Genomic DNA, 144,179 nt, shown 5'->3' on the forward strand with positions numbered 1-144,179 from the left:
AGAGAGAGAGGGCTTGGAAAACCAGGCCTTTCTTAAACAATTGCCTGGAGGCTCGTAGAAGGGTGACTACATCTCCACCCTTGATTTTTCAGATCCCTAATCTAAATCTACGGCCTTCATTCATCCAAGAGCCAATCTCGTTATCAAGGCTGATGGCCCTTGTAAGTGGTCAAGAAGGCATTTTTTTATAAATCTAACTTCACTATTGTGTTCAAAATACCTTTTTAAGCTAAGATCGACTACTCACATGCCTCAATCCATGCTCAATTATAATTTTCATGGAAGTTTTTACTTACAAGGATCTTGGCAATTTTTTTTGTAAAATTCTTCAAAATGAGAATTTCATTGCTTCTCTTGTATTTTGAAGGAGAGGTTGCTGATCTTGTTTTCTTCACTCCACGAGGTAAATCCGGTGCCACCATTGCATTGAAGAGACTCCCATTAAGTAGAAGAACCACCATGCCGCTTAAATTTGCCGAATTTGGAGAAAAAATCCAAAATTACCATTGCTAACTTCCCTAAATCTTTTAGAGAATTATAATTCCAACCCCTAAATCATGTGAATGATTATAGACATACTCATTGGCTTTTATTCAACCCTTATAGTAATGACTAACAACCTCTAAATTATTAAACTAATTAAGTTACTATTCTAATTTTCTAACTTTTGTCACTTTAGTTCTAATTAATCTAATTCAAGGAATTAGGCTATGATTTATACCATGAAGGGTTGTAATCCTAAAAATTCTATAAAACTAAATTCTACTTATATAAATCCTAATGTAACATGTTTAATTATCGTAAAATAGGAAAATAACAAAAATTTAAATTTTAGAGTATAATTGAGAGCTGAAAATATGTTATTCCATATTATTTGTTTTTCTTTCATAATATCAAAGTAGAAGGTTCTTTTGAGGATTTTGTTTTATTTACTTATTTTTATTCTTTATTCTTTATTTTTTTTGGACTACTGATCTTAGTCTCTTTCTTGACTTATGAATTGATACTCTCTTGAAGAAAAAAAAAACTATATAGATCTATAGGACAAATATGAGTAATCTAAAAAATATCTGCTGAAAAGAAATCATATTGATAGGGCCAATGAATTACAAACACTAGATGATCACTCTTTAGAGCATTCTTTGAGCACCATGTTTTATACAAATACAATATTTGATATTATAATTATGTTGAATTAATGGAAACATCTTTGCATGACAAAACAACAAGTTATTTTTACTTTTATGCAACATGTCAATGACATCCTTTGAGACCTTAAGGCTATCAAGTACAATCAAGTAAAGTAATAGTATACAACATATTAATTTTTTGTCTTATATGTTTAAAAAACAAGTTTTACAAATGCAATTAGAAGAAAATATTTTGAGTCTACAAGAGCTATGGAAGAGACAAAGATTGTTCTCAAACAATCTCATGACACATTGGAAGAAGCTATTATGATGAAAATTTGTAATATTTATAGTTAAAGATTTAATAAAAATCATACATCTTATTAACCTACTAAATCACAATGAAATCAACAAATTGCAACATATTCACATTGTTAAAATTCATGATGGACTCCATCATCTATCATCAATGTAAGCAATCCAAACATATTTCTTAGTTTTGTAGAGCACCCACACCAATATCATATCATCAAAACTCTTTCTATTTATATAAGAGTTATGTGCTAGACCTACTCACAATTAGCCACATCAATAACAACTAGTTTGTAGATTCTAGTGCTTCTAAATATTTTTTAGTAGATTATTTAATTCTTAGCAAAGTAGATTATTTGAACAATACTATAATAATATCTTTAAGCAGATGTTCTTATGTAATAGCTAGAAAAAGATTAGTTGATCTATCCTTATTTAATGATAAAATAAAATCCCTATAGAATGTTTATTACATTCTTGGTCTATACAAAAACAAATAACATATTTAAAAAATCTTTGCATCTTTAGCCAAATACAATGTAGTATCATATTCCTTCAAAAACCATACTAAGTAGTAGCCAAATATTCTTGAAATCAAACAAATGGACTCTACAAGTTAAAATACTGAACTATTGGCTCTTATCCACACTGATGTTGAAATGAAGAGAGATGCTGAAACAATGAAGTAGTTGTTAGATTGAAGATAAGAAAAATGCTTCCAAAGATAGTGAGCAGGGTATTATTTGCCTCATAGCAGACTACAAATAATTACAGTTTAAATACTTTTACAATTTTTATTAGATGAAAAATGGAGAAGAATGTAGAGAAGAACATGAGAAAAGCAGACAATTATACACGGCAATGAGGTCTAAGTCAAGAAAGAATGAATGAACAGACTAAATGAGGTTGAGAAGCAGAATATCTTGATTACAACTTTTCAAATCTATACATTTTAATACTAATTTAATGACATATTTAGAATAGATAAGATTTAAATGGATTTCATGGTGTTTTTAAAACTCTAAAATATTTGTTCCAAAACAAAATTCAAAGTCCTAAACCTTAGATCAATATTGCTATATCTTATAAACTAAGAACACATATAACAAGTTATTTATACCATTCAAATTATAGTGAAGTTAAAATTGATAAATAAATAGGTTAAAAAAATAAATTAAAAAATAATACACATATGTAAATATAAACTATTAAATTATAAAACTCAATTTCAATAATTAAATATAATTTATTATTGTTAAGAAAATTATACTAAACCATTTATAATAGTTGTATATATATCTTACAAAGATTTCAATTTAATAATTAAGTACTGAATATACCACTCTAAACTTAAAGAAATTTTTTAAGTCCTAATAAATACTTAAATCATCAAATAAAATTTATAATCTTAATATTTTAATATCTAAATGATTAATTTTTTTTTAAAAAAAAAAATCTACCAATTAATATGTATTATTAGAGATAATGATAAATCAAGTTATAATTGAAAAAAAAAATGTCAAAAAATTAGAAACACCTATATAATTCATATACCATTGTATTTTATATACAGCTTAATAAGGCTTTATTCTATATTTATCACTAATTTATAACTATAATATTTATTTATTTTTAAATTATTTTAAATAAAATATTTTTAAAATTGCATTAACTATTTTATTTGATAATAATATTAACTTTGAGCATCCACTTATATCAAAGGTAGTTAAAGATGTGAAATTGCCTAAATTATTTGGCAATGATATCAAGCTTGAGCATCCACTTAAATTAAAGGTAATCAATAATATAAGGTTGTTCAATTTATTTGCTAATGATGTCAAGCATGAGCATCTACTTATATCAAAGGTAGTCAAAGATGTGAGGTTGTCCAATTCATTAAGCAATGATATCAAGCTTGAAAATCTACTTATATCAAAGGTAATTAATGATGTAAAGAAGTCCAATTTATGTAGAAATGATGTCAAGCTTGAGCACAAACTTATACAAAAAGTAGTCAAAGTTGTGATGTTTTCCAATTCATATGGCAATAATGTCAAGCTTGAGCAATTCTATATTTTAAAGGTAATCAATGATGTAAATTTGTCCAATTCATTAAGCAATGATCTCAAGCTTGAATATTTCTCCATATCAAAGGTAGTCATAGATGTAAGATTATCAAATTTATTTGGTAATTATATCAAGCTTTCATCCATTCATATTGAAGATAGTCAAACATGTTTAGTTGTTTAATTCATTTGGCAATGTTGTCAAGCTTATGCATCCTCTTATATTTAAGTTTTTTAAAGAAAGAATACTTCTTGTTGTTGTTAGTAATAATTTTAATTTTATACAATCTTATAAATTTATTATTTTAAAGAAGTCATATACTCTAATTTATTTGGTAGCTTTGTTAAGTTTGAGCATCTTTTTGAATCAAGTTTTAATAATGTAGCAATTTTAAAGAATAAATTTGGATTTTTTTTCTAAAAGAATAATTTTTCAATTATAAGACATTCAAATTTTCTAACATTTTTTAAAAATATTTTTCTAATAATATTTAGATAATATTTTGGTAGAAGTATCTTGTTTGATAATTCATGAAATTGATCTACATTCAAATTTTACATTTATATTTGTTTATACTTTATTTTCTTTTCAACAAAGTTTCTATCCATGTCTTGTAGATGATTGTGTATTCTTATAATTCTATTTTTTTCTATTTATATCAATGATTGGTAAATCAGTATATCTAACATAGAATCTACATGTTATTCAAATATTTTTTTTGACTATTGGTCCATATTTGTAATGCTCTTTTTTTATATACTTTTTAGACATATATCACTACAAAAAAAATAACATATGTAGCAAAAAATTTTAAAAATTTTCAAAGTTTATTCTTAAAATCTTCTAAATCTTATAGTTACTATTATTTTCATCACTATGTAACTCTCTTTCTTTTTTTTAACTTTTGTAAAGCTCATTCTCAACATCTTAATTTCTTGTTCTCTATAAAAAAATATTTTTATAATGGTAGGCTATTACAAGTTCTTATAATTTTTTTGCCAACCTCAATAAGTTAATTAGGAAAATTTTCTTAACCACAAGAATGAGTAATAAACAACTTCATACTTATATCTTTAAATTCTTCAATATAAATTTTATAATTTTTTTCACCACAATGCCTTTATACTTTTGAATCTTGAATTTTTGCAATAAATTTTCTACCATTGCAAGAAAATATGTCATTTAGAGGCACAACAGCTTTAATTTGACTTTGATTCTTCACATTGTCAACAATCATTATAATTTTGTTTTCTATTAAGAATTATTTTAATATTTTTTAAGCTTCATTTACATCTTTTGATATTGATTTGACATTAAATTGTTATAAACTATTATAAGAAGTTTTATAGCAAAAATCATCACTTTCAATACACTCAAAAAAGCACAAGATATTATATATGTCTTTTACATTATTCAATATAGCCTTTGATATGATGGTCTTACCTATTCTATCCACTCCAACAACATACAATACCTTCATTTTATTTAGACATTTTTGCTTTATTTTTTATATATATATTATGTTCTACTAAATATTTTTTCTTTAAGTAAATCAATATGTAATTAGATAATTTATCCTAAAATAAATAAAGAATTTAGAATGTTGTATGTATTATATTTTAACCTAGTCATACTAAGTTAAGCTTATAGTAAGGCATCTTAAAATCATAGTAGCATAGAAGAATATGTATAAGTATAAAATATAATCAATATAATTAGTTTTATACATACTTTGTATGATTTTTATTATAAATCTTACCAATAGCAATCTATTATGTGTTAGCTGAAATTCTATATTTTCATGAAAATTGTTTTTTTGATGTTCCAAAATATGCATTTGCCACACCAATTCCAATTATAATTTTTTTTTTTCAATAGGTTCAATATTTCACAAATATTCAAAAACTTTGGCCAATGCAAAGGATTCAACCTTCAACATTCTTGAATAAGCTCAATCAAGTCATCACAATTTGAAGGTAAATTTGGTCTTTTATATATTTTTAATTCTTTCTAATATCTCTTTCATCTTTCTAACATCAAAAAATAGATCTTTTTTAGAAAGAATCTTATAACATATCATTACAAATGAATAAAAATCAACTTCAAAAGCACATATTTTTATAATTTGAATTTTATTTTTTAATATTTTTAAAGCCATATATCCAAGATTACTATAAGTATAATTATTCTCTATGGCTTTAGGATTTCTTCGAACTTCAAATTGAGGCATTCCAAAGTTAATTCATTTCACAATAATATATGAACAATCTTATTCATAACCTTTGATTTTACAATATTAACCAAAATATTCTCAAACTTTAAATTGCAATGTGCAATGTGTATGTCATATAAGTAATACATCTTTTTTATAATTTGATGCATAATTTCAATTAAAAAAATAAAAGTTACTTCCTTTATTTCCAACATATTATTCAAATTTTTTTGCATTAAATTCATTTCAATGTACAAAGATTCTTTTTTATCTTCTGATAAAGAAAATTCAATACTTCTATTAGTACTACTTTTTATTGCAAAATAATATGTTATTAAGTTGAGATGGCTTAAACTTGCTAGAATGCTCACTTCTTTAATAATTTTTTTATTCAATTCAACATCCATCTTTTTAGTTGCCTACAAAAATCCCATCTACTTTGATTTATAAACTTTTTCAAAATCTCTTTTATTTATAGGTTTTATGATTTTAAGACTTTTAATGTCTAAAATTAATTTTAAATCATCCAATTCTCTACTTTCTATGCAAAAAAAATCTTCCATTCTTTGTAAAAGATGCTTTAATAATCCAAAATATTCAAAATCTTTTCTATTTTTATGGATCAATCTCTCTTACAGAAATTCAATGTCTTTTTTTATTTCATCACATCTTGCTATATTAAAAATAAAAAATAATTGTGTTCAATTTTATTGAGATAGTCCTTTAAAAGCATATCATTTGCTATATTACAAGAAAATCTAAAAGTAATTTTCAAAAAGTCTCTTTGTTATTCAATTAAAATATAGTTTTTTTATACTAATTTGATTTTTCATAATTTTCTATTAAAAAATAGTATTTATTTAGTATAAAAATATCTCACTCAATAAAAGTGCAATCTTCAATCTACTATTGGTGAAAAATATTGGATAGTTAAAAACCTTTAAAACTTGTTTAACTTTCTTGCATAAATTAGCACATTAGTTTTTATTTTCTGAATTATTTTTCTTCAATAAAACTTTAAATGCTCCAATATAGACTATAGATCCTTCCTAACTATCTCCAAAAAATACCTTGCATGCTTAATATTTTGTTGTCTTCTTTTATAATACTTAAAAATCTTAGTATGATCAAATTTATTAATCAAGTTTCTAACCTATCAATATTTATAAAGCATATTGATAGGTTAGAATAAGCTAATTATATAGTGCATACATAGAAAACTTATCTTATAAGTTAAAATATGTATTTTGCAAAGGTAACATATGTTGGAGGTCCTATAGGACATTGCCATGGAGCTCCTAGTTAGATAGTATGTATAAAGGCAAGAATAAAGCCTTCTTTATCTTTGCTAATGTCTTTCTAGTCTTTAGTCTTGTTTCAAGACTTTTTAATTTTCTTGTCTTTGGTAATAGCCATTCTAATTTAATATTATACCAACTTTGAATGATTTTTTAGTCTTTTCAAGTGATATAAGAATGTATTGATCTTTTAATTCTATGAGATTCATATCCTTGACAATATGATAAGAATGCTAATTTATTATTTTTGTCTTATTCTACTTTTATTATTATATTTAATAGATTACAAACTGCCTACTTTTAAACAAATAATTGATTTTTTTAACATTAATTTTTACCTTAAACAGAGTAGATTATTTCTTTTGTAGAAATTTTTATTTGATATTAGAAGTTACAAATTATTCTCCTTTAATTTAATATTTTGAATTTATTTGAATTGTTTATAGAAAGAAAAATTATGGATACTATTCTTGGAAAAATTAAGAATAGATTTATAACTATTGTAAATCTTCATGAGTTTATCAACTCTTTTAGTATAAAAATCTCTTATATTTCTAACATAAATCATGGAAGTACTATTCCTATGCCTATGGAAGAATTCAATAATAAATTTCAAAGTCTATACTAAAACATTACACAATTAAGAGAACCAAATAGATTAAGTTCACAATTGCTTCCAAGGAATCTTATTATTATAAGTATAAGAGAGATAAGAATATATATTCTAGAGAAGTTTGATGGAATTAGATCAAAATTTTGAGAGTTTTTACAATAAATAAAGCTTTATCTAAGATTGTATCTTTTTCAATACTTTGATAGATTTATTCAAGTTAAATTCATAAGAATATTTTTTTTAAAATTATTTATTTTTAGTTTTTACCTTTGTTGGAAAAAAATTCATGACTAGTATATATTTTAAATTCATTCTTGAAAGCATTTATAGTTACATCTAGAGAAAGTAATGAAGAAAAGATAATAGAAATTAAACTAATATCTCTAGAATAATGATTGCATTCAGCTAGCACATATGCTATTGAATTCCAAAATCTTACTTACAATATGAATTGAAATGTCAAAGCCTTTATCTATCAATATTGATATGGATTGAAAGATAATGTCAAAGATTAATTGTTGACAATATCAAGAACAGATTCATTAAATTAATTTATTATTTAAGCCATCACATACAACAATTGTCTCTTTGAAAGATGCCAAGAACAAAGATTTGATTGAAGAAATACAAGTCAAGTTATAGCCACACCTTCTAAGTTTTTACAAGTTTACTTGTCTAATTCAAATCTTATATAAATTGACAAGATATATTTTAAATTTTTTATTAAATAAAAAAAAAATTATCATTGCCAAGAAGGTTTGTATCTATATTATAAAGAATCCAAGCATATTGTCCAACATTGTCCAAAGAAAAAATGCAATTACAAAATGAGGAGCATGGTTGCTAAAGAAGACAACGAGTTTTTCTAGCTATAGTAAATATCATGTGGTTAGAATCTTGCAGAGCACCTAATAAAGATTTTATTCTCTTCTCAAACCCTTAACCTTGTTTTACAATAGAAATTTATTAAAGACAAAAAAATCACAAAGTCTTATCCTTATTAGATTCAAAACTCCATGTCTATTTTATAGATAAAGATTTTATCAAAAAATAAAAAATATCTTTAGCTAAGAAAATCAAACTTGTGCATATAAAAGTAATAAATGATTATTTTTGTTTTTAAAGATATTACATATAAAATTATTTTTTTAAATGTAGCAGTTAATAATCATAATAATTTAGTAATATTTAATATAATTATGTCTCTTTTTAATCTAATTATTTTAAGATTATTGAGATTAAAAAAATATAATCTTTAAGTAGATTAATTTTTTTGTAACCTTGAATAGTTTAGCTCATGGATTTGTTAGGCAAGTAAAATCTATAAGACTAATACATCTAAACCATTATTGATAGATGCAAGAACTTTCATGTATATTGCAAAAGAAAGATTAACTTTTGTTATATATGCTACACTTATTTTTACGAAAAAAAATTTCAAGTTGTATTCCAAGAAAATACAAAGATTATCAAGATATTTTTGAAAAAATAAATAGATATATTCTTTTAGAGCATTGTTCCTATAATTGTTCCATTGATCTCTGAAAATAAGTTCAACCACCATTTGGACCAATATATAGCCTATTACAAAATAAGTTGGCTACACTTAAGGAATATATTAATGAAAATTTGGCTAAAAACTTTATATACTATTCTAAATCTCCAAATATAGCTCTTATCTTATTTGTGAAGGAAAAAATGGATCTCTATATATGTATGTGGATTATTGATGACTCAATAAGATTACTATGAAAAATAGGTATCCTCTACCTTTAATTTCAAGATTTCTTGATCAATTGAATTAAGCAAAGATCTATATAAAAATAGATCTATTAAGAGCATATAATTTGGTACACATTAAAGAAGGATATAAATGAAAAATTATATTTTAAATAAGGTATGGATATTTTGAATATAATGTCATGCCTTTTGGACTCACAAATATATCAATAGCTTTTCAAAATTTAATAAATGATGTCTTTTATGAGTTATCTAATGATTTTATTATCTTTTATTTAAAAAATATCTTCATCTATTCTAAAAATATAAAAGAGCATGAACTCCATGTTTGTCTTGTATTACAAAAATTAAAAAAATATAAGATTATATATTAAGATAGAAAATCATATATTTCATACTATTTAAGTTGACTTCTTAAAGTACATCATGTGAAATAATGGTCTTATGATAGATTCTACAAAGGTCTAGACTATTATAAATTAGAAGATTCTAAAAATAATCAAAGATGTGTAATATTTTTTAAAATTTATCAATTATTATTATTATATCTTTATTTAAAAAAATCTCAAATTGTAGCTCTTTTTATATGCCTTATATATAAAGACATACTTGAATGGAATAAAAAAATTGAAGTATCTTTTGAAGCCTTGAAGACTTTATTTATTTTTGTACCAATCTTATATTGCATCAAAATTTTTAATACATTTTTTATGAAAACAAATGCATTGATCTTTGCTATAAATATTATTTTTTTATAAATAGGAACAAATATTAAGCTCCATCTAATAGCTTTTCATTTCAAAAAAAATTAACAATCGAAATCAACTATGAAATATATGATAAAAAAAATTTAGAATTGTAGATTTATTTAAAAAATAGTATCATTATTTTAAAAAACTTCTAATCTAATCACCATATATAGGAATCATAAAAATCTCAAGTACTTCATGTCAGCACATGTTTTGAGTTATTACCAAATCTATTAGAGCATGTTCTTATCAAGATTTGTTTTCAAGCTTTCTTATTGACCTAAAAAACAACAAGATTTGTCAAACACTCTTTCTAGATATTTTTATCTTACACCAAAAGAAAGAGATTCAATTTTTGATCAATAAAAAAATAATTTTCTTGAAATTAAAGCATTTTCATCTTCAAGCAATAAAACCAACATTAACTATTGACTCAATCTTTTTCAAGCAAGTTCAATCAAATACATCTTTTTATCTTTTTGTTTATAATATTGAAGAAAATTCTTCTAAGTCTCATGATACTTCAAAGTTTGAATTCAAGAAAAATCTATTCTATTTAGAAGGGCAATTATGTATTCCAAAAGCAAAATATAATTACTTATTTTTTAAGCTCGTCATGACTTTTTTGCAATCAAACATTTTAAATACAACAAGACTTTGGAGCTAATATCTAGAGATTTTTAGTGACCTGAAATGTAGAAGGCAATCAAAAACTTTGTACAAACATGTGACATTTCTTTAAGATCAAAAATTCTTTGTCATCGACCTTATGGATTTTTTCATCTATTTCCTATTTTGAAATAACCATGGTCTTCTATTTCTATAGATTATATCATAGATTTTCTAGTCTCAAGTTCATATGATTTTATATTTGTGATAGTAGTTTATTTTATCAAAATGGCATATTTTTTGCTATGTATAAAATCTATTATAAGTAAAGAAATAATTAAGATTTTTTTTATAATATCTATTTCTATCATGGATTATTTGAAGATATTATATTCAATAAAGAGATTCAATTTATATTAAGATTTTAAAAATCTTAATTTGGCTTTTTATGTAATTATTAATGAATAAATAAAGTATATAAACTAAATTTTATAGCAATATTTGAAGTGTACCATTAATTATTAATAAATTAAATAGATAATTCTTTTACTATTTATAGAATTTACTAATAACAAAATAATATATTTTTCTATGCAACAAATATTTTTTTTATTAATTATGATTATCATTGACATCTTGATGCTTTTGACTTCTTAAAAGTTGATAATCTTATGACAAAAGATTTGATAAATTGTTTATCTAAACTATACACAAAAATAAAGATACATTTAAAAAAAGCTCAAAAACAAAAAAAAGACCAATATAGATGCCTATTACAAGGAACAACTTCAATTCTACATTGGTAATAAAGTTAGATTACTTTGTCACAACAGCAAGATTAGCTATCTTTACAATAAATTGGATTACTACAAGCTTAAACCATTTTATATTTGTAAATAAATCAATTTTTTTGCTTATCACTTATATCTATTGAAATTTATGAAGACCTATCAGATATTCTAAGTATCTCTTTTTGAGCTATATAAGATAGTGAATATTTTGAAAAGAAGACAAATATCACCTCTTCCTATAGAAGTGGAGAAAAATCAAGGATTTGAAGTAGAAGTCTTAGATTTAAAGTGGAGTCAAAATAAGTTGGAATATCTTATTTATTCATACAAATATGATATAAATAAATATATATAGGAGATAGAAAAAAATCTCATAAATACAAAAAGAAAGATTGAAGCTTTTCATCAATGACATCTATGAAAATCAAGATGAAAAATAGTAAGATCTATGAAAAATAATAATTACTTTTCATGAAACTTATTTCTAGAAAGAAGAGGTAATATCACAAATATATATATATATATATATATATATATATATATATTTTAATAATTATCTATATAATTAAAAAAAATACATAAAAATAAATTAGTTTCATAATGTCTTTTAAAAAAACTTCATAAACATAGTTTTAACTTTATACATGTTTGTAGTTGATTGATAAATTAAAAAATTAATTAACAAATTAATCACATATCACGCATATTGATAGCTTATAAAACAAGATAGCTATGTGATGGATATATAAAAACTTACTTTATAAATTAAAATATGTATTTTGTAAAATCAGCATATACTGAAGGTCTTATAAAACATCACCACATAACTTATATTCATTCTTCTACATTAAAATGGGATTGAATTCTCTTAAAGATTTAAAATCCTTCCAATCTATAGCAACATAAGTTCCATCACAAAGTAGGACAAAATGGACGAAAATAAATTTGAATAGAACTAAACATAATAGAACATGAAAGACAAAAACAAAGCAAAAAGAAATACAATAGAATAAAATAGAAAATGCAAATCAAACTTTATTAAAAAAAAGAGATTGAAGCCATACATAATCAAATGGCTCCAATCATTCCTATTTATATTGACCAACCATCTTGGAATTTTTTAGAATGTCTCTAATAGTTTGTCCCATAAAAATAACTGTCCTTTCAGAAGATTCTAGAGATAGGCCTTACTTAGATAATTGCCCTTAATTCTTCTAGAATGTTCTATGGTGGATCCTACATAAACCACTAACCTAGCTGTAATACCAAAAACTTCTAACAACTTCTCAAAAATAATCCCAATTACATATCTCTACATGTCAATAATATAATTATCTTATTTATGCCTCGTTATAATTAATCTCCCTCCATTAATGCAAAACGTCCTTAATTTACTCGTGATTCTACCTCTACATTATTTCTTGACAATAGATGAGATTTTGTACAAGTTCTCATATTACATCGTAGATGGAATAGTCTTTTTAGAAGACCTTGTATTAAAATTATAGATGTCTATTGCTACGATGAAAGTAGCAATGCTCTAAAATATTGTCTACTTTATAGTCTTATTGGTTATCAATCACAATCACTAGTAGTGGTAGTTGATATCAATCCAAGAAGTGCCTTGGTTTAGTATAAAACTCCTTGAGCTACAAAACATAGAAGATCAGATGGACTTAAATATGTGGCAAAAGCTTGAAGTGGTATGTAACCTCAAAAATCACTACAAAAATGTAGAAAGTTTTAAGCTATTAAGGTGCCAACTTATGAACTTGGATTGATGTAGCAAGTAGAAAGTTGGCATTAGAGAATAATATTTGGTCATCTTCTCGAAAGATCTTATGTTATTAGAGGTTAATTCCATATTAATTCTATTAATTTTGTGTGGTAAAAAGTAGTTCTATATTTCTTGCAAGGCAGTTGTAAGCCATCGTATAAACTCTTTTATTATTAGATTTTTGGTATCGATGGAATGATAGAGAGTTTTTGGCATAATTAGATATTAATTGATGTTAAATAAGAATAATAAGTAATTGGTACTTACTTGAATACTATTATTATAAGTAAAGTTCAAAGTTATCAAATATTTATTCTAATCATTATGGTAAACTGTCTTAAATATCTGTAGCATATTTTTTAAGGTCTAATTTGAACGATCCATTTGTCCATTTGATTAAAGATAGAAGGTCGTAGACATAACAAGTCATGTGCCTAGTAGTTTGAATAAGGCTTGTCAAAAACTCTTCATAAAGTACAGATTCCAATTTGAAATGATGACACAAAATAATCCATGGTAATGAAAGACAATGTCAAAGAAGATTGGTATAAGTACTAAGGCATCAATATCAAATTGTACCACAATCAAGTGAAATTGCTTCAAAAGTCGATCCAAGAAGACAGTAACTATAATGTGATTATGATGCATCTATGGCATATATATAATGAGATCCATAGTCACCTGCTCCCAATGTGCTGTAGATAATGGAATTGGCTACAAAAACCCAAGAGATGTTGTGTTGCGTACTTTATTATGTTGACATGACTTATAAGAATATACAAAAGCTTGAATATCACAATCCAAACCTATCCAAAACCATGTCTTTGAAATTTATACTAGAATCTTTTCATGCCCTAAATGCATAGATATTGGAATATTGTGTCTCTCTTAAAGTATATATATTTAGAATATATCATTTTAAAATACATAAATTTACTACTTAAAATAAAATAAGCCATTATTAAGACTATAATCTTAATATTATATATTGCCTACTTTCAATCAATTATTAACTATCTTAAAATAGATATTTGGATATATAGCTTTTTTTTATTTTGTCTCTTTAATTAGGTTTGAAATGATACTATTAATAGTAGTAACTTTTGTCTTATCTTTTAATTTGGCCTTTAAGTCTAGTCTTTGTAATAAGCTATTTAATATATTATATTATTATCCTTATTTATATTCAAGCTGAATGTCAAAAAGCTATAATTATTCTTTCAAATCATTATGTCGAGATTTCATATTTTCTAGATACAAATCATGTAGCATGAATCAATAGTCAATCCAAACAATCACTAGTTTTTCCAATAGATAATATTACCATATTTTTGTGGCATATACAATTCTTAATTGCTCTCAATCATATGCAAAGTAATTGCACTCTGTCCTTCTAAGTTTGCATGATTAATATGCCACAAATTGGAGATCCCTATTAAAGACTTGTTGAAGGATTGCTTCAATAGCAAAGTCAAAAGTATCAATGTTAAATATACAAGAAAGGTTGAGATCATAAGGTTGCAATATTAGAGTAGTAATGAGTGCCTCTTTCAATCTATTAAAGGTACTTTGCTGTTCTAGTTTTCATTCAAATGGAATATTTTTCTTTAATAGGCTTGTCAATGAGGCAGAAATGCGTGCAAATTATCAAATAAAATAATGATAATATTTAACAAGTCCTAAAAATGAGTGAACATTAGAAGCATCTTTAAGGATTGGCTAATCTTCTACTACTTTTATCTTATTCTATTCCATATACATACTCTTGAAGGATATTACATGTTCTAAAAAAAATAACTTTCAACTTCCAAAGTTTGCACTTTGATTGCTTGTAATAGAAGCATCTATTTTATAATTGACATAGCACTTTCTATAGGTATTGTTCATATTCTTTATTATAGAATACAATATCATCAATGAAGAAAAGTACATATTTATTCAAAAGATTTCAAAATAGTTTGTTTATATGATCCATAAAAGAGGCTAAAGTATTGGTGAGGCAAAAAGATAAAACAAGCCATTCAAAATGTCCATAACACATATGAAATGTGGTCTTTTCTATATTCTCCTTTGCAATAGATGTCTACCAATAGCCACTATAAAAATCTAATTTGTTAAAGATAATTACATCTTAAAATTGGTCAAAAAGATTATCCATGTATGAAAGTGAATATGCATTTTTGACAATCTATTTATTGACGCCTCCATAATCAATGCAAAGTCAAAGTCTACCATCTTTTTTAGATGCAAAGAATACATGTATTCTCCATAGCAACGTCGTCGTATTACGTGCTTTCCTGCTCGAGAATGCACCGAGCATCTGGCTGTAGAAGGTAGTATGGAGATTCGCTAATATTCAAGCAGTCTATCAATTTTTGATTATTGGAATATAAACGATTGCAAGAATATACTGTAAATCTATACGGATGTCCTTTGACTGCTCGCCAAAATCCTTTTTGCTCCAACCGGTAGGTCTCTAGACGTTACAGAGAACCCCAAACAACCCAATCTGCTAATCTTCGATATCGCTTTATACTCATGACCTTGTATCCACTGACTGTCTTGTTAGATTAACCCAAAATTTTTCATTCACTCCGCATACTCAATCCTATAGACACTTTTTTAATTCTTCAATTACAGACGTAACTTTGATTTCACAAAACAGTCAAGAGTAATCACACCCACTTCATTAAAACTCCAATTCACCAGTACAACACTGACTTTCAGCAATGATTGCCTCAGTCTTCCTAAAACCCTATGAAGAAAAAATCCCAATTCTTTGTCTTTTCCTCCCCCGAAGCATGAAGCTAACTCTTCGACCCTTAAAATCCTGATTCTCCCTCCTTTTCATTTCTTAACCTACCTCCCCTTTAACCCTAATTCTCTCCTCTTTCAAACCCTAGCCTTTGAATTTCTTCAATCTTTCGTCTTCGATCCTGATTTAGCTCCGCTGTCAAAGCTTTTTCTTCCATTTTTTGCCTTTTAAAAGGTTCTTTTTTCGAAAACAACGTTCCATGAAATGGCACAGAGAACAGGACAGCCTGAAACGGAATCAAAACTCCCGTAATCAGGACTACATTGAGTCGTCCGACCAATTCAGATCACATATTAGCTAAGAGGCCCGTAGTAAGACCTGGATGTTCTCGTAATTGGATCAAATTGGTCCTTCACGTCAGGCTCGCTCAGTCATTAATTTAGTCCTTTCGATTCTGTTGACTCCCACTATTGGACTCGAACGGAGCATTTCGTTACTGGTAAGTATGCCCTGACCAACTGTGATTGGGTGTCTGAACTAGTCCCTGAATATTGGCACTGGAATTGATTGTTGTTCCCAATATTCGAGGTAATTGAACATTAATAAAAGTCCCCTTTTCTTTATATTTTCAGGGTATACTCGTGTTACAACACGACATCTACCCCCTCTGAACTTGTGCATCCTCCGATATGTACCAATTTACCCAATTGCTGTTTGATTTATAATATATTCTCTACGTCTTTGTCTAGTTCGTCTTCGTCACCTTCATCATCCAAATCACTTTCATCTTCTTGCTGCGTACCTAATTTGCATAATTCTCCTTCAATATTATATAATCTCTTTTCTTTCTTTTCTTTTAAAATCATCAACTTTCTTATACATAATATTTCTATTCTCCAAAATACCAATAAAACTCGTATCAAAGGCACCTTCATCTCGCGAGAGTACTTCTTCTTTTGTACCTCCATAATCTCGCTTTACAGTGGTACCTCCCCAAAATCCTTAAATCCTTCAACAATCTTTGGCAATGGTTTCTCCCTCAACCTATCTTGATTCCGTTCATGGTTAGGAGGTACTGTTAGAAATTATACAGCTTTCTTCCCATCTTCGCTATGTACCCTTGCATAAGCAGAACCATCGTCAAGTACTTTTGTTTCCATCTGTGTTGCTGTAATATAAGGTTGTCCTAAAATCAATGGATAAGACGTTGTATCTTCAACAAAGAAATATTGTTCCATCGCAACATCTCCAATCCGAATTTTGACATCTGATCAAGCTCCATATAATTCGCCCCATGTATTATTAGCTGCTCGTATTGCCCATCCATGTTCCATATCAATTGGCCATTTTTACTTCTTATAAAGATCTTTAGACATGAGATTTATTTCAGAACCATGGTCGACTAAAGCAACAATTGGTTCTTCTATATCTCCTACTTTTACCAATACCTCAGTAGTTGCCCTTATCCAATGCTTTCGAGTATAATGGCTCAAAGTTTCTATTTCCTTATCACTATAATCTTCGAAACATACTCGTTGATTATACCCATTCTTTTCATTTGTTGGTTGCTTGTAACCAATATCAACCTCTTCTTCATCTTTATATATTCTTGCATCAATAACATGACTCATTCCAGTTTCGCCCATTAATTACCTCTTTTGCTTAATGCTGTCAATGATAACATCATGAAACTCCTTCTTTGCAATTCTCAAAACTTCTTTCAATGTGAATTCCACCTTAGCGTTTAATATACGTTCTTCCAACACCCCTTTCAAATTTGTTGCCGCTTCAATGTCAGAAAGTAGCTTATAAGAAATTGATTTGCCCTTATCTTTTGTCTCCCTCATTTTTTCTTCTAATAATGCTGAGGTATCTTTTATAGGCAATTCTTGTGAAGCTGCCTCCCGAGCCTTGTCTCCTCGAGTTTGCCTCTTAGAAGAATTTCCTTCTCTCGTATCATCAAAATTTCCTCGTCTCTTTTCTTCCATCAAAGCTTCATGTTGGCTCTTAGCAATATATGCATGAACCGAAAGAGACTCAACAGGATCCTCTCAACCTGTTGCACCTCGTATTATAGCTGTAGTCCTCAATAACGCTTCTCGAGGTAATTTTCCTTCTTGCATTGTAGAAATGGCAGAAGTCCAAAACTCACTAGTTTCCGTACTTCCACCAAGGTCATCATCTACTCTAGCACCATAACTTGCACGTTCTCGTGCTGCTGTTTCATGCTCTTTTAAGTAATCTTGAACCAATGCTCTCATTCCTCCCTTGCCAAAATTAGTTTGAAGAAGATCTTCCCTATCTTTTAATGCTATCTTTCCATCTTTTCAACAAATAATTCCTTGCCGTATCATATTATTAAATTCATTGCAATCTTTCCTAGTGTGTGAAACGTCATCACACCAAATGCATCTTTGTACATATTCTTGTTTTGAAACATTCTTCAAATTATTTGTAGAAGTATTCTCTTCAAGTCTTGCCAATTTGATTTGAAGATCTCGCATTCCTCGTATAATTTCTTCCATCCCCATATCTGCTTTCTTTGATAAGGATATCGAAGGTTGAACTATAGGCATTGTTAGTGGTGTTGTACATACTGGAGCTTTGGGTGCTTGTACTATTTTCGAAATATTGCTCCTATCCTTCCTCCTTTCTCTTTTTGTAAGCAACCCCACCGCATCTTCAATGTTCTTCCACTTTGTTGTCAATCCTTCATCTTCTTCTTTATCTTCAAGAAGGAGTTCTAATTTTCCTTGCAATTTTCCATCAGCAGCTTGAAGAAATAGATCAACTTTGTTCGGCTCCAATGTCAATTTTTCTACCTTCGATAATTGAGAGTATTGCCTCTCAAATTCCCTTAGTAGCTCTATTGCTTACAAATTCTTATTAGGCCATTCAATCCATTTCAGAAATAATTTCTTAGTAATGTGATCAACATCTTCCAAGAAATATTCGTCTTTCAATGCATGTGAAAAAACCTCCCATGAATTCCCATAATGATCCGTAATCGATGTAATATGGTTTTTTATCTCCAGTATCGTGGCAATTCCAAATAATTCAACCATTTTCTTCTCAGAAATTGGATTTAATTCCATTTCACGAACATAACATCTTAAATACCTTGAAATATTCCTTCCATTAAATTGATCAATTTTTTTGACCACTGCTTGCAATACTTTGGTTGCCAAAGCTTCTTTTCGATCATTGCTTTGCTGTTGCTGCATTGATAATGAAAAGGCTTGAAACATACTAGCAATAGATGGATCCATGTGCATACCTTGTCCTTTCGAAGAACCCCTACCAGAAACTCCTCCCAAAGATCCTTCAAAATTTTTATTTTCGTTCTTTATAAAAATTAAAATAAAATCAAACAAAATCCAATACCTTCCACCTCAAGCTTTCACGTCGAGTTCACCACTTATGTCATATTACATGCTTTCCTGCTCGAGAATGCACCGAGCATCTGGCTGTAGAAGGTAGTATGGAGATTCACTAATATTCAAGCAGTCTATCAGTTTTTGACTGTTGGGATATAAACGATTGCAAGAATATACTGTAAATCTATACAGATGTCCTTCGACTGCTCGTCGAAATCCTTTTTGCCCCAACCGGTAGGTCTCTAGACATTACAGAGAACCCCGAACAATCCAATCTGCTAATCTCCGATACCGCTTTATAATCATGACCTTGTATCCACTGACTGTCTTGTTAGATTAACCCAAAAATTTTCATTCACTCTACATACTCAATCCTATAGACACCCTTTTAATTCTTCAATTACAGACGTAACTTTGATTTCACAAAACAGTCAAGAGTAATCACACCTACTTCATTAAAATCCCAATTTACCAGTACAACACTGACTTTCAGCAATGATTGCTTCAGTCTTCCCAAAACCCTATGAAGAAAAAATCCCAATTCTCTGTCTTTTCTTCTCTCGAAGCATGAAGCTAGCTCTTCGACCCTTAAAACCCTGATTCTCCCCCCTTTCCATTTCTTAACCTACCTCTCCTTTAACCCTAATTCTCCCCTCTTTCAAATCCTAGCCTCTGAATTTCTTCAATCTTCCATCTTGGATCCGGAATTGGCTCCGCTGTCATAGCTTTCTCCTCCATTTTTTGCCTTTTAAAAGGTTCTTTTTCTGAAAATAACATTCCCTGAAACGGCACAGAGAATAGGACAGCCTGAAACGGAATCGAAACTCCCGTAATCAAGATCACATTGAGTCGCCCGACCAATTCAGGTCTCATATTGGCTAAGAGGCCCGTAGTAAGACCTGGATGTTTCCATAATTGGGTCAAATTGGTCCTTCGCGTCAGGCTCGCTCAATCATCAATTTAGTCCTTTCGATTTTGTTGACTCCCACTATTGGACTCGAACGGAGCATTTTGTTACTAGTAAGTATGCCCTGACCAACTGTGACGGGGTGTCTGAACTGGCCCCTGAATATTGGCACTGGAATCGGTCGTTGTTCCCAATATTCGAGGAAACTGAACATTAATAAAAGTCCCATTTCTTTATATTTTCATGGTATACTCATGTTATAATACGACAATGTGTGTTTTTAAATGAAGCCCTATTCTAAGAATTCTTCCATTGACTTTTGTAGCTCTTCAAGTCTATTTGGTGCTAGGAGATAAATTGGTCGACTTATCAATTAGGCTCTAAGCAATAATTCTATTTGAAAGGAGGTACTTGGATTAGATGGCTTGCTATTAAGTAATTTAATTGAAAAAAAATCCCAATACTCATGTATAAGTTGCTCTACTTATTTTGCTCATTTTATTGTTTTTTCCACCATTGATATAAGATTTGGAACCACCATATTTATTAATTATTTTTGTTGTATTTGCTTCTTCATAATGGTTATACCTAAAAATAAGCTTTTATTTGTAAATTATTTTGTTATCTCATTCAATATAGAGGCACAAAAAATCAACTTATATCTATCATCTTTGAAAGAAATTGTCCTTACTAGCCAATCAACTTGCTTATTTTTCACCTCTAGCCTTAATATACAAAAGATAACATCATATCTAAGCTTTGTTATCTTGAACTTCTCTCTCAAGGCATAAGTGTTATTCAATCTCAAGGTTTTTTTTTGCACATGTTTTACTTAATATGCTCTCTCATTCATCAATTAGATATATACTTTTTCCTTTGATCACCTTGGTTTTAATCCCAAATCAATAAATAATCTCAATTGAAATATAATTTTTTGTAGAATTATAATTTATAAAGCACTCAACATGGTTGTTTTTTTAGTCGACCCACTAGATACATTAGTCAGTTCTTCTGATAATTGTCTAAGGTCATGCCATTTACCTTTGAGAAACAACAACTATCCCTAGTATTAGCCCTTGGTGCTTTTATTAGGAAGCCCTATTTTGCTACTTTACTTCTTTATCATCTTAATGAGTCTTAAAAATATAAATCTACCTTGATTTGTTGGTACTTAAATTTTGATGCTTTAGACAATCTCTAATCTAATGGCCTAATTCTCAATAGTGATAACAAAATTCTTTTTGTGCCAATATTTGTCATCTCTATTGAAACAAGATTGAATCTTCTAAGATCTAAAATCTTATCAAATCTATAACAACAAAGATCTCAATACAACATAGGACCAATCGTATCAAAATAAAATTGAAAGTAATTAAATGGAATGGAACTTGAAAGACAAGATTAAATAAAAGAAAATAGAATCAAACAAAATCAAATAGAATGAAATAAAAAAACCAAATTTTACTAAAAAAAGATTTTGAAGCCATATCTAACTAAATATTCAAATAGCCTCAACTAGTCCTATTTATACTTTATTCAATAATCTTAGAACTTTCTAGAATATTTTTAATGATGAATCCTATCAAAATAATTGTCCTCCTTAAAGATTTTAGAGGTGGATTCCACCATGATAATCCTTCTAAGCCTTTCTAGAAGGTTTTATGGTAGATCCCACATAAACCATCATCTTAATCTCAATTCTAGAATTTTTTTTAAAATGACTTCACCTACATATCTCTATATGTGAATAATACAAATATCTTATTTATGCCTTTTTACACCTAATCTCCTTCAACTAATGCAGAATATCCTTGTTTTGCTCTTGATGATATTTTTAAATGGTTTCTTGACAATGAATGAGGTTCTTTGTAAGTTTCCATGTTGCATTGTAAATGGAATAATCTTTTTAGAGATCTTTGTACTAATGTTTTGGATATCCACTACCATCGCAAAGGTAGCAATGCTTCAAAATATTATCCACTTTATACTTTTGTTGGTCATCAATCACTACCAGTAGCGCTGGTGGTAGTGGTGGTAATTGGTGTTAGTCCAAAAAGTGCTTTGGTTCAACATGAAATTCCTTAAGCTATAAAATATAGAAGAACAGATGGACTCAAATATATGTCAAAAGCTCAAGGTGGTATGCAACATCAAAAATTATTACAAAAATGTAGAAAGGTCCAAACCATCAAGATGCTAACTTACAAACTTTGGTCAATGTATCAAGTAGAAAATTAGCATTAGAGAGTAATACTTGATAACCCTCTTAGAAAATCTTGTATTTCTGGTGGTTATCCACATACTGCTTCTATCAATTCTATGCAATAAAGAGATGATGTTGTGCCTCTTATAAGGCCATTGTAAGCCGTTATATAAACTCTTCTATTGCTAGATTTTTGGTGTCAATGAGATGATAGAGAGTTGTTGGCATAAATGGATGCTGATTAGTATTAAGTAAAAATGGTGAATGATTGGTATTTGCTTGAATACTATCATTGTAGGCAAAGTATAAAGGCATCAAATATTTATTCTAAACATTAAGATGAACTGCCACAAATGCTCATAGCATATCTTTCAAGGCTTGATTTGTACGCTCCATTTATCTATCTAATTAAGCATAGAAGGCCATAGATATGGCAACTTGTGTACCTAGTAGCTTGAATAAGGCCTACCAAAAATCCCTCGTAAAGCACAAATCTTCATTTGAAATAATGACATGATGTAATCCATGGTGATGAAAGATAGTATCAAAGAAGATTCATATAAGTACTAACGCATCAATATCAAATTATACCATAATCAAGTGAAGCCTCAAGAATCAGTCCAAAAAGACAACAATTATAGTGTGATTGTGATGTATCTGTGACAAACACATAATGAGATCCATAGTCACCTACTCCTAATGTGTTGTACATAGTGAAATTAGTTGTAGTAGCCCAAGAGATGTTGCATTGCGTACTTTATTATACTGGCATGATTGTCAAGAATGTACAAAAGTTCAAATATCACAATCCAAAATTGTCCAAAATCATATTCTTGAGATCCGTTCTAGAGTCTTCTTGTGCCTTAAGTATCCAGATATTAGGATGTTGTATTCCTCTTAAAGTATGAGTGTTTAGATTATATCATCATTATGTATATAAATTTGCTCCTTGAAATAGAACAAGCCATTATTGAGACAATAACCTCAATATTACACATCATCTATCTTTAGTTGATCAATAACCATCTTAAAATAAGCATCACAATACATAGCTTCCTCTCATTCTTTTCTTCTTGTTAAGTCCAAAATGACACTAGTAATAGTAGTGACTTTTGTCTTATTACCTGATTCAAGTTTTAAATTGGATCTATCTAATAAGCTGTTAGGCACGATGTATTGTTGCCTTTGTACTCAAGTCAAATGTCAAAGAGCTGCAATTACTCTTTTCAATAATGATATCATGATTTCATATTTTTTAAATACAAATCATATAATAGAGGTCTGTGGTCAATCTGAACAATCATTGGCTTTATCAATAAATAGTATCGTGGCACTTTTATAGCATGTACAATTACTAATTGCTCTCGATCACGTACAAAATAACTGTCCTCTGTTCTTTTGAGCTTGTGTGATTCATACGCCATAGGTTGAAGGCTCCTACCAAAGTCTTCTTGAAAAATCCTGCCAATAGCAATGTCAAAAGAATCAATGTCAAGTATACATGGAAGGTCAAGATTATATAGTTGCAATATATAGTAATCAATGCCTCCTCCAACTCCTCAAAGGCCCTTTTTCATTCTAATTTTCTCTCAAATGAGGCACCTTTCTCCAATGAGTTTATCAATAAAGCAATAATATGTGTAAATCGTCAAATAAAATAGTGATAATAACTAACAAGGTGTCACGGCCATAATCATGTAAGCTAATAATTACATATAGAAAAAGGTAGAAGTAAGTAAAAGTAGATAAAAGTAAGTTAATTCTATAATATTTAATATAGAAGCTTTCTAGAAACTTCCTAGACGCTACTTTGACTTCATAGGTGTCTTTAATTGACTTTTTGGATTAGAGACGTGGTCAACAAGTTGGCCATGTGCCACACATGTTGTTAGCTTGAAGATCAAGCTAACTATGTGGCCCACACGTAGAAAAACTTGCCTTGTAAGTCAAGGCATGTGTCCTACAAAGTCAACACATATTAAAGGTCCTATAGAACGTCGCCACGTAGCCCCTAGTTAGATAGTATATATAGAGACAAGAGTGAAGGCTTCTTCACTCTTGTCAACTCCTTTCTTGCTCCTAGTCCAAGTTCAAGAGTCTTTAGTTTCTTGTCTTGTGGCAATAGCCATTCCAGTTTCCTTTTAATATACATACTTGTTTATATTTTGACTTATTATATCGAGATAGCCTTTTTGTGTATATTTTCCCTCATCGAGTCTTTGTCCTTAACAGATTGACAAGAGTACACTTACAATATCAAAGCTTTGTTTTTCTTGAGTAAGAGTGGATTACCCCTTTCTCTTGACAAGACATAAGCGTATTAGAAGTTTGCGGATTACCCACTTCTAAACTGATATTGTTCTTAGTATCTTCTTTGTTATGAAGTCTTTCTTTTCTTTTGTCTTGAGCAGTATCAAACAAATTTTTCTTCTTAGTGTCATTATGGCACAGCTTGTTGAAATGAAGAGTGCAATGGCACAAATGCAAGAGCAAATGAGAGAGTTAATGCTTGCGATGCATCAACTCAATTCACCAACACAGGAAAGAACAAGAATAGCAGAAAGTGGGAATATAGAGATGATCGGAGCTGCTTCAACATCTACAACAAATCACGTTCCTCCCCCAATTGTACAATACCCTGTAAGCACTAGAGAACCAAGAATTGCCTTACCCGAGAAATTTGATGGTATGAGATCAAAGTTTCGAGGGTTCATCAATCAAGTACAATTGGCAATTGAACTTCAACCGCAAAGCTATCCAACTCCAAGATCACAAGTCAGGTTTATTGGCACTCTACTTTCTGGTTCTATATTATCGTGGTTTTTGTCTTTTCTTGAATAATGAAATCTAATATTGGACAATTTGGAAGCTTTTTTGGCACAGTTTCGATCTATGTATGGTGAACACGATGCAACTCGTGTTGCAACAAATAAGATCCGAATTCTGCGACAAGAAAATCGCTCTGTAACAATGTATGCTTCACAATTTTGACAACTTGTAATTGACATCAAGTGGGATGATGCTGCACTCATCAGTCAATTTCTTTATGGATTACAATTTGAAGTAAAGAAATTGATGCTCAACTTACTTGATCCTCAAACTTTGAGTCAATCAATCGATTTTGCGATAAAATGTGATAATCGACTTTTTAAATTTTGATCCGAAAATCATTCATGGGAACGTCAACGTTATTACTCAATGGCAACATCAACATCTTTGCCAAACGTACATTCGGAAGTAGAAGACATGCAAATTGATGCAGTATGTTTTAAACCCCTAACTGAGCAAGAAAAGATTCGTCGTTGTCAAGAAGGATTATGTTTATATTGCGGAGAACCTAAGCACACTGCTCAACATTGTCCAAAGAAATGACGCAACTATAAAATGAGGGGTATGGCGGTCAAAGAAGACAACATGTCAGAAAACGGATTCGTCCAGCTACAATAGGGACCGTGCAGCTGGAACCTTGTACAATTCCTAATGAAGGTCCTATCCTCTCCTTAGAACCCTCTTCTTGTTTTATAATAGACTTATATTTAGGACCTAAGAATTACAAAGCCTCTGCTTTATTAGATTCGGGAGCCTCAACATGTTTTTTAGATGAACAATTTGTTAAAAGTCGTAAAATACCTTTTATACAGAAACCTAAACCAGTACATGTAGAAGTCATAGATGGTCGTCCCTTGTCTTCTAGAGATGTCACTCATGAAACTCATCCTATAAAAGTAACAATAGACGGTCATGATAGCTACATAGCTTTTAACATAATTAAATCCCTGTCCAATCCAGTTATTTTAGGTTTATCCTGGCTAGAAAAATATAACCCTCGAATAGATTGAAATTCGCGTAAACTTGACTTTTCCTAGAGCGTTATTAATAGTTCTACCAACCAAGTAAAAAATTATAAGTCTAGTATAGTAAAACTCGTACTGATAGGTGCAAAAGCATTTATACACGCAGCAAAAGAAGGATCAACTTTTGCTATTTATGCTGCACCTATTTTTGAAAACGTAAAGACTTCAAGTGGCATTCCAAGTCAATATCAGGAGTATCAAGACATTTTTGAGAAAAAGAATGCAGATATTCTTCCTGAGCATCGCCCATATGATTGTTCAATCGACCTCAAGGAAGGAACTCAGCCACCATTTGGACCAATTTACAGTTTATCGCAAGATGAGTTGGCTGAACTCAAGATATATATTGACGAGAATTTAGCGAAGAATTTCATACGCCATTCAAAATCTCCAGCAGGAGCTCCAATTCTATTCGTAAAGAAAAAAGATGGATCTTTACGAATGTGTGTTGATTATCGAGGACTCAACAAGATCACAATCAAGAACAGGTATCCATTACCTTTGATATCAGGACTCCTTGACTAGTTGAATCAAGCTAAGATCTATACAAAAATAGATCTAAGAGGAGCATATAATCTAGTACGGATCAAAGAAGGAGATGAATGGAAGACTGCGTTTCGAACCAGGTATGGACATTTCGAATATAATGTCATGTCCTTTGGACTCACGAATGCAACAGCTGCTTTTTAACATCTCATGAATGATGTATTTCGTGAATTCTTAGACAATTTTGTCGTCTGCTATCTAGACGATATCCTGATCTATTCTAAGAACGTCGAAGAACATGAAATACATGTTCGTCAAGTATTACAAAAACTTAGAGATGCAGGATTGTACGCCAAGATGGAAAAGTGTGTATTTCACACTATTCAAGTTGACTTTTTAGGATACATCATTTCAAATGATGGTCTCATGATGGATTCTAAGAAAGTCCAAACAATCATGGATTGGAAGATTCCAAGGACAGTAAAAGATGTCCAATGTTTCTTGGGATTTGCCAATTACTATCGAATCTTCATCAAAGATTTCTCACGAGTTGCAGCTCCACTTACACGCTTGACTAGTAAAGATAAATTCCAATGGAATCAAGAAGCGGAAGCAGCATTTGAAGCCTTGAAGACATCGTTTGTCTCTGCACCAATCTTATATCGTGTTGACTTTTCCAAGGCATTTTTTATGGAAACAGATGCATCAGATTTTACCTTGGGTGCAGTTTCATCACAAATGGGATCAGATGACAAACTTCATCCAATAGCTTTTCATTCAAGAAAATTCTCAGCAGTCGAGATCAATTATGAGATCCATGATAAAGAACTTCTTGCGATCGTGGATTCCTTTTTAAAATGGCATCATTATCTAAAAAGCACTTCTAGTCCAGTCACTCTGTATACAGATCACAAGAACCTGGAGTATTTTATGTCAACACACGTATTGAATCGTCGTCAAGCTCGTTGGAGTATGTCTTTGTCAAGATTCGAGTTCATTATCACTTATCGGCCAGGAAAACAACAAGGTTTGTCCGATGTCCTATCTAGACGTTCTTATTTTACACCAAAAGAAGGAGATGGAGCTTTTGAGCAACAAAGAACGGTCCTCTTGAACCCAGAGCAATTTCATCTCCGAACAATGAAATCAACATTGACTGTTGATTCAACTTTTCTCAAGCAAATTCAGTCCAGTATGTCCTCAGACCCTCTTGTTTATGATATCGAGAATAATTCTTTCAAGTCTCATGATCCTTCTAAGTTCGAGTTCAAGAATAATCTATTATATTTTGAAGGACGCCTATATGTTCCAGAAGGAGAAGCACATTTACGTGTTCTTCAAGCACGTCATGACTTTCCAGCAGCAGGGCACTTTAGATATAATAAGACTTTGGAACTCATATCAAGAGATTTTTGGTGGCCACAAATATGGAAGTCAGTCAAAGACTTTGTACAATCTTGTGATATTTGTTCAAGATCAAAAATTCCTCGTCATCGACCTTACGGACTTCTTCAGCCATTACATATACCAAAACAACCATGGTCTTCTGTTTCTATGGATTTCATCATAGATCTTCCAAGCTCAAGATCTTATGATTTTATATTTGTGATAGTAGATCGTTTCACCAAGATGGCACATTTTGTGTCATGTACAAAATCTATCACAGGTAAAGAAACAGCTAAGCTTTTCATTGATAATATCTATCGCTATCATCGATTACCTAAAGATATCATATCGGATAGAAGAACTCAATTTGTGTCAAGATTTTGGAGGACTCTTTTCAAGATTTTAAAAGTGGACATAAAGCTATCTTCGGCTTTCCATCCTCAAACTGATGGACAAACAGAGCGCGTAAACCAAGTCTTGGAGCAATATTTAAGGTGTACTATCAACTACCAATAAGATGATTGGACAACCTTTCTGCCATTGGCAGAGTTTGCTTATAATAATACGGTACATTCTTCCATGCAACAAACACCTTTCTTTGCCAATTATGGCTATCATCCACGACTTGATATTTTTGATTTTTCAAAAGTTGATAATCCTGCAGCAGAAGATATGGCAAATCGGTTGTCAGAGTTACATGCAATAATAAAGACGCAATTGAAGGAAGCTCAAGAACGACAAAAGATAAACGCAGATCTATATCGTAAGGAGCAACCACAACTCAACGTGGGTGATAAGGTATGGCTACTTCATCGCAATATCAAGACTACTCGACCTTGTGACAAGTTGGACTATCGTAGGCTTGGCCCCTTTTCTGTTTCTGAACAGATCAACCCAGTTGCATATCGGTTACATCTACTGGAGTCAATGAAGATCCATCCTGTATTCCACGTGTCTCTTCTTGAACCATATAAGACAGTGGATATATAAGGAAGAAGACAAATGCCATCGCCTTCTATAGAAGTAGATAATAATGAAGAATTTGAGGTGGAAGAGATATTAGAGTCAAGGCGGCGCCAAAATAAGCTGGAATATCTTGTTCATTGGCACGGATATGATATTAGTGAACGCACATGGGAGCCATCCAGGAATCTAACAAATGCATCAGCTAAAGTCAAAGTTTTTTATCAACGACATCCATCAAAACCAAGATGAAAATCTCTCTTATAAAAGAGACAAGATTGAGGCAAGATAACATTCAATTTCCTATCCTTGTTTGTAACTTCTTTGGATTTGTGACGCTAATTAGATGGAAAACCAACAACCAGTGGATTCAACTCAAGAACCTTCATTTGCTGACCTGCCGGACGAGACATTACGATTGTCACAACCTTCAAGACGACGCAATCGAGATGAAGATCTTCAAGAACGACATGTTCTTCCTCGAATAGATGGTGAGATACAACGCATTTGGTATCACGATTTGGGAAGGGACTCCCAATGTTTGGTGATTTTGCTAGAGGTAGGAACAACTCCTGATGGTGTTCCAAATATTCTATTCGAAGGAAGTTACGAAGGCCTCAACAATGATCAAATAATTGGGTGGTCTTTCCGCCCTGGTATGGGACACTACCGATGGTTGAGAGGCCCTATCAATCATCTTCGAAGAGAACAGAGATCAGAGTATGTGGCGAATACAATTTGTCGCATCATAGATTTCCTCAACATATGATGACCGCTCCTCGTGGAACTCGTCTCTAGAAGGGGGGGTAATGTCATGGCCATAATCATGTAAGCTAATAATTACATATAGAAATAGGTAGAAGTAAGTAAAAGTAGATAAAAGTAAGTTAATTCTATAATATTTAATATAGAAGCTTCCTAGAAACTTCCTAGATACTGCTTTGACTTCATAGGTGTCTTTAATTGACTTTTTGGATTAGAAACGTGGTCAACAAGTTGGCCATGTGCCACACATATTGTTAGCTTGAAGATCAAGCTAACTATGTGGCCCACACGTAGAAAAACTTGCCTTGTAAGTCAAGGCATGTGTCCTACAAAGTCAACACATATTAGAGGTCCTATAGAACGTCGTCACGTAGCCCCTAGTTAGATAGTATATATAGAGACAAGAGTGAAGGCTTCTTCACTCTTGTCAACTCCTTTCTTGCTCCTAGTCCAAGTTCAAGAGTCTTTAGTTTCTTGTCTTGTGGCAATAGCCATTCCAGTTTCCTTTTAATATACATACTTGTTTATATTTTGACTTATTATATCGAGATAGCCTTTTTGTGTATATTTTCCCTCATCGAGTCTTTGTGCTTGACATAAGGCACAAAAATGAGTAAACTTTAGAAGTATTCTTGAAGATTGGCCAATCCTTCACTGCTTTCACCTTATCTTGCTCTATGTGCACATCTTCAAAAGATACTACATGCTCCAAAAAAAATAACCTCCGCCTTGAAAAGTTCATACTTTCATTGTTTGGAATAGAAGTAACTATCACATAGCTAGTGCAGCACTTTCCATAGATGTTATTCATACTCTTCCAAGATTTTATTATAGACTAGAATATCATCAATAAAGACAACCACATACTTATTCAAAAGATTCTAAAATAATCTATTCATGTGATTCATAAAAGATAATATAAGTCACTCAAAGTATCTATACCACGTACAAAGTGTCGTCTTTTCTATATCTTCTTTGACAATAAGAATTTGCCAATAACTATTCCAAAGGTCTAATTTGTTAAAGATGGTTGTACCTTAAAGTTGATCAAGAAGATCATCCATATATAGAAGTAGATATGCATTCTTAACAATTTGCTTATTGAGGCCTCGATAATCGATATAAAGTCAAAGTCTACCATCTTTTTTGGATGTAAAGAATATAGGTGCTCTCCATGGTAATATTCTTTCTTGAATGAAGCTCTTCTCTGAGAGTTCATTTAATAACTTTCGTAATTCTTCAAGTTCATTTGATACTAGGCAATAAATTGGCCAACTTGTCGATTTGGTCCTAAACACTAATTATATTTGGAAAGAGGCACCTTTATTAAGTAGTACGCCACTAAATAAGTCAATTGGAAAGATATTTTGATATTCATGTATGAATTGTTCTATTCTTTTTATTCATTTGGTTGTTTTTTCTACCATTGGGGCAAGATTTGGAACCACCACATATACTAATTGCTTATGCTATATTTGTTTCTTCATAAAGGTCATTCCTATGAATAAGCTCTTAGCCACAAATGTTTTTGCTATCCTACTCGATACAAGGGTAAAAAAAAAGATATTGTGCATCTTCCATCCTTGAAAAAAATTATCATTATTAATTGATGGACTTGTTTATTCTACACTTCTAGCCATGGCATACCAATGATAATATCATATCTAAGCTTTGTTATTTTGAATTTCTCTTTCAAGGCATAGGTATTATTTAGCCTTAGGATTTTTTTCTTCACTTGTCTCGTTCAACACGTTCTTTCAATCATTTGATAGGTATATACTCCTTTCTTTGATCATCTTTGTTTTAATCCCAAGTTGGTTGGCAATTGCAATTAAAATATAACTTTTTGTAGAACCACAATCCACAAGCACTCAATATCGTTGTCCTCTTAATCGACTTGTTAGTCACATCAATTGACCTATTTGATACTTGTCTGAGGACATGCCATTTGTCTCTAAGAAACAATAACTATCTCCAATACTAACCCTCGGTGCCTTTATTGGAGAGCTCTGTTTTCTTACTCCACTTTTTCATCAACTTGGTGGTCCTCAAGATTTTGAATCCACCATGATTTATTGGTACTTAAACTTTGATGTTTTGGATAATCTCTAATATGATGGTTTGGCTCTCATTAATAAAAACACAATTTCTTTTGTGACAATATTTGTCATCTTTGTGGTGTCAATAGTCTTTGCAAAACATCAATCTCCATCAACTTTGATTATTGCGCTACAGTGTTGGCTAGTGGCACACGACTTTGCCCTATAGGTTGTATTTTACAATTTTTAAAATCTATAATATTGACCTTCTCTGCAATTCTAACTGCCGCTTAAAATGTTTGTGGATCGTTTAATTCCATCTCTCAGTAGACCACTAGTTTCAACCTTTATACAAACCAATCCATCATCTTTGTCTCTTATATGTTGATAATTTGGAGACATAGGGACTTCAATTATGAAATATAATCTTACATTGGCCTAGATTATATAAGATTAGCCAACTAATTGCATGCTAACTTTTTTACATTGATAGGCCAAAATTGATTCCTAAGTTTGGTCTTAAACTCCTTCAAGTCGCCAAATCCACCTTAAGCTCTATAGCTATGAGCTTGATGTTGCCACCAAATGGTTGCTGCATCTCTCAAATAATTAAAAGCATATATAATTCCTTTGCTAGTATTTTCTTAAGATAATTAAAAGTACTGTTGCAAGTTGAAGAACCATTTGCATACATCTTGTCTTGAGGTCCTTCAATATGTATTGGATTTGCTTAATTTTAACTTAGCAAATGTCAACTCTCTTGTGTTAGAAGCTTCTATTTGCCTTTACAAAATAGCTAACAGATCTAAAAGGTGTTATATTTGAATCTCCATCTAGGATTGTTCTATTATATCTCTCATGCTACAATTTCTTTATTGAACTTTGCTATTGTAATGTCTTCTTCTCTTCTAACTGACTTTTTAAAATAGCTTGTTATAGTCCAAAAATAATACCTAATGTGTTCACAATAATTGACTTTCAACTAAATAGTAACTATCAACACACTACTAAAAGACAAACTAACACTTACTTTGATACCAATGAAATAGAATTGAATTCTCTTAAAGATTTAAAATCCTTGTAATCTATAGCAACATAAATTTTATCACAAAGTAGAACAAAAGGAACCAAAATAAAACTAAACAGTCAATTGGAAGAGAAGAAGGCATTACAATAAAACATGAAAAACAAACAAAAAGAAATAAACCAAAATACAACAAAAAATACAAACCAAACTTTACTAAAAAAAAGAGACCAAAGCCATACCTCACCAAATGCCTCAAATGGCTTTAATCAATCCTATTTATATTTTATTCAACCATCTTGGAATTTTTTAGAATATCTCTAATCACGAGCCCCATGAAAATAACCATTCTTTTAAAAGATTCTAATAATGAATTCCACCTAGACAACCACACTTAAAATGTTTCATAATAAACCTTATATGAACCACTAATCTAATCCAAATTCTAAAAACTTTTTTAAATTCTCCAAAAATAACATCAATTATCTATCTTCATATATCAATAATAAATTATCTTATCCATGTTCCATAACACACATAATTAAATTATCAATCAAAATCACATTTTACATTACAATATATAAATACTTCTATAAAAATATTTATATTCATAATCAATAAAATATTTCAAATCTATTAATAAATAACTTATAATTAATTCTTCAACCTAATCTTACATATATTTTTAATATAATATTAAGATCTTTTATTTTAATCACAAAATTAATAAAATATATTATTCAATCAATATTACATTAATATATGCAAAAATAAACCTTATTAAAAATACTATGAAAAAAATACATTCTAATTTATAAAAACCAATGAAAATTAAACAATAAATATTCTACATATTATAATAAAAAAAATTATATTATAATATAAAATAGTTAATTTATTAAAATTATATAATTATAATATCTTTTAATACAACTTCAACTTAAAAATTAAATCTATTCTATTTCAAAATATTATAATTCACAATCAAAAAAATACACTTATGATTCACTACCAATACAACAACCTATTTACTTCTTTACTTTGAATAACAAATATAATTGCAAAAGAAAACACTTCAAAACAAAAACTACACAATCTTGTAGAAATTAATCTCCTAAACTTGCACTCAAGCCAAAATCCATCCAATCCAATACACCTTCACCATACTACACCACACCTTCTTTTAATCAAGTTCATATACCCACCTAATTTCTTATAAAATAAAATAAATCCATTTTCATTATTTCTTAACTCAATTCAGTCAAAATAGAAAATAATGATTTCATCCATATACAATTATTTATTGTCTAGAAATTCTCATCCATAACAAAAGTTCTTCTATTAATAATAATTTATCTTTGAATAACATTTCATCCTTTAATCAATTTTCATCAAACCCTAAGTTCATCCAAATTCGAACATAACGTCATCCAACCAAATTTCATCCAAATATAATCCCATCCACCGTGGGAATTCTCACCTTAAGAAGGACGTCGAAGATGTATGAACAAACAGATCCCAGTTCACACATAGTGGGATAGCGATGGCACAAGGATAGCGATGGAAGTGGCGGCTAAAATCCAAAGCACAACAGTCCACCATTGCCGGAACTTCTCCTCCAGCAGTTGCAATTCCAACCTCCGCTCTTGTCGTTCCAACCAGTTAATCTCCAAGTAACGATCGCGAAGCTCTTCACCATTCAAGAAATCATGCAAGGCAGATAGCACAACTTCCCACCGATTTCTAGGCAGAAAAACAAGGATCAAATTCACAACCTTCTAAGTTCTCTTAAACAATGCGTCTTTGCAGTATACTGTCGAATGGATATGCCGTGGAGCTTGGAGTACAGATGTGTGGAGACAGACAAAAGCACAATAGAAAACTCCACAGCCCGCGGCCTAACTCCCAATTAGCACTTGAATAGAACACAAGAGGATATATAAGACTTGCCGCAAGAAAGACACCTCGGCCCCTGGAGAGGTCGGATAGAACTTCTAACTTGGAACAAGAAGACCTCTTTAGACTCTTCACAGCCACACAGGTTCCAATACCATATTTATTGATTGCTAGTGTAACGGAGAATACCCACTCGGCTAGACTATAAATCGCGGAACAAGCAGAAGAATTCAACTCGCCACTCCATCGATCACTCAAATGCAAGTTACACGAGTTTAAGAAGGAGCAGGAACCATGCAAACGGGACGGAAAGATTAAAGTGATGATGACAATACGGAAGAACGGAAAAGAAAGAGAGACGACACGGGGATCAACAGCTCAGGACAGAACAAAACGAGACGATGAATCAACAAAAACCAGATCAACAGATCAACAACATAAGGGAGGAGAGTCGTGGAAGAGGGGACTTTGCAACCCAATAGGTGTAGTGGCCACCCGCTGTAAAGAAGTGCTGACCACCGTGGAACAGCGAGAGAGAACAACCACCCCAGCTACACCGGCAGGATCAGCTCGGGGGGATTTTTACGACGTGCACACGATGTCGTCAACCACCGCAAAGGACGACACGACAGATCGGGAACAAGACATAAGTCCATGGCGACCGACACCGTCCGACGGCAGCCTGACCTAGAAAGTTCCGGAAGTAATTTGCCCCGATTCTTCCCCTCCAGCTCCGTTGAATACTATCGCTACTCTTTGCTGGCCCTTGAATACCAGAACTAGGGATTGTCATTTTAAACAGCTGAACATACACTTAGTGTGCCGTGCTCCACATTTATGTCCAGGGACGCTTACACAATTGCATATTTTGAACCCAAAAAATTATATGTCTTGATTCATAATTTAAAGCTTCATTACAAGTATCCATACTACTTTCAATTGCTACTTTTTTTTTTTTCTTCTCCGTCTTTTGAAATGCTATTTATTAGGTTTTCAAGGTTAGCAGCATGAAAGCCAGAACACTTTTTCTTCATGGACTGAATACGTATCTTCACAAAGATTGAGGTTTTCACAAGAAAGGGCCACGAGCAGGGGCATTGCAACCAAGGTCTTGACAGCCTTGAGAGTGTACTTTGAAAATCTGCAAGAGTGAGGTATTGACAATCTCTTCAATTTCTCGTTATGAAAGGGGAACCAACAACGTTTCATGAAATGAAACTCCAATGTAAACTGACATAGGTATGTCCGACACTGCAAGACTTCAGTTGGAAAAACTGTACATGTTTACAGAGGACTAGATACATGATTCCAACGAATCGGTGAAAGTCCGTTTCCAAAACCAAAGTGATAACATGTGCAAGTGTTCAGGATTGAAAATTGTTTGCTCATTCTGAAAATTGATACTCAAGCCGCGTAGAGAAAATGGCATCTCAAATCATTCTCACACTAAAACCTACTGAATGATAGACTGCCAAGCTACTGAAAAAGGCAGGGGTCTAACAAACATAAATTCTACTCCACGAGCTTCCAAATGTACCAGGGTTACAACGCACTCGCTGACCTCAGTGATCCCAGCGAATACCTCACCTTGGTTTCAGAGATCTCAAATGGGCTGGCACGGCAACAACCTCCTTCGATCACTCAGACTATTCTCGAACGTTCCAAGTAGGTCGTAAGACACGTCAACTATCGTCAATTATCCACACTCCTCCTGACAGAAGCAAGAACACCACCTTCACTACTCAACTACAAATCCCATTCTACAAAAACCCTGAGATGTATCTTTCCTACATAAATTTAAATAAACAGAAACTATGTCTCTGAAAATAGCTCTCTGGCAGAACATGCAGGGATCAAACAATAAATCAATAAATAAAAAACCATGAGTTGCAACAAGTCCCAGCACACATTCTCCTTGAAAACTTTGACCTTGCTTGGGAAAACGAGAATAGCAAAAAAAATAACTTCTCTACTACAGTAACAGTTACCGCGTCAAATTTCTAAAACATATCTACAACCTCCAATTATAGGTGAATCCTTCTAAACGACGAGTGAGAGAACGGAGGTCAGCTCCACAACCAACAAGCTGAAGGTCAAGAAGTTAAAATGCACCTCAGCTATCGTCAATAAGCCACACTCCTCCTGACAGAAGCAAGAACAACTTAACTTATCTATCAAATCCTTCATGTAAGCAGTGCCCTCGAAAACGTACTACCATGCAAAATAAGAAGTACGATTACCTTAAAATAAACAAGCGTTTAGGGGACTATATTGCAAGTTAAGAAGTGAACACAGGAAGCAATAAACACAAAGGAATATCAACTAGAGAGAAAGTTCTTAGAAGACTTCAAAGAAACTATGGATATAAGCTCCACCTCGAGGTATTGCATGGGTGGAATGAACAACAATGAACAGCAAGTTCTCCTCCAAGGAATCTCATTTGAGAGGTACATCAGGGAAGACATAAAACCAAATGCGTTCAATCTCATAAATCGAGTGAGAACCTCCACATACAGAGCGAGGATACTGTACATGCTATTATCGAATGAACAAACCGAATACTCGTAAGGAACTGAGGAAACGCAAGGGGACAACTCTCACATTCATGTAGAAGGCCGCATCAATGTATGGATTCAAGCGCCCATCACGTGTCATCGCAGTCATCTACACAAAAGTGGAGCATATTGCAGGTATAAGGAAACCAAAAACAGATGGCATGGTTTGTAAAGACTTTCACAAAATTAAATATATTCGAGGAATACTTCCGGAGGACATGAAAAAAATAAAGGAGATGGGAGTCCCCAGAAGGGAAAACATTGCAAGAAACAAGTAAGAATGCAGGAAACTACAATCTCTTGAAAGCTTTGATCGAAAAAGAGTGATGAAAAGATCAACCGCTTTTCCCGTAATGGAAATGACATCGTGTCTGGTTGTTTACGAAAAGAGAATGAGGATGGTCGAACATTAACAAAGACATGAAGAAGAGCTATCACCCTCCGCTTAGTGATCTACAGATCACACCATAGGTTCTCTTAGGTTCAAGCATTGTGATGTGGATATTACGAAAACTTCATTCGTCTGCTACAAGTTATTTGATGCGTATGGAGTGCGAGACTGTACCCAAGTAACGAATCAAATACTGCCCAAAAAATCGCTATGTGTCGTCTTCATCATCTGATGCATGCATCCCCACCATCCCCAACCTTTCTTCATGAGCACAAGCGTCGGTATTATGTACTTAATTGAACCCACTAAATGTCTGAATTCTCACATTGGAACGAAAATAAGCATAAAATTCAACTAAGCATGATATCCTGAGCGTGCAGAATCTGTCGGACTCCAAACTAAAAGGAACTCGTTTCTTACACAAAATCTCGTTATCATTCAGGGACTTGGAAGGGCAGGGCTATGTGATTGATCGAAAATCGATAGAATTGTGTCTGAAAAGGCAAATGAATTAAACAACAATCAAGAATATAGAAGAATTCTAATCGAATTTAGGTGGCAACATCACGTTCTAGTAAGAAAAAATTTACATCGAAGAACAACCGAATTCCTTTCCAGTCGACACCCTATTCACGAAACTTCTTGCCAAGGTGAAAGAGCGCCTTCAAATACTCCCACATGAACCCTCTCAAATGAACGAATTCAAGTAATGCTGAAGCACTTGGAACCTCCCTTATCAGAATAACCATGATTGAAATTTCACAAAACGAATTTGGTTCAGATTTGATTCACCGAGATGTAAAAACGTTTTCCAAGATGCAAAGAGAGAGAAAAAAAAATAATAAATAACATTGCCGGGATCGATGATGGCTGCAATTAGATTTACATTTCAAAATTCCAGGGTGGTCCTTTTCCTGCCTGCGACTACGTACAAGGGAAGAGAATTGCCAAAAGAGCGCACACTACCGATCAGGAGACATACCCTGAAAGAAAGCTCCGGCCGTTGTGCTCAGCTGCGCAACCAAGCGAGACGACGCATTCGCACTGTGCAATGGAAGCAACGATTGCAAGACTGCCATCTCCCCCGGCAAGCTAAAAACCACACAAACGGACAACAACAAACTTATCAACCAAAACACCGATCATCACACATCTAGATGAACCTCCAAAATCCCAAGCGCAACACGTGAAAACTCACGGCAAGGAAAAAATTGAGCATGCAATCGCACCGGAAGAAGTGTAACGCCGGGCGCCGCGTCTGACAGAAGGAGCTCGCGGGCGGTGAGGGAGCGGACGAGGAGGAGGGAGAGCAGGGGCTGCTCTTCCCCATCTTCATACTTCCTCCCACTGCTTCAGCACCGTTCGCCTTGCAAGAGCGCAGCGCAGACCTCGTGGTGGACAGGAAGGACCTGCCCATGGCCCTGCCCACGCTCGCCATCTCCGCCTCCAATTCCTCCTCCTCCACCAACAACAACACGCAACACAACACTAAATCCCTCCCCCTCGTGAATAACTGACTAAATGGCACCACTACCACGATGCTTTCTCTCAATCAATCAATCAAATCCCACACCAAACCAAACCAAACACAAAACAACGATGCTCTCACTCTTTCTTCCGCCCGAGTTGTGTCGGAGGGAAGACCAGTTGTATCTCGGCTTCGGCGTCCGGGGTTTAGTCTCCACGGCTGTAGGCGCTTTAGGGTTTGTATGGTCTCGGGAACCCAGAAAGAGTGGCCTATGACCAGGACGACCGGGATTCAGCGATCACCTGTGGGTTTGTCGAAATTTGCTTTGAATGTGTTATGAGATTTCATGCAACTAGTTGTCTATGTTTTTAAAATAATAATAATAATTTCGACAATTTAATGATATTTTAATTGAAAATCCAGATTACATTTAAATTTTTTTCACTTGCACCAATATCTTCGCATTTATATGTAGTTGATCTCGTTGTTATATATAGTTTATTTTATAATTGTGATTAACAGATTTGGACTATTTGTTTTATTTTTTTACTTCAAATAGAAGAAATAATTTACAAAGAAAATAACGACAGTGGTATTTTGGGTGGATTTCCAAAATGATCGTATCTCAGTTTAAAATTTTTCATACACTAATTAATAACAGGACAACAAAGTTTACACAAATTGTCTATACTGTCACCATCTATTCTGCATTAACAATTGCCTCTTAGAACTTTAAAATTGAAAATACTTAAATGGTGTTGACATCTTAAAGATGTTTTTTTCATGCACAAACAACTTTCACAGCAACTAGAAAACAAGTGACTAATCATGATATCTTTGGCAATTTCATAATCATGATACAATGTTTATTATCCAACTTACATTGAAACCTCATATAAAGGGGTATGGAAAGCAGACACGTAGCCCAGATAATAACACAAGACCGATAGCTACGTCCTAATTTTGAAAGAAAAGTAAACTGCCTTGTACAATTCGTTTTGGTCCTTAGGATATCCTAGTACAAAAATCAGGCAACCTGTATAGATTATAAACTCCATAATGATATCCTAAAACAAAAGAAGGATAAGCAATACATGTCAAGTTGTCTAGTCCTTTGGGTGTAAACTTACGACAAGTTCAGGACCAGTTCTCTAGCTTCTGCCCACAGCGGCATCAACGTCTCTAACGATTCCAGATTGGAAGGGTCTCTTGCTACGTTCTCCAGATAATGGCCCAATGCTTTATATAGCTTGCAGACGATGGAGCCATGAAGAGGCTGGTAGTTTCTCCTCTGCTCAAATGAAGATTCAAGCTCTGAAGAGCGTGCACTCGCTCTTTGTAATATAGATTCTGGCATGCCAGCAAGCCTAGCTACATTTACACCATAGCTCTTTGGACAAGCCCCAGGACACAGTTTGTACAAGAATGTTACTTCCTCGAGCCCACCTTTGGTGCTTGCCACTTTGCACCCCATATGATGCAACGCCACCTACAAAGATCAAGTAGAGAAGGCTGAATATATATATATATATATATATATATATATATATACGTTAAATATCTTACAAACTCACTCTTCATAGCCTCCATGTCATCTTATCAAAATCACTGCAGGAGTGAATGACAAAAAAATGCACTACCGTAGACTAAAAAAACTTACAGTAGGATCTGTTGCGTGCTCGGTGGCCAGACGATGATAATGGGTAGAAAAGATGCCTCGACACCCAATCGTATTAGTTAAGCCCCACAAAACAGCATGCCTGCAGGGAACGATAGGTCAGTTCTAACTGATAGAATAAAGATTGGAGCCGAAACTTTGCTGCAGAAAACCTTCAAGGACCAAGACAAAGACGTTCTGTCCAGTGCATGTCGACTGTCTCCACCTTTCAGATATATAAGATGTTATTTGAAGATTTATGTTTTTGCAACAACCACATAACTGCATGTCAATAACGCATCAAGCACTTTCGAAGAGACCAAATCGTGAGAAACTACTGCACTGGCTCAGGACTGTTGACCTGTGCGCTAGGCTCTTTATAAAGAACTGAGAGAGATGCCCATTCATTGGTAACTTACGCAATGGCCTGACCATCTGAAGTTGCTGTTCCGCGACCAAGCTCGTCCAAAGCCACCAAAGAGTTCTTTGTTGCAGAGCGCTGTCCAAGAGAAAGCTCAGATGATATGATATTCCTTGTATGTGACTACCGTAAACATCAAGTTTCTAGAAGATTTATATAAGAATAAATAATTCACTTTTACAATTCATCTACTCATTAAATTTACTCACCAGCATTGTAGCCGTTTCCTGAAGTTCAACAAGGAAAGTGCTTTGCCCAGCCATAATATTATCCCTAGCTCCCATTCTAACAAAAACTTGATCGACAGGCGCTAATTGCAACTCCTCAGCTGGCACGTCCGCCCCTACCTGTATCCAGATATGAGGGAGATGTTATTTTCACAAGTGTAAGAAATATCTCTAGTTCCAAGTTAGACCTTCTGTAGATGGAAATAAAGCTCATGTATGTCTAGGTCAGCAAAATTGTATCAAAGAGACCTAAGGTTCGGATTGATACCTGGGCTAGAATAACTGCCAGGCATACTTGTCGAAGAAGAGTAGACTTCCCTCCCATGTTCGGACCAGTCAGCAGCATAAAAGGTGGATGATGCTCTCCACCAAGATTTATATCATTTGGCACGAATGAGAATTCTTGCCCAACTGTAGGATGGCGAAGGCCCTTGGCATGGAACCAAGCAGCCTGCTGCCCACCTTCAGAAAAGGTAGGTGTGCAAGTAGGGCCCTCAGTGTACACACTAGCTGCTGAAATGCTAATTAGCACATCCAACTCTACAAACATCATCGGCATATAAGGAAAGCTCGGGTTAGATCAATTAAAAACGAAAGTGCCAGCAACCAGTCTTATCTCCTAATTTCCTTTCAAAGTTACTAATACCAGAAGATGCTGACGGTTGGTTAACCAAGAATCACCTTAGATGGCTACGACGATCATATTAAAGAAGTACATGCGATATCAGCAGATATTTAAGTCAATACCTGCAATGGTTTGAACAGCGGACAGCCAAGTTGAGTTATATTTACAAAAGTCGCGCACCAAACGCATTAGAATGTCCTTAAGAGCACTTTCTCGCTGCTCTTGTCCAGCAGCAAGCTCTTGTAAAAAGCTCTTAATAGCTGGACTCCAGTACCTCCGATAGCCCTGCCATGAAACTCGGGACATTCAGTCCTCGGTTCTCTCCTTGAGGCATTTTGTGCCATCTCTTCTACTACATCTACGTGGGCGCTTCCGTAGAAACTATCACAAAGGATTTATAATCATCTTAAATGAAGTGTTACATAAATAGAGATGGGCGTTGCATACTACATTTGGGGGAGATGCAGGAGCAGATCAAATCAGTTGTAAGAAAGGGGATGACGTGGTGACAACCTTTCGAGAAGAACGCACTTCAAAATCTCGAGGAACCTTCGCGAGAAATCGTTCAGGCACTTCCATTTGATAGGATTCTTTTCCCACAGTTAAGTACACAACCTGCATTTCAAAAGCCCCAAGCACTCAGAACAATCAAACAATTCTAATAATGAAAACAAAAACAAAAATATTTTATTTATAATAAAGTGAAACAAAATAAAGGAGGAAGGAAGGAAGGAAGGAACAAAAACAAAACAAAACAAAATCACCACAGAATCACGCAGCAATGCTTATCTGGTCTTGTCGCTTTAACTTAAAACCGTAAGAACAGCGGGCACACAAAGATTCAATAGAAGCAGAAATGAAAAGGCTAAGGACATCAGGATAAAAAAAACAACCTCTGAAGAGTTGCCAAAGTGCTCGCGTTGCTCTTCCAAGTAAGCATCAAGCTTACTCTCTACTTCGGAAATTACCGAAGATGCAGCATCAAAGTCACTATCTACACCTTCACGAGGCAGTATACGTCCAGACAATTCCGCTTCAGACCAATCAAATGCTACCTCAAAGTGCTCGATGGTTGATTTCATATCTGGCATACCCTTCCCTGATTGAAAGCACTAATTCAACATTAATCCCAACTCAAACAACTGGCTGAAAATCCTGCATCAAGGCGTGGTGGTCGCGAGCAACTAGGAAGTTGCTGGGTTGTAGTATCATCATCTAGAAAGGAGGGGAAACCAAAGGAAAAGGGTGGGGGGGGAAAGCTTAGTCATGGGTATAAAATATGCTTGGTTACCTACCAAATGTAAGTAAGTCCCTCAAGCGAGTGGATGAAAGTTCCGAAAGACAAGAATCAAAATTTTGAACTGCTTGTAACATTGACCGACACCCCCGCAACACCGAAGTGAATTGAAGCACTTGCTTCTTGCCTACATCCTCGTACATGACCACCTTTGCAGCATTTCTTCCATTGGATCCACTGCAGACCCAAACACCCAAGTTACAATCAAATCTACACTGAGAATCATAGCAGACATCTAATTTAATGGGTCGTGAAATAAGGGATGGCAACAGTGTCACAGGTACACAAGAGGCAAGGGACAGTGACCTTAACACACTAATAAGCTGTTCATCCTCAGTGAACTATTAAGTATTTTCCAACAGTTTAAAGTAGTGTTGAATTCACCTGCTGGCATACAATCGAGCCAGTGCACGTTCTAAGTCGAGCAATCCTCCCAATTCTTTCCTAAAACGAGCAACGGCATCTAATGCCACTCCCTGTCAAACAGCGAAGAGTTTAAGAGGAATAGTCGAAATGACTGCAAACAAATAAAGAAAACAATAAAAAGTAAGAAAATATCACATCACACAGAATAAGACCTCCCCATCTCACCTTCAAATCCTTCACAGCCATCTGGCGTTGTCTAATAGACTCCTCGAGAAGTAGAGGCCTCGCAAGCCACGCCCTCAATAATCGACGACCAAAAGGAGTTACACAATGATCCAGCTTCGCAAGCAATGTTCTGTGACAATAACTACCAATGCATTAGATGGTCGGTCAAATCAAAGATGAATTCAATGATGACAGGCAGGATCAATGCAAAGAAGCTCACCCATTTGTACCACCATCACCATTCTCCAAAACTTCCAGGTTTTCTAAAGCAGCACCATCCAGCACCATGTGAGGCTCAATTCTACGGAAGGCAGCATCCACTCCAGCTTTTCCCTGCTCCACTAACACCTTGCTTTCGGGATCTTGGAGGAGGGCGTCAAAAACTGGAAGTAGCTCAAACCGGCCAACAGCCAACAAAGCTTTATCCAATAAAGCTTGACGCAAATATGTGACACAAACTCCAAAGGCGGATAAAGCCATTTTTCCCTTCTCTCCAAGTCCTTTCACATATCTGAGAACATTCGGCAGTAACTCCTCGTCAGTCAGGTTCTCTTTCGCGTTTTTTGTCGAATCACTCCTAAGGCCGGAGTAAATACTGATAACCTCTTTCAAAGTCTTTTCTGAATCCCATAGATCGCTAGGATTCATTTCATTAACCAGCGGTTTTCTGGTGCAATCACGAAGAACTCGAGAAGTAGCACTAGAAAGGGTACTGCGAGGTAATATCAGCTCCACAGGTCTCAGCTCTGTTAATACCGAACTTAAGCGCATTCTGGCAGGATCATCTTCAAACTGCAAAAGCATGCCACCACGTTAACTTCAGAACCATCCGATCGATTTGCGCCGGCTGAAGACACCAAAGTAAATCTGAAATCGTAACAAGAAAAGCAAAAATGTTAACATACACAGAAAGAAAGGAAAAGAAAGAAACAAAGTGCTGACACCTGGCCCAACTGAAAGCAGCCGGTTGATGAATCGACCACGCAGAGACCAATTAACGGAGAACCGGTCTCTGAAACATGTTCTACAATTGATAACATTGCCATCCCCTCTCCACCCAGACGAGTCAAATCCGCATCCACCATTGTGCCCTTTGTGATCACAGCGCAGACTTCACGCATCACCACCTGCACAAAAACCATATTTGTATCCAAGGTTGCTCTTTGAAACATAAGCCATGAGAAAGTCTTGACGATTAAGCTGCTATTCGTACCTTATCCTTTGAACCAGTTTCTTTCCGTCGTTTTTCCAGCTGATCAGGTGTCTCTGTCTGCTCCACAACAAGAACTCGATATCCCTGCAACATGAAGATTTAAATTACAGAAGTATACTAGGATTGAGCCAACCAGGTACAGTCCAAGACTCGAGGCTTGTAGAGATGCGCCAAACATTAGTAAAAGACAACTTAGTTGCGAAGGTAGCTTCAATGTAAAGGTATTCTCAGGCTCAAAGAAGTAATTTCGATTTAGAGAAACCTCAGAGTGCAGCAGCGAGAGAGTGAGCGAGAGAGGAAAGCCTGGTAGAACATGAGTGACAATCATGTAGGTACCTTGAGAGCCAATTTGTGTGCATTGTCCGAAAAGTTCTTCTCTGGAAAGCCGCAGTGCGGTTGCTCACCCTGAAACAATTAAGATAGGATTGGGTTTTAATTTTTTTCCTTCCAGAATTAGCCAGAGGTCATTGATAGTATTACGTTGCCACATGGCGATCTGGCAGAAGTTTTTTTTAATTTTCTAACTTTGACAAATTTCACTTGGAATATCACAATTTGAACCTTCACGTCAATGTACTAAAAAAAAGAGCAGTCAAAATAATGTAAACCTTCATATACTGCAAGTCCAGCTCCTTCGCACCGATATGTGCATCCATTTCAAACATCTCATAGAATTTTCCCATCTACAGAGAGAATTGATCCAGCTGTCAATACACTGAACATAGCATCTTAAGATCTAGCAACGATTTCTTGACACGAAAGTACTTTCTTTACTGCGGACATCCTCTAGTTACAATGCTGACAATATATTCTATACCGCATCATGTAACAATACCTCATTGATACTAGATGCAGATGGACAGATTATGTGAATGAAACATGGACTTCATAAAATAACATCATGACATGCACTTAAATAGAAGACTCGCTATATAACAATATGCAAGATACAGGATCCTTAACTCTGAGCACATTCATAAGTACGACCTACCTTGAACAGCAGAACTTTATCCATGTGTTTGGCTTTAAACATCCACCACTGGCGCTGCACATGCCACCATAGTACATTCGATTAAACACGAATTCAAGGAGGAACACATAAAATAAAAATAAATGAAAAAAGGAAAAAAGGAAAAATGTGACATGAATAAACATTTAGAAGAGACTGTTGAAGGGTAAGTTCAAGACACAAACCACTAAGACATACCTGCCCTCCTGAAAGTCCTTTTATAAAATCTGCTGGAAGGTGTAGAGTGCAAGGATTGTAAGCAGGATCAGTGGGCTTTCTACCAGAAGCATCCTTGCGGTCCCTGCCACAACGATCGACAGTAATTCCTTCAAAATTGTGATACCAAACAGTAATGTGAGAACTATTATCGTAATCCCATAGGTAAAGAAGGCTCCTCACTCACATGGAATGAACTTCATTACTTAAATGGCACGGAACATAACATCTGGGACATAATTGAACTAAAAACTATACAATCATGGAGACTTCAGGTGGATGTCATTGGGTCGTGACAAAATCGCAATGCAGGTTAAACGAAACTCCTACATACATACATGGCAGGTGCTGGTACACAACAAATAAGAGCAGTATTACAAGATAGATCTGGAATTATGTACTGCGTTTGAACACTGAGACATTAGCGGCAAGCGTAGAGATAAAAACAAGCATGTAAAAACAGGACAAAAAACGGAGCAACCTACTTCCCAAGAAACTTGAACTTCTCTGAATCACGCCCACCAAATCGCTCGGCTGCTTCTCCCGCCAGCGGAGACGGGTCACCTGAGCGCAAGCGAGTTCAAGCAAACATTAGGTAATTCAGCATGCAGGATCACAGTTGAAAAAGCAGCATGCAAGAAATGCGAAGTAAAATGGAAGGATAGTTGAAAGTAAATGGAACAGCAAGCGTCAGAGGCGAAGATTCAGAGTGCAAATTACAAGATGTACATATGTAAACGATTGTTTTCCCGAGTTCACGCGCATTAATAACTCACTTGATACAATGCCATTCGAGAAACTTAGGGATGTTTCCAACCGTCCAGAATTGAGAGTGGTCGCTCCTGAAAGTCCCTTAGCCAGTGAAGAACCTTTCAGAGCTGCAGATCCCTTGCCAACGCTCAAAACTGGCTGGCTCAATTTCTTTACTCCCCGTCCAGTAGTCTTCTTGCTTGAGCTTGAAGGAGGATTTTTCTTAGGTTTCTTCCGTGCTTTACTGTCAGAATCACTCTCTTCCTCGGGTTCATTGAGTTCATCGTCTTCATCATCATCTTCAACTTCTTCTTGTTCACTTTCTTTACCCTCACTAGACTCAACATGAAAGTCAGCATCATCATCATCATCATCATCACCACTACCCTCATCAGATTCTACTATGCTCCTTAGTTGCCGCCTACTTCGTCCCCGTCTTGGCCTGCCTTCCTTCTCTTCCTCCATCGCAGCTGTTCCGCCAGCTGATTCATCTCCAGTGCTTGAATATCCCCTGTTGGATTCCGAATCGGAATTCGCACCTTCATTCAAACGACGCTTAGGTCGCTTACGTCCACCACCATTCTCTACTGTTTCAGATTCTGAAAGCCACTCCACTTTCTCCTTAACGATATCGACTTCTTCTTCTTCCCCATCATCATAAACGATCACATGCGTTTCTTCGTTCTTATTGTAATCTTTTACTCGACCCGCGTACCAGGCCTTGTCCAAGGGCCAATAAACCCTCAATCTCCGTCCGATCACTGACTTTGCGGAATCCTCCACAGCTCCACGAGGCGCAGAACCCATACGCTCTCGAGCCGACGAAATTACCAAAGAATCTGAATCTCTACGATCCTGAACTTTTTTCAATCTTCTTCTCTTCGCGGGCGTGGCTTCGACTTCATGCAATTCATCATTAGCTTCACCCTCACCGCCAATTGTCTTCGCGCCTTCCAGCACAGCTTCGCACTGCCCGACCTCAGCAGCAGCCTTCCTCTTTCCAGGGGTACAAGTAATCCCCGAATCCATATCAAGTTTTTTCTTCTCCTTCACAACAGACTCCTTCGGCGTTTCGGTATGCCCTACCTCCAGTCCACCTTTCTTCTTTCCATCACTCGCTTCAGGCAACGCCTTCCCAGGACTCTTGGTAAAAAACGATTTGATAGAACGCTGAGGACCGCTCTTTACAGGCGTCTGCTTATTCGCCGGCGCCATAGATCACCACTCAGCAAACAAATCACTTCCTCGCCAATGCCAGATCTCAGTCCCTCAAGTCAAGACTAGGCAAGCCTTCCGATCGCAATGCAGCACCAATTCAAGCACACAAAATCCTTTGTCAGATGAGCGAAGACACCGCCAAGAGCGAAGAAATCACGTGAGGGTGGAGCGGAAGCAATTGACCACCATCTTGCACACTGCACTGCGCCGGTGACCCTATACGGCAAGCTCAGAGCACTCGTTGAGTCGTAGAGCTCAACAACACTCTAGAGACCTACACAGGATTTGAATTCCCGCCGCAAACGAACACTCGCCTTGGAATCGTCGACATAATTGGCGGCTTCATGGCTGCTGATGACCATTCGGGGCGGAATATTTTTAGCCTGGTGACCGTGGCGGTATTAAGAGCTGTGCACATTATCCTCGGTCATTCGTGACTTCTGCCCTTCGTCCTTGGCCATAGGAGGTGCCAGTCCGCGGGGACTCATACCCGTGGACCTGGTGTCAGTTTCTGCTTGATCCAACTCACACTCCAAGTGCTTCAGAATGTAACAAATGAAGAATGAAGATATATCAAAATCAACCCTAAGGAATATAATAAAAAATAATTAAAAATATTTATCCTTTTATTTTCTTTTACCTGATAAAGAGTGGAAAATGTTACTTCAAATTCAAATTTGTGTCTTCTATGACAACTGTGTGCAGAATTTGATGAAAAACATTTTATTCTCAACTGAAAATCTGGAACTATACAAATTAGCAGTCCAACACTTTTCGAATCAATTCCTATTTTTTATGTCTCATTTTATGATTTCATACCTATATGCTTAACCTAATAATTTAAATCAATTATTTTCAATTGCAGCATACATGGTTAGTAGCCTATTTTTAATTTTTAAGATTTCTTACTAATCCATTTTTTTTCTTTTTTAATACAGTTTCATTCAAGCCCCAAAATCATGTTTTACAATTAATATTATTAAATAAATTTCTTTGAATTCTTTAAAATCAATAAATATTACCTTCAAAGAATTAGAAAATAAGTTTCAGCTATTTTTAAACAAGTGTATTCTCTCTTCCAAACAACAAAAAATGGTGGAAGGTATTGACATTATTTTTATATATATATATATATATATATATATATATATATCATTATTATACATTTACAACAAAACATTGGTAAATATGTACAATCCAATAGAAAAATGTAAGAGAATTTTTGATAATTCAAATTTCAAATGTTATTTGTGGCATTAGAGCTAAGAATTCACTATGGGTTAGAGTCAACATATTTCTCAATAGTTTAATATGTATATATATATATATATATATATATATATTCATGACTATATATATACTAATTATTATTATTGTTGTTGTTATTACTACTAATACAATTATAGATCATGCTAGGTTTTTTTATTTTTATAATCTATGTCATTGTTAGTTACACTATGTGTTAAAAGAGTGTTTATGTATATATATATATATATATATATATATATAAAAAATTCCTATTCAATAATAATTATTTAACTAGTATGTAAATGGTTGACATTTAAATATTGTCAATAGACAACTTATAGCCGCTATAAGTTGGTGGTACTACCATACAGATATAAATAGCCTAGACAATAATTATTTTTAAATCAAATGAACCTTGGTGGTAAGCTATTGTTAATGTCTTTGCGCCAAAAGGTTGTTGTCATTGAACTACAACCTTTTGCTATAAAAATCTAAAGTTGAAACTCACTCTGCATAGTTAGTTCTTTTGATGTACTATTACTATTGAAGACATGAATCATAACCAAACTCTAAAGAAATAATTCATTTCTTTTGCAATCAAATAAAGAAAATAGATAAATTAAAATTAAATATAAGATAGAAATTAGAATGGCTATTTTCAAATACAAAAGACTAGAGATTCTTAAATATAGACAAGAATGCAAGAAAGACAAAGGTTTTACATTTATCTCCATATATACTATTTGGCTAATAAGCTATGTGGCAATATTTTATAAGTCATCTAACTTGTGTCTAATTTGTGGGATATGTGTTTAAATTGTAAGACAAGTTTCCAACATGGCCAACTTGTACTACATATTGTAATCAAATGTTGAGAAAGTCCAAAATGCGGCAAATTATAATTGTTGCATACTTTGATATTTGTTCTATTGAAAGATAATTGATGGATCATCTCAACCATTAATAGTTATATATATATATATATATATATATTATTTTAAAAGATGATGGAAATCATCAAATTAGATTAGTCTAATACATCATTATGAGAGAGTATTAAAAGATACATATATAACTCCTATTGAATATTATGTGTTTGATTACTATATAGATTGTTGACATTGAAATATCACCACTTACAACTTGTAGTTGCCATAAGTTGGTGGTACTACCATATAGTCATAAATAATAATGCCAATCTTAATATAATTTGAGTGAATATATATATATATATATATATATATATAATTTGATTTTTTTTTTAAAAAAAAAAAAAACACACACACACACACACAAACTTAAATTGTAAAATCTCCAAAAAAAAATTTAAGTACAACCTTATTTGTAATATTGCAAAACAAGTTGTTTGGTTCAACCTTTTACCATTAAAAATACTCATAAATTTTGATACTTATCCTCCTAAAGTAAAATAAAAAAAATAAAAATTTGTGAAGAACTTTAAAAAATATTTTAAGAAACATATTTTAACTTTTTACAAAAAGAATCTGCAAGCTGACCACATAGTCTAACTTTGAATGCATTAACAAATTATATAAAGATTGCCATTGCTTTATTAGATTGACGGTTTTAAAAGAAAAACATATAATATATATGTGTATATATATGTGATGTATATAAACATATATATATATATATATATATATATCCAATCAACCGGATATTATTCTCACTGAGTCTTTAGGAAAGAAAACATTTCAAAGACACAGATTAAATCTATAAATTTAAAATCAAGCTTTAATTAACACTTTGATTAATAGTTTATTGTTTTACAGAAAAACGTACAAGAATTACCAAAATATATAGAGTTTGATTTTTGATATCAGAGAAATGAAAAAAATGAAAAAGAATCTAAATTCTAATAGAAACATAAACTAACATGTGCATTACATTTTAAGCAATTAGTAAATTACAGTAAAATGATTGAATATATTTTTGGGTATTGTTTAATTAGTCATTGCTAAATTTGAAATAAATTAATGAAAAAAAGGAAATTTTCAATATTTGATATATTAACGTAATTAGAATATCAATAAATTTTGTGAAAAAATAACATAAAATATTAACCAGACAAGAGTTACATATATATATATATATATATATATATATATATTAAAAATTAGTTAGATTTTTTTAAAATGATTAAGGGATTACTATATATATATATATATATATATTAAAAATTAGTTAGATTTTTTTAAAATGATTAAGGGATTACTATATATATATATATATATATATATATATATTAAAAATTAGTTAGATTTTTTTTAAATGATTAAGGGATTACTATATATATATATATATTAAAAATTAGTTAGATTTTTTTAAAATGATTAAGGGATTACTGTATATATATATATATTTTTAGATTTTTTTTTAAAAATTTTGTTTTACATCGAACTAATTTTTATAAAAATAAAGTTTTGATTATTGCTTTTATTCTTTCTTTAATTTTATCTAATATGGTTTCAATTTCATAACTATTAAATTTTAAGTTAACCAAAATTTATAGTTACTAAAATCATTCTTAGTGAAATTTAAAGACACAAATTAAATTTTAGTAGTAGGAGAATGTTGTAATGATTGAAAATGTGTTATGGCATACTTAACATAAAAATAAGTATACTAAATGAATTATTAAAAAAAATAAAAACTAGATATTAACTTCTAATGTATTTTTTGATCTCTTGTGTAGAACATCATTGATAATTTTAAGAATCTGAGAACTATCTTGTATTTGGTTAGACAAATGGTACATGTGTATAATCTTATTAAAATTGAAGCATAGAATTTTTTTGCACAATCAGTTCATATTTACTATTGTTTTCAAATAAATGCAGGAAAATAAATTCAGTAAATGAAAAATACTTATTTTAATTTAAATTTTAAAAATTTATGTACTTACACGAACTTCTATTTATTTATTTTCTTCTTCCTCTTCTTCTTTCAGAAATTTAAGTTTATTTCAGTAATTTTCCAGAAAAGTAAAACCTATTTAAAAAAAAAACTGTTTATATTTAGTGTAAAAATATGTGTGTATATATATATAAATACAACCTTTGAAATTTGGATTTCTAATTAATTGAACTGCAGAAAACTTTCATTTACTTTTATGTACTTCAAGTAAAGTACTATTAAAAGATTCTTTTTGAGTAGATAATGGATTTTTGCCCATCAATTCTAATTCCAAACACTATTGCCAATTAGTTCATATGGAGTTGTAATTAAAGGATGCTTCCATTATTATTATTACTACTATTATTAGTTTATCATATTTTTGTTGGGTTAAAATGATTTATTGAAGACAATGACGCACCTAATTAAGTAAGAGATTATAAGTGCAAGATGGGTGGGCTTACCCAATATTTTTCCCCTCACAAGAGTGTGGTAAATGAGATTTGTGACATCCATGGGAAAGAAGGAATAAGGGGCAAATGCCCTCCTCCTCTCCCATTCCACACTCTCGTCCTAAGGGATTTCCGTCCGTCTGTGCGTCAGAGGAGACGGAGGAATTGACGGAGGGGAGACGAAACCCTAACGAGGGTGGGGGAGCGGCGAGAGAGTGCGACAGGGCTGGGGGGAGACAAAGCGGCCGTAGCGCCACCATTGTGTTCTCTCTTTCACTTGCGTGCCCTTTGCTTCGCAGGCAGCGGCTCCGGTGCACCATCCCCTACCCCCCCCGGCCTTCTTCCCAGGGGCTCATCACCTCTGCAGTAGCCATGTCGTTCACCGCGCGCAGGAAGATCCAGAAGGAGAAAGGGCAGGAGCCGGACGAGTTCGAGGAATCCGTCGCCCAGGCCCTCTTCGATCTGGAGTCTACCAACTCTGAGCTCAAAAGTGAGCTTCGCGACCTCTTCATCAATTCCGCGAAGGAGGTTGATGTCTCCGGAAACCGCAAGGCCGTCATCATCCATGTGCCTTACCGTCTGCGCAAGGCTTTCCAGAAGATCCACGCTCGTCTTGTCCGAGAGTTGGAGAAGAAGTTCAGTGGGAAGGTGCGTTGTGATTATGGGATTTAGGTCAGGGGCCCTGTGGGTCTCGAAGTTGTCTAGGTCTTCTTTTATCGATTGTCTTTCGATGATGTGACGTCCACGTTATCATGTAGGGTTGTGTACATTGGGTTCCTGCCTCCATATTCATGTTGTAGTGTGTATAATTTAGGTAGTTTCATTGCACACCGTCAATTCTGTCGCATAGTTGGTGCATTGAAACTCAACTTTCACTATTTAAGTCAATTGCTTTTCTGAAGCCCAGGGATATTCACTACAGTCCATTTGTTTAGTGCACCCAGGTTACTGGAAGTACCGTCACAACAATTTTGTCAAATAGTTCGATTAGGGTTTTCACGAATGCGATGATGGCTTTACCCCTTCACATCGCATGAGCATATGTAATTGAGAAATAGGTCTGATTTTGTATTGAGAATCGATTTTCCTTCTTTGTTTCGCAGGATGTCGTGGTCATTGCCACTAGGCGCATCTTGAGGCCCCCCAAGAAGGGCTCAGCTGTGAACAGGCCAAGGAGTCGAACTTTGACCACCGTTCATGAGGCCGTTCTTGAGGATCTGGTCTACCCCTCAGAGATTGTGGGCAAGAGGGTGCGCTATCGTTTGGATGGGTCTCGCATCATGCGTGTGTACTTGGACCCCAAGGAGCGCAATACCACTGAGTACAAGTTAGAGACTTTTGCCGGAGTGTACAAGAAGTTGACAGGAAAGGAAGTCACATTTGAGTATCCTATCCAGGAGGCGGCTGCTGCTTAAGTATTTCAGAGCGTGTGATGGCTGTATTTGGATCGCGCATAGTCAGGGATCAGACCATGTGCAACCAATTAAATCTTGTAATCTTCTGAAATGGCAGTGCAAAGGAAGTTCTGCGTCAATTTTCTATAGTCCACTTTTATGCGCTCGATATCTTAACAGTCTTCCCTGAAAGTGGCTCTGAGTTATTCAATGTTTTGTCCTTCTGCTGTTGCCGGCTTCGGTCAGAAGTCCTAGGTCTCTTTTTTTAATTCCATCAGAACGTTTCCTTCTCATGTGCTGGTGTCTGGAATTGATGGGGCTTCTTAAGTGGCTTGATTGATTTATTAACCATGTCATCAATAGTCTTGGAACTGAGCTTTTACTGATCTACTCCTATGATTGCCAACCGTGTTTAACTGGTGAGCCTTCAGTTGTTCCATTCAGTTGAACCATTGGCTTCTCGATCTACACCAAATATGTGGGCTGTTATTTATGATATAGGCAAGGAAACACGGCTATATTGCTGTGTCCGGTGAGATGTATGCAAGTAAAGGGCGTAATTGCTGCATTGAACTTGTGCACTTATGAATTACCAGTAAGAAATTCCTTTTAGTTTTGTGTTTGTATGCATGACATTGTTTATGTACAGTCCATGTTTATAATATGTGCATTGATGTTTTATACGAGTATCCGTCTCTGTGTGTTTGGGAAATTACACTGAAATCTTTATTGTAATTGAAAATAACTGCATTAAGTCGATTCTGTAGATGATTTGACATTTTGGCGAAACTTAAAGTAACTCCTGCTACTGTAACTCAAATCAGTTCAAGATTTGTTGCATGTAGAATTAGCGTCTATCGATGACAAACACACACAGCCAAGCATCGGTTGCGTTGTTTTGAAGGTTTCGTTGATTACTCCATCACTGATAACTTAATTGTTGTGTGTTCTTTCTACAAGTGTCATGTAGTGTTACTGATTTGTCGACTTAATGAAGCTTTGTTATTAACCTTCCAGAAGTGACTGCCAATTGATTTCAATAACTTGGTAAATTTTATGGTATTTTTAATTTCGAATTTGCCATGATGCCCTTTTCAGAAGCATTTCAATTTACTCACTTATTCTGTTGTCTTCTGCATCAATGTAATTCATACCGTTCCCATACTTTCGTAAACTTGTGTTATTTAACCGTCATGTTCTGACAGTGATTTTAACATGTGATGTATTAAAAATGATGGAAAATATTACTAATTATGTAATATTAAAATGGTATAGAATTGAGTAGTATATTTTGGTTTTTATGAGTAATTCTTTGACTCTAATATTTACAAATATATACATACATAAATAAATATATATCTATATATATTAAAATGACCCATTCTTTTACTAAATCGTGCCACCCCATTATAACCATCATCTCCAAAAACCATCATTGCAATCATGGCCCTCATCTCCACCCCCCTTGTTCCCAACTCCAGTTCCTTCCATTCATAGCCTTCTTTATCCAAGAACCTTTTCTAGCTCTCATCTCAACCCCCTTGTTTCCTCTCATTTTCAACAATAGAGTGGATTGATTTAGTAAATGGGTGGGTCATTTTAACATTTCTCTCTCTCTCTCTATATATGTAGTTAGTTAGTTGGTGCTTCTTCTATTAATTAATATCATTTGTTGCAAAAAAAAAAAAAAACAAAAAAAAAAAACAAAACAAAACAAAACAAAGTATTAACTTTAAAGGTTTACTATTCATCAAAGGTGGAAATCAGTCGTGTTAAACATAAAGTTTTAACTTTAAAGGTTTACTATACTTGTGATAAGTCTTCACTTCTACATGTTTATTGTAAGACTGTTGAAGAGCAATATTGATTTCAAAGTATAAATCCATGAGTGACTTACTAATCAAATAAAGTATACTTGACTTAAAGACACTTGGCTTTTAAAAAAAGATTAATTCTAAACCTAATCAAATCAAGAATATCAAGTTTTTTTTTTTTTTTTTTTTTTTTTTTTTAGATAAATGAGATATATCTTTAGAATTCTAAAATCAAATATAATACATAAAAATATTTAAATGTATAATTTCTAAATAAATAAATATATATATATATATAATTCAGTGATTAACACTATCATATTGAACATTTTTATTTTAAATGCATTTGAATTTTGCTTATTTTTAAACTTGCACCTTGCTTTCTTCAAAAAATAATTTATTCTTGTAATATATAACTTTGAGTTATGATGTACATAATATAAAGAATTATGGTGTAATTCTATATTTAAAGACTCTAAAGAATATCTAAGACAAAGGAAACATGTGCTTTCTAAAATAATCTTAGAATATAAATTTATGTTTGTACATATTCTTAAAAAAACTCAATAATAAAAGACAAACTTATGTGAAATTTTCATTCAACTAAAATTTGACCTTTAAATGTATATAATTTAAATTTTATAGTATTAAATATTATTGTTTTAAAGATTAATGAATCAATTTTTTTGCTAGTACATAATATTTAAAACTATTATCATTCTTACAAATAATTTTAATTTTATAGAAAAACCTTTAAAAACTTGAATATGCAAAAGTAAATTTTTTTCTTTAGATTTTTTATTTTTATTTTTATAAAGGTTAAATTATATATATACACACATACACATACTATATTGGCTATGGACTTGTGCCTACAATTTGAGTAAAATAAAAAGATGGTTTAGGAATTAGTATTGAAGAAATAGAACTTTGAAGTCACAACACATAGTATCAACAAGGTTGTATACAAGGAGAGTATGGAGTAAGATGTCTCTCACTTCCAACACCCAATATTTATAGGTTGTGGTTGCTGCCTTACAAGACAACTTCCACTCATTGACTTTTACACACATGATCCTTGGTTCTAAGATCCTTTGGTATCTAATGTACCTCGAGGGTATTCTATGGTCCTTGAATCTTTTGGCATCTTACTAACCACAAAGGTATCCTATGTCAAATACTAATTATTCTTATCTAGTCTTTAAATATTCTCTTATTCATACTTTATCCTCTTGACTTGGACTCTTGGTCCTTGACCTCATCTTATATCTATAGGATGCCCTTTCTATGCACCAAGAGTCAACCCTTTGACCATTAGCAACTTATGTAAGATAATATCCTCTACAAGGTAACTTATTTTACTTTCATTTTTACTTCAATACTCCCACTTTGCTATTGGCGAAAAGACTTTCAATCCTAATGCCTTTGTTAATATGTGGTGCCTATCTTTTACTAATGCCTTTGTCAACAAATCAACAAGCATGTCTTTTGTTGCACAATACTTTATATTAATCACTCCCATTTTAATCTTTTCTCTTATGAAGTGATGTTGAATGTTAATAAACTTAGTCCTTAAATGATGCTTTGGATTCTTTGCAAATGCAAGACATCCTTGGTTCTCACACTTCATTGGAGTTGCTTCCATTTGCACATTTCCAATGTCCTCCAAAAGTTGTCTTAGCCATATTGCTTCCATTGCACCATAGCTTGCTGCCATGTACTCCACCTCCATTATTGACCTTGCAATTGTTGGTTGTCTTCTACAATTCCATGAAATTGCTCCCACTCCAACAAAGAATACATATCTCGTTGTTGACCTTCTATTATTTGCATCTCTAATCCAATCTGCATCACAATAACCATGCATAGTAATGTCATCACCTCCAAGACATAATTTGAAGTTCAAAGTACCTTTTAAGTACCTCATGATCTTTTTGATGGATTGGTCCAGCCTTTGACCATCAAAATTAATGGATTGGTCCAGCCTTTGACATGTGTTGACTCACAACACTCACCACATCTGCAAGTTCTATCCTTGTGCTAACCATTGCATATATTAGTGAGTCTATTGTTGCCTTGTATGGAACATCTTACATTTGTCCTTCATCTTCAGCAAACTCTTCTTCCGTGAGCTTCATCAACTTTAAATTGGCATCCAAAGATGTTCCAATAGGCTTACACTCCTCCATATTGAATTGTTTCAATACTTCTTCAATGTACTTACTTTGGCTCATTGTAATGGTCTTCTTAGCACGATCTCTTATAAACTCCACTCCTAAACAATTGTGAAGCTCTCCCAAATCACTCATCTCATACTCTTTTTTTAACTTTGCCTTCAACCAATCGATCATCTTCATAACATTGGTTGAGAAGATCAAATCATCAACATATAGGATGACAATCAATATGAACTCATTTGATTGCATCACATATAATGAATGATCAACTTCACTCCTTACAAACCCTTCATTTACAAAGAATGTATCAATACGTTGGTATCGTGTCCTTCAAGATTGCTTCAGCTTATACAAGGATTTCTTCAACTTACAAACAAGGTATTGTTTTCCATCTTCAACAAATCCTTGAGGTTGATCCATGTAGATGTCTTCTTCCAACTTTCCATTCAAGAAAGCTGTCTTTACATCCATTTGATGCATCTCCAAGTCCATTGCTACTTCAATTGCCACAATAGTTCTAATGGTGGTGAATTTGGCCATAGGAGAAAATATCTCATTGAAATCAATTCCAAAAACTTGTGAATATTCTTTGGCAACCAACCTAGTCTTGTATCTCACAACATTGTCCATTGTACCGCTTTTGGTTCAAAATACCTACTTACAATCAATTGAAGATTAATTTGATGGAAGTTGAGTCAATTTCCATGTTCCATTGTCCATGAGTGATTTTTACTCTTCTTCCATGACATTCTTCTACTTCATAGCATCCGTGGACTTTATTACATCACACAAACTCAATGAATCAACAAGGAGTGCAACATTGACATGTTCTTCACTTACTTGAAGAAAGATATAATTCTTCTACTATGTACCAAGATGTTTTTGATCTCTTAAAGGACATCTCCTTTCACTTGATGAAGATTCACCTTCATGCACTCCAATAGCTCTTGCAAACTTCTTTTTTCTTAAAAGTTGTCTCTTCACACTTAAAGGTTGGTACTCCTCATTACCATCATCATCTTCAACATCTTGATTGTCTTCATTACTAGTTTTAGCAATTGTAGGCATCTTATGATCTACCTTCTTTGATTCTTCATCTTCATTTGAAATTCCACCATTTTTACTATCATCATCATCTTTTTCTTCTTTCATTGCTGGATTTAAAGATGTGTCCACAAATACACCATTACTCCCACTTGGATACATCTCTAAGTGCTCACAAGTACTCTTGTGCTCCAAAAACTTTATATTACGACTTGTAATGATTTTCTTGGTTTCTAAACACATGAGCTTATATGCTTTGGTACCTTCACAATTCCCAACAAATATACATTTTGTTCCTTTTGCATCAAGTTTGGACTTCATACAATCTAGTTTCTTCGCATAAGTAAGGCATTCAAAGATCTTGATATGTGAAATACAAGGTTCTTTGCCACTCCAAGTTTCTTGGAAAGTCATTGATGTGAGTGCACTTGTTGGACATCTATTCCTTGTATACGCTGCATTGACCACAGCTTCTACCCAATATTCATGCCTAAGATTTTATGCATGAAGCATACTCCTTGTCATCTCAATAATGGTATGATTTGCTCTTTCAGCAACTCCATTTTATTGTGGAATGTAAGGAGTAGAGGTTTGTCTTGCAATGCCTTGATTTCTCAAAAATTCATCAAAATGCTTTGACATGTAGTCACCTCTATTGTTCGTTCATAATATTTTTATCTTCCACTTACATTGCTTCTCCACAAGTGCCTTGAATTCTTTAAATCTTGAGAAACACTCATTCTTAGCTTTAATAATGTATATCCACACCTTTCTTGAAAAATCATCCATAAATGTTACAAAGTGCCTTACTCCTCTAATTGATGATTTCTTCATTGGTCCACAAACATCAAAATGAATCATCTCCAATAATTTGCTTGTATGTGTTGTAATTCCACTTGGACATGAAGCCCTTTGTTGTTTGCCTTGGATACAACCTTTATAAGCAAGTGTCATAGTATTGTGGCTCAATTGACTAAGATCCAAGCCACTTACCATAGATTGGAGCTCTTTCATGCTTCTGGCATTCAAATGACCAAGTCATTAATGCCAAATGCCAAACTTGTCTTGATTTTGTGAAAAATCAGCATATACCCTCACTTCAATTACATTTACCTTCTTACAATTAATGAAGTAGAGATTGCCATCTCTAAGGCCTTTGGCAACATATTGTCCATTTAATGTCTTTTCAAAACACTCATCTATGTCAAATTGAACTTTACAACCATGTGATACAAGTTTGCTCATTGAAAGAAGATTCTTCTTCATCTTTGGCACATGTAAGACTTCCTTCAATCTGATCCTCTTGATTTAGTCCTTCACTACAATTTCCACTACAATGGAACCAATTTCAATGGCTTACACCATGCTATTATCTCCTAACCATAATTTTGTTGTTGGAATTCCTTCATAAGTGTCAAATGAACACTTGTATGGTGTCATGTACTTTGTGGCAATCGAATCTATAATCCACTTAGACATGGTAGCCATGGAGGCTCCTTCACTTGCCTTGAAAGTATAATCATCTCCACTAAAACTAACACTAGTATTATTTGCATTTTTCCTATCTCTTCTCTTGGTCTTGTAGCAATTTTTAACAAAATAATCTGATTTTTCACAAATATAGTAATTCCTTATCTTGTTTTTTGAATTATCACGTTGGTGTGGAAAGCTACCTTTGCCTTTTCTTGAGAATAGAGCCGAATCATTATTTTGAAGCTCCCTTTTTTTCCTCTTGGTTACTTCATATACAAGTCTTGATGTGACATAATTTATGGTAAGCTTCTTCATATTGATAGACTCCAATACCACAATGATGTAGTTGTAGGACTCGAGAAGGCTCATGAGTAATGTCAACACAATTTCTCTATCATCAACTCGTGTGTCAACAATTGCTAGTTGGTTTGCAAGTACTTTTACCTTATTGACATGAGCCATGAGGTCATTTCTTTCTTCCATCTTTATTGTTATGAACTTCCTCCTTCTCCATAGAATATTACCAAGGTTTGTACTCTCATAGATGTTGCAAAGAGTCTTCCATGCTTCTGTTGGTCTATTACAAGCAATTACATGTGAAAAGTTGGCATCATCAAGATTTGTTGTAATTATGCCAAAAGCCTTTGTTTCACGTTGTTTATACTCCTTCTTCACCTTGACATCAACATCATCACTAGGAAGCTCTTCACTTTCATCAACAATATTCCAAAGGTCCAATGAAGCCAACAAAAGCTCTATTTTCTTCTTCCAATGGTAGAAATTGTCACCTCTAAACTTCTCAATCACTCTCAAACCCTCACCCTCACTTGAAGCCATGTCTAAAGAAGGGGTGTATCAAAGAAAATCAACAAAAGAGAAGATAGAATTCTCAAAATCAACAAGAAGGTGTTGTTGCTTTAGAATCCCAAAATGCCCTCTTTGTGAGTAAACTAATGATTTTATTCTTTGATCACTCTCACCTTCACTTATAAGACTTCTCACAAGTTTTACATACTATCAAAACCTCTCTTACAAGCTTTGCCACTCTTTTATCACCTCTAATGTCTCATAACACCTCTTTTGACTATAAGAAGATCTATTAGGAACTTAAGTACATGAAAGTTCAATGTTAGTGTATCAATAAAGTAGATGAGCAATGAAAAACACGGATAGTGTTCTAAAACAACATTCTAAAGTGTATAACAATCTCTAAGACCATGAATGCACTTAACAACAAGTAAGAACATAACTACATCAACAACTAGATGCAAAAAGAGATTTAGAAGATACCAAATTCTAACATCAGCAACAATCATAAGATCTATTCTTCATAATAACAAAAAAAACTTCAAAGAACTTCAAAACTCACAACTAAAGGTGAGTGGGCCCATAACCTATTGAAGAAATAGAACTTTGAAGTTATAATATATAGTATCAACAAGGTTGTATACAAGGAGAGTATGGAGTAAGATGTCTCTCACTTCCAACAACCAATACTTATAGGTTATGGTTGCTACCCTACAAGACAACTTCCACTCATTGACTTTTACACACATGATCCTTGGTTCTAGGATCTTTTGGTATCTAATGTACCTCGAGGATATTTTATGGTCCTTGGATCCTTTGGCATCTTACTAACCACAAAGGTATCCTATGTCAAACACTAATTACTCTTATCTAGTCTTTGGATATTTCCTTGTTCATACTTTATCTTCTTGACTTTGACTCTTGGTCCTTGACTTTGTCCTATATCTATAGGATGCCCTTTCTATGCACCAAGAGTCAATCCTTTGACCATTAGCAACTTACCTAAGGTAATATCCTCTACAAGGTAATTTATTCTACTTTCATTTTTACTTCAACAATTAGTGATATTATTTGGTAACTGCAAACATATCTATCAAATGTAGATTTTTTATAACTTAAGTAATGTTTAGAAGTCTAATTAATTTAATTATGTGATTTTCAAATAAAGGATTTTTTACTATAATTAATTACTAAAAAGAAATAATTAAAAAATATAAAATAAATTATGAATAATATAAGATTCATTCAAATATTTTAAAATAAAATAAAATAAATTATGATTAACAATATGGTATGTGAATGTATTTTGTTTGAACATTTGTTTCTTTGAAGGCATCATTCTATATGCTTAAACTTTCAACCATCTTATTAAAACAAAAAGAACAATTATTAGACATCTACACCCACAACTATAGCACTTTATTATAGGCAATGTTACATATCAATCCAACAACTTGCCTCATGTTGTTTTCTAATGATACTTTAGTATATCCAATTTTTAACATTTTTTCTTGTGCTTTGTTAATTGTCATTGCATACACAATGTGCAACAAAATTGTTATAACATCAATGCAAAAATGTTGATTGGATTTATCCAAAAACAAAGTGATTTGTGGTATAAAACCAATGTGTCTAGCTTCTCTAGTTAAAAGTTCAGCTTATACAACCTTTCAATACTTTATTCACCTGTAAAGATGGAGTAAAGAGAGACCCCATAATAACTAATTTTATTCCTTGAAAACTTATACACAAGTGAGACTATATTCTATCATGTATATGTTCTAAAAACTATAAACTAGCAATTTTTTAAAAAATTTATGATTTTTTTATGCTGCATTGTATAATCACAAACATGATTGATATTCTACTAGTAATACATACTATTATTATCTTATTATTAACAAGTATTATTACTTACTAATGAACTCAATAAAACAAACACTATTTACACCCAAGAATTACTGGTCTTATTTCATTTAAATAAATCAAGTTTGCTCAAAGCCACCTTCATTACTACATGACCTTATTTATGAAAGCTGAATTGCACAAACAACAAACATGGAACACATCGCAAATGCTCTTTAAGGGTTTAGGTCGCCGATGCTTCCGAACCCTCGTGCTTCGGTATTTCCCGGTGTCGGTAACCCCGTTTTTTGTGGAAATCCTCAGTAAGCAGGATCGGGTGTCGGAGTCGGTGAGGTTTTCACCGAAGGTCGTCGATTGCAACCGTGAAACCCACGAAGGAATGGGCAGGCTCCCCGCTGTGCACATTTTGGCAGTAACATGCGGCTCTGGGATCCGGAGCTTCGGTGCTAGGTGTGCAATCTGAAAGTGGGTTCATTCGAAACTCTTCAAATTGATGTCGATTTGGGATTTTGAATCACAAATAGAGCTCTGTTTGTGTGGTGGATTGAAGGATGCGGAGTGCGGGATCCTTTGTTGTTTGTCATCTTGGATTCTAGTTGGAATGCTGATGGAACTGGTGTTTGCGGGTGGCTCAGAGTGTTAGGGTTTAGTGGTTCTGGGTGTAGTGGCGGAGTGGCACAATGAACAAACCAGGAAATCCAGGTGGACCAGGCGGAGGTGTGGGCAGTTTTGGTGCCGGGGGTGTAGCTGGCCCGACTGCCGCAGCGGCAGCGCAAGCAGCACAGAGGCAGCGGTCCCTTCTGCAAAGAGCAGATGCGGACATCGGAAGCTTATTGGATAACTTCTCGCATTTGTTGAAGGCTGCTCGGGTGAGAAGCTGATTGCCCTGTTTGCGCACAGTTTGATTGCGGAACCGCATATTTTGTCATCCTCAACTGTGTGATGCATTGAATTTGCTTCGGCATCTATTTCTTTTTTTCTACCTGTAAGTGTTGGTTGGAAATAAGTTGAATTGATCGCGTTGGATCGTTTTCATGTCCTTATTTTCGGATTAATTATGTTTTGGTTTTGTCTCAAGATGCTTGTAACCTTAGCGAGTTGCTGATAATCAGTGGATGCTTTAAGTTGTTGATCGGTGTTTTATTGATGTTTGCTGATAGATAAATGATCCGGTGAGGAATGGACAAGAAGCATTTCAGATGGAGGTCCACGCAGCTCGCGTAGTGAGTCTGTTACTCATCATCCCATGAATTTCTGAATTTTGGGTTGTCTTTGCATTATATATATATAAATATAACACATTTGATTGTCCGTGTTCACTCAAGTCTTATCCTCCGCTGTGCAGGTGCAGGCCGCAGATTCGTTACTTAAGCTGGTTTCGGAACTAAAACAGTCAGCTGTATTTTCAGACTTTTTGTCATTAAACCGGAGCATTAATCAACGGATTGTCAAGTTCGGAGAGCAAAGCCAAGATTCAGATAAACTCCTGTTCAACCTCGGAGATGAAATTGCTGCTTCTTTGCAGGAATTGGAGACTCATTACTACGCCTCTCCGTTCCGGTCATTAGAAGCTGATACAGAAATGCTCCAGCATCCGAGTAATGGAGTTGTCTAATAGACTAATTCCTTCCACAGGATGTCCCGGGAATTCTAGTTGGCCTTTCCTGGACGTTACTAGTAAATTTGTTCTTCTTGAGAGAATCCTCTGGTTTGTACTCCAAGTGCCATAAATTGCAATTTCTAGTGCTTCTTTTCGAAGTGTACTTCTCAATAAACTTGGTTTGAGCTAGACCTCAAACCCTACATCTGTTGCTTAGGCTGAATTCTGTACTGGTTCGTCATGCATTGGAGTGTAACATTGCCGCATGACAATGCTGAGATCGGCCAAGGTCGTCGTTCCTGGGCCCTTTTCATCGCTCAGTACATGATACCTCGTTTCTTATGGCAGCTCCTGTGCTCTCTGCTCTCCTGGATATCCGTGTGTGACGTCAACGAGGCCTCACAACGACTCAGGTGACCCCGCACCGAGAAACTAAATATCTGGCGTGATTGAGTGGATTGAAACTGCATTAATTTGCGAAATAGAGCTTTCTGTGACCTGGTCTTTTGTGTCTGGGCGTCGTGATGTGTGGAAAGCCAGATTACTCGCTCGGACCAGTTATTCAATATTTTCTGGCTTCTTAGTCACTTCACTGATGTTTTTCTTTCTAAGGAAAATGAATGCTTTGCTGTTGATCAATGAGCGTCGCCTTCATTTTGTGAACCTTCTATACGAAATCGAACCTTCCGAAATAGCTAACTTCCATGGTAAGCTTTGCCCCGACATGATCAACGTCTGAAGCGTTTTCGAAGGACAAGAGGACATATACACTTTCGATGGACCCCTCAAATTTGTATCCTAATGCTGTACCATGTTACAGCAATGGCTAGTTTAACGGTTTGAACATGTGAACATGTGAGCTTTCTCGACAGCGTCACGAATGCAGTGACGGCTTGAAACTTATGGGCTCGCACGGTTCCCACGCCATCTCGGATTCCGCATCTTCTGTGGCCGGACCCAGTACTCACTTCTGCCTGGAGTGGATTGCAATCCACCTCAACAATTAATGGCTTCGAGGATAAGGACGCACAGCAGGAAAATATGACACTTTGGATAACCTAGACTGGTATCCGGGGTTCATTAGTTCGATGAATCTGGGCGAGAGCTTGCAGCCTGGCCAGCCACTATGAGCCTGTGGGATTCCTGGAAATGCTCATGGGAAGGCCTCCTTACTTTTGGAAATTGCCAAAAATACATAAATTAGTTTATTTTCGGATCAAAATGTGATTTTATTTCCAAAACTCTTGGAATTTATAAAATGAGAGTAATTTCTCTATATTTAGACAGTAGGAAGCTTTAACAATACATCAAACTGTTTTGCATGCACAATGCCTTCTGGATAGATTTGTGAGGACAGTTTGGGATATATACTTCTCATGTCTTAAAATGGAGAATCACTTTTCATTGTTGCAATATTTGGAGAAGTAGAAGCAAATCCACCACGGAATTGCATTTAAAAAAAAAATCAATGGCCAGTAGTCGCCCAAGCTTATTAGAAATTCAAAGTTGTAATGTTTGAATAACCAGCGATGGTGAAAAGTATTGATTTGTTAGAATAAGCAGAAAGGAAAACAACAAATTGTTGGCTAAATAACTCAAGGTCAGCGTTGGTGAACAAAGTCTAAAGTCAAGTTAAATGCAGTTTATAGATTTCTACTAATTGACGCATGTTTAGCTTGATAAGTTGTGTTGGAATAACAAGAGGTAGTTCATCTCTAAGTGTATTCAATGAGTCTTGCTCAACAACAATTTTGGTTATGTCTTTATCCAGTACTTATTTAAGAAATGAAAACTTGCTGCCATTAGAGATATCCAATTAGAGCAATCAAGTTGTATAGAAATTGCTTGTCTAAAGCATTAGTAAAAATGTGTTGCATAATCAAATCTAGCTAATGCAAACTGCACCAAATTCAAAAAATTCCAAACAAAACAACACATTTAATTTAAGAACCAAGACTATTGATTTGACTAGTTATGCACTAGTCATTATCAATTTCCACACCAATTATTTCTTGTTTCCATATAGAGCAAAGTGCATCCATAAACACAATGACTGTAATAAACATAATTTTATTAATGTGTTTATTAGAAAGAGAAATGGAAAGAAAATAACAGTTTTACATATCTCTATTGTGATTGAACCAATAACACATACCTAGGTAAGACATACCTTATTGTGTTGAATTTTTCAATGCAATTTAGAATCCCCAAACCTTCAACATTATATTTGGTAGAATTTAGAAAGAAACTACATAAAAAGTCGGGGCATGATTTGAGGTAATTTTGGTATTAACATCTCATAAATAATTAAGGCCACAATGTAGCACTCCACAAGAGGTACTTTATACACAATTTAAAGTGGCAAAATGTCTTGATTATGATTTTATAACCACAAATTTTACCATTGTTGTTATCAACTTGCAATTAGAAGATACTAAGAGCACATTTATATGTCATATTTTCAGTGTCATTGGAATTATAAAAAAAAAATCTATAATAATGACTACAACAATTAATTTGTTTGAAAGAAATACAATAAGTTAATCTTTATCACAATGAGAGTCCAAAGTGCTCACAAACAAAGTGTCAATGATACAATAAAATAATTCTTTGTTTTTTTATTAGATATCAAATATTAATACTCTCCTATTTCTTCAGATACTACCTTCATAAATACAATTTGTAATTATCAGTTTTGAAGGAATCAAAATATTTAAAGTTGATTTTTGCCATACACTTGACCTCAATAACTTTTTCTTTACTAAAAGCAATGCAAACAACAAGCAACACTAAACACTTTCGAAGAAGCCACATCTTGAGCTATAATTATCAATCAAAGCTTCTTTATATGCTTTGCATTAAATTCTTGCTTACTTGGTGGAGGAACACTTTTAAATGCATCTATGTTTGCCTTGTAGACACTTTCTTTAATTTCTAAACTCTAAAGAAAAAATATAAAAACAACTAAAAATACAAGGTGTTGAAGAAAAAACTTTAAATCCAAGAAAATTCTGTAATTATACTTAATTTTTTGCATAAAATAATGTTTTGTCTTGTCAATTCTATAATACCAGGAGCAATAATTCAAGCCATTTAATGCTAAATACAAATTGTAGAAGAATTATTGAGCAATAATTCAAGCCATTTAACATTGATAGGCAACAAAGAATATTCTTTAATTGAAATAGTTGTAATAATTACACCTAGAAAAAAAAAAGTAAGTATTATATCTCAACTAGATACATCTAATAATAGCTCTCATACAATTTGAACTACAATTGCATACAATAAAGTTATTCTAAACAAAAATATTGCAAGATTGCTAGCTTTTGAGAGGAAGGAGGAGAGAAAAATAAATGTATCTAGAATGTCAAGAAAGAAAAGAAAAGAATTAAATTAATAAAAGACTTTGAAGATATACAATGAAAGTTGCCTAAGTTTATGTAGATACAATTTGTATATGTGGTATATGTAAATCTTCAAATGCTTTCAGTGTAAAGTTTTTAAAAAAAAATCAAGGTATTATAATGTTATACTTTGTTGTTTTTTAAGTACTTTTCTTTACAACTATTAAAGATATTAGTACCTTTTTTACATATGAGATAATTCTAGCATCTTCAAAGAGATACTTGTAAATTTTAACAAATTTGAGTTTTCACAACATACTAAAGAATAAGACTACTTATAAAATAATTAAGAGTTAAAATTAACATTTTGTTTGATGATGTAAGTCTTAAAAGTGCTCCAATGTTAAGCCTGAAAATTAATATAGTCTTGTTAGGAAGAATAAAATGCACATCAATTCATACAGAATAGTTGATATGAGCCTAAAGTTGCATGATATTGTTGTAAGCATAAAATTCAGCTGATCAATTATTTAAGAATTGTAGGAAATCTTTAGATAATTTATTTTGTAGTTTCAAGCAAGTCAAACCAAGGCTAAATTCTCAACTATCAAGTTATTCACAAGATTAATAGAGAAAATCAATTTATTTATACAATGTAAAGAAGACACATCAAATTTGAAGCTAATAAAAGTTAAATAGCAAGTCCTAAACCATTCTCAAATGCCAAAAAGACATCAAATTCTTGCACATATACAAGTTCTAACTACACCAATCTAATGTGTAGTAAAGTTAACGACAAAAATTATGGTCAAAGGAGAAATGATACAAGTTGCTTCTAAAAGAACTTGCATCTTTTACACTAATTCAAGAACATGCACAAGAGTATGAAGAGAAGATACTAAGAATGAGGACAAGACATTAAAGAGGAGGGGAATAAAATGAAGAAGAGGAGATATTGAGAGAATAAACAAAACTATGTTATTTCTTACCCTTATTTAAAATAAAATAAAAAATCTAGACTTTATATTTAATATTTTTGGAATTTTAGCAACTTTCTCCAAAAATTAAGATGTTTGCTTATAGGCCATGGATTTCTTTAGTCTCTGAAAGTACTAGTGGACGGTGTTGGGCGGAGCTTGCAACTTTAGTATCACATTTTTTTAATTTGTTTTTTTGGATGAGCAGATCCTTAGTTTAAGTTTTTTTTTTTTCCTCCATGGTTTATGGAGTAAAGAGTACTACCTTTGTCTTCACACAACGCATCTTTATGCACTATTTCAACAAAGTCTTTGAAGATATATGTGTGTTGCAAGTCTCTTTGCCAAACATGTTATTTCTTACCATGCTTTAATTTTTTTTTAATGATTGACAAGTTGACATGTGTTTATATTCTTTATTTTATTTCAATTAGACATTATTTTACTCTTCGTCAATTTAGGTAAAATACAAAAATTTCAATAGTATTGGAGATTAAAAACATAAGATAATCATTCACAAAAAAATATAAACATTTTTTTAACAAACATGGTTTTTTCAAGTATCACTGGCACTTTTGTCTAATAAATGATATTCATGACAAACTTTACCAAAGTATTAGTTCAAAATATGACTTAATCAGTAAGTACTATTCTAGTGCTTTACAGTGAATAAGTCGCATTACTTAATTGAAAAAATATTACACATGTTACTAAAGAAAATAAATAAAATAATAATTCATGAGTTGTAGTTCCTAATCAGAACTGTAATAAATATCTTACCTTAAATTGGATCAAAAGATTAAACAAGCATCCCAGTCCTACAAACAAAAACATTGAAGAACGTAATAAGATATTTGGTAACATACCATAAAGTGAAACACATTTGTGTTACACATGTTAACATCTACTTATATCAGGTTTTCAAAACACAAACACAATCATTTATAATTTTCCTTGTGATGACACTGTTTCTGATAGCTTTCCTGATAGTGGATGTGATAGCGGCACTCCCTGATCCCCGACAACGTCGACGTTGATCGATCGACTTGGCGGCCATCTCCAGGCCAAGCTCTAGCTCTCAAAAGAACGACCAATCTCATCACTAAGACACAAACACGATGAATTTTCTAGTTCAACTTGTCTAATTGATGGTTACTCGAAGATCACTGGGAGCCACATCATGCACACACTGTTTACGGCGTCGATGGTCAGCGATCCATCTTCACAGGAGGAGGTGGATCCGAGCGAGCACGACGCGGCAGCTCATCGTCTTGCGAGGATTTCGTCTCCAGCTTCGACTTGGGGGCTTTCTTCCATCCCACGAAGCCTGCCACTTTGATGGACCGGCTCTTCTTAGGTCTGTGGGGAAGGGATTTGCCCTCCGGCGCCGGGAGGCTGCAGGGTGGGTTTGGGCTGTCCACGCTCTCGGTCTCCGAGATCTCGTCGACGTCTGAGAGGGGTCGCTGACAGTGCCGCTCCTCGAGGAAGTGTGGGTGCATCTCCAGCGCGTGCACATGCGAACCGGTTTCAACCCTTGTGTCTGTCGCCCAGATGGAGGCAGAGTCGTTCGGGAGAGAGCTTGGCTCCTTCGAGATGCCGGTAATGACATCTTTGGGGCAGTGGCTAGATGCGATGGTGTTGAGTTGGAAGCCGCCGGGCCAGCCTGGAAGAGCGCAAGCTGAATCGCAGCTGGATCGCCTACTCTCCGCCAAATTTCCGTTGCTATGGTTGTGCTCGGAAACTGGGACAGTGGCAGGAGAGGTCTTCAGAAGCGTCTTCACTACGTCGCTGATGTCCGCATCGCGGTGCGGGATTGGAAGATTTCGCGCTTCGTCCACGATCTCGTAATCGTCTTTGGGCTCGAACACCGTATTTTCCTGCCCCGGCTGATGCTTCACGCTGAGCTTCTTCAGCAAGGTTCCCCACAGGCTCTTCGGTCTTTCGGCATTCTCGCCTTCTCTACTCATACGATCCTGAAGTGAGAGAATGCGTCAAGATAATGTTCGTGTTTGAGTGAACCGGGCATTCGAACTTTCTATCAACCTTTAAAAATACAGAGTTTCTGTAAATTTGAATATTGATCGTACCTGATGACTTGCAAGCTCCAGACTTTTACGCATGGCTGCCACACTTATGGAAGACAATGCTGGGGAGATCGTTTGAAGAGGTGCATCGCGGCCAGGAGAGGAGCGAGCGGATTCGACATCCTTGAACAACAAAACTTGAAGCCATTTGTCCAGGTTCGACTTTCCAATATCCTTCAGTTCCTCATCATCGGCGTCGGCGCTTTGGTGCTGCCTGGCATCGTTTCGTCTAACTTTGTCAAGATGCGTAGCCAGCACCTGCTCCATAAGCTCGTCAAGGTTTCCTTCTGACATCCACGGAGGACCGTCCGCCATAGCCTCCCCAGCTGCCTCCGACGTAGGTATCTGGAACCGAATTTGCTGAAGAAGCTCATCTAAGTACTGTTGCTTACTTAATGCCGCTGTATCTGCGTTGGCTTTAAAGCTGTCGGTTTGAACCATAATGACATCTTTCTGGACTTCTCGTTTGGAATCAGACCTTGACTCTCCTGCGCTTGGAACTGAAATATCTAAGGTCGGTTCTGCTACCGGGGATTGGCTATGCTCGAAGGCATCATATCCCGCCATGTCCAGAGCACGCAAACCTGGCTTCGAGTTTCGAGTACAAAAGTCACGAAGTTCAGACGTCGGTCCATCGTGAAACTGCGACAACTCGCTCACCAATACGTTATTATCTTTGCAGGCGCCATCACTAGAGAGGCGAATCGCAGGACTCATTTCGTCATCGGCAAAGTCACTATCGCTTCCACTTTCTGCCAGGTACGACATGCACATATCTTCACATAAGATGCACGCAACAAACATATCAAACGCGATCTGATATTGTTTCCTCTTAGGCAGTTGCAACATCTCACTCGGAGGATATGGATGGTGTACCTGGTGTTTCACTGCCGGCTTCGTACCGTTGGTGCGGTTGAGGCACATCCCCCCTCAACCTAGCTCCTGTTGTGGAATCTATAAAGAAGTCGGGGCAAGAAGTTTTGGCCTCAACGCCGGGTGGTGCCTCCCACGGCGACAAATCCATCGAATCTTTCGCATTTCCGACCTGCATCGCAACTGCAACGAACACTCAAATTCGCTGCTAGACGAAGCTCGTGGCTAGAACCCACTAGAAATCAGGCATATGATTTGAAAGGCCAAAACTAGAGTTAGACTATGGTGATTAGCAGTCACCTTTGATTGCATGTCTGACGAGTGACTTTCGTGCAGCAGCCTGCTGATACTCTCGTCGAAGATTATAAACCTCGTCTTCTCCCTCGTCGCCAGTATCACTTCCCGACAACTGGTTCGCTGTCATGACGAGCTTCTCCTCTTCTTCATCGTCCTCTTGGTCCGTTGCTCGAAGGGAGACGCAGCTGCTAACATCAACAATATCCCGCCCCTGCGTGACCAGTTTTTTCTGGACTAGAGTGGTGCGTTTGCTCCCGTTCACTCTAGCTGCTGCTGCTTCCAAAAGCTCCCTCTGCGCGTGTCGCTGGAGAAGGTCGCTTTCCATAGCTTCACACGAGGCCTTCTGGGAGTCAAGACAGGCGATGAGGACGTTGCATGCTTCTCGAGTCAACCTCGCCTGCTCCTTATAAGACATGGTCCTTCGAAAAATGACCAAAATTCACTCAGCGAACGGGAAGTGAAGATGTCCTCAACTTCATCAAGAACGGGCACCTAAACTAACTGACTTAACAAATCTAGCTCTAGCAGCCCCACCCCGCCGAACAACCCTCCGCAGTAGGGCAATCTTAAACAAAAGCTAAAAAAAGTCGGATGCTGCAAAACTTGAAACAAGAGCAATATTGGGAAATGAAACTTCGGGAATAGGTGAACGCCCCTGACGTATGTAAGAAATCCCTCGCCGGTATTTCTGCCCATCTTCCACAGACCTAAATTCCAACTAAATGACATCGAGGAGTATGTAGAAGTCGTAGCTCATTGCTCTCGTCTAAGTCCGTCTCTTGAACCCCTACTGCTATGGAAAGATATGATCGAAGCGGAATTGAGAAAGAATGAACTAAGTTGGAAGGGGATACGAAAGGATTTTCAAGGGTAGGAGGAGGAGGGAGGAGAGGCCGAGGGGGAGAGAGCATACTGATGCATAGTATCACGCAGCACTCGTTCCAAGCAGAGACGATAAGACGACTGGCTCTCAGCCCATTTCCGCTGTTTTTCCACACGGTGCTTTTGTTTCTTAAGCAAGGCCTCAAGTTCCAGAGACTTGATCCTCTCTTTCTCATTCTCAAGCTTCAACTTCATCACCGTCTCCTCCAATTGTGCCAGTTCTTCCTCCTTCTCTCGTTTCTCTTCTTCTCTCATAATCTTCACCCGGAGTTCCTGCACATCACCGCCGTCGATTGATAGATGGGAATTCGAAGGGTTGGATAGAAAGAAATGTGTACATTACGATTTCAGATGCTGTTTGTGGGTGTGTGTGTGCGTGTGATACCTTCTGCAATGCAGTAGTGGCTGCAGACTGGCGTCCTAAAAGGTCATTCCGGCCAGGTCCGTTGGATTCCCGCCCGAGGTTCCTTGACACCGCCCTCATCAACCGATACTGCACAACACAAAACACAACGACTTGCATGTCAAACTTGAAAAAGCACCTCATTCTAGTACAGGTGTAAGGATAGGACACCGATTCGAAAAAATCTTAACCTCCAGCAGATTAAGCTCACCTTCTCTTTTATCTGCACAGCACTTCGATTGGCAAGAGTGGAGTCGTCCTCTTTAATCTCTTTCCAGCTGCCGGGTCCGAACTTAATAACCCCTCGTTTCACGGCCTCCTCTTCTTCAGCAGACCAAAGTTGCGTGGGTGAACTTCCTGAAGTGGTAAGCAGACACGTGAGGGTTCACAAAGATTGGAAGGGCGAACAATGCACAATTTAAGAAGGAAGAGGAACGTAGATTGATGCTTCTGGAACCAGTACCTAAAATCGCACCAAAGGGATAGGTGCCCAAGATATGTGAACCATCGGAGCTCGTTGGAGCTTTAGATGATACGCTTGCAGCTTGACCTCCAGCTTCCGCATTGTCCTTTGAGACGTTTACTATGGCTGCTGCCGCCAAGCCACAGAGTGCCTTCTTCTCACGGAACTGCTGAGGCCATGGACGGCATTCGCCGACATGCTCTCTAGCCACAGATTCGTCCTCTCCTCCTTCAAAGAACAACGCGAACGACCGCTTCCTGCATAGATGCACGCTTCAATGTCTCAGAAACGGTCCGCAGATGAGGTACTAGATTGAAATTGGACTAAAAATTTCAATCTCAAGAAGAGAATTGTGCGCAAGTACCTGAAATCAGCATTCTTGGCAGCGAAGGCAGATAGGAATTGGTTTATGGAACACCCGTGCTGCAAATCCCACCACGGCACCAAAAACTCGAGGCGATTCCGTTTCCGCAAATATGCTTGCCATTGCACAATCCGAAGGTTTGGCAGTTTTGTCTTCCCTCCTCCTGAAACACCGAGCATGACAACCTACTTAAGGCCCGATCCAGCGAGAGCATCAAGCAAAATTTACTGCCAGTGACAGACTTAAGCACCGACAGTGCCCACGAAAGAAAGTAGGATTATGTGAATTTTTTTTTGGGTTCGAGTGGGCTTACGAGAACGAGGAAACCAATGATCAATGTCCCATGCGAGTGGCGACGAGGGGTCAGCATTCCAGTAAACTACATTTCCGTAAGGATCGACTCTGAATTTTGCCGGATCAAAGCCAGCATTCCTGCACTCCATTTTGATGGCTTTAGTTGCTAGGCTGTAATCTAAATCTGCTTCTGCTCTTTCACATGCAAATCACATTGGTACATACCCGAGGTGGTCAAGCTGCTGCCAAAGCTCCTCTGCAAATTTTTGAGCCGTCGAAGACTCCTTCTCCCTTTCGGCAAGAACTGGAAACACGGTATCCCATTCTTTCAAATGTTGAAACTGCTTCAACATCCAACATGCCCATTAGACTCTCAGGGGTTATGGGAGTTTGAAATTTGTTGCACAAAAGAGGCTGACTCATTCGACTGGGCATATCACACACGGTGGGTGACCTTACAATGGTCCCCGCGGATCCGTGGCTACGGCAAACAGGATAAAAAGTGCAGACTGAAGCTTACATCGTCCGCTTGGGGAGAGTAGGGCAGGAAGCGCTGCGGCGGGCCCTCAGTGAAAGGTAGAGGCAAACCAGTAGCGTGGGCATGGCGGCACAAATTGGGATACGCAGAAGGATACCCTAGCTGGGGATCCACTTCAGTGTCCTCCACCTGAAACGTCATCTCTTCCCCTCTACTAAGCTGCAGTACCTCTGTAGGCGAGGCACCTCAACGCCCAGCGCATAACCTCGGACAAAGCTCTTCAAGTTATAACGACGACGACAACAACGACGTGCCTCACCAGCAGCAACACGCCGGGCATGATCAGGGAGATAAGTGGAACGCACATGGTGAATCAAAACGAGAGGCTAGTTTTCGGTCAGCATTGGTTGCAACGACGACGATGACGACGACGCAAAATCTCTTGGCTCTCAGCGCTGCGGAAACAGACACCCTAGCTTGCTGACGCCAAATCACACAGGCACCTTTCAACGGTCACGGAAACCTCGACACACACACAAGGCCTAGCTCCCCGCTGCCACCACCAGAGTGCTGAAGCTAGACGACCTCGACTGTCCAAATCTGCAGAGCTCAAGAGGACACGCCAATCACTGCCACACTGTTGCTGCATGTCGGGCATTAACTGGCGCCTTCGTGAGAAACGTGAGCTGGATCAAGGGGGAGACGGAGACCGCATGCTCCATCGTCTGATGCACACCCTCCTCCTCATGAGACAGCCATTACTCACCCTTCAACGAACTCCCATAAAAGAAATTCACATCTCGTTCAAAACTCTCGCCTTTTGTGCATTTTTCCCATCATCCCAAAGCCACGGGGGTATTGATATCAAAACTGCAAGAATTGCGAGCTCGCTGGGGGCGGTGAGGAAGAGGCTCGTGCTGGCTTCTCGCTCTCTCTCTTACGTGTGCCAGCAACCTTTCTCATGCTTCTTCGTCCCTGAGCTTGTAGCGGTTTGTCTTGAAGCGGCGTCTGAGCTGTGGGATCCAAATCAGTGAGCATCGCCATAATCTGTCTACCTCTCAGCGGGACAGACTTGGATTGAATTCTTCGGGATCAGAGCCCCTTTCGCTCTCATTACTGAGCGCCATGTGAATGCATGAATTGGGTCTTTTTCCTTCACGTCCTGTGGAATGCAGCTCTTCGCAATCTTTGGCAGCCTGAGGAGTACTCTCTTCTTCATCACGCAATGGAATTCTCCTGATAAATCATGCCCTCCTTTAAATCCATTATTAATGGCTGTCTCTACCTTCACATGTATATATATATATATATATAGATATAGATATGTATTTCCATCCATCCAGCTGGAGAAAAGGAAGAAAATTAGAGATGTAGTTATCAGTTACACACAATCCATTTGGTGTCGGCAACTATCATGCACAGGGACGCCATCCATCTTCAATTTCAACACACTATTATTTTAGCGCCTCTCTCTGCACCCCAGCTTCCATTTTCTCTCTTTGTTTAATTCTGTTTTTTGAATCCCAGGGTCTTATTCTCCCAATGCTAACTCTGCCCTGGAAATTGGAAGTTGCTCCCCGAGGTTTGAATTTGTTTGACTTTGTTACTTATATTTTTTTGCTTTATTTTTTTTCTGTTGGAGTCAGGTGGGTTTGGGGATTATAGTTATTCCTATATATTTTCCTTTCTCTTTATTGTATTCCTTGCGTATTATTGAGTTTTTGCATTGATCTGAGTAGTGCATGTTGTTGCATACATACATACATATACATATATACATATCTAAAGATAAACATATCGTGAGCCCATGATTGCCAAATCAAAGACCCACACACATTGGACCAGTGCAGCATGTGAGATTATAATACCAGAGCTGTTGTGTCCTGGCTCCCAACTCTGGTATTGTAGTATATATTTTTTGGAAATTTTCACCACATTTAAGGAGTTTGATTTACCCAAAGGAATCTCAATCCAGCTGAATTATACACAGAAGTGTATGTGTGAGAGGAACAAATATATATATATATATATATATACAAAGTAGGTAGACATAATTGTTTGTGCAGCCTTCCTGTGTGGGTAATTAAACAATCCACTCACCTGATAAATTTCACCACTGCACAACTGAGTGAGACCAGACCTTCTCAAAGAATGTTCCAAACTGTGAGACCATCACCAAATCTACATATGTATGTGTATATTTATCTAACTAGCTACTTCTTTTTTTAGTTATAGATATATATATATATATATATCTATAGGGTATTGCTATTGCTACCATAGTTTTTGCTATTGCCATCCCAATCCCTCATCCACCACATGTAATCTTTCTTCAAAACCTTTCGATTTAAACAATTTTTTTTTTTCAATATCTTTCTATCCACTCGAAAGAAATTGTTAGGAATTTTAAACAATAAATAAATAAATAATGTTAAGTAGTTGGTGGGTTGTAATGGCAATAACAAAAACTATGATGGCATGAGCAGTCCTATAGTTTTTACCTCTGGTTTTCCCCATTAGTGTAAAAACAGAAATAAATATATAAACAATGCTGAAAAATAAAAGCAAATCCAAGATAAATGTCAACCATCATGAACAGCTCTGGTGGTGGGTGTGGTACCAAGCCTAAAACTTTGGATCCAGTCCAAGAGGGCCCACAAACAGATCATAACCTTTATTTTTTTATTTTTTTAAATATATATATAACATAACAAAACAAAACAAAACCAAAATTGAACTATGACTATTCTGCAAAGCTAATGAATAGAGAACGTGAGCTGAAAAAAGCAAAAGGATGAGAGATCTGACCACAAAGTGAAGAAAGAAAGGGAGGCATTCAATTCATTAACCAGGCTACGATCATGGATAGATGCCTCTCATCCATTGGACCCGGGTCTTTCCACATCCACGCTTATCATCCACATCCACCTCAGCTTCCAGCTCAGCATCCTTACTCGCAAGCAATGTCGACCCTGGGATTCGGAATCCTAGATCCAACGGACACAGATGCCCGTCAGACATTCTTCGATGCTTCATTCCTTCATCGAGGGCACCGGGCCGGGGACGGGCCGGGTCGGGGTGGGGGTTCTATTGCCTTGACCCCCCCGGAATCAAGGGCTGTCCATACAAAGATTATTAAACGGAAGTCGGATCAAATTTTGTTTAGCTACGTAATTTTGTAATTCATTTTGGAATTATGTAAAATTATTTTTCAATGATGATGTGTTGTATTGAACGTGAGTTTGAATACTGGTTGACATATCAAAATATTTTATTGTTACATGTAATGGATTGTTAGCATCTCATCACATGGACAATTTTTTATTATGTGGGTATCATAATGCTTCTTCATTTCATTTAATGAACTTGATTCTGTTCCAATAAAATACTCTCATTCCTATGTAGAAGAAGTTTACCAAAATCTTACTATTTTTAATCGTGGATTTTAGCTTATGTATGCTGTTTTAAGAGAGTTTGTTCAACACTCTGTTGGATACTTCCACAGAGCAGGATATGTTCAAAGGCAAATTTCAATTCTAGAATACAAGCAGCTTGTGGATAATGAAGAATATGCCCTAAGCCCTAAGCTTGTAAAATGCATTTCACTCAATTGTTAGTTTTACAGACTCCTGTTTATTCTTTTTTCTTTTTCTTCATTTAACCTTGTTCTGAAAAGTTTAAATGTTTTTTGTTTACAAGAATATCCAAATCGAGAAACAGAAACATGAATATGATTTTAGCGAGCTTTGTTGTACCATTTGCTGATTTCAAAGTTTTATTTTACTTTAAGTTATGCATAAAACCTTTTCTATGGATTCATGAATATATATCTATATTACCTATGTTTCATAGTACAAATTAGCTTCTCTATGATTACTACTATTTAAAATATTTTCCTGACACCAATGATACTTGCTTTTTTATCCAAAATGAGTTCTGAACAGTAAGAGTTGATAACATATATATATATATATATATATATAATTTAGTAATAACATGCAGAAAGACGAAATACTCTCTACAAAATAAATGTAGAAAGTACCCATCAATATGTACTATTTCAAAATCGATTTAAGATGGTTAAATCATCAAAATGCACACACAAATACATGCACATGTATGTATTCGTACACACACATGTATGTGTACATACAACAATCAAGATAGCACAAAAGTTAAGCATCCAAAATTTATAGGAAACAATCGAGAAGTGAGAGAACTTCAGACATGAATTAATTAGATCACATAATCAACGCCCTAAAAAGTGAAAAATATTTAGTGTGTACAGACAGGACCTGTCACCTGGTCGCAATACCCGAGATTTCATAATAAGCCTTTTGTCCTTTTGTCCTTTTGTGTTCTCTTCACAATATAATTTAATTTAGAAGAGCACATAAACTAATGTTGAAAAAAGGTACTTGCCAACTACCTTAAAAGTACGTAGATATCTTCCATTTCACATAAAGGATATCGTTATATCTTCATAAAACAATAGATACGTGGTTTTCTGAACATTATTTTAATACATGAACAACAAATAGTTTGTGGTGCCCCATCTCGAGGTGTAGTACGGCAAAGATCATGTGGTTTGTTTTAAAATAGTTACATTAAATATGAAAATGGTCTTCATCTTACTCTAGTTTTGAGTTTAGAGTATGCTAGTGGATAAGATTCTTAATTTATTATTAGATTTATTTATTTATCTATTTTTTTTGTTTGTGGGACATGTTCAAACCAATGAAGGAAGAGTTCAAATTCAATCTGAAAAGATCCAGAGTCAATCCTGTTCGAAAAAGAAGTGAAAAAATAGAGAAAATCAGTGAAAAGTTTCATTTAATTATTCAAGTATGTAAACCAACGGTAATGTGAGTGGGACTAATTGTGCCTCTGGCGAGACAAAAACTCAGAATATATGTTTTTTATTGGTTATTATAAACAAGTTTAGTCAGTTGAGTGTGAATGTTTTGCATTGTTGTATTTTTCAGGCATAAAATTTTACAAAAAGTGCATGACCAAAATTTTGCTTCTGTTAAGTCAAATGCCACTTGCAACTGGGTATATTTTTCACATTAAGCATTAATTTAATTCAGGTTTATATGGTTTTAAATTTCGTTTTTCAGAAAGAAAAGAAAAGGGAATGAAATATATATATATATATATATATATATATATATATATCTTTATTGTCACTCACATGTGCATAATTTATAATTCTAACACAAAAAAATCATCATTTCATTGGAAATTAGAAGCCATCACAAGAATATTATTTGTATTATTATTTACTTTATAGTTACTTTATACAACAAATTAACACTTTGTAGAGTTTTTTATTTTATTTTATTGTTTTATTCTTTTTGAATAAATAAATTATATAAACATAAGCTACTCGAAAATATATATATATATATATATATATATATATATATTTGAATATAGGACTAAATTATTGTGAATGTCTTAGATGAATAGAAGTGTAAATCAAAGATGTTTAGGTTAGTGTTGCTCAAAATAATAAATTATTGATCTATGAACATTGTTTAGGATATTAAAAAATTACATAGCTTAAAAAATGGTTTAATAAGTACTATTCCATATTTTAAAACATACAATGGATTGAAGTGTAATTGGAAATTTAAGGTCATTTTATTAGACACGTTTTTATAATACATAACAAAATTGAAGTACAAACAACAGAAATCTGTTTAGAAGTTTGACAATTAATTTGGATGCAATTTATACACTTCATTGATTTAGGCTAAAACATGCACAAGTGAATTACTTATACACATGGCACTTGATAAAGAATAAGTTTTGAAGAATAAATTTATACTAGTAATCTGTCCATTAAAAAGGAAGAGTTTTATGTCACAAGCAAAAAATAAAGAGATATACAAAGAACGTAAGCGAATCTCCTAATTTTCCAAGATTTTATTAACAGAATTAATCTTACCAACAAGGATATTAGATTGACTTGACAAGCATGAAGCATGGATAACAATTACATTTTATGTTGAATTCCCAAGGATTGATTCTAAATCCCAATAGAGAAAATGAAGTAATGTTTTCATTTACAACTACAAATCACAAAATTCCATTTTTATTTTGAATTTTACACACACACACACACACATATATATATATATATACAACAATTTAAATGTTTCTTTTCAAATTTTTCATTATTTTTAATCACAAATTTTCTTATTTTCAGTTAAATATTTATCACATAAATAATGTTATTGCCCTTTAAACATATTACTAAAGATATTTTACTAATATAAGCGAGAGAATGGCAAAAATTGGGTGAGAGAACAGCAAGAGCCTATCTATATATATGTGTATATATGAAATAAATATGAAATGTAAGGCAATGCTAATTTAATGTGAAAAATCAAAAGACAGCTTCCTGAGTGCATAAGAAATGTGCTGACATTCGGAAAGACATGACAGCACAAACCAGCAATCAAAATGTGTTGTGAGTAGAAACAAAAATATTAGACCATATAGTCTCGATTTGACATACAACCTCAAAAGTGTGTTTGTACAGTATAACTAAAAGTACGAAATTCACTATATCTAATTAGTTAATCCAGATATCAAACTTCATAATGATTTGTTCTCCCAAACTATGGTTTCTGAAGTTGATGGCAGAAGTTGTGAAAATTATTTTAAAGAAGTGTCCATAACTTTCGCTATCATGATCTAGAAAGGAATCTTACAGAAAATATTCCCCTCCACCTCAAGATGTACGCATCAGGCATCGAAATAACACATCCTCAGTACCATAACCAGTACATCACGGCAGCAAGCAAATGTGAAAACAGTCACTTCAGTAGCTTTACACCACAACCACCACCACCACAAAGGTGCAACAGAACAAATTCATATACTATCTAGGAATTCATTGAAACGTGGAATTTTTGAAGTCGAATTCTTAAAATATGTTGCACTTCACGACTACACCAACATGATGGTGTGTGCCAAGAGAAAATCTCTTAGACGTCTTTACAATATGAGGTTACAACTTCTCGTCACCAATGAGACAAGTGATCGTATCAACTTCTGAACGCCTTCACGTAATAAAGCTGACTAATTGTACACCATGTATTTGGGTGTCGCACTAAATTTCTGGTATCCTTTGATGACCTTGTTGACAGCTTCCAAAAAGTCCTTCTCTGTCACAGTCTTCCTGCGTGCACGAATGGCATACATACCTGCCTCTGTACACACACTCCGGATATCTGCTCCTGCAGATCAAGCACTTGCTTCAGTGACATGGTTTGAGATTTCACACTAGTGCTGATCAACTCACGATTCGACAACATTCTACAGTCGCCTGCATCATTCACGTTATCACCAAAGTTGCACTGGACACCACAATCAGACACCTATCATTTACTAAAGAACATGCATTTACGTCTATTATTTAATAAAGGACACGCAGTACTTGATCTTCATCAGAATGCTCTTAAACGAACATAAAATTGAAAGCCAACGTCAAATTCCGTGAAAAGCCAACTTCAACACATAGATGCATCCAGACCTAACCCAATGACGTAGATTAGAACCTGTTGAATTGGGGCAAAGGCGGGAAAGAAGCTCGAAACGAATGTCTCGCTCGGTATTCATGGTTCGCGTATGGATCTTGAAAATCTGGGTTCGGCTTTCCAGATCAGGCAACCCAAACTCTACCTTACGATCCAACCGACCTGGCCGTAGAAGCGCTGGATCTAGTGTATCAGGTCTGTAAAAAACCACATGTTCGTTTACAAGGCGAATGTTTGAGCTGTCTAAAATCGCTTGAATTACATTATTGATTTGATGGGTGTACAAACACCTCTGATAATTCTGACGCAACGTCCACAAACAGATCCTACACCAACTCCACAGAAGCAGAGCACCATTAACTTCAAGATAAATATGTCAGCGAGGGATTTTACCTATTCGTTGCCATCAATACTTTGATATTACCACGAGCATCGAAACCGTCAAGTTGATTGACGATTTCAAGCATTGTTCTTTGAACCTCATTATCACCCCCCAATCCATCGTCAAACCGAGCACCTCCAATAGCATCTACCTCATCAAAAAATACAATGCAGGCCTTCTTTGAACGAGCCATCTGCTCACAAGTAACATGGACAGGTTGCACCATGAGAATCATCAAAATACGTCACATGAAAACTAATGTTCATCTAAACAAATAAACAATAAATTAGCACCTAAAGAGAAGCAATGCGAAATATATTTTTAAGGCACAATAAAAATCACATGGATGAAAATTCTCTTCAGTCATCTACATGTCATCTGCAATTTTTACGCTTGGCGTAGCTTTTCTGGCAAATTCTCTTGGAATCCTCTTTAACGCCAACCCATCTTAAATCTGAAAGATGCGGAGAGATCACCATGTATCTTACCTGAAAAAGCTCACGAACCATGCGAGCTCCCTCTCCTACATATTTCTGAACAAGCTCACTGCCAATAACACGAATGAAGCATGCATCTGTCCTATTTGCAACAGCTCTAGCCAACAGAGTCTTCCCAGTACCGGGAGGACCGTAGCAAAGAACTCCTTTAGGTGGGTCGATTCCCAATTTTACGAACTTCTCCGGGTGCAACATAGGCAACTCCACTACCTATTCAGGACACCGAAGAATTATTAGACAGCAGCACCAAACGAAGCTGTGACGAGCAATATAAAATCATCATCGGCACTTCTCTACCTAATTACAATAACTTTTTAAAAATTAAAATATAACTACCAAAGGCAAATAGGGCATCAAACTCGCAATACAACATGCATAAGTATGTTGCTCGCCAAAAAGGACCAGAAACTTCACAAACCAAGCATTCAAATTACGAAAAAATAACAAGTTGGTTTCACTAACCTCACGCATCTTTTCTATTTGTTCCTTACAGCCTCCAATATCATTGTACGTAACATCTGGCTTTTCTTCTACTGTCATCATAGTGACACTCGGGTCAATCTTAGGTGGCAGCGGAATCTGGATTTGGTACTTGTTTCGGTCTACCCTGCACAGGTATATTATAACTAATAAAGTTAAGAAGCACATCCACTTTACCTAGCTAAAACAGTTACCACAACGTTAACAAAGAGATATAGTTGAGAGATGTATCAAAATCCTAATTTAACAAAAATAGCGCACCCATATGACAAAACGAAAAATCAGGACGACATACCCAACACGCATACCCTCCTCTATATCTGTTGGAGACACCTTCTCACCCAATCCAACAACAAACTGCCACACCAAATACACAAGCTTAATGATCATGTGCAGATGAACTAGCGATGAACAAGAATATCATGGCCGTGTTACCGGAGTCATGAACTAGAAATTATTTCAGCAAGTCATAATGAGATAAAACCAAAAGAATCCGAATGATGAATTGTAAAATAATACAGTGGATGCGCAAGCAGCTCCAGAAATTCAGCTCAAAGACTTTGAGACAATACTATGAATGCTCAAAGTTGAATTTGAAGAACACGATCCCAACATCAGCAGAAACAAAACGACCAAGCGATGAACTGTTTGGTCTTACAAAAACGGTATGATACCTTGGCAATCTGCTTCACGTTGATGACGTATTTGGAGTCATCCGTATTGGCGTTGATTATCTTTGTACACCTGGCAACCTGCCACAATTAATAAATTAAGTTATTACCACCCGTCTGCTAAATACGAGTAAGAAATGCACGAGATCATGTCGAGAAGTTTGACAACCTGGCTGGGATTAACTAACCTGCAATGGTTGTTCCTCTTGCATCATCTGCTTATCTGATACGAGATCCCACTGACTAGGCACTGCCAGCCCGGTGTCGGACTCTTTGATTCCTGCTCATGCCGTGACACAACTAACTCTTAGAAACTAAATGGAAAGAGAGGTAAGCGAAATGTCACACAATATTAGGACCATCAAACAGTTCCTACATACAGCTACAAGCACAGCCTACTGATCAATATCAGACATGTCATCGGAAAAATCGGCGAGAGTAACTAGAATGAGAGTGTTGTAGGCAATTTTCAACTAAATAGATTAAAAAACACATGGATTACATCAAGCATAAGACTGACCACAGTCTCCATAAATGAAATTAGATTCTTCTTCTTCTCATTATTATTATTATTATTATTATTTACTTATTTTCATTTCAACATACCGCACAAGTCGTTGACCTTCTTAGCCATCACTTTGATGTCCTTTTCAGTCCTCTTGATTAAATTTGCATATGGACCCAAGCCCTGCAGATGCAACCAAGTAGATCATTATTCATCAGGAAGGTAAAAAACCCCATATCTTTTGGACTGGTCGTTTCCAAAGAAGACTGAGACTGTCGACAGCCAAGTGAACCATAGTTACCAAGAAGATGTACAAGTCAGTCCTGTTCTATCCAAGTATTAGAGCTACCTCAGAATCGTTTCTACAGGCATAAGCATTCGGAAGTGTTTCAAGGAAAGGAAAAAAAAAAAAAAAAAAAAAAAAAAAAAAAAAAAACTGGGACTTCAGAAGTCTATTCGTACAAGATGTAGCCTCAAAAAGATTTTAGGGTTCCATAAAATAATTACAACCTGCAATTCTAAGTTAGAGCTAAACGGTTCACTGCCAAATTCTTGAAACTCTTCCATCCATCACGAATTCATCGTGACTTGCAGGTCACGTCCCGTGTGCAAATAAAGTTTCACAAACCATACAACGGCTATCAAACATGAATAGCGAAAAAAACAAAAAGGATCGAAAGAAACTATGAACAACTCAAGTCATACAACAAGAGCATGCCAAAATCAACCCGCTCCCGGTTCTCAAAACAGCACGAAATGCCGACATCCGATAACACTACCAAACTCCGCAAATCCCTGTCAAATGCGGATCCACAAGGGATTGTATACATAGCAATAATTCATTCTTCAATCTATTTCCAAAAACAGCTCGCAATACACCGCGACAAAACCACGTCCAAATCCACAAAAGACCTCGAATTCTCAATTCTTCGTCACCTTAGCTAACAATCCCAGAAAAAACGTGAAACAATTCCACATGCATACAAAGCAGTGCTCCGCGATTGAAGTAATCGACCAATTCGTTTCCACACGTAACCATATTTAACAGAAGACAAAAACGCAGAGATACAAATTCCACGCCCAAGACCGATCGAAAACGGCATCACACGACACGGAGCTCGCGTCAAGACCAAAAGCGCACTCACATAGGTTTTGAGCAGTGCGATGTCATCCTCATCGAGCGGGGGCGGGTTCTTCTCCTTGAGAAGATCGTCGGCGATGTCCGCCATGCTGCGCGGAGCTCGGCGAAACGGTGACGACACAGCGGAGGAGCGAGCGAGCGAGAGAGAGAGCGAGAGATCGAATTAGGGTTTTAGAGTGGACGGACTCTACCCCGCAAGTATTGAAGAATAGCTGCACTGCAAACAGACAGCCTCCCTTCCTTCCTTCCTTAGTTCTCACTAATGTGTCACTGAATCCACTCACTTACTCACGCTGACGACGACGACGACGATAGCGACGAAGGTGGTGACGAAGGTGTCAGTTGTGTTCGTTCGTCGTTCCCACTACATCGAAAAAACCATCCATTTCTTCATCCATTGGAAATGAATTGTTCTGTTCATCCTAATTTCGTTGTCGATCGCTTCGACGCCCAACGTCATGGATGTGTGTATAAGATGGGATTCGACCCGTTGGATGAAATAGAGGTTGTCGTCCATTTCCGAACAGAATGGCGCTTTGAGTTGGGCCCAAATGAATCACATGATTTAAAGTAAGAAAAAGGTTTCCCCTTTACTTGCACATTTTCATTCAAAATATATGGAAAAATGATTGATTGAATTAGTTTGGGATATATTTATTAAGAAACTCTTGCAATGAATGCAAATACACATGAATAAGAATCAAACTATGAAGAGTAACTGTTTCATAAATTACCGTGATAATAAATTATGAAGTTAAAAATCACTGGTGATGTGGCTTTCTTTCCACTAATGGGTAATGTTTTGGAAGAATATAGATTTACACATGCATTGCTAAGGTAAGAATGTGTGTTCTGGCCTATTTTTATAGCACTACACAATTTTTAGAGCCTATTTTTATACACTATTTTTATGCTTAATCAATTCACAACTTGAAAAGTTACTTCTAATGTGCTAAGAGCACATTTTCATGGTGTACGAGGATATGAATGGAATTTAGATTTTGTGAAGGAAAAGTTTGAAGATCTTCTCCACAAATAAAAAACACAGTATTAATTATATAATAGATGTGTGTGTATAATGTGGGAAACTTAGAGAACATGGGAACCATAAAATACATGGAAGTGTGGATGAATAAGAGAATGGATGGATGTGTTGAAGATTGCAATGCCCAATGGCAGCGGTTTGTGCTAGAAAACATAAATATGTACTAAATAAGAATTATGTTTGCCAATTATATTGAAGAAACATAAATGGTTCTATTGTTATATGTATATGTATATATATATATATATATATATAATGCAATTAACTATTAATATCCAGGTCCAGTTTCTTTAGCACATTAAACCTATTTTCAAGCTATAAAAAAATATAAAAAAATATAAAGTTAAGCTTTGTATGATTATATTAGTTCCAAATTAATTAATTTAAAAACATTTCTCTTAAAATATTACTCACTTTTTTAGTTTTCTGTTTATTTAAACCAATTTATTATTTTAAAATTTATAATAAAAAACTTCACGTCATTTTAAACATTATTTCTTAGATAATAAGAAAATATTCATTCAGTGATGGGTGTTATGCATCAATATTAGTACAAACAGGTATATCATGGAAAAAATTGCCAAATACATGATCTTCCTTACAATTAAACTTTCGTCACAATCTGTTTATTTTTATTGGATTGTAAAATATAATAGTAATAATAATAATAAAATTGGTGACCATTGTATAATTTTTTTGTTATAGAGCATTACATTGTTTCTTGTTGATTCCTAAAGTTGATATATAAGCCTTCTTCAAATCATAACAGATCCAAATGAATTGAAAGTGTAAACTTATGAAATAGAAACTTTCACTATTTCTGCAATCTTTAAAGAAAACTTTTGACCATGGCCACACAATCTTTGAAATGAAAAACTTTCGTAAATATTCCCCTGTTTGTATTACCAAGGGCATGTGTCACATGTCAATGGTCATCTCAGGAGTACTTTATTAAATTATTTTTTTATAAAAAAAATCTGAACATTTTAGTTTAGAACATGCCAAGTCTTGCAATATAGTCTCTTCTGAGAAATAATTTAAGAAAAACCAATGTAGCATCTTACAAACAAGGAACTGAATGTTTAGACAAATATTTTAGTGTGGAATGCAACATCAGCATTGAGGTTTGAATTCATTACATCATACTCCTGCCAACTGTGATTTAGCCATCATCTTTACTGCTATTTTTATGTTGAAATATAAATAATGTGTCATTGATTTTCATTTGTTTATCAAAAACTATTATTGTATTCATCATTATCCATACTTCTAAAATCTAAGCTATTTATTCATCTCATTCTTTTACATTTAATGTATTTTTAAATTTATGGTTTGCTTATCTAATAAATCAATTTTAAAAATTGATATGTAAATAATATAAATGACATAAGTTTCACAAAAGGTTACAACTAATATAATTTCTTTGCGTAAAAAGATATTGTGAATGATATCATCTTCTCTAAACAAATATAAGTCTTCCTCTTTTTCTACTTCTTCTTTTGGTTTGAAGAAAGCAACATTATTGGGCAAAGGGAGAGGGTATCATCAATGTACAAGAGGTGGGTATCAGAGCAAGAAAATGGGAAATCAAAGGAAGGACAAGCCTAACACCAAACAGGGCATAATGAGAAGCGTCCTACGTGGCAAAGGAAAGGGCAGGCCAAGTCAGCAGTGGGGGGTAATGAGTTGGCACCCTCCGCCACGCGAGCAAATTGGGAGGCTGGATAGCGAGCCGCCTCTCGCAGGACTGAGCAGAGCTAGAGACCGCATCCACAGTAGCGTGTTGTCCCGGACCACAAGCTCCATGGCACAACTATTCCAAGCGCATTACTCCTAATAGTAGTGCCTTCGAGGGAGCCCCATTGCTCACTGGTGCAGCATCCATGCTTGCGCTGCCCCCCTGCTTCTGCTTCTTCTTCTTCTTCTTCTACTACTGCTACATCCCCCCCCCCCCCCCCCCCACTTTAGCTCTTCTGTGGTGCATTTGCTTTTCCTTTCAGGGACTGTTGGTGTCTCTGCGGATTTTCCTTGCTGATCCTCACCTCGTGCAGGCTCAGGCTCTTATGACCACCACCCTCAAGCCCACGGATCTTCACCCTTTCGTCTCTCGCGTCAGTGAGTGATCCAGTGAGTGGCTTCGGTTCGGCGCTTTCGTGGTTCTTGACAGTGTTACGTAATCGAGATTTGGCCTCGTGTGTTGCATGGTGTCCTGGCTGGGTGTAATGCATCGCTTTTTCTTCTTTTTGTTGTTGTAGCATGAATTAGGACGATCTTGTAAATTTGCGTGGTGAGGTTGTGAGTGAAGTTCGGTGGTAGGACTGTAGAGTCAGACTTCTTGCAGGAAAGGTATTTGGTGCTGTCTGAAAGATTGCACGCGCCTGGTGTCTGATTGGGTCACAATTCTGGGTACATATATCTACCAAGAGAGAGAGAGAGAGAGAGAGAGAGGGGGGAAAAAAAAGGAAAAAAAAGAAAAAAGAAAAAAAAGAGCAGGAAAACAAAAGAAGGGACAAAGCGTGTCGGAAGTACAGGGCACATAATTAATGATTGCGGGCAATGCTGAGGTGTGAATGGTTTCGATCACTGGCTAGGTGCACGTGCCCAGGTTTGATATTATCTCGATTCCATTGCGAGTCTGGTGCTCGTTTTTCATGTGTGATGGAGAGCATCTTTTTGACCGATCGCTTTTGTCTGCAGATCCAAAAATAGTAAATCTGTCCATAGAATATCCCCAAACTTTCGCAACCAGCTGGTGTCCGACTGTTGAGACGGCGCTTCCTGAAGCGTTACTCTGATCTCGAACATACTTCAATCTCGGTACCGAAGGCATTTCTAAGGACGAGTGTTGTCAACGTTTTCGTGAATTTGCGAAGAGTTAGCTTGGGAGAAATCGAGGATGGCTAGTTTCAACAGTGACCAGGAGAGAATCAGTGTTCCGAAGCTACACCATGGTTCCGACACCAACTCCAGTGCGCCAGGGCATGTGGCTAGCAAGGTGATTTACAAGCGCAGGAGAGTGTCAAGCCAAATGCCCATCACGATTCTGGAAACCAGCTCGCAGGAATTCAGAGGTGCAGTGCAGAAGCTAACTGGATTCCATCGTGCCACAATAACACCTCCACGCAAAACGTCGGAACTCAAGATTCCAAGCTGCGGAGAGGAGACCCATCTCCGCCATGTCGACTACGACGGCGACGACGGCGACTCTGTTGTCGATCCCCAGGAGCAGAACCTCCCGCACAGCATGCTCTCCGGCCAAACCTCGGAGCTTCTGGACGTCGAATTTTTCAAACAGTATTCACGAAGCAACAGAAACCTTAGGAGGCTCAACAATCATGACAACTGCGGCAAATTCGATACTTCGGCACCTATTGCACGAGGCGCTTGGTTTCCACCCTTCCCAAACTCGCATGAGAGCATGAAAGCGGCGTATCCTCCGCCCCTAGTCTCCAACGGCCTCCTCGTAGGTCACCCTTCCAGGACCACTAGGCCACCGCTTTGGGACGAAATCGACACCGACTTCCTGAGCTCCTTGGCCGAGCTTCAAGATCCTAGTCTACCTCCCAACCCCTACCTCATTGCGTTGGAGCAACACTTGCTGGCCAAAATGGCTAAGCGAATGCGATTCGCGGCCTCTAACTCTGTGGACCACAGGCACCCCATCGATGAGGGGTTAACTTGAGAAACCATGCGGCGCCATGCAAATCCTCTACATTCGGAGTTCTCCCTTGTTTTTGTCCTTCGTCGGCACGAGAAACTTCCATCGGCTGTAATCTCTAAAAGACATCGGTTGAACCGACGCTGCATGACTGTACACAAGGATGGAGTCTTAGCTTATCCAGGCATTGCATGCTTCGATCCAGCTGCCTTACAGATCCTCCAATCTCGAGTGCATAACAACACTGAATTAAACGATGCTTCAGTTCCGAAATCTCGGTTCAGCAGCGTATGATTCTTCCTTCTTTATTTCACTTAGCGTTCTCATCACACCCCAACGATCCACACACAGCTTGGTGTTTTATATAATGAAGAGTTCTGATCACTGGACATTATTCACTGTTGTGGTGTTCCATGAAGCGCATGTCTAGCATATATGTCGACGTCTTCGTGTAGACTCAGATTGTGGAGCTTCATGGAGAAGGCTTGACCGCCCTCTCTTCAACAAGAGCTGCTACAGTCCGTTCCAGAAGAGCTCTGCGGTCGTGTTTGTCTCACCGCAGCATGTGCTTTGATACCACTCCATGGTTTTCTCAGCATTGTGGAATTTGGCGCAGTGTGCCTGAAGAACTTCTCCTTCAGTTCTGACCCCATTTCACTTTACTTTTATTGTGTTGCATGCTTAAATAATAACAGAACTTAGCATGTACATAACTACAACAAAAGTTGTTTAAAATTTGACATTTCAGATTTTAAATCTGATGTTGTACATATTTCTTCAAAAAATGCCATGCGTTCAAATATTATTACAAACTAGTATGCCTCAAGAAGTGCAAAAAACAGAAAGAGCGATATTGTTTGCTTGTTTGCTTGTTTTTAATTGTTGCGATGAAGCACAATTTTTTTATTTTTTTATTTTTTATTAAACAATAAATGAGTTTTGACATAATAATTATTGTGATTTCTGCTCCAACTTTGAGAAATATTTTATTTTTTAAATTGCAAGTAGCTTTTTAAAATTTGTATAACACAATCTGTAATTTTAAGTTTTTAAAGGATTTATAAGTATAGTGAATAAAAGAGCTTTGCCTAAGAATAGAACTAAAAGTAGCGATTTCACTCCTCAACCGCCAAGGGTTATTGTAAAAGTGTCCAAATAATTATAAAACGGTGCAATTAGTATTAAGGCATTACTGCAAAAAAATTATTAAATATTTATTGGTAAAGTAGATAATAAAAAACAAGTCAAAAGATGGTCAAAATAATCAATAATTAGTCAAAAGATTAACATTTTGACCATCTTTTGACTTACTATGGCAAATAAATAATAAGTCAAAAAACGATCACAAGACAATTAAGGTATTTTATTGAGTTATCAGGAATATAAAATTGGAAATAATATTGAGTAAAATTAAGGCACTGTTTGCTACAAATCTCTTTAAAATTTTTCAACATAAATTAAGTTTATACTTAATGTTAAGCAATATAATCAATCTTATGAGAATCTTAAAATTATAAGATATGTTGGACATAAAGTAACATAAATATTGATAATTGCTACATATGATTAATATAGATGAATAATATATGTGGTCGAAATAATAGACAAAATTATCTAAGATTTTGGTGATATTATTATTTGTACTGTAAAATATTATAATAAAAGATTAAATTTTTAGTTTATATATAATTATAACATGCAACATCAAATTATAAAAATCTTCCAAAACCTTCTATAACATCTTTAAATTGTTACAAAACTTAAGTACTATAGTATAAATAAGAAATAAGAAAGTTAAAACATCTCAATCCAGCCAATACAATGTTTTTGAAAATACTATTGCTGCCCTGATGTTAACTTCATATCCCCCCCCTTTTTTTACTGAGTATATAATTGTATGTTTATGTTTTAATAAATTAAAAGACCAATTTAATATTAATGATAGAATTTTTTGTTGTTCTTAAACTAAATAGATTACATTGCGTTTTAAAGAAATAATATTGTATAGTAAGAATAAAGAATATCTAACTTATAAACTAGTAAATTTAGATTATATTAGTTTTTTTTTATGAAAATAGATAATTTACTTTTTAAAATTAAAATTACTTAATCTCAAACTTAATAACATTTTTATTATTATAAAAAAATTATTTATTTATTTTTGAACATATGAAAAAAATAATTATTTGACTACAAATCATGTAGATTAGCCAAAAAAAACTAGAAAAATAATATAAAAGTATCCACCACTTTTTCTTGATAGATGTAGAATAAAATAAATTATAAAATATTTATAATAATAATGATGATGATGATAATGTATATATTTATATATATATATATTCCAAAGAATTTTAGGTTTATTTTAATTTTATAACTTGTATTACTATTATTTTAGTGATATATTAAAATAAATACATATGTTTTTAAAAAATTGATGATTTTATAAAATTAATATACAAAAAATAAGCTAGTAATGTTATCTTCAATTTATAATTTTATCAAATATATAGATTAAGATAGCAACAATATTTTTCATAAAATATCAATTTTATATTTAGATTATAATTTTAATTTAAGATTGTTTAAAAATAATGATATCATTATTGTAGTGAATGAAAAATTAAAACTTCTATTTGTATTTTCAAAAAATAAAAATAAAATTGATATTTCTATCTATAATTTTTCTAATTTTATCCATTACTTAACTACAACATGGTGTTCTAAACACATCATCTACACTTTTATTATCTCCATGTATTATGTCACTATATTATAGTGTTGTGAGTTTATTAAGAATAACAACCTTCAAAACCTATCAAGATTCATAAAAAGACCTAAAATATTAACAAATCTATAAAATACATATAATAGCTTATTAAACTTTCAATTTTATTTTATTATTTATTTATTTTTATTACTTTTCCTTATGTGTCTTGCCTTACCATGCAATTCAAAAATATCCATGTCTTTATTAAGTGCAAGGATCTTATGTCCACAATCACTATTATCAATTGAAGTATAGTGTGTTAATTACATGGTTGAATAAACATCTTAGAATAATGTTGGCTGTAATTTGAGTAATCAAAATTGCATTTACTTTAGTATAGGTTTTGAAGAGAAACGAAACAAAATAGAAATATATTTTATTGAATGCAAATAGCAAGATACAAAGCAAAAGAACAAGAATGGTCTTTAGAAGGTTGAAATATATAATGACAAATATAATCATGAACCTTCAATGAATATGGCTAGTCATCCTTTGTAATAATAACTTCTAGGAGTCTAAAAAAGAGACCATTCAAAGGCTTATCTTAGTTGGTGTCCTTACACATGAAAGACTAATAGTTTTGCAATGTCAATATGAATTTTTCCTTGCCACAATCATGACATATTATAATATCACTATATATACTTATTACAAGTAACTAAAGGGCTACTTATTTATATGTTCTTTAATGAATGAATGACAAAGAACAAACTAAGAATACATAATACAATGTTATATTAATAACCACACTATACACTTACTTATAGTTCATCCATTATTTGTTAGTATGACAAGAAATTACCATGATGTCTTGCTTTTGGATGGAATGTATAATATACATTACGTTAAAAAGCTATTTTTAAGCATTATAGGCTAAGCATGGTTTAATTAAATGTTCTATTATTGTTTTGTGTTCTTAGCCAAAGAATAGAGAACTAATTACAAAGTAGCCATTGACATAAGTTAATAGTTTCTTTAATAACATGACAATGCTAAAAGTGATTATTACAAATTGTAATTTGTCCTTGGTTTGTACAATTGTAGTCATCTTCTTTAAGACTCAACATCTTTTGTATTCTTAACTTATTAAAAAAAAATCCTTGTAAACTATAAAAAGTAATTCAAGCCAAATGACAAATTATATGAATTCTTACAAGTATAATTTGATTTCTATTACATAGCTAATGTGTTAATATTTGATGTTCAATGGCCCAAGTTATCAAGTAACTTTGAGGACATATATACAAGTACATCATATTTGAAAAAGACATGGCTATTTTATTAGAAGAACTTTGTAGGAACATAAACTTATAGAAGTATACATTTCAACAATATCTTAGTATTAATTGTCAATGAAGTGTTATCTATATTAAAGAAATTCTTACTATTATTGATTGACAATCTATTGGAAATATAATAATAAATAGATCAAGCAATTGAACATCAAATGAAATACTACAAATTTACTATCATCAATTATTACATATGTATATTATATTACCTATACTTGTCTATAGATATAAATCTTTTGAGATAAATCTAAATTTTTACACTCAATAAAATTAGAGAGCAATATATTTGACTAAAAAACAAACTTTTTAAAGATCTTGTGACAATTATTTTTGTACAACTATGGATTTATTGTGAAATTAGAGAAATTGTGAATTAAACAGCTTGTAATTAAATAAGTCTATTCATATTAACATCTTGAGGATGTTTTGAAGCCTTTTGAAAAGACTAACAACTTGGATAGTCTACTTATTGCATATCAAAAAGACTTACGTGTTATTAAAGTAATTTTTGTGCCTTAGATCCATGTCTAACAAGTTGCAATGAGGATAGAGATGGTACATCTTACTCTCCAAAATACTCCCTCTTTATTGGATTTGTTTCTCATAAAGTCTAAAGATTGGCTGCTTGTAGCATGGAATAACAAAGATGTCAATAATTCTCAACTTATTAGGATTTGAACATGCCACAAAGTACTAATAACATTGTAGTGGGTGCAAAGTAGTGAATTATGTCATATAGAAGTATTTTGGCAAGATAAGATAATTATATTAGTTCTTCAACAATCTATTAATTACAAAGTTGTTTTAAAAAACAATGATAATGAATAGAAATCAATTTGCATGGCTATGATTATCCACATAAAAGTATGTTAGGCCATGTACCAAAAGTTCTTTGGCAAGGATTGGCAAGGTGCTTCAAATAAGCTTCAAAAAGACAAGCAAGGGTTGTGCTTGATTATGTAGCACATAAGGCAATACTTGAGAGGTCTATTGCCATTGGTGAATGTATTATGTGCCCTTGAGTATATTACAATTGTTGCAAATTTTTAATCTCATTACTAGTTGTTATCAAATAAAACAATGTCTTTTAATTAAGCCAAAGACACTTGCCTATAGAATCCATTAATCCAAATTTGCTAGCTATTATTATTTATGACAATTATTTCCAAACAATGTAGTTCTATTAATCAAATATTTCCTATTAGAACCTTCTTACACCAATGACAAGGTCAAATTAAATTATTAGTTGAGTAGCAATAGCATTTTGCAATACACATGAGTACGTTGCTTGGTATGGAGCCAAATAAATTAACCAAAAATTGAAATAGAAAAACATGGTAATGATCTTATAATAGGTAGAAATAATAAAAGCATAGGTGACACTTTGCAACACCATGTTTTAATTTGGTTGTGGATAGAACTACTAAAAATAAAGGTGAAAATATCATTTTTTAAAAAACAATATGTATAAAAGCTTTATATACATAAAATAATAATAAGAATAATAATAGTTTTTATTTATCATGAAAACTTTCTAAATTACTTTTGTACCATTTATTCAAAAACATGTGAGTAGATTTTCTTTCCAATAAATAAAGACTATCAAGTATATGAATAATATAGAAGAGTAGTGATAAGAAGCTTTATAAACTTATTTTATTACACACACAAGTTTGTAAGCTTGAAATTAGAGCAAAACAAAACCTTATCCATTCTGACCTAGTTTTATGTATATATATATATATATATATATACATATACATACTTGAAAATGAACACTATGATTGCTGTATATGTTCAATCCTGTCACTTTTATATCAAACAAAACCACGCACTTTTAATTTATGCACCTTTGTCATTCATCAATCAAAAATAGTAATAATTAAAGATACCCAATCAGGCCTCTTCACACAAAAGAAGAAGAAGAAAAATAAATAAATAAATAATGGCTTGTCAAACATTTCCTTTTCAACATTACCATGCAAACAATGTGAGGACATCCAACAATGGTTCCAGTTTAATGAACCCACTCTAATCACTTACACTTCCACTTCCATCTGGGTACAGTCAGCAACATTTTCATGTTATTCTACGAGATATCAATTAATTAATTAATTAACATCCCGTTCAGTTTTCATCCACATTCATCCACGTTCATCCAGGGGCCTCTGGAACGAGAACCCGTACGAGAGTGAGGAATCGCAGCACAAGCTGACGACGTGGATGCGTTTCTCGCTGACGTGGACCCACAGGATCCGTTGGCATGTTCCAGCCGGGACCTCGCACGTAACATCCCTGTGATAGGGAGTGCGTACGCGTATTTAATACCCGCACGTACAATTTCATGCGTGGAAATACGCACGTTTTTGCAATAAGTTGGAGGCACTTGGTCCTATTCACACCGCACATCTAAGCACACAAGACGATCATCCACTTCTCTTTTAGGGTTCATTCTTGTTGCTATTTCCTTCTTCTTCGTTACTTGCTTGCTTATTTGTTTCATATCAGGTTCGCCCAGTCTTAGTTCTTCTAAAACAATTGAGCCATTCTTTAATAATTCTTAAGAAATTCCCCATATTAAACGTAGATCCAATTAATCTATGTTATTGTTCAGTAATGCTAATGATAAAAATACCATAATACTTGTGTAAGTATTCGATTAAAACTACAGTTAAAATGGGATTGTGTTCATTTCAATACGTTTTGAAAAGTATATAAACATACATGCATTATTCTTATTTATTAAATATCTTGCAAGCCTTTTTGGAATGCTTTTATTTTTAAAATACTATGTATTTTCCTAATTACTTTTTTATAATCTCATCACCTGCAACTTTTGAATGCTTCAATGACGCATTTAATATGTTTGTGATAGCTTTAAACAACTTTCAATTATGTTTTATTTCTAAAAATGGCTAGATTCTGTACTGAAAACATGTTTATGTCAAGGTTTCATCTCTTTCAGTAAAATGAATAAAAACAATAAATTGATCAAAGTTTGTATAAGGAATCATGTATATACCAGAATAAGCTGTCAATACTGAATTTATTTATACATTTTAAAAAAGTGTAATATTTATATTAAATACTAATATATATATATATATATATATATTAAAATCTTTCAAGTGATTCAATCATTTCCAAGGAAATTATATGTGATAAACACAGGAAAGTTTAAAAGCTATGGATGTACCTATATATACATATGTAAGCAACTCCTACATATCTGTATTCTTTCTATATTATTTAAAGAAGATATTGTATCAGTGCAAAATAATGAATAACTGAAATATTAATTTTATAGAGAGCAAAAAAAAAAAACAAATGTTTCTAATATTAACTAAAAATAATCATATATTACATGATAAAAAATTATATATCTATCATTTAAAACAACTCAAGGAATAAATAAGAGGAGACAAAACAACCTTTTGATTGGTTGCATCTCTCATTGTTTTTTATCAAAAATGAAGCAAAAGTAGTTTTGATGCATTGATTTACAAAGGCCCCTAACTTCATTCACTTTTAACACTCTTTGAGTTAGTCAACAACAATAGCACCAATGTGTGGGAGGAGAAGCATAGGAATCTTTAGAAGTCAAGCCAAATGGAGGGTATTTGTATTATAGTGGTGTTGTAAGAAAAATTTTGAGGCTTATTTATGAGTATCTTCTCCAATGGTAGTAGTTAAACAAGATGCAAGAAAATTGGGGTCCATAAACGGAGGTATATTTATCACATGACATTTCCACATTCACCCATTGCTTCATCATTTGTCATATTTGATAAGGATTTGCTTGCTTTCTCTTTATTTGGTGTCGCACAACCAATGATATGAGGAGCAATAGTGGGCTATGGTATTTGCGGTATAAGCATTCTATAACTTGAGGCAACACAAAGAGAGAGAGGTGAGAAAATAAGAGAAAAATCAAGTGGGTGGTTTCTTTGCAAAGAATTGAGTTGTGTAGAGAATTGGAACTAGAGGCTTGACACAATAAGAGATTGAGATAGAATGTTCAGTTTGCAATTTGTTAGAGCACCAATTGGCATCTAAGATGATGATTGAGGTTGGCAATTGAATTCAAGGAAATGTAAGCCTAAAAGAAATGAATAGTTACAAGTATTGAGTTTGAGGTTAACTTGGAGGATAATACTTTGTCAAAGGTTTCCACTAGTGTTTGTATGTATGTATGTATATATATATATATATATATATATTATGCCCTAAGAAATAGAAAAAGAACATGTATGTTTTAAATACACTATCAATAGAATAATAGAAAGTATTATTCATAGATTCTTGTAATGAATCTGCCTTTCTGTTTGTTTGTTTTTAGTGTGCATTCAGAATATATCAAATCAAATTGATTTTGTGGATAAATGTTTGTAAAAATTGATATTTTTTTCTATTTATTAAATTTTCACATTTATATATAAATATATATATGTAATTTTGTTTCTATTTATAGTTATTAATGAATATGGAGATTGTGAGAAGATTTAGGAAAGAAGGAAAAGAAAATACAAAATTCATATTAGTAAATACATCCAACTGGACTTTGTCATTTATTCCTGCAAGCAAAAACAAATACATGCCCATACAACAATTTAAGCATGCATCTTAAAAGATTAATATTAAGAACTAATTCATTACCCAGGTAGGCATAATAAAAATATTATACAGAAATTTCTATGTTGATTAGAGCAATCAAATTTAAAACCGATGAGATTTAGATACACTGGACACTATCCAATCACATAACACCAAAACCAAAATTTTATATGATGCCTGTTTACTATTATTATATTACCAGATATCGTTTAAATAATTATCCTTCGATTTAAAAAAAAATTACGCTCATTTCTACATTGTTGCCGACACACCACTGGGATGCTATTGCAGAATCGTTTTCTTGATATTGAAATGATTGTTTCACTCAAAGTTATTTTTAAAAACTTGACTTCTGCAACTTCTTCTGGAGTCGCACAAGATGCTTCAAAGGTGGAAGGATGGTATCTAAACACTTGCACAAAAATTTAAAAGATATTTTTATTAAAGCAAAATAATCTCTGAAGTGGGAAGTAGAATGGAATTCAGAGTAGAAAGATTTGTTCATTCATGTGACTTGTGTTGTTGAGTAAAGTACAGAAATTCTTTGCCATCTTTGTACTCATCATTTATTTATACACACACACATAAGTGTATATGTATATGTATATATATATATATATATATATTCACACACTCAAATCCACGGACACACTGGTGGTCAACTGAGGTATTGCGAAGAATTATAACGACAAATGGTGGCTTCCATTTGACGCAAGATTTTGCACTTTACTTTCTTTACGATAAGAGTTTGAATTCAGAATGAACATTCAGTCCTTGTAGACATTCCTAAGGATTAACTATATTTGTTTTCATTTTCACTTGGTTATCTTTGAATATACAAGTCCACTCACTCACTCAATCATCTTTTAAATTTTACACTGTTTTTGACTGAGTTTTGTACATCAGAGAAGGGTGAACTCAAATTGCAAATAGTCTCCAATGACTCATGTAAAGTTCATTTTGAAACGACTTGTACAGGAAAGGGGTGAGCAGGTAAGCAGGAAGGTATACTTGTAGTCTTTGACTATCTAGAAGAAAAGACGCTTTCAACTCATCAAGATTGCATTGAAGCATTCTAAACGTGAGTAAATTCCATTCTCACAGCTTTTACTGAAGAACTCGTTCATGACCCATCCTTTCAAAGTGGGAACCTTTACAGTCTACCACCTCAAAAATTACTTTTTCCATCACATCGTTTCTATTTCCATTTTTTTTTTTTTTTTTTTTTCTTCTTCTTTTGTTGTTTTTGTTGGTGACGAGATATTCAACCAACAAACAGAATTGATATCCACACACTTACACACTCACACCGAGCCACACGTCTCATATTGTGGACACAAGAGCCATTAAAATCAATATATATATATATATATATATATATAGATATTTGTGCAAGTTGGTGGAAGTGGGCTCACGAGGAAGAAGCCTTCGGAGGCAAGCATCGCCATCGCCATCGCCACGGCAATGAGAGGCGATAGCACGATTCAAGGTCCTTTGGGAGAAAAGAAAACCGACACATCCAGATACAAACACATAAGGCCATATCTGCATCAGCAGTGGGCCTGCCTACTGGGTGATATTGCCGGGGGATGATGGTAGGGGTGGGTTGTGGTGGTGGTGGTGGTGGTGGCAGGGGCAGAATCCAATTCCAGAGAGAAAACAGAAAAAAAGAAAAAGCGCAACACAGGAAGAGCAAGCGGGCGAGGCAGCGAGCAGGGGACGCAACGCCAGGCCAAGCAGGACAAGGAAGAAAAGGAGGGGGCAGCATTCCCAATCCCAACCCCAATCCCAATCCTTATCAATCAGTCCCCTTCCTCTTCCTCCGCGGCCTCAGATCGCAGCTGCACAATTTGTCTGCAGCCACTTCCCACCTTTGGACTCGCACCGGGTGGCCTCCTGCTCCATGCACGCAGTTGGTAGCCCTGGATTCCCGATTCCACCACCGTTTTCACACTCAGAGAGAGAGCTTTGAGAGCTTGGGTTTCTGTGGGAGCAAGCTACCGTGAGCAATCTTGGGCGAGAGAAACGAGGCAATCGACAGGGAATTTCGAGGCCCTGTCCTTGTGAAGCTGGACCCACAATCCCACAGGAGGAGGGGAAAAAGATGGACCAAGGGGTGGCTAAATTAATGTAAGCATGGTCCAGCCTGGAGGGATTCTTCTTTTAGGCCCCCCTTTGTTTCTTTGTTCTTTTTTTTTGTTTTTATCTTTGTTCTGTTTTTTTCCCTTTTTTTTTTTATTTATTTATTTATTTTTTCCTTTCTGCTTTTGAGGATTGCATCGCCAGGGGGTAGCTTTTCGAAGAATTTTGGGTGGGGAGGGGCGACCGTTTGTGGAGGGAAACTGATTGTTAAATGGACTCGTTCTTGGTCATCGGGAACAATGAGCAAATGAGCACACCTCGACCACGGGGTGATGCTTTCCACAATTTTAGGGGATGGTTGTGACTTCTCGGTGTGGTCGCTGTTTTCCAACAGTAAGGTTCAGATTGAACAGCGATGTAAGGGGTTATTTCGTCGTGTAGTGGGGCGAAATGGATAATCATTGATCACGCTGCAGATATTTGCTAAATGTTTTGCGCGAAGGCCGTTGCCATGAAATTGGCCTAAAGGCCTCGCCACCCCCGCAGTCGGCAACTATGCCACCCCGACAGCGTTGCGATGGGCAAGAACGCACACAGAAAGTGTGTAGCTTCGGCCAATTAAGGTCCCTCTGGGTACCGTCCGGCGACGCGGTGAAATCGCAACGTCCAGAGACGATCAACGACAGGCATGGACAGACGCCCTCCTCCAGTGTCTGGAAGGCGATTGAAGCGCGCCCGGTTACATAAAATCGTCCCTTTTTTTTTTTTTTTTTTTTTTTTTTTTTTCTTTCTCCCCTTCTCTCTCTCTCTCTCTCTCTCTCTCCTGGAATTTGATTTTTCCAGACGAAATGACATTTGGAACCCTCAGCGCCACCTCAACTCAGTTGTGGTGGAGATTCATTACGAGTGTGGGCTGTCGGTATCGCGAAACAGCGGTGCAGTGATCCATAGTGCGTCAACACGGCGTCAACACTCATTGTGTTGACCAAGCATGGTGTATCAGGGGTACGACTACGAGCGTTTGCACGAGGCCCAGCCACGGTGGGTTCATAGCTTCCTCACCCCCACCTCCCAGATTAGCACAATGGAACCCTTTCCCCACTTATGCCGAATGAGTGATGGGCCCCCATCGAGACTGTCTGATAAATCAGCCAGCGCCCCCTCGCGTCTCACATTCTTTGATGCACACTCAGTCTGCTGTCATCAGAATTCCTGTTTTCCAGCTTCTTAGGAGCCCAATACAAGTGACCTCGTGACGTTCGAGTCTCCCTCGTGATCGATCGTCTGTGGTGGAGAATGTTATGCTGGGACGTGCAAAATCCGTCTCTAGTCTCTGAGAGTTCCATTTTCTGTGCTTGTCTAGATTCCGCGTCGTCTCTCCCAGGATAGTTTGGGACATTGCCCTCAGTGGCAAGGAACTTGGGTCGAAAGGGAAGGAGCTTGTTTGAAGTGAGGTTTAAGTTTTCGGCGGGACGAAGAGCTGCGAGTCGGGTGCAGCTCAACAAAACAGCGAAGCATTAAGAGGAGTTAGTGTCGGAGCAGAGAACCGCTTGGAGGAGGAGGAGAAGGAGGAAGGGGGTTTAGCTTTGGTTGGCTGCTGTAGCTTGTCCATTAATTACAGCGCGTGGGAGGGTGCTTTCCACTGAGACTTTTAGTTTTCTGAGGAGTCATAGCATACAGTGTTTCAACTCCGCCGCTGAGATTGAGGGAAATTCTCTGAAACAGGGAGACGTCGCGAAACAATCTAAGAGGAAGTCGTTTCTTCGCAAGAGCCTCGCGGGCAGGTAGTTGTTACTCAGCTTCTGCATGAGTTGATTGGGGATATTAGTGCATTGCGATTGCTCCACTTCTAGTTTGTTTATCTTTACCGATCGAGCCTCGCAATATAACCGTCTTCCTTTTTGTCTGTATGTATGTGCGATTTTCAAGTCGCCGGTCAAGTGCAATGGACTAACCTCGATGCACCGCTTCGTCAGTGCTTAACAAACTTGGAATCGAGGATGTTCAGTGTACACAGTGCAACCCATTCGTGACAGTATTAATTCAAAACAGTTGTTTGAGAAATTTTGGGAATTTACGCCATGCCACTTAAAAATTAGTCAGCTCTCGAATCTAGCAGTCGTGAAACTCAATTGTGTTACTTCAAATAGGTCAGCATAGCGACGGCAACCGGACTTAATGTTGTGAGCTCAATGTGGCATTCGCAGTAACAGTCCGCGTTGCGCATCACTGGTCAAATTTTCGTTCATTCTGCAGTTCGGGCTGTTTGTCTGGAAGTTTTTTTTTTTTTTTTTTTTTTTTTTGCTTTTTTTTTTTTTTTCTATGTTCCGGTGGGCTCATTGTTGTTTTCTCACGGACATGCAGATTCTTGACAATACTTTGCACAGCAAGGAGAAGGTGAGCAAGAATGCTCCAAGTCGACGACGTCTTGAGTGCGGGGAAATTCGGCAGTCTGGCGGCTTCCCCCATCAGTGTATTGGACCCGAGCATGGCCAATTGGTCTTGGGATTCGACCACTCCGCTGGTCAGTCAGCATGGGTCGCCATTACGAGGATCCCCGTTGAGGTCATGTAGTTCCCCTAGCAGCGATGCAACGCACAATCAAGAGCATGTGTCGCAGGAGCCGTTGTTTGGTTCTATGCGAGGCAGAGGCGGGGCGATGGAGACTAGCACTCCCGCAAGGACCAGACCTCTTGTTGAAGCGCTAAAAAATTGCCTCACGTCGCTGCCTCACTCCACCCACACAGGCGACAGGGCCGGTCTATCATCGAACAATCCTAGTGGTGCCACGCCCACAACTTCTAGAAGCGGCGGCTCAACTTCGAATCCCCTTGGACCCACGAAGCCAGCATCGAAGCGGCGGTCGCGAGCTTCACGGCGCACGCCGACCACAGTGCTAGAGACCAATCCGAGTGAGTTCCGCGACACAGTCCAGAGACTGACCGGGATCCCTTCCATGCCAAATCAAAACACTGCACCTGTGCGACCTCAACCAAAGCGGCCCAATCCTGGCACCTTCTTGAGACCCGATGCCTTACGATCCATCCGACGACTGCCTCCGATTTCCTCGCCGCCTCCTCTACTAAACCCGTTCATGAACGGCCGAGTTCCTTCAATGAATCCTGCAACCCATATATCCTTCCTGCAGCACCTGCAACGAATCGCATCGGAGCAAGTCATGCCGCAGTTACCCAAGCGAGAGCCTGAGGGAAGTATTCCGCTGACGTTCTTCGAATCCGATGGAACCGATCCATCGCTCGTCATGCCGGTACCCTCTATGCCATCGGAACAATGGTGGACGGACCCCGATTCATCTGGGATCATCTCGAACCCCAGATCGCCCAGGTCCAGGCTCAACGACAATTTTGCAGAGAGGAGTATGACAAGCGAGTCGATGTCTTTGGATTACTTTACCAAGTTTGCCGATCAATCTCCGACCGTGCCAATGACGCTGGAGGATCCGAGCGACAATTTCGTGGAGAATTGGTTGTGCAGCCAGGACTACTCAGCAGGAGAGAATCAGTCATGCGCATGATTTGATCTTAACGGGGGAGCTCTCGCTCTGATGTCGAGATCACTGCTCCCCCACCCTTCGCATAGATTAGCTTCACACTTTTTTTGTAAATTCTTGAGAGGAAGTAGTGTGAGGCAGGCATTGAGCTACCCCACTTCGCGTTCTGTACAGATTTTTTTCTCAAATTCCAACGGTCAGCTTTGCGCTGCACCTCTTCCACAAAATTCTACCCATCGCCCAAACATTGCTTTTTGAACTTCCTGAAATCACGCCAATCAGTCGCCGCAAAGGCTGCTGTGAACTCTGCTCAGACCGAGAATCAGATTAACATATCTGAGCAAACATCGGAGAAGCTCAATCTTCTGACAACGCCTCAGACGCGTCACAATTAAGACCGTCGTCATTGCACGATCCAAGTCAGTCGGATCATTCCCAGTGTCCCACTGTCTACAGTATCCACGTCCAGGCCTTAACAAATTCTGGCGGTACCCCCCAAGAAATCGGCACACAAACCCACCGTAGATATCAACCTTCGATACCACTTTCCCACAAACTGGCAAATTGGTGAAGGATCAGAGACAACGCCGATTCCAGACCAAAAGTTCGTCTCCTGCAAACTAGAACCGGAATCTGACTGCTTGAGTCCGAAAAGTGGACAATAACTTGGCAGATGTGACCAGCAGCTTCACAAAAAAACACAGTAAAAAGAAACAGTAAAAAAAGAGAGTAAGAAATATGTTTCAAGAATTAGGAGCTTTTTGATCACGTCGTTGTCTGTATTCAACTCTGTATTATGATATGTATTATGTTGCATGGATGGTCAAACCGGCGGTTTTCTGGGTGCCGTGCCCAAAGCAAGCCGCTGCGATACGGCAGGGGATTGGAAGCTTGATGGCGCCATGGCTCTGTATTTCTTCTGCACGCACTTCCATGGGTCCTTGTACCCTCTCATGCTTGCTCTCCACGCCTCGGTTTATTAGCCCCATTCTTCTATTTTTCAAGGCTCTTTAACAACGTGGATGTATGTTGCCTTCCCTGATGCAACACAAATAAAAAATAACACAAAAAACAAAAAAATAACACTGTTCTGAATGCATTCCAGTCTTGGACTCCGCAACAATTCTTTGCACCTCTTCACGATTCTTTCATCTCGTTCACACCAGAGGCAGTTTTTTCCCTCCTTTTGCAGTTGCTACTCCAGGATTTGTTTATTCATTGATTAATTCATTTTGTTTATATATAATGAGATAATTACAAATTGATCATATTATGTTATTTGGTTGCTTTGTCTATAGATAATTCATTTTGTTTATATCTATAGACAAAGCAACCAAATAACATAATATGATCAATTTGGTTGCTTTGTCTATAGATAGGCAATAATGTTGTTATTTTGATAGTATGAAATTTTGTGCCAGTTTTAGTTGAAATTATGTATTTAAATAGGATATAATATTAATTATTGTATTATTATATTCCATAGTATAATTAATTTTGTACTTAATCTAAATTTTATTTCTTTTGTATTTTTATTATAAGTTTTGATTCTATAATATTATAATATTCTTTAAAGTGCTTCCAATTGGGATTGACTATTGTTATTCTTTTAACATTGAAGATTTTTTTTTTATGCATAACATAATATGATCAATTTTTAATAATTAAGTAATATTTCTTTAGAAATATGATGCTTATATATTTTAATATATATAATAAATTTGTTAAATATCTCTAATTAAATGTAAATGATTTGATTCTTTTGGCAAAAGTATAAAAATATTCTTAAATATTAAAATTTTGTATTCTACTGAATACTTTTTTATTAAAATCCTAAAACTAAGGATAAAATTTACAAAATTGAGATAAATTTTAATAATGTTAAAAACATTAATAGCAGTTTATCAAAGGTAAAAAATAAACTTTAATTGCCCATATATTAAGACCACTATTCATGAATTACATCCATTGAGATTTAAAAAATAAACCCATTAAATATAATTTAATACTAACTATTATTAAAAATATATTTATTCAATCTATATTAATTTAAAATTTTAAAAATTTATAGATTTATATTTAGTTTTTTATTTTTTATTTTTATTTTTTAATCTCTTATTGAATAAAGGAATTTTATATACCAACTTAAAATTAATTCTACATAATTGAATGTCTTCTAAAATTCTTTGCTGCTACCTAGATTGATAAAAAAATCTAATACTATTGAAAGGATAATAAGGACTTTTCTTTAGCAATTGACCAAGTCAATGTTATCAATAAGAGAATTAAAAATTCATTTTAAATGATGCATTTTTAAAATTACATCATTGCATATTTAAAAGTGCATTACAAGTTGAAGCAAGTGTAGAGTTGGTTTTTATAAGATTGTAGAAACTTAAGCTATTTTTAAGAAGATAGAATCTTGTATAGATTAGATTCAGTAGTAAAATCAAATTACACCAACTTGCTTTTTCTATAAAGAAATATATCAATTAGAAACAGAAGACAAATAAATTCAAAATTTGTATTATACATAAATGTTGGTGTACTTAAATATTCAATTACCTTTCTTGTTTACTTTTTCTTTTTTCTTTTCATTTCAGGTGGATGTACTTTTAAATGTTGGTTGATTCACTGATTGTTTTTGAATGTCTTATAAACACCATATGAGTGTCAACCACATCATCATTGAATTCCAATCCAACTTTCAATGCATTTAAAAGCGGAAAACATCAGCAATCTAAAAATAAATAACTAGATGTATATATTAGAAGACGAACACACACACATTCTCACTCTACATCAATTACTGTAAGTCCTGAAGATCGCGAGATGCATGGAAGATGTGGAAATTCATTGTTTCCTGAACAGACCAACAAGAATAGTAAGAAACAATCAATGAAACAATCAACAGAACAAACAAACAGTGACAAATAGCGTCATGCACGAAGCACTGACAGCGGAGAATGGGAAGCAGAAGTGCCGAAGTGCCCAGATCAGCTACAATAAGAAATGGGACCACAGTGTGGGAGCAGGGATGGCTCTCACTTGGCTCCACCGAAGGCTTCGTTGATTCGCGTGGTCACCATTCTGGATTGTTTCGCAAAGAATCTGCGGTGGGCGCTGTCTTTGTAGGCCTTGCCCTCGGTGAAGTTCTCCAGGTACCCAGCTGCACGATCCTCTTTGTTGATCCTGCAATGCCATGCAAACACCCTCTCACTGATCCCCACTTCAGCACTTGCACAGTTCCGAGCCCCCTGTCTCGATGTTCCCTGCTCTTGCCAGTTCTGCGCTTTGCGAATTCTCTAAAATCCCAGTTCCATGCATCATGGCTGTCTACGTTTTCATACCGCAACGGGCCGGTTACACATGGTGTGTTGAGGTTTTGCACCTGACATCGGGATTAATGCTGGCGTTTCGTACAATCGCAGTTCCGCAGAGTCCCACTGCAGTTCCTATCACGAGTACAATCGGGTAGACCTGCCATGCAAGTTTTTGTTATATCGTTGCATCACGAGTGATAGAAGATTAATTGCCTTTCAACTCACGTGCTTTTAAAACTAATTACTTTACGATGTTAACGAGGATTCACTGCTTCAAGCTGTGGTCTTCGGTTTGATGGAAGAAAATCAGCAACCTGCATTGAATTTGTATGCAGATTTTTTTGATTTTGGAAGTTCTGACAGATAGAAGAGGTCCAACTCAAGCCCGCATCGCCCGTGGATGAGTCGAGTGAATACAACACTGATTGATGATATCTCAACAACAATGGAACTACAATTGTCATTATCTTACTCCAGGGAGCATATTCACGACTCTTCAGAAGCTTGCGCTGAGGCAGTGCGCACCCGGCAAACATCAACCGAGCAAACCAACACTGGGAATTCATGGATTTCCTTTTATGTTCCGCAGTAGAAGAAGGTTTCGAAGCATCCCACGGCATGTCAGAGAAACATGACCTCAGAAGGGCCACAAACTCGAGCATGAACCACGTTGTCTGATGAACTCAATATCTCATGCAATGCCAGGTGTGACGAGGTTGAACCAACCTCGGGAATGATCCAACGCTGCGCCCAGGTCAGCGGCCTCCCCATGCTTTCCCACGCACCAAGACGATTCTCGAGGCCTGTGACTAATGCTTTCGACCTTCGATGACGGGACTCTGTTGAGAGCAGGATGCTCCGAACTCATCGTCGCCGCACCTCCTCAACGTAGTCCTCTCACACTGAAAGGGAAACGGAGTCGAAGGGACGGGGTCCGGGAGTGCCAAGAGCTGCAACCTTTGACTGAGTGCACAGGCCGAGGACCTCACCGACATGGAAAGTCTGATCTGATGTGATGTGATCTGATCACTGTCCGGGCCAAACTTGGCAGTCGACTTCGCAACACCGCTTGGAGAAACGATGTTCACATGTGGAAAGTTGTTCTTTTGTAGTGATTATATGAATGTAATCGAGAAAGTCATGTGGTGATCAGATGAAACACGATAATAATCAGATGTTTGTTGTTGAGAAAGTCGGCATCTGGAACTCTTCCGAGTTATAGGTGCTTCACAATTTATCAACATCGTGGCTTCGCAAGAATCTGGACTCCGCACCCTCACTCTCGAAGTTCGGATCTGGTAGAGGACCACTCGTGGAATCCACAAACAATCCAACATGGGTCTTTGTTTGTGTGTTAATCTGTTTGTTAGTTTGATTCTTACAAGTGTGCACCATTCTAGCATCCCACTGTTTTCTGATAAGTTGGTGTTCTTCGTGAATCCTGAATGGGATTTCCTCTAATATTCTTCTTGTATTGCTCGATGTTTCATGTTCACGAGAATGGACAATGGTGGGTGTCGGTGGGTGTCGGTGGATGCGGAGTGATAAAGTTCTGGCGTCAGTTGTAGTATTCCTCACAATATTCTACAGATATTTGAACCCAGTTTATAACATGTATAGCAACATTTAATTTTTACTTCCATGTATATAGAAAGATGACACTGATCGTTGTTTATGTTATTATTATTATTATTATTATTAAATGTTAACTAATTAGAAGGTTGTTTTATCTGTGTAAGTTGTTTGAATTTAATCGCCTAACTATACTCAACCAAATGCCAATACAAACAAATTTTGAAGGGTATTATTTGTATCTTAAACTATTAGCAGCCATAGTTATAATTTTTAAAATTGTATTTATATAGAATAATGTGGAAAAAAACCCAAAAATTGACTACATTATCTGTTAGAATTTAGTTAACTATTTTTTTAAACTTCCACTTTAATAATTAAATTATAACATAGTTTACATTAAAAACAATTTTAAGACGTCTTATAAATACAGTAGAAATGGGATTTTATTTTATGTTCATATTAAAAATAGCACTTATTTTTAAAAATAAAATATTCTTATCAAAAAAATTAAAATTATTTTTAAATTTAACTATATTCTACCATTGATTTTTTATACAAAGAATAATAGATGTTATGTATCAAATTAATAATAAAATAATGAATTAATAATTAAAATAATTAATTAAATATTTTTACAAAATTACACTTAAAATTTTGTATCAAACAAAGTATTATTTTAAATCTTAATACTACTCACTTATATCAAAGATATCAAGCTATAATATCAAAGATAGTTGATATAAGTAGTTATTTAAGCTTGATATTATAGCAAAATGAATTAGATAGCCTCACATCTTTGATTATTTATTATGTATAGAGATCTATAAGCTTAATATTATTGCCAAATAAATTGGGTTATTTTTAACTTTAATTGAATTCATTAAAATAATTAACAAAGGAACTATAAACTATAAACTATCATTAACAAGTTTAGGTAGTATCTTTTTATTGAAAGTAATTCTAATTAATAATATCGTTTTAGGTTAAAATTTTGGATATTTTAATTTTTTAAATTTTTTTTTTAAACATATATTTACTTAAATATAATAATATATAACAACTTAATATATTTGTTATTTTTATATTATTGATTTATAATTATATTGGTATTAAATCTTAACTAGAGTATATTTCATTCCTAAAATTTTATTATTAGTAATAAATTATAACTATTTAGAAGTAGATAACTTTTAACAATATTATATTTGTGTCAATTTTTTTTATGACAGAAATTTTTGTATAAAAAAGAAAAAGAATCCATTACTTAAGTAATAGCAAAATACTACCAATTAGAAATTTTAATATTCTTATATGCAAAGTAAAGACGTAAGAACTAAAAAGAATATATATATAGAGCTAAATCTTTGTAGATACATAGAAACAATGTATTTTTATTTTTAATTAATTAATTTTTATTTTAATTAGATGATTTTTTTTAAAAAACTTTTAGAAATTAATGTATCATTAAAAAATATATTTAAATAGAGAAATAGTAATATAAAAAAAATTACTAAAAAATCTTAACTTATTACCTTTTTTTAATAGTTATATTATATGTTTTAAGAAAAAAATAAAATTATTTAAACAAGCATGAACATAAATTCTTAATTATTTTTTATATCAAAAAATTTAAATCTAAATTGAATTAGTTTAATTTTTTATATATTTCTTTTGAATATTATGTAAATTTGTGATTTGAAATAAATCTTTGAATGATTTTTATATATGAGAATTATTTTAGCATATATAAATAATTGCACTTAGACCAACTTCTAATATTAAATGTTTTAGTGGAAAATTGACCAATTTCTACATGCATATAAAATAATCAATTAATTTCTATTATAGTTGGATAATTTATTTTAATTTTAATAATAAAATAAAAATTTAAAAATATTACACTATTAAGATTCTATATGAGATCATTAAAAATTACTTTTTAGTTAAAAAAATAATATTTAAGAAATTTGAGCACTTGCTTTCAACAACCTATAAAAAAACGAGATTTTAAGATAAAATATACTACAAAAAAATAATATTTTAGACATATGAAATGAAAATATATACCATGTACCAATATTAAGAAATTTAATATTAAAATTAGGATCTAAGATTCAAGAATATATAGGTGTCTTTGATTTTTTGACATCTTTATTTTTCATTCTCAAATTGACTAATCTTTTCTTCTTATTGTTTTTGAGGTTTAAGATTCTAATAGTATATATAATTTATTCTACAAATTCTTAATTTGCAAGATATATATACTTTGACTTTAATGTTAGAGTTTTCACTTTTGACATATAAAGTCTTTTGTAAATTTTGAGCATATTATTACCTTCAATTTATGGTTTCTAAATCTAAATATATAACTAATTTTTTGCAAAATAGATGAATTAGTAGATAATAAAGATTTGACTACTTTAGATTTTAAACTAATTATACAAATGAGAAGGTTTTCTATATTTTGATTAAACATATCCTCCTTCTTCCCCTTTTCTTCTCATTTTTGGTCTTTATAAATTAATTTATATACTTAGAATATTCTATAAGCTTTTCAATTTTTAGATATAGAATCTTTGATTTAATATCTTATTTTATTGATTAAATTTATTTTATTATTTTTAGAAATTTAATTTAAATTAAATTAATTCTATTATTATGAAGAAATCACCAAAATAGAAAAAATAATCTTAAATTAATGGTATTATTATAAAAGTATTATAATTTTTTTTAAAACTTATTTATAATTTATATGTAATTTTTTAGGAATTTTTAGAATATATTTTTAAGACTTTGGTGAAAATAATTATACAACCTTAGAAGGCCATTATAAAAGATTTGAGCAAGATTCAAAGGCCCTACAAGGTTTTCAGGATAATTGGATGATTTTAAACACCATGTTGAAGCTAAAATTATACAAAAAGTGATTTTACTAGTAGAAAATAGGAGGATCGATAAATAGTGTAGTAGTTGTAGAAAGAGAGGTGCATATGTCCCATATGGATTGTAGCACCTTAGATGTAGGTAGCAAGATAGGACTAAGGCAACATGGCATTTAATATATCTACATAAATTTATTTTGAATCTTGGTGAGGATCAAATCATTGTCTTCTTAAACAAGTTATCTTTTAAGTAAAATATATTCATTTTAAAAAAAAAATTAATTATGATTTTTTTATTATAAAAATCTTTGTCACATATTCATAATAACTTGAATTTATATATTCGTAATATTATTGATTTTTTTAAAAAAAATATAATATCTAAAAATATATTTTTTATATTTTGTATTAATTTACTTTGTTACTTTTTTAGTGGGTATAAATCAATTGGAAAATTTGTGACTAGTTTTTGATGTGTATAATTATTCAATTGCATTTCTTTAACTTGTCTTGTACTTATTTTTCTTTGTTTCTTGTTAATTGTATCTTTTACTTTACATCACCAATTACAAGCAACTCTTTATTAAATCAATCTTATGATTTGGATTGGAAGATAAATTTTATCTTCACAATATTATAATAACTAAGATAATAGAATAAAAATTCAAAAGTTAAAACTTGAACACTTTAAAACTAGAATAGAGATATAAGAAAAAAAATGCTACAAATATAGAACTAAATTCTTATCTAAGTTAATATATCCTTACAATTACCTTTTTTATATAAAACTTAGACTATCAATTTTTTTAACATATTATTAGAATATTTGAGAAGAATCAATATTTTTGAATACCACTTGATTTTTTTGATTGATAATAATTTTTTAGATATTTTTAATTTTTTTAAATAAGTGAAAGACTTAAAATACTTGAATATATAAAAAAATTTAATCTCAGATAGGACATGATCTAATACTTTATTAACTTTGTGTAGTTGTTTTCTAAGACTAATAAAAAGCTAAGCAAATCAAAAGCAAGTATAATATAGTATTGTTATTATTTTTATTTTTTAAAATCCATTATTAACTTTTAAATATAAGACAAAAATAAAAATAAAAAATAGTATTTTTTAAGTAAATAAAATTATATTATAATTTTAATTAATATTAATTTATTCATCAATTAAAGAAAATACATCTAAAAAAATATTTAAATGAAAACATCTAATTCAAGCATATTAATAATATATAAAAAATAGTATTAAAATCGAATTATTATTTATATATAAAAAATAAACTTATCAAATCTAAGCAAAAAATTTATTTTTCTTATTCAAATAAAAGAATGATATTCTTGCATAAAGATTTGAAATAAATAGATAAAAATTATGTCTAAATGAAACAAAAACTTCTTTTAAAAAGAAGATTAATTAATCTTTATTAAAATTTCAACATTAAAAATTAATAAAATAGAAGTTAGAAAAGAATAGAATGTTAAATATATCTATATATATATACATATATATATAATTTAAGATGAGTGTGACTTTGCCACTTTATATAAAATTTATTTATTACATTAAAAAAGTTTTAAATTCTAGTATCATTAATTCTACTTTCTTATAAGAGCATTGACATTGCAATTAGAGCCTTTTTCTTTTCATATATACTTATTTTTATTGTAAAATAATGCTATAGTTTTTACTATAAAAAAATTAATATTGCAAGTTTTACAACAAATCTAAAAGGCATTCTTTAAGTAGTTTATCAAATCTATAAAGAATAAAAAATAAAATCTCCTGCACTGAATACATTATTGGTATTGTAAAAATCTCTTACTAAATTCTTTTGTATTTACAGCATTACAAAATTTCACTCTTTTTTTTCACAAATTTATTCCATAAAACTATGAAATTTCAAGTTCAATTCCATAAGAACTTTATTTAAACAAACAACATGCAACTCCTCAACTAGTGAGAAGGATTGTTTTATCCACCCAAGTATTTATCCTCATTAGGGGTTTTTAAATATGGCCTTTTTGGGTGATATTTTACTTGTTATCTTTGCCGAAAGCATCTTATGATATTTCAAAATATTACTTGATACTTCACCAAATCACCTACCTCACAATGTAGGTGATTTTGAAATCAAAACATCAAAAAGAGGGGTGGGATCAAATATCAAAAACTGCATTGCTTGCCTCAGCTCTCTTTTCTTATTGTCTCCATACTAGAGGGTAATAAAAGTATAAATCAGTGGGTAATATCAAGGGATAATATTAAGAGGTAATAAAATTTGAATAGTGATATTTTGGATTCGATATTTTGAATGATCTTAGAAATATCATGTGCTGAATCCCAATTATTTGGTTTTGCACTTTACAAAAATGCCATGTTTGAAATCCCTATTTGCGATGTATATATGTATGTGTGTATATTCGACGAACAGAAACACCAAAGGGTGAATACACTCGCTCATCGAGTGGGCCCAGGCTCAGAGGTGGTGGTGATGGAGCAGAGCCTATGAAGCAGCGTTGCTGCGAGGGCGTGGCTATGGCATCGGGGGTGATGGTGACGAAGAAGAAGGGCGATGGACGAGGCCTTTCCACAACGGGGCCACCGCAATAACAGCTCCATGGTCACCAACAATCTCAGGGTTTGTCACAAGTTGAACTAGTTGCACGCACACGAAGCCTTTTTTTGCTCTTTACAAGCGCGTCCCTCGGCAAAGCCGCACGAGTGCGCAGAGCTGCACGATGGGGCGGAAGGACCGTCAACTGTGTTGCCAGATGAAGCTCATGGTCGCCGTGGGTGTGCTCATTATTTTTCTTCCTTCGTGGTTGTTCGCCCCAGGTGGGTCGTTTACCCGCGTGGTTCCGTCCCTTCCCCCGATTTGGGCCTAATCTGTTTTTTGGTTCTCTACATTTTGCTGATTTGGCCTAAAATGTCATTGGCATTGGCGTCATAGCTATCGCCGTAGTCAGGAGGATCTTTTGGAGTGAAAGGGTTAGTTCGTCGTTTTGGACGAATGCGTCAGCTGATGGGTCGGAATTTGAACTGGGATGGGGGATTGAGGGGTATCAGAGACTTACCGCGAGCTGGCGAGATTTTTCATGAGAAGGACGGGTTGGAAGGGAGGTCAGGCTGCTGATGTGTTGTTTGTGAATGCCACAATATGGACCGGGGATGTGAGGCAGCCCTGGGCGCATTCCATGGCAGTCGCCAACGGTCGAATTTTGAGCCTTGGCGATTCTCCCGAGGTGCAGATGAAAAAAACATATATAATGCAACGAGCCTCAATTCATTATGTTCAATTTCTTGTTTCGCAGAGTTTTTACTTACTGAATTCTTATTTTTTCATCAGCGTTCTTTCTCTTTTAAACTATGCAGGTCCTGGCCATTGGTCGTGACACAAAAATTGTGGACTTGGAGGGTAAATTTGTGACTCCTGGATTCATCGATTCCCATACCCATTTCATAAGTGGAGGTCTTCAGGTATGTGGTCCGTGGAATTTGACGGTTTAATGCGACTTTGTGATTTGAGGATCCCAAGGGCACACGTTGTGGAAAGTGTGATTTAGAACTGCCTATTAGAATGGATCACCGTTTTTGTCTGATTTTTAAATTCCCAACAGTCTTTTTATTTGTAAAATCAAGACTGTATGTTGCATCTACATTAAAGACGCCATTCAAGCACGAAATGGAGAAAGAAAATTGTTAATGATTGAATTATTATGGAGAAATTCAACTTAAAATTATTATGGATGCAAAGCTTCTGGATTATTACTGTGGTTTGAGGGCGTTACTATTGTGGACATGTGTCCTGAAGTTTGAAGCGTTTACGGTTTCTGCGGTCTTCAGCATCTGGTGTAATCAGCATCCCTTACTGAGTAGTGTTGGGAAATGTAAATGGTAGATGGATTATGTTCAACTGGAGACTGTCACCAGCCGCGCCGATTTTACGAATAGGCTCAAGCTTGCTACGGAAAGTAAGCTTGCTTGGCTTGTGTTCATTATATATTTTCAGGTTTTATGTGTATAGTCTGGAGGCAGCTTTGAAGTAGCCACAGCATGAGTGTAGTATCAGGTTTCAGGATGCCAACGGGAGGGATGGCTTTATATTTTGCTCCTACAGACTGTTCATAAACTTGCTTGAAGGTTTCTGAAGTTGAGCTTATGTGGTGGCGCTGTGGTTTGTTCACAGGCGTGGAGAAAGGGAAGTGGATAATTGGAGTCAATTGGAATCATGAAAGCTGGGGTGGAGAGTTGCCTGAAGCTTCTTGGATTGATGCTCCAAATCATCCTGTGAGTTATTGGGCTACTTCATCATCTATTATTGTGTTGAGCTTTTCAGTCAGGGTAGACTCATAGTCTTACTCTTTCGAGTGCTAATTTTTGTGATGTTAAGATGATACAAACCCCGACTAATTATAAAATTCTTGCAGAGTGCTGCTGTTTGAGGTGCATTCTAATGTAACCGAGTAACATTTCTTAGTTGTGAGATTCTCAACTGCAATTTACGATAACATATCACTCTGGATCTGAGAATCCATCAGAAAGTATACTGGATTTCATTTGAAGCAAATTCATACCCATAGGCATTGCATACTTGCTAGTGGGAGCTAATCAGATAAATCCCGAGTCCTTAAAAAATTTCTGTTGCAGGTCGTCGCGTGTCGAGTAGATGGCCACATGTGTGTGGCCAATTCATTTGCTTTGGCGTTAGCAGATATTCATCGTGGAACAGTAAACCCCGAAGGAGGCACCATTGTGAGAGATCATAAAGGAGGTATCCTCTAAAGTTCGAATTACACTGTCACAGTCCAGATTGTGTCAACTTCTCAGACTGAGATGAAAAGGTCCATCTGTTGGTAAAAAATTTGGTGTGTTCTCGCGGTTGTCATTTGGCTGTTCTTTTGCATTGGTATAATTTTTTAGATCGGCTTGCCTGACTTGTTCACAATCGAATTGTTGTCTTCAGATCCAACAGGGGCATTAGTCGATACAGCCTTGACACGTGTTGTGAAATGTATTCCTCAACCATCAGTTGAAGAGAGGAGGTCTGCTTATCAGAAGGCGAGTGAATTGGCATTGAGTAACGGAGTAACCTCTGTGGTTGATTTTGGAAGAATCACTCCAGGGGGACCGCCTGAGCAACCTTGGGATGATTTAAACGGTACTATCTTAGCCTCCTCTAATTATTTTGATTGTTGTCGCACTATACGTCTATGCATTAAGCACATTTCTGTAATACGTAGACAAAGTTTGCGGCTATTGCTGTATTATATTCCTAGATAGAGGTGCAGCATTTTGTTGTCATCTTAAAATTTAAGATGTATTTTCATTTTCCTGCCCAGAGGAGTTCGGAGTGCCTTATAAGTGCCACTAGCGGTTAGTGTTTGTCACCAACATTAATTATAATTCTATCCCTTTTTGGCCCATGAAATGTGAATCTTTCTTATATTATCCACACGTTTATGAGGGACATTTTAATAAAAAAATAATCATCTTTCTCAGATGTCTATTTATGGGCTGATTCGACTGGGCACATGAAAGTGAGAGTGACTGCCTACTATCCCCTTCAGATCTGGTCCACCGTTGCGGTAGGTAGTTTAAACAGAGCTTGACACTTCCGCTTGAGCTTATGATTAAGTTAACCATTCCATCATTGGTAGTCGCTGGATAATCGTTACAATTCTATTGTAGGGATTGCTTAATAGGAACATACATATATGCATGCGTACATATATATAAAAGGTGCGGAGACCAACTCAGAATGGGTGTGGACTTCGTATACAGGCTTTTGTGAAGCAACGGGGTCACGATGTAAGCCAATGGTTACGGGTGGGTGGTGTGAAGGCCTTTGCTGACGGTTCTCTGGGGTCACAAACCGCTCTATTCCACCAGGTATTAAATATGAGTCTCACTTGTAAGTTGCTTATGGCTCCCCTCAATTTCTTCACTAGTAGGAAAATACTTCCCAAGTTTTCTATTGTTAGCATTCTATTGTGAACAATAAAAGCAGACCAATCAGCATATGCTTGGTTACATGTCAGTCTTTTGAGTTCGGGACTGGCAGGCCTATGCAGATGACGAGTCCAACTTCGGTTTACAAGTGGCTGATCCCGACTGGATACTTGAGACTGCGTTAAGCGCTGATGAGGCTAATCTTCAGGTTCGACTATACGAATATATATTTGCTAGAACCTATCACTGTTTTTAACTTTCTCACTTGTTCGATTGATCTCGACAAACAAACAGAGCATACGACTCAAAAGTGCAGCGGCTTGACAAAATTGACTTTCTGGAATTAGATTGCAGTGCATGCTATTGGCGACGCTGCAAATGACCAAGTTCTTTCCATTTTCGAGACAGTGAAATCCAGAAACGGTCCTCGTGACCGACGCCTTAGGGTAAGTCTCGGCCCATTTTAAGGTCTTGCGACTGCAAGCCTTGGGTGGGCAATTTGTTATGAAGCACTTTTACCTCTTGGATTTGTTGGTATCTAAAACGTACACTCCGACCAAGTCCAAATCATTCTCTTCATAAGTCGAAGAGCACGTTTCAATGTTAAGTCTTTGCTAAAAGGGCAACTTATTGTTGGCTATGCATTGGTGTCGGCTGGTTCGATGAAGATTGAGCACGCTCAGCATCTGTCAGCTAAGGCCCCCAAACGCTTCGGAAGTGAGAACATAATTGCATCGATGCAGGTAATTCTTTGCTTGCTCGTCAACTTAGATTTTCCCTGTGCAATATCTGCAACTTCTTGTACGGTGAGCATATCACGCAAGTTACTTAGTAAATCGTTTTCTACTTCATGTGTTCACTTTCTTTAAGAGTTTATTTCTTTCTCTCTATGGAGTTGTCCTTTGAAAAGCATTGACGTAGTACTTCTCGGAGCATATTATAGTCTTCACCTATTGCTATACAAATCTTAGGCAATATCATATTTTTAGACACTGCCTATGACAGCCTGATCATCTTCGGGATGACGCACTGATCGCTGCGAAGAGGATAAGGGAGGAAAGAGCAATGCAGAGTTCCTTTCTCACGAAGTCGCTTTTGAGCAATGGAACTGTGATTGCGCTGGGTTCAGACTGGACGGTGAGTTCAACATGTCCCTATGCCCATGCTACTTCGTGGTCTTGGAAAGGAAGTTAAAAACTCATTCCAAAAATCACTCATTAGAGCATTTTTGCATCTCAGGTACTTGCTGTTCACTATCAATTATAGTCTGCATTTTTGCTTCTGTGTTAGGTTGCCCCGCTGGAGCCACTATTAGGACTTCAAGCTGCGACCACACGAATTCCACGCGGCGAGAGCAGACCCTGGAATTCGGAGGAATTGATTTCCATAGAGGCTGCACTTAAAGGGTAATTTGGAAGTATCTGGTGATCAATAACGCATAGATGCCGCGTAATATGATGCTTTTTTATGGTGATATTTCTTGTTCATTGAGATCCACGAGTAAGCTGGTGCAAATTCCCACATATTGTTCATGTTACGCGTGAAAGTTTATGATGGATTGCACGCTAATACAGGGTGTGAATGGCTCAGGTATACATGGGGCAGCGCATACGCATGTTTTCGTGATGCCCAAGTGGGTACTTTGTCACCCACTAAATTTGCAGACTTTGTGGTGCTCTCAGACAACCTTTTGACGCACCATTTTTCCACAACTCCATCAGTGCTGGCCACCTATGTTGCCGGAGAGCGTGTATATTCTGTGAGTTGAATCGCCAGAAGGTTGCAGTTCCTGCTTGTGCAATACACATCGGACTCCTAGCTGTGTCTTTCTCCCAGATGAGTTATGTAAAGATGAGTTACACATATCTCATCTTTTGGCTCATGTGCATGCAATTCCAGAAAGTTTTGCTCAAGCTTTTGTCCTGAATGTTTTCTTTGGACCCAATTCTGGGTAGTGGTGTGTACTTATTCAAGTGTATTTTAGTTACAATTTTAAATTTACTCAAAACTTATTGCTAAAATCAGAAAATAAAGAAATCAACATCCAAAAATTTAAGTCAATAAACATGAAACTCGTAAGAATTTAGAATACTGCGAGGAGAAGTGTAATGTGAGCGAAGACAAGAACTTTGGTAAGAATTCTGGTATATTCTAATTTTTATTCCAATTAAATGGTTTGAAAGGTATTGAACGAAGGTGGCATGTGGTAGATGTGGAGGGTTGTTGTGGCAATAGCAAAAAATGTGGTAGCATATATATATATATATAGATACATACATTCATTGCCTGTATGTTTTTATAAAGTAATTACAATTAGTAGAAAAAATAAAATTTGTAATTTACTTAATTTATAAAGAAAACATGATCTAAAAAAAATGTATCCAGAAGCAATCAAAATTAACAATTAAAATGCATGTGAAATAAATGATAATATATTGAAAGCAAAGTGCAAACAAAATAAAACAAATATTTAATTTTTTGGAATAAAAAATTAGATTTATGTTTACTTTGTATTTAAGATTATTAGAATATTTGTTCTATTAGCTATTTTTGTAATGCTCATCTAGTATCTTATACAAGGTCATACTTATGTCATGTGAGTAAATAAGATTATATGCACATGCTACATCATTCTTAGGATTAGATGTGTGACAAAGTTTCAATCATTTAGAAATATAAATCTTTTCCAATTGTGACTACTTAATTACTTCGATCTATATTGACTTTTGCAAAAGCGCTAAATTGAATGTCTAGAATTCTTAGTGAAATAAATTCTAATTCTCCACATTGCATAAAATCCTACAACTAAAATGATACTTTAAATTTTGTCTTATATGTTTTTATTTATAATGCCAAAAATTCGTTTTTAAAATTTTATTGGAGGTGTTGTCAAATCTTTTGTAAGAGCCTAATTAAGTCATAGTGGTTCATCTTTATTATTATAGCCATACTTAGACCTTTTGTAAAAACACAACAATTGGTTGATAATTCAATAATCATATAAAAGGATGAATAACTTGATAGAAATATAAATAGATGGATAGAACTTTAAATATTTGTGTACAAATAATTACCATCTCTTTTACTATGAAACAAATATAAATAAATTTATAGCACATTTGTCTTGTACAAAATTATTTTTATCATAAATTAGCTTATTTTTATAAAATCTGATTTTATTATGTTTATACTTATTTTAAGAAATTAATAATTTGATCTTAAAAGTAATTTTTATGATGAATTTGTATATATATATATATATATATATATACTTCAAATCTAATCTTTTAGATTGCAATAAATATGATTTTTTATTCTAGTATATACTATTAGGATATTAGTATATACTATTAGGATTATTTGAATAGAAATAAATATCTATTTTATTATAATAAATCAATATAAATTTAACTAATTAGTCTTTTATCAGATATTCAATAATAAATACAAATAATATTTTTATTTTATTTAATATATATAGAAATATTTTTAAAAAATTATAAAAATTTTAAAAAATATACAATGATTTGTATTAAAAATTATACACTCTTAATAAAAATATAAAATCTATTTTAATACCAAACTTTATTTGAATAAAATTTTAATAACATAATTTATTATCTAAATTTTTAAAAAATTATATGCAAAATCTATTCAAATTAAGACATTTATTTCTTTTCTTAATGAATATATTCAACCATTTATTGTTTTTAGTAATTAATCAAAATCATAATTTTTAAAACTTAATTCTTTTTTATTGAAATAGGTCTTTTAATTTAGGTAAAAGCTCCATATTCTAATAAAAATTATGGTTTGTAATGTGTTTAGAAATATTTTGACAAAGAATATATAAAATCATAAATTAAAAATCTTGCACCAAAAAAACAATTCACACATCCAAGATAATAGAAATAGTGCAACCATTAAATTTTTTTAGTATATTTAAGAATTGGCACATTGTCTTAAATATAAGTTATAAAATTGTAAGATGATTTATAAGAAGTTGTAAAATGCAATATATTGGTTTCAAAAGTGAATTATTTTAGGTTTTCTTTATAAGATATAAGAAATTGGGTATTGACTAAGTAAAACTATTTAAATTAAAAATTATAAGTTATTATAGATTGTAGAAAAATCTATCAATTCTTTTATAATATAGTAGATTATAGCAATATAATATATTATATAACAACATCCATGGACATCAATTAGCAAAAATAAAAAAATAACATTGCTAATGTCCACAATTGGATGTGAAATACTATCCACTACATCTTTAGTCTTTATTTTCATTGTTTCCAACTCTTATCCCGACCCCCTCGATTTTTAATTCTTAATATTGCATGAAATGTATGTTCTACTTTCTTTGGTAAAACTTGTATAATTACAATGCTTTATTTAAATAAAAAAAGATGTTAATCAATAAGATCTATATGTTATTTTTTTGCAATGTGTGATTACTGATTAAATTGTAGAAGCATCCTTAAATGGTCAATTCAAATGGGTTGGTGGAAAAGAGGTAAGGCCATGAAAATAGATGACGGCCATTGGTTTGTAAAATTTGATTCAATAGAAATCAATATTCCAAACATGGCCTTTCATACAATCATACTCTTGAAAATTCTACTTCTTCTACCTATCAAAATTGAAATCATGCCAAAGTCTCTAAAAAACATTATAGATTATAAAACTACCTAGGCTGAATTCAACTTCCTAGCTAAGTTTTTTCTTTTCAACTAAGTCTTTGTATTGCATCTCACCTTTGATTATTGAGACATTGTGCCACAGACATATGTATTTACTCTAATAATTACCTATATGATTAGGTAGAAGTAAATAAAAATAGATTAATTTCATAATATCTTTTAGAAAATCTTTCAAAAAGATTTATACATGTAGCTTTTATTTTATACTTGTTTGTAGTTAATTAATAGGCTAAAAACTTGGTCAAGAAGTTAGCCACATATCACATGTGTTTATAGCTTGTGAAACAAGCTGACTATGTCGTCCACATATAGATAACTTGCCTTGCAAGTTAAGACATGAATCTAACAAAGTCAATATGTATTGGAGGTCCTATAGCATATTGCCATGTAGCTCTTAATAAAATAGTATATATGGAATGAAGAGTGAAGCATTCTTTAGTCTTGTCAATGCCTTTCTTAACCTTAGTCTTGTTTCAAGACTTTCTAGTCTTCTTGTCTCTAGCAATAGGTATTCTAGTTCAATATATTATTATCTTTGAGTTATTTTCTAGTCTTTTCAAGTGACACAAGAATGTATTAAAGATTTTTGCTTTAAAATTTATGTCCTTGATATATTACTAATAATAAAAAATCACATGATAAAGTCAAATGAGGCATTAAAACTTAGCTAGATGCTAATAGAAATTATCAAATGGTAGGAGTTACTAGACTTGCCTCCATTGATGATCTATTTATGGACACTTTTTTGATGATGCCTACCAATTGCTTGGCCAATATGGGAGTTAATATCATCTTCATCTTATAGGAAGGTTGGAACTAAGGGCAAAGGCATTTGAATTGATTTAGTAAATGAATGGATCACTTTAACTTATATATATATATATATATATATATATTTATATATATGTATTAATAAAAATCCATGCCATTGGCCACAAAAATGTTCCAAAATAAAATGTATGAACTTATTATCTTATACCATGTAAATCTATAAATTAGTACTAAATTCACTTATAAATGGATTAATCTATAAAGGTACAAATTCTCAAGTGCAATATAGTATCAAGAAGTTATAGAAGTGAAGTTTATAATTCTTAAAAGATTATGAATCAATGAAAAAAATTACAAATTCAGATTATTTTTTAGTAGTATTCTTTATCAAAAAATTTAAAAATGCACCAAAGTTTTACAAATCCATTGAAGCATATTGAAATTTTTCTCATAAAAAAATTAATGTGGCATTTAGTATCTATTTTTGTACTTGAGGCTTCAATATGTCAAAAACCAAAATCCAAATAATTTACTCAACATAGTATTGTTGATGAAAAAGTTTCTTTTTATACTTTGAATTTTTTTATGAATTTATCTATTTTACCTTCTTTTTTTGAATTTTATTTAATACTTTAATAAATCAAAAATTTCAAATTTATTCAAAAATTCTACATTTCATTTTCTAATTTATGTACCATGTGACTTTATTTTAAGTCATTCATTAAAAACCATTTTGTATTTTATATTTTACATTTACAAAATACAATAACTTAACATTAACAAGATTATGGATGAAGAACATAAAATTACACTCAATCTTAAACTCCGGATGCATCATTTCCTCAAACTGAAAATATAATTACATATACACATACATATAAAAACCAGGTTTATCTATTTGTTTGTTTGTTTGTTTTTTCATAACTAAACCAGAGTTATTGAGTTATGGATTGAATTTTTTTGTCTAAGCAATTGAATTATCTAAAATATGTTTAATAAAGATATTGCCTCAAGCATCAAATTTTGAATATATCAACCAAACACCAAATCTTGTGCAATATCCAATTTTATAAAAACCATACATGTAAAATTATACTAATGCATTCATAAATACACCTCCATCTATAAAAGCACAATAAATAATAGAAATTTATTAATTATTAAAAAAATAAAATTTATTGATTGAAATTTGTGTTGTTGGCCACAAAAAAGTTATAAAATCTTAATTTGTGGTTGATAAGTAAAAAATTGACCACTTCTAAAAAAAACATAAGAAAAATAATAAATATATAAAAATAGAAAAAATTAATATTTTTTATTTTAATTTAAAAATATGATTTTTCATATTTCATATAAATAATAGCTAAGTTAAATAAATTAAAAGAAATTCTAAATAAATTATATTTATAATGATATTTTTATCTTTATTACTTTTTGAATATAAGATCTTTATCATATTTGGAAAAGTACATTGTGATAGGACAATATACAACTATTCATGTGCAAATACTAGAATTCTAAGATTTATTCTTACATTCTTCAACAATTGTCTTTAAAAATTCCATTGTTATTGGAAATTTTCTTTGTTGCAACTTGAACAAAATCTCTTCAGATAATGGACATAATGTGATTCTTGAAAGAAAAGCCAACTATGCTTTGTAGTTTCTAAATAAAAGTCTTGCCTCTATAATTCAATTAGTCAATTATGTAATGATCAATTGTGATTCATTGCAAAGTCTTTGATGCAGAGCAATGTTTTGTAATAATATAATAGAACATCCAATCTTGGGTTCTAAACTAAATAGTAGCAATCAAGATAGATTTAAAATATTCAAGTACTTGGTTGGATAATAGTTACTATTATCAACACCATCTTCTATAATTGCTTCATCTATGCTACAATAACTATGTGAAACTTTAAGAAGTCTTTGCATAGCATGCTTGTTTAAATCATCAATATCATAATTTTGAATAGATAAAATATAATTTTCAATGAAATAATCATTTTCAAGTATCTCATTATCATCCAATCTCAAATAAATAGCTTAAATCAAATTATTTGATATTGAAACTACTTTCATATGTTTTAGAAGAATCATAGTACTTTTCAATGGATCTACAATTATTAATCTATTTTTAGTCTATAAATAAAAAATAATATTAGATATATTAAAAAATATTATATCATAAATTTTTTTTCAAAAGTAATAATCTTATATAATGCATATCTTCAAAAGTTCTTCAGCAATTAATTACTTCCTAGTAAAAACACCTTTCAAATGCATATTTTTGGTTAATTTGCATATTTTAATATTAGACCAGATATTTGATCATTGTAAAGCATCAACAATCCCTTTTCTTGAGCCTTTATCAATAAGAAAAATATGCCAAAAATTCCCACCAAAGACTATAGTAATTCTACTAAATAACTTATCAATATTATTTATTTCTTAGGAAGTTCTATCAAGTGCCTCAATACAAAAGCAAAGTTGCATTGGTACCTCATTTGATATAATAAGAATTTTCTTTCTTAGCACATTTGTATATAGTGAATTCTTTGTAATACTGTAAAAAAAATCTTTATGAAGATTGAATGGAATTTTAAACATAGAGTATGTAGTCCGTCTACGACTTAAAAATTACATTGCAATTCCTAAGGGAGCAATACACAAAATAATTTTTCCATCACTTTAGAACTTCTTTATAATTGTATTATAGAGAAATATTTTTCCACTTTTTATTGGTCCTTCAATATATATATATATATATATATATATATATTTTAAGATTGTTATCCATTAAAATAAGGATATCAAAATATATGGTATGTTATTGATTGTTTAATTTTGGCACACGTTCTTCTACTATTTCTTTTTAGCTTGTTACAATCCTATGCTATATGCTCTATAAACATTTGATTTATAGCATTTTCATTCTAATTCTTTTCCCATAAAGGCATTGATGGAAAATCAACAAGTGTTTTGTTTGATTCTTGAAGAATTTAATTAAGAAGAAATAGCCCATAATCTAATATGTCTCTTTGCATTGATCTTTCAATTCCATAATTTTGAATTAATCAATAATTCATATCATCACAACAAATTTCTTTAAACTTCTCCCATAACTCTTCTGAATGTACAAGTAAACATTGAAGAAGAATAATAGTATACAATGCTTTTAATTGCTTTTTTATTTTTATTATAGAGGCTTCTTCTAAGCATTGATTCCATTCTTGATTATCTTCCAGCAATCCCATTTGTAAGCATACACTCTTAAAATTTGGTCAAATTACTCTATTTATAATACATGGATCTTCAAATAAATGTAGTCCATATACCACCGTTAAAAGAAGTCAAAGATAAAATCTTTCTCCCGTAATAAAATCAGAAAAATATAACCTTTCAATTCCAAATCCATATTTTCTTAATGTCTATATCTTTGAAGTCTTATTCCATACAAATTATTGTAGAAATTCTTGACACTTATATTGTCAAGTAATCTGGATTGATTCACATTTTAAAAAATATTGTCAAAGTTGATTTTTGCTGCTTTCTACGGACTAAGATTTTAGTTGCATCACTATTTGGATAAAAAATTACTTGATGTATTCTAAAAAGATGTAATGCCAATTGAACTACATTTAAAAATTCTTCATGTAATTTTATTTTAAATGAATACCATGCTATCTTAGGACCTCTAATATATTATATATTAATATATTACTTGAACTCATTATGCTCATTTCTAATTTGCATTGTTGTATGACTATGCTCTTTATAAATATACTTGTAAATATATTTCACAATACAAATAGAAACACAAATCTTAATATAGCAATTATACTTTCTAGTAAGAATAAGATTATAAAGAAGAATATTTTAATTATTTATAATGTGATTTCTAATATTGAAAGTTCTTCCATCATTTTTTCTTTGATATTGAAGATATCCATCACCATCCATTGATGTTACTTCTTAATAATATTTTGAATATTTCTTTTAGAATATTCTATTCTTCAAGCATTGACCTTGCATATTTTGAGGTCTACATGGACCATAAACCATACATGTGATAACTATATCAAATAATAATGGATCATCTTCTTTGATAGAATTTTTTTTAAAAATAACCATATCAATATTGATTGGATTTTTTAATTTATTATTTTGATAAAAAAAAAATACATGTATGAAAGACCTTACATTTGAAATTCAATAATATGAATTTTTATAAGTCCATATCCTAAAATATAATGCTTATAAGTATCTTCAATTAATGAATAATACTTTAGTTCAAATACTCTTGCTATTAAGTCAATACAATCTTCAAGACATTATTTTAGAAGAAGTGCATTTGAAATCTTTGGCCACTATGGATTTGCTATCATTATACCAAATATATCAAGATGTTTAAAATATTAAGTAATAGCTATAGAATTTTGAAAAATCTCAAATAAATTTCTTGTACTTCTAATATGAAATGATGGAAGAATTATCCTCTACTAAAATAAAGCCAACCTATCTTGAGAGTCTAAGACTCTTTTAATCCACAATGACATAAAACTTCATGACAAAGTAAGATAAAATGGACTAGAATAAAATTGAATAGAACTTAACATAGTAGGACACAAACGACAAAACTTAGCAAATGGAAATAGAATAGAACAAAACTGAACAAGAAGATGCAAAACCAAACTTTTCTAATAGAAAAGATCTAAAGCCATACCTGACCAGATGCCCCAAAAGGCCTTGGCCAGTCTTATTTATACTTTATTTTATGATCCTAGACTTTCTAAGATGTTTTTAGATGATGGATCCCACTTAGATAATTGCCCTAAACTCTTTCTAGAAGGTTTTATAATAGGTCCTATCTAAATAAACATCTTAAGCTTTTTCTAGAAGGTTCTATGGTAGGCCCTATTTAAATAAGTGTCCTAAGCTCTTTTTAGAATGTTCTACAATGGATCTTATATAGTCCACTAACTTAGCCTCAATTCTAAAAACTTCCATAACTTCTCAAACATGGTTCCAACTATCTATTCCTATGTATCAACAATACAAATATCTTATTTATACACTATTACAATTAATTCTCCTCTATTTATGCAAAATAACTTTGTTTTTCTCCCGATAGTATTTCCAAATTGTCTCTTGGCAATAGATGAGGTTTTGTGTATGTTCTCATATTGCATCGTGGATGGAATAACCTTTCCATTGTGGACGTCCATTGCCATGGCAAAGGTAGCAATGCTCTAAAATGTTGTCCACTTCATATTCTAGTTGATCATCAACTATAATTGGTAGTTGGTGGTGGTTGTTATTGATCCAAAAAGCGCTTTGGCTTGGTATAAAATTCCTTCAGTTATAAAATATAAAAGTTTAGATGGATCCAAATTTGTGGTGAAAGCTTGATGAAATATATGACATTAAAAATCACTATAGAAATGTGGAAAGATCCAAGCTACCAAAGTGCTAGTTTATAGATTTAAGTTGATGTAATTAGTAGCAAATTGGCATTGGAGAATAATACTTATTCACCCTCTTGGAAGGTCTTATTTTGTCAATAGTTATTTGTATATTGTTTCTATTGATTCTAAGCAATAAAGAGGCAAGGTCGTGCTTCTTATAAGGCCGTTGTAAGCCATTGTATAAACTCCTTTATTGCCAGGTTGTTGGTGTTGATAGGACAATATAGAATTGTTAACATAATCAGATATTGATCAATATTAAGAAAAAATGGTGAATGATTAGTATTTACTTGAATACTATCATTATAAGCAAATTTTAAGAGCGTCTAGTATTTATTCTAGTCATTATGATGAACTACTATGAATGCTTGTAGCGTATCTTCCAAGGTCCAATTTGCATGCTCTATTTGTCCATCTGTTTGGAAATGAAAGGTTGTAGACATAAGAAGTCATAAGTCTAGTAGCTTGAATAATACTTGTCAAAAAGTTCTTGTAAAGCATGGAATTAGATCTGAAATAATGACACGAGATAATCCATGGTGTTGAAAGATAGTATCAAAGAAGACCTGTACAAGTACTAGGGCATCAATATCCAAGCACACTATGACCAAGTGAAGTTGCTTCAAGAGTTGATCCATAAAGACAACAATTGTGGTATGATTATAAAGCATCTACGGCAAACACGTAATGAGATCCATAGGCATATACTTCCAACATGCCATAAGTAGTGGAATTGGCTACAATAGTCTAGAAGATGTTAGATTGCGTACTTTATTATGTTGTCATGACTCACAAAAGTGCACAAAAGCTCAAACATCATGATTCAAATCTACCCAAAATCATGTCTTTGAGATGTGTTCTCAAATCTTTTCTTGCTTAGATATCCAGATATTGGGATATCATGTCCCTCTTGAAGTACATATGTCCAGAATATAATATTGTCAAGTACATAAATTTTCTTCTTAAAATAAAAAAAGCCATTACTAAGACTGTAATCTTGATACTATGTATCGCCTACCTTCAGTCAATTATTAACCATCTTAAAATAAACATTCTAATATGTAGCTTCTTTCTATTCTGTTTCTTTGATTAAGTTTGAAATAATATTATTAATAATAATAATTTTTGTCTTGTCTCTCAATTCAGCCTTTAAGTTTGGTCTCTGTAATAAGCTGTTTAGCACAATATGTTGTTGTCCTTACTTATACTCAAGCTAGATATTAAAAATCTACAATTGTTCTTTTCAACAATGATATTGTAATTTCATATTTTCTAGATATTAGTCATGTAGCAAGGATCAATGGTCAATCCAAACAACCATTGGCTTTCCCAATAGATAGTGTTACTATATCTTTCTAGTATGTAGAATTGCTAATTGCTCTCAATTATGTACAAAGTAATTGCGCTTTGTCCTTCTGAGCTTGCGTGACTCATATACCATAGGTTGAAGACCCCTACCAAAGTCTTGTTGAAGGACTGCTCCAATTGCAAAGTCAAAAGCATCAATGTCAAGTATATAAAGAAGATTGAGATCATATGGTTGCAATATTAGAGGAGTTATGAGTATCTCCTTTAACCTATCAAAGGCACTTTGCTACTCTAATTTTCATTTAAATGAGGCACCTTTCTTCAATAGGTTTGTCAATGAGGCAACAATGTGTACAAATTGTAGAACAAAATGGTGATAATATCTAATAGGGCCTAAAAATGAGCAAAGTTTAGAAGCATCTTTGGAGGTTGGCCAATCCTCCATTACTCTTATCTTATCCTACTCCATGCGCATGCCTTCAAAAGACACCACATGCCTCAAAAAGATGACTTTTGACTTCCAAAGTTCATATTTTTATTATTTATAATAGAAGCAATTATCTTGTAACTAGTGTAGCACTTCTTATAGGTATTATTCATACTTTTCAAAGATTTTATTATATATGAGGATATTATCAATGAAGACAACTACAAACTTGTCCAAAAGGTTCCAAAATAATTTGTTCATGTGATCCATGACAGAGGCTGGAACATTGGTGATGCCAAATGATAAAACAAGCCATTCAAAATGTCCATAGTGCATTCAAAATGCTGTCTTTTCAACATCTTCTCTTTTTCATAGAACTACAATCCACAAGTACTCAATATGGCTATCCTCTTAGTAGTTCCATTAGATGCACTAATTGACTCTTTTTATAGTTGTTTGAAGCCATGTCATTTGTCTTTGAGAGACAGTAGCTATTTCCAATATTGGCCCTTGGCACCTTTATTGGGGACCCTCATTTTCCTACTTTATGTCATTATTGATTTAATGACTCTCAAGACTATGAATCTACCTTATTTTATTGGTGATTAAATTTTAAAATTTTGAAAAACCTTCGATCTGATGGCTTAGCTCCCAACAATAAAAATACAATCTCTTTTGTACCAATATTTGTCGTCTTTGTAGTCTTAATGATCCTTGTAGAGCATCAATCTCCATTGGCATTGGTTGTTGTACCATGGTATTAAATAGTGGCATAGGACTTTGTACTATAAGTCATACTCTATAATTTTTGAAATCTATAGGATCGATCTTCTTTGCAATCTTAATTGCCTCTTCAAATGTTTGTGGATCCCTTAGTTCTACCTCTTACTGGACCCCATATTTCAAACCTCGTAGACATCAATCTATCATCTTTGCCTCTAAAACATTATCAATTTGGAGACATAGGAACTTGCATTGTAAGACATAATCTTGCACCAATCTAGATTGTATAAGATTTGCCTACTAAATGCATGTTATCTTCTCCACATTGATGGACCAAAATTAATTTCTAAACTTGGTCTCAAACTCCTTCCAATCACAAAATTCTTTTTGAATTCTATAGCTTTGAACTCGATGTCACCACCAAATGGCCACTGCATCTTTCAAATAGTTGGCTATATATATAATTCTTTTAGTAGTATTTGTCCTAAATAGTTGTAAGTATTGTTTCATATTAAAGAGCCATTGACATATATCTTTTTATCTTAAAGTTCTAGAATATGTAGTAGGCTTACTCAATGTTAGCCTAACAAATGTTGACTTTCTTATCCTAGAGGCTTCTATTTGTCCTTGCAAAGTAGCTATCTAGTCTAAGAAGTGCTGTACTTGAGCCTCCATTTGAAATTGCTCTGCCATTTGTCTCATGTTGTAATTTTCTTGTTAGACTCCACTATTATAATACCTTCTCATTTTTTAGTTGATTTTTTAAAAATAGCTTGTTGTAGCTTCAATATAGTATCCAATGTAATTACAATAATTGACTTCAAACTAGATGATGGCCATAAACACATTATCAAAGAATAATCTAACACTTGCTTTGATAGCAATAAAATAAGACCAATCTATCTTAAGAGTCTAAAAATCTTTTAATCTACACCAACATAAAATCTCATCACAAAATAAGATACAATGGATCAAAACAAAATTGAATAAAATTAAATAAAATATGACACAAAGGACAAAATTGAGAAAATAGAAATAAAACAGAAAAAAATCAAACATGAAGATGCAAAACCAAACTTTACTAAGAGAGATGATCCAAAGCCATACCTAATTAGATGCCCCAAAAGATCCGATTAGTCCTATTTATACTTTGCTCTACCACCCTGGACTTTTTAAAATATTCCTAGATGATGGACTCTACTTAAATAACAATCGTAAATTCTTTCTAGAAGGTTCTATGATAAGCTCCATTTAGATAACCATCCAAGCCTTTTCTAGAAGGTTCTTTGTTAGGCCCCACCTAGATAACCATCCTAAATCTTTTTTAGAAAGTTCTATGGTGGGCCTCACCTAAATAACCATCTTAAGTTTTTTTTAGAATTTTCCATTGTAAATCCTATATAATCCATTAACTTAGTCTTAATTTTAAAAACTTTTATAATTTATCAAACATAGTTCCAACTATCTATCCCTATGTGTCAATAATATAAATATTTTATTTATATCTTATTACATTCATCTTGGATTTTTTATATTAACTTCTTGGTTTTGTAAAAATAATTATATTGTAAAAACAATTGATATGAAAAAAAAACTCTATTTGAGAAACACATGCAATTTGAATATTATCACCTCCATTTTCATTAGCATTCATATCTCTATTTCTCATTTAATCATGCCATCTAAGTTTTCATTGAAAAAATAAAATATATAGTAGAGTGATAAGTATGCAAGATGATCTTTATGAATTTGTTACAATGTATTTCTTCTCCATTGAACAACTATATTTCTCACCTCTTTTTTTTATTTTTTGTTCCATTGCCTAGCAAAACAACAAAAACCTCATCAGAAGTTGGAAGATTATAATGTCTTTTGTCAATATCTTTATTAAAGTGAAGATGTATGCATATATCATCATTGATCTTTCTTCTTTCTCTTCCTTCAATTAATATTTCATGAGCTTGTCAATAAAGTGGAATAAATACATGATATTTTCTTAAACATTCTTGAAGCTTCCACATAGTCTGAAATGACAAATTTTTGTTATATGTCATCTTTGTTTCATGAGCAATATTGGGATTATAAATATAAAGTTGCATATAACTTGTCTCTACACCTTGTTTTAATAAAATTGTATCCATTTGATACCAAAGCTCTTGATATATGCAAAATTTATATAGACCACATCCTTGCAATATAGTATTATCAACTTTTGCATCAAGAGATGTAAATGCATGTGCAAAATTATATTGTTGAATAGTCTTCCAAAACACCTTGCTTTGTTCATCTTGTCCATCAAGTAATTGTCTAATTAATAATAGAAGATTTTCAAGAAGTAAAACTTCAATCTTTCAATGAAAACATGTATCAAATTGTAAATTTAATTTTGTCAATAGTATAGTTTGTTCATCTATCCAATAGAGTGCCTTGCAATGTGGGCATTGATAGTCTATATTTTCAATATTATGACGACCTTCCAATCTTTCTTGTTCATAATGATTTTCATGACAAATTTGCTATACTTGTTCACTAATTTCTCCTACTATATCATATTCGCTTGCTTCTTCTTCTTCTTGTTCACATAAAATTGATTAGTCATGTTTTCTCACAGATTCATAGATTGAGTTATTTCTCTATTACCACCATCATTTTCATTAATCATAGCACCATGTCCTTCTACCTCATGTTCATTTTGCTCTTTATGTAATTCACCATGTCCTTCTACCTTATATTTTATTATTGAAATATATTGATATTGATATTATTATAAAAATATATTGATATTAATAATTTTCAATATCAATATATTTTAATAATAATAAACTCCACTCTTGCCAATCACCAAATACAATGTCAAAAAATAAAAGTACAAAAATACAAAATTATTGATGTAAAACTACAATGATTTTTAAACTACAAATTACTCATAAAAAAACCAAATTAAAAATATAAACTTCTTAATATTTATTTAAAATCAAATTATTATTTGCAAATTGATTGTTTGTACAATTGATCATATAAATATAGTGGTCAATTTTTTTTTTTTTTTTTATCTTTTCTAATCATGTAATTGTAATAAAAATTAAAAAATTATTAAGCATATGTATATGTATACACATAAAATCATAAACTTATATCTTCTTCATTTTTAATAACTTTAATGATGTTCACAAATGAGTTTAAGGTGTAAAGTGCACAAATGAGTTTGTAGTAATGGGCATGCACTGACCTATATATTTATATTATAAAAGTCATTTAGAAGTCAAATAAAATCAAAATATTTTTTGAAATTTTCTTTCGATCATTTTATCTTATTTTTAAATTTTAATTCGAAAAATTGAAATGTCTGAATTTTGTTAATAGTAGATACACTTTTATTAAATTATTTTAAAATTATAATTATAATTATAAGATACATCAATCTGATACAACTAAATTACATTAAATACTTGTATTTACATGATATAGGTACTCATAAAAAATTAAAAAACATAAAAAACATAAAAAAAAAACAAAATCCATTATATCTTCAGAAGTTGTAGTTATAAAATTATGACTGAATTTTTATTTATTTTTGAAATTATTTAATTTGGATCTATTGATAACTTGCAAAAATAGTTAAAATATGCATGCACTTATACAAATAATATATAATGATAATTTAAATTACTCAGTGATTTGATATGAAAATTTAAATGATGATAATCATTTTAACAACAATAGAATCTGCTAAATGTAATGTAATGCACAGAATTTAGAAAATAAAAATTCTGTTTAAATAGAGTACACAATTATCAAATGTTTGTGAAAAATGTCTCTGTCCGATAAATTTTTATCTAAAAGAATGAATAAGAAACTAACAAACACCAAGTGCTGTACCTTTTCTGAATTTTTTATTTTATTTTTTCTCATTTGTAATTTATGAAACCTCCAAGCTCAATGAATTTTCATCATTGTAGTCCACCGCACTGAAGAATTAATTTAAACCAATTCACGCCATAACCACCCCCGATGTCGATTACAAAAACTCTGTCTCTCTCTCCGCCTTCGCAATGGATCGGTGTCGTTCTTGAGAAAATGCTTGTAACCCTAGTCTCTCTGTCACTCTCTCTCTGTCCCTTGTGCGCTCAAAGCTCGAAGGCCAGAGTAATTGTTTAGTTGGGGTGATGCTTCAGTGATGCATCACAGCTGCGATGCCCTTCCCTAGTCGTATAACGGCACAGCACAACCGTTATGTTCTTCCAATGTCACTTGCGGGGGATATTGCCTCCTATAGCACTAACCTAGAACAATTCCATGAATTCCCCCTCATCTAAGCTAGCAGATTACGGGTTTACAGTAGTTCCACATGAAGAGAAGAAAAGGGTACAACAGTTCTCAAAAAATAAAAACATTCAGCAGAAGTAACTCACCTGTGGACGGGAGAAGAGAGAACAACTAGTAATCAACTGGCAATCTTGGCCCAATTCAAAATTATCATACTTCAAGGTATATCCAGCATTCACAATCCTTCGTCGATTCAAGTAAGTCTCAAAGAGATCATTATGAAGTGAATCCAACAACTGAAACTCAGTATTAAAGAAAATTATCTCGATTGATATATCAATGAAGATGTTAGAGACCGTGCTGATGTCATTCATATATTTACATCGCTGCAGCAATCCACAAACGCCACTGAGCCCCAGTCAAATCCCTCCCCTGCAATCCACGTGCAAGCAAGAGAGAAGCCCCAAAAGGCCATTCAATTACTCAGAAGACTAAATACATCTCACGCCATGCGCTGTGCTGGATGTTTTGGCTCCACTTCAGCTCTTCGTCCTTCAAGTTCAACTTTTGTGCATTCAAAATACGTTGCTGTTTGGCTTTCACCTTTTCATGCAAACCTGTTTATTGCTAGTTAGTAAAAAAAACAACCTCGTCATGTCATCCATACTAAAAAGACAGCATTCAATCCCCGCATAATCAATTTCGTCTGTAAGGGAAGTACATTTGTGTTACTTCAAATTCACACCAAAAATCACGTGATGGAAAACTTGATACAAAAAGCTAGGAAAATCCACCCTAAATCAGCTCGATTTTTAAAAAAATTGCTCTTAAGTCACCAGTGCTCTTGCAAACAATGCACTCGAAGTAACAGAAGCTCAATGGTCGCTGCTGAGAGTTCGATCCATGAATCGCAAAAAGGTTAACCTCCAACCTGCACAATCTCTTCAACTTCGTCACAACACAAACAAACCCTACCACAAATACCACAACAATACCCAAAGACCAAAGACCAAAAAATAAAACAACAAAATCCACAATCAAGCACAGAAGCTCATTGCTCACTGTGCTGTACTCGCTTGCATTGTGGTAAGAACAGTTTGATCGGAGCAGGACTATCACTGGAATGCTAAGCATAATGTCAAATGGATCAGTAATCGCAGTACAGGATAATGTTAGGACTGAGACCAAATCAAATATCAACTTCTTGAAATTCAACCATTTGGCTTCCATTGACTATTAAACCAATACAACCATTTGTTACACTCCTAAAATACTATTGGATTACTCAAACGCAGCTGACAAACCAATATTTGCAGAAAAATTAAGTATCGTCAGGTCGACAACGGCGTCACAGCTTCGAGAAAACAGACAAAGAACACAATTAACTTTAATAAATAAATAAATAAAACAACAGAAACAGAAACAAAAGTACATGAAACGAAACAACAAAAGGCAAAAACCCTCAACGGCGACAACAAAATCCAAAAACCTTGAATAGAAATCTGGAGGAATAAAAACTACATGTGGGTGACCTCATACCTGCAAACTTAGCAACTCTATGTGGTCCCTGCGGTTATTGCTTCCCTGATCCTCCCTAGCCCGCATGGAAATCTTAGAGTCCCTCAGTAACCACCTTTCAATCCAAGTGAATTGGAACTTCAACAACCAACTTTGGAGACCTGTCCAGCATTGTCAAATGCACAACGTTTAATGATTCCAACCTTCAAACCTACAAAGAACCTCACATGCACTCGCGCTTACGCACACATTTATATTTCTCTTTTGAAAAGACATCATGCTGCTGGCGTATTTACATATATACTTCGTCAATTGGAGCAAATGTATCAAGAGAATGACATACCTTTTGGAGAAAGATTCTTTACTTTCTTTGCTTTTTCAAGATCAACAGCCTTTTTCAAAGCTTCAACAGATTCAGCATCATCTTCCTCATCAAGTAGTCCTCCTTTTCGCTTTGCAGCCTGTCATGAAAACTTAGTAGTCAAAGTCAAAGTCCAACAGAATTCAAACAAGTAGATACTCCTAACAACAATGGCCACAATCCTTGATAAAGCATGCAAATACTATGAAACTTGTTGAAATTGTGACTCATGTACCGACATTTGTATTTTGAATGAATTAAGAAGTACGGTAGGAATTGCAGTAACTTGAGCATACCCTTTCTTTTTACCAAAATTTCATGTGTCATACTATCCCCTCTATTCACTGTCTGTCATCCCTATGAGATCACTTGCAAAAATCCTCAAAAGACCATGATAATGGAAATAAACTCCTTACTTTTGCTAAGCTTCACCATCTTGGCAGTTGTTTACTTTCCCTCGCTTCAGATTGTATCAGGCAGCCATTAAAAAACTTGATTGCCTCAAATTCTATACATGCACCAAAACCTTGTTCAGTATGGCATGTGATAGGTTTCCATTGGTACTCAGCACATTGGCCAATTTTGTATTTCAATTGAAGTCGTTCTTGTACCATGGTTGCTGCATAGTCCTCAAAACCTTTACATAGAAAACCAAATGTCATAAATCAGTAGGAGTGCAAACAACAAATTAAACCACATGAAACCAAATGCTTAAGTGTTCAGAATGATGAAATGATTACAAATAGGACATTCTACTATTAATTGCAAGGTAACTACATGATGACTAGGGATAGTGAAGTGGTCTAATTTACCACAAATCTACAATATATAAACTGGGGTTTGAATTGTTTCAACACATCAACAACCATGTAGTAACAACGTCAATAGAATTCAATAGAATTCAACTAGACACTTGAATCTTATCCTATGTGTATGCAATATTTTACCACAATGCATAAGATTTTTCATCACTTCCTTGGTATTGACAATCTCAATCCATGGCCTCAAAAGCCAGCACATTTGCAGTGATCTCTAGAGGCTAAGCAATTATCCAACCACTTTGTATTCTTTGGGTTATTAAAGTTCCCTCTCAACAACCAATCACAATCCATTTTTGTAGCTTTATCTTATATCTACACTACCTTATATAATATATATATTTATATATATATACACATCTTCTTAATTGAAGTAAGAAATATATAACTATATTTATTCATCGATCCACACATCCATCTAAATTATATTCTTTTATGGCATACAACAATATATTATTTCCAAAATAAAATTAGAGATTCTAATACTTACTCTCATTTATAATAATCAACAATGTACATATAAATATTTTAAATACAAAAAAAAAAATCAATGATTATAAAGTGTTATAGATCTTTATTTGCTTGATTAGTATAAATATATTATTGTCTCAAAAATGGTTTTTAATTTTAAAAAATATTGAAAAGAAACTAAATAAAATGGAAAACCTATGTCAAAAACTGATGTAAAAAAAATTAGTTTGGCACTTGATCTTTTGCTATATTTTGTCCCCAATAAAACATTGCTTTCTAAAAATGATATCGAGGTAAAAAAAAAAACAAAATCTAATAACCATATAAAAGGATATGAAACGGCATGTTCTTAATATGTTTTAACAACCATGCTAGTGTCATTTCCAAATGTAGTTGTTTATAAATAACATTGTGCCCAGTGTTTTATTTCAACAAGATTAGAAGAGTCAGAAGTGGTTGCACAGATTTCACAAGCCAGATGGGCACTCGACGAAGGCGGTCAAGGAATCAAGTACACACGTGGAGATGCAAGCACCCATTTCGAGGTTGATAAGAAGAGCACCAGCAGCGTGAAGGGCTCTGATTCGAATATTGAAGACCAGGGTGACGAACTCACAAGCATCGATGAGCTTGTTTGTGGACAATCAGGAATGTGTTGGGTCCCAGGGCAGACCACAAACAATCTCTGTCTACGTGCCAGAACAGACATGTTCCATTCCACCCAACAGGAATCATCACCATGTGCCGACCTCATTCTGCTCAGGAGAAGGGCAAAAAGCTCACTGGGTTATGGAACGAATGCCAATTGCCGCACATCCATTAGCTTCACTATTTGTCGGTTGTGCGTTTATCTAGGAATGCTGGTTCCTGGCCCGCAGTCACATGATTTGGTGCCCCTGGTCAGCCGCACATTTGACGGGCAGTGACCTGGGAACCGGCCGATGCATAGCATTGCTGCACAGTTGGCAATCTGTGGCGGAGACCTGGAGCTCTGAAACATGGCGCTAGAATCTAAGATACTATCGCAAGACGATGCTGCATCCTGAAGTTCGATTCTCAAATCAACGAGTTATTTGCGGGTCCAGAAATGGTTGACGGTATTAGAGCAGCTCCGCAAGCTCGTAATGCCTGTCTCAACACAAGGTTCACTAAAATGGTGACATGAGAATGTAGTTTTCCCGAGATCTTGGGTAAAAAGAATCAACGTCTGGGAGACTGAAATTGGGGGGGTTTCTGTACAACCGGGAGAGTTTCTGCTATTGCGCGTTCTTATATATGATTCCAGGCGCGTAACTAGCCACCTAGTCTGAGTAGTTCTATCTCTACTCTTCCTCAGACTGCACATTGTGGCCAGCGCAGAAGCTAAGGGACCTCCGTTGCTTACCACAAGGAAACCTGTTTATTATTTGGGATATACTTTACCATGGGCGACCCACTGTCGAAGTGGCTGTGTGGATGGAGTATATAGGGAATACAACTGGACAGGAGTACGGTAGTATGAGGCGTTGCATGAAAGGGTCGAAGTGAAGGGCATGGGAACCTGGTTTGCCAGGTAAGTGGGGCAAGTGGGGGGTACCAAAGGTGAGTACATCATTCATGAACTAAGGAGGAACTGGAAAATCCTGCTCATTTGCACGTCGATACAATATTGCTGAAGCTTCCAGCCTGCAGTGTAGTAACAATGCGTCAGCCCAGTCTCAACAATAAAATACCTGCACATCTTTCCACCATCAGCACAGTGGATTTCAAAATAATGAATGCAACAAGGCTGTCACTGTCTAGCTTACCACGTAGGTCTAACAACAGGTCTTCCAGTTGCCGTTGCCCAGTTCACCTGCAAAAGTAGTTCACAAGTCAGGGGCATCATAAATTTGCTATGCTGAAACGTTTTGTGCAGATTGCTTATTCATAGCTGAAAAAGCTTAGACTTCGGAAGGCACAACACAATCCAAAGATACCTTGTCAGTGCCAAGAGATATGGCAACTACATGAGTGACTTTATCATTAATATAGAGACAACAGCTCGCTCCAAACTGCTCAGCCAGTCGCCAAAGTGGGTGAAGGTGTGGATTCGCTTCTCCAACAGGAAAGATGCGACTAAATAGCACACGACAGCCATCGAGCACCCTTCTCTGTTCAGCAGCAAGGATTGCCCGAACATCCACTTCTCGCAATTTTTTGTTACTGAAAAAATTCCTATGAATCCTATCTATCACCTGCATAAAATATCACGGGATAGAACAATAAGAGCAGAGCCCTTAATCAGATCAGAAACTTCGGAGAACGATTGATAAGATCAATAGCAGTAGCGACGTTCAGAATCCAACCCCCGAAGCTGATGACAGCATGCCATCTACTGCTCTTTCGTCATGACCCACTTCCAAAAGTGATGGACCAAGAAGACCAAATTGTCGTCTGCTACTTGGGAAGTACATGTACCTGGACGCATAGGCACTTATACAAATTAGATTCATGAATGAGTTCCAGATACTGAGTGTTTCTACGAATATGCAGTTTCGAAACTTCTTCCAAGGACTTACCGCTCAACAACAATGAGATTCTCTCGATGATGCGGCCACACTCGAGATGAGTCATCAATAATAACCACTGCAGACTCCATTCCCAGAACACCATCGAGATCCTTGCTTTTATCTGAACCATCAACTTCATCACCTTTAGAAATGACTCGGCCGGAAAATAATATACCCGTGGGATCCAACAATTTAGCCATTTCAGTTGCGTAGGCCTTGTTGCCCATTGTATACACGTGCAACTCGTATAATTCGCTTGCCTGCAGAAGGACACCTGGTATATTAGTCGCTAATTCAGTTCCAAAAGCTGTTAGAAATAAGCAAAAACCATCAACATATAGAAAGTCCTTCAACATCAATTTAGCGATGTAGTTTGAGGCAAAGGGCAGGGATCATATCAATGCCCAACACTACAGACCTTTGCAAGAAACTTCCATATTCCAGGGCGCAACTTCGTCCACATGCTCATATGCGGAAATCGGTATAACTCCTGTTTCATGTTCGGGTCCTTAGTGGACCTGCTCCGCTCCATGTTTTCAGCTTGTCGTAGGCGTGCTTCAAACTCAGGTTCAATCTCTGAGAACTATTTTGAACACAGGCAAGTTGTTAATCACCACCTTAACCAATACATTAACTGATTCAATGAGATGCAACTTGCTCGTACACGCTAGTTAGTCTAAAATCGACTAAACCCACGTTCACAGCTTATCAGACTTTAGTGGCGAGCAATAATCAAAGTTGTGCTACAATCATGAGTTGCGCCGTGTGCAAATAGTAGTGGCTATTACCTTGGCAGAGTTCAGTAAAGTGTGATCAAGATCCAGAACAAGACAAAGCTTCCCTGCACTGAACATTCGATCTTGTTCTTGGATTCGTCGTTTCCTCTCATTCTGAATAGTGATACGTTGATCCTCATCCAAATCTTCTAGTAACTGTTCAAAGTCCCGATGTAAATTGCTACCACCCCAATGACTCGGCCCGAACCGAGGTTTACGCAACACAGGGTCCCAGGGGTGTAGATGATCT

At 34.3% G+C, this 144,179-nt stretch overlaps 10 protein-coding genes and 2 long non-coding RNA genes across 39 annotated transcripts in view; 5 read left to right on the forward strand and 7 right to left on the reverse strand.

Moving 5' to 3' along the window:
* Positions 1–35,817: 35,817 nt before the first annotated feature.
* On the reverse strand, positions 35,818–39,533 carry LOC112273416 (uncharacterized). 23 transcript variants are annotated; one of them, XR_016498792.1, is made up of 7 exons: positions 39,129–39,533; positions 38,882–38,991; positions 38,074–38,127; positions 37,555–37,617; positions 37,066–37,095; positions 36,541–36,664; positions 35,818–36,094 (listed from the first exon to the last, which is right to left on the reverse strand). XR_016498792.1 is itself a non-coding variant. In XM_024502167.3 (4 exons), exons 1-3 carry the CDS (start codon positions 39,335–39,337, stop codon positions 37,598–37,600), a joined length of 339 nt encoding a protein of 112 aa, XP_024357935.1. In that variant the 5' UTR covers positions 39,338–39,533; the 3' UTR covers positions 35,818–36,094; positions 37,555–37,597. The 23 variants fall into 23 exon arrangements, 10 of the variants coding, with proteins under 10 accessions (XP_024357935.1, XP_024357923.1, XP_024357932.1 ...); XR_016498788.1 differs by lacking the exon at positions 37,066–37,095 and adding an exon at positions 38,320–38,393 and having other exon boundaries at positions 36,019–36,094; XR_016498791.1 differs by lacking the exon at positions 38,074–38,127.
* Positions 39,534–40,201: 668 nt separating this feature from the next.
* Positions 40,202–48,737, reverse strand: LOC112273630 (DNA mismatch repair protein MSH6). Its single transcript, XM_024502604.3, has 20 exons — positions 47,400–48,737; positions 47,109–47,187; positions 46,606–46,708; positions 46,390–46,443; positions 46,007–46,081; positions 45,735–45,803; positions 45,399–45,482; positions 45,130–45,312; positions 44,406–44,977; positions 44,186–44,315; positions 43,979–44,070; positions 43,593–43,771; positions 43,191–43,396; positions 42,811–42,912; positions 42,420–42,582; positions 41,941–42,212; positions 41,655–41,792; positions 41,444–41,523; positions 41,028–41,127; positions 40,202–40,856 (listed from the first exon to the last, which is right to left on the reverse strand). The coding sequence occupies exons 1-20, from the start codon at positions 48,586–48,588 to the stop codon at positions 40,494–40,496; spliced, it is 4,233 nt and encodes a 1,410-aa protein (XP_024358372.1). The 5' UTR covers positions 48,589–48,737; the 3' UTR covers positions 40,202–40,493.
* Positions 48,738–53,475: 4,738 nt separating this feature from the next.
* Positions 53,476–54,747, forward strand: LOC112273574 (40S ribosomal protein S7-like). The gene is made up of 2 exons (NM_001378298.1): positions 53,476–53,855; positions 54,311–54,747. Exons 1-2 carry the CDS (start codon positions 53,580–53,582, stop codon positions 54,620–54,622), a joined length of 588 nt encoding a protein of 195 aa, NP_001365227.1. The 5' UTR covers positions 53,476–53,579; the 3' UTR covers positions 54,623–54,747.
* Positions 54,748–63,953: 9,206 nt separating this feature from the next.
* On the forward strand, positions 63,954–66,687 carry LOC112273057 (mediator of RNA polymerase II transcription subunit 22a). 2 transcript variants are annotated; one of them, XR_016498944.1, is made up of 5 exons: positions 63,981–64,247; positions 64,418–64,651; positions 64,943–65,005; positions 65,128–65,490; positions 65,731–66,687. XR_016498944.1 is itself a non-coding variant. In XM_024501400.3 (4 exons), exons 2-4 carry the CDS (start codon positions 64,463–64,465, stop codon positions 65,395–65,397), a joined length of 522 nt encoding a protein of 173 aa, XP_024357168.1. In that variant the 5' UTR covers positions 63,954–64,247; positions 64,418–64,462; the 3' UTR covers positions 65,398–65,605. The 2 variants fall into 2 exon arrangements, 1 of the variants encoding a protein (XP_024357168.1); XM_024501400.3 differs by lacking the exon at positions 65,731–66,687 and having other exon boundaries at positions 63,954–64,247; positions 65,128–65,605.
* A 3,872-nt stretch (positions 66,688–70,559) lies between these two features.
* On the reverse strand, positions 70,560–76,910 carry LOC112273539 (uncharacterized). The gene is made up of 12 exons (XM_024502443.3): positions 75,887–76,910; positions 75,592–75,707; positions 75,386–75,504; positions 75,073–75,235; positions 74,709–74,965; positions 74,457–74,602; positions 74,228–74,335; positions 73,874–74,115; positions 72,964–73,379; positions 72,667–72,846; positions 71,794–72,542; positions 70,560–71,679 (listed from the first exon to the last, which is right to left on the reverse strand). Exons 1-12 carry the CDS (start codon positions 76,043–76,045, stop codon positions 70,915–70,917), a joined length of 3,420 nt encoding a protein of 1,139 aa, XP_024358211.1. The 5' UTR covers positions 76,046–76,910; the 3' UTR covers positions 70,560–70,914.
* A 5,854-nt stretch (positions 76,911–82,764) lies between these two features.
* On the reverse strand, positions 82,765–87,276 carry LOC112273695 (26S proteasome regulatory subunit 7A). The gene is made up of 10 exons (XM_024502782.3): positions 87,075–87,276; positions 86,031–86,112; positions 85,613–85,704; positions 85,428–85,505; positions 85,049–85,110; positions 84,736–84,880; positions 84,265–84,483; positions 83,788–83,969; positions 83,416–83,591; positions 82,765–83,094 (listed from the first exon to the last, which is right to left on the reverse strand). Exons 1-10 carry the CDS (start codon positions 87,156–87,158, stop codon positions 82,937–82,939), a joined length of 1,278 nt encoding a protein of 425 aa, XP_024358550.1. The 5' UTR covers positions 87,159–87,276; the 3' UTR covers positions 82,765–82,936.
* Positions 87,277–98,318: 11,042 nt separating this feature from the next.
* On the forward strand, positions 98,319–99,306 carry LOC149987249 (uncharacterized). Its single transcript, XR_016499098.1, has 2 exons — positions 98,319–98,482; positions 99,007–99,306. It is a non-coding gene; the product is annotated as an uncharacterized LOC149987249 (long non-coding RNA).
* Positions 99,307–103,714: 4,408 nt separating this feature from the next.
* Positions 103,715–106,269, forward strand: LOC112273560 (uncharacterized). Its single transcript, XM_024502485.3, has 2 exons — positions 103,715–104,315; positions 104,896–106,269. Exon 2 carries the CDS (start codon positions 104,939–104,941, stop codon positions 106,064–106,066), a length of 1,128 nt encoding a protein of 375 aa, XP_024358253.1. The 5' UTR covers positions 103,715–104,315; positions 104,896–104,938; the 3' UTR covers positions 106,067–106,269.
* Positions 106,270–108,530: 2,261 nt separating this feature from the next.
* Positions 108,531–110,962, reverse strand: LOC112273226 (uncharacterized). Of its 4 annotated transcripts, none has more exons than XM_024501713.3 (4): positions 110,092–110,962; positions 109,434–109,522; positions 109,091–109,261; positions 108,531–108,905 (listed from the first exon to the last, which is right to left on the reverse strand). In XM_024501713.3, exons 1-4 carry the CDS (start codon positions 110,134–110,136, stop codon positions 108,896–108,898), a joined length of 315 nt encoding a protein of 104 aa, XP_024357481.1. In that variant the 5' UTR covers positions 110,137–110,962; the 3' UTR covers positions 108,531–108,895. The 4 variants fall into 4 exon arrangements, with proteins under 4 accessions (XP_024357481.1, XP_024357483.1, XP_024357479.1 ...); XM_024501715.3 differs by having other exon boundaries at positions 109,091–109,234; positions 110,092–110,366; XM_024501711.3 differs by lacking the exon at positions 110,092–110,962 and adding an exon at positions 109,680–110,069.
* A 5,406-nt stretch (positions 110,963–116,368) lies between these two features.
* LOC112272937 (protein LONG AFTER FAR-RED 3) lies at positions 116,369–121,699 on the forward strand. Its single transcript, XM_024501137.3, has 15 exons — positions 116,369–116,672; positions 116,904–117,079; positions 117,210–117,314; positions 117,736–117,808; positions 118,024–118,124; positions 118,485–118,608; positions 118,801–118,995; positions 119,337–119,422; positions 119,619–119,726; positions 119,899–119,994; positions 120,134–120,232; positions 120,455–120,529; positions 120,792–120,923; positions 121,077–121,192; positions 121,377–121,699. Exons 1-15 carry the CDS (start codon positions 116,576–116,578, stop codon positions 121,552–121,554), a joined length of 1,761 nt encoding a protein of 586 aa, XP_024356905.1. The 5' UTR covers positions 116,369–116,575; the 3' UTR covers positions 121,555–121,699.
* Positions 121,700–136,918: 15,219 nt separating this feature from the next.
* LOC149987250 (uncharacterized) lies at positions 136,919–138,170 on the reverse strand. The gene is made up of 2 exons (XR_016499085.1): positions 137,601–138,170; positions 136,919–137,391 (listed from the first exon to the last, which is right to left on the reverse strand). It is a non-coding gene; the product is annotated as an uncharacterized LOC149987250 (long non-coding RNA).
* A 3,643-nt stretch (positions 138,171–141,813) lies between these two features.
* Positions 141,814–144,179, reverse strand: part of LOC112273290 (uncharacterized) — a 7,163-nt gene continuing 4,797 nt past the window's right edge. For both annotated transcript variants that reach the window (XM_024501891.3, XM_024501888.3), the window contains exons 6-12: positions 143,942–144,179; positions 143,572–143,736; positions 143,163–143,413; positions 142,950–143,061; positions 142,581–142,838; positions 142,410–142,456; positions 141,814–142,287 (exon numbers count right to left, since the gene is read on the reverse strand). The exon at positions 143,942–144,179 is cut by the window's right edge. In XM_024501891.3, the coding sequence (XP_024357659.1) occupies positions 142,224–142,287; positions 142,410–142,456; positions 142,581–142,838; positions 142,950–143,061; positions 143,163–143,413; positions 143,572–143,736; positions 143,942–144,179 (1,135 nt within the window). In that variant the 3' untranslated portion in view covers positions 141,814–142,223. The remainder of the gene's footprint in view (positions 142,288–142,409; positions 142,457–142,580; positions 142,839–142,949; positions 143,062–143,162; positions 143,414–143,571; positions 143,737–143,941) is intronic.

This window comes from Physcomitrium patens, chromosome 20, assembly GCF_059467195.1.
Source record: "Physcomitrium patens ecotype Gransden chromosome 20, ASM5946719v1, whole genome shotgun sequence".
Classification (NCBI taxonomy): domain Eukaryota; kingdom Viridiplantae; phylum Streptophyta; class Bryopsida; order Funariales; family Funariaceae; genus Physcomitrium; species Physcomitrium patens.

Coding starts and splice junctions, on each gene's coding strand:
- LOC112273416 (XM_024502155.3), bottom strand. CDS start 39,337: ATGGCGAGCGTGGGCAGGGCCATGGGCAGGTCCTTCCTGTCCACCACG. Junction 38,992..39,128: donor CCGGCGTTACACTTCTTCCG/GTGCGATTGCAT, acceptor TGTGGTTTTTAG/CTTGCCGGGGGAGATGGCAG. Junction 36,095..38,881: donor GGCCGGAGCTTTCTTTCAGG/GTATGTCTCCTG, acceptor TCACTCTTGCAG/ATTTTCAAAGTACACTCTCA.
- LOC112273630 (XM_024502604.3), bottom strand. CDS start 48,588: ATGGCGCCGGCGAATAAGCAGACGCCTGTAAAGAGCGGTCCTCAGCGT. Junction 41,793..41,940: donor TGGCAGTTATTCTAGCCCAG/GTATCAATCCGA, acceptor ATCTGGATACAG/GTAGGGGCGGACGTGCCAGC. Junction 41,128..41,443: donor TCAGATGGTCAGGCCATTGC/GTAAGTTACCAA, acceptor CGTTCCCTGCAG/GCATGCTGTTTTGTGGGGCT.
- LOC112273574 (NM_001378298.1), top strand. CDS start 53,580: ATGTCGTTCACCGCGCGCAGGAAGATCCAGAAGGAGAAAGGGCAGGAG. Junction 53,856..54,310: donor AGAAGAAGTTCAGTGGGAAG/GTGCGTTGTGAT, acceptor TTTGTTTCGCAG/GATGTCGTGGTCATTGCCAC.
- LOC112273057 (XM_024501400.3), top strand. CDS start 64,463: ATGAACAAACCAGGAAATCCAGGTGGACCAGGCGGAGGTGTGGGCAGT. Junction 64,652..64,942: donor ATTTGTTGAAGGCTGCTCGG/GTGAGAAGCTGA, acceptor GTTTGCTGATAG/ATAAATGATCCGGTGAGGAA. Junction 65,006..65,127: donor AGGTCCACGCAGCTCGCGTA/GTGAGTCTGTTA, acceptor TCCGCTGTGCAG/GTGCAGGCCGCAGATTCGTT.
- LOC112273539 (XM_024502443.3), bottom strand. CDS start 76,045: ATGACGTTTCAGGTGGAGGACACTGAAGTGGATCCCCAGCTAGGGTAT. Junction 75,505..75,591: donor CAGCAGCTTGACCACCTCGG/GTATGTACCAAT, acceptor AATGGAGTGCAG/GAATGCTGGCTTTGATCCGG. Junction 72,847..72,963: donor CGTCAGACATGCAATCAAAG/GTGACTGCTAAT, acceptor TGTTCGTTGCAG/TTGCGATGCAGGTCGGAAAT.
- LOC112273695 (XM_024502782.3), bottom strand. CDS start 87,158: ATGGCGGACATCGCCGACGATCTTCTCAAGGAGAAGAACCCGCCCCCG. Junction 85,705..86,030: donor GAAGGTCAACGACTTGTGCG/GTATGTTGAAAT, acceptor CGGCATGAGCAG/GAATCAAAGAGTCCGACACC. Junction 84,484..84,735: donor AAATAGAAAAGATGCGTGAG/GTTAGTGAAACC, acceptor TGTCCTGAATAG/GTAGTGGAGTTGCCTATGTT.
- LOC112273560 (XM_024502485.3), top strand. CDS start 104,939: ATGCTCCAAGTCGACGACGTCTTGAGTGCGGGGAAATTCGGCAGTCTG.
- LOC112273226 (XM_024501711.3), bottom strand. CDS start 110,027: ATGCTCGAGTTTGTGGCCCTTCTGAGGTCATGTTTCTCTGACATGCCG. Junction 109,523..109,679: donor TGCATACAAATTCAATGCAG/GTTGCTGATTTT, acceptor CTTGCATGGCAG/GTCTACCCGATTGTACTCGT. Junction 109,262..109,433: donor AGCATTAATCCCGATGTCAG/GTGCAAAACCTC, acceptor AGTGGGGATCAG/TGAGAGGGTGTTTGCATGGC.
- LOC112272937 (XM_024501137.3), top strand. CDS start 116,576: ATGGGGCGGAAGGACCGTCAACTGTGTTGCCAGATGAAGCTCATGGTC. Junction 116,673..116,903: donor TTCGTGGTTGTTCGCCCCAG/GTGGGTCGTTTA, acceptor GAGGGGTATCAG/AGACTTACCGCGAGCTGGCG. Junction 118,125..118,484: donor TTGATGCTCCAAATCATCCT/GTGAGTTATTGG, acceptor TTTCTGTTGCAG/GTCGTCGCGTGTCGAGTAGA.